Source organism: Emys orbicularis, chromosome 3, assembly GCF_028017835.1.
Source record: "Emys orbicularis isolate rEmyOrb1 chromosome 3, rEmyOrb1.hap1, whole genome shotgun sequence".
NCBI classification, from domain to species: Eukaryota; Metazoa; Chordata; order Testudines; family Emydidae; genus Emys; species Emys orbicularis.
In genome coordinates, this window is record NC_088685.1 from 25,400,933 (window position 1) to 25,545,111 (window position 144,179).

The window sequence follows — 144,179 nt, forward strand, 5'->3', positions numbered from 1 at the left end:
CTTCTCTATCCTATTGCTCAGTATCGCTATGGCTCTGAGCCAGCAAAACACAGTCCTGCAGCCTTTCATTGTGATCCTGTGCCAAGCACAGCAATATGAGGGAAGCATCAGCATAATCAGCACAATGTAGTGTCTCTGAGCCAGCAGGGATGTGTCACAGCTTTATACAGAATTCCCTATCTTTTTATTTCATTATGGAGACCACAGAGTGGGATATTATGGGTCACCCAAAGGTCATGTTACAGAAAGCAGCTTCTTCTTAGTAAGATGAGCCCCTCTTTAGTGTACTATTAGATTATTTTCCTTCTCTCCGTTGACTGCATGAAGGTGTGGGATGAATATTTGTCTTCTGAATTCTTTAAAAGTCTTTCCTTCTTTCTGTATTTTTTTCACAGAAGCACCTGTTTTCAGGGAACAGCTTCCCCCATTTAGACAAAGATTCCATACATTTACCAGCTTGGCCACAAAGGGATAACATTTTCAAATATTTTCAAATCTCATTGGAAGTCCAGGGGACTTGGACTCCTAAGAGCCTAAATCACTGCTGAAAATTGGGCTTATGCTTCTAAGTCACTTAGACACTTTTGATGATTTTACTCATACTATGGTAGTGCTGCAAAGCACTTTAAACCTCAGTATTTGCATTTCCCATTTCCCCAGTCTGGGAATTATCAATCCAGGTAAAAATTAAACCTTGATCTTGCTCTAAACTCTGTGCATGCAGACTCCTGCCACCACAGAGAACCACCTCACACGACTGCAAGCATCCGCCTACATGAAGCTCGATGCGTAATGACGGCCTAAGATTATGAGAAATATTAGTGACCAGGATTAATGCTTGGCCTAAATAGATATGGAAACAAACTTTGCTGTAAGCAGCTTCACAGCTTGCAATGTCCGGGCTGTCCTGCACCAAAGATGCCAGGCACTATCTCCTCCTTCTCTTGTCTCCATGCCATCTTCTGTGTTAACCTTATACATGGGACATGCGCCCCATCCTGGCTCAGGAAACTGCCTCCCTATAAGCGTTCAATTTCCTCCTAAAAAAGATTAAGGGACTGATTATGATGCCACCTAAACCCTGTGAAGTAGGAGTGACTCCTTTAAAGCCTGTAGCATTATACCAGTGTGAATTCAGTGTAAGTTAGAGCAGGGCCGACGAGAGGGGGGGAAGCCGGTACAAATTACCGGGGCCTGGTGGTCCGGAAGGGGGCCCGGGGCCCGGCTTCCCCGGCTTCGTCGGCCCTGTTTAGCCGGTCCGCCCTTGCTGGCGGGCCCGAAAAAAAATTTTCACCGGGGCCCGAACCCGCTCTCGGCGGCCCTGAGTTAGAGGAGAATTAGGTCCATTTTTTCCCACTTGCATTTTTTTTACATGTAATGGTGGCTTTTTGCAACACGATGGTTGTTGTATGTAACTGCCCCAATACTATTTCAATATATGTTAATTTACATAGGAAGGAAGTTAGATTTACAAGGTCCCAATTCCCTCTCTCCCCCCCCCCCCATCTTTTTTACATATGTGTCACAATTTCCTTCTATTGTGGATTTCTTTTACAAAGTAACAGAAGACTTTGATGTAGAATTAACTGAACCTGTATTACTTATTCAGTTTTTGTTGGCCGTGTTTTTATTCTCCTGGCTTTGGTCGCAATGCACTACGTACACTGAATGGGAATTTTTCAAATGTTAATAAATACATTTTAAATAAGGAACAAAATGTAAACTCTAAGCCCACCTACAGCTACTATGGCAGGCTTGAATGGGTTGACTTTGTAAAATGCCGGAACATGGAATTAATTACAGAAGTACTGTAAATCTACCAACATTCTGCTGTTGTGTTTACACACTCACCCCCTCCACACACACACACGCATTTCCATTGTTCACAGGAAGAATCACAGAAAATATGTGCCTGATGATGTCCCTGAGAGAGATCCATAGGGAAAACCAAGATGTTTGTAATAACAGAGCTGGTCAAATTTTTTTTTTTTTTTTTGACAAAAATGTTGAAAGAAAATGAACAGCATTGGGTTTTTTTTTTCAAATATTTTCAATCTTCTTTTCATTTTTTGGATGAACAAATTTGAAAGTTCAAAATTATTTCATTTTGAAAAATTTCATTTCCAGTGTAAAAAAAAAGGCCAAAAATATTTAAAAGTAAGAGAAAGTAGGGAAAAACCATTTTCTCTCACTTTTTTCCTCTTTGCACTGAAAAAGTGTGGAAGAAGTGAGGTGTGAACTTTAGGGCGCAAACAAAACAAAACAAAACAAAAAAAGGAAAGAAACTGAGATGGGAAAGCCTCTCTTACTTTTTTCTACTTTTTCCTGTGGGAAGAAAGAAAATAAGTTTGAAAGAGGTTCTGCCCCCGGCTTTCACTTTTTAATCTTTCCCCCCTACAGAAATAGTTAAAAAAACCCAAAACAAACAAAAAACCAGCCAAAAAATCCCCATAACCTGATAGATAGTAGCATTTTTCCCACTATTTCCAAAACATTTTTTTTATTTTGAAGTTCCAAAATGTTTTTCTGAATTTTTTTTGTTTAATTTTTTTAAATGAAAAATGTCAGAAAAGCTTTTTTTCTGTGTGATAAAAATCATATTCAATAAAATCCCATTTTTGAGGGGGGCGGAGGGAGAACAGCCCTGATACATAGCCATGGGAATACCTATAAAAGGCACACGCAGAGATGAACATGGTACAACCAAATAGCTAGACATGATTAGAAAAAAGATCACACAAGTTTGTTCCCAGATTGAACAGGCAATACCTGAAGCTTAATAAACAAATCTCATTCTTCAAAGACCAGAATGTGAAACATTGGCTTTTTTTAATGTGCTACAGAGACGTCCCCTAAAATGTGTGTGACAGATTCTAGGACAATGAGCTTAGGACTTAGGGTTTTTCTTTTGAGACTCTCCAACATCAGATGCTTGAACCCTCCATAGAGGTCCAGAGGTATCTTTGCTGAATGACGCTCAGGTTACATCACATGTGTCCTATTACAGAGAGACGGGATGTTTAAAGAGTTTGTGTCTTTCTCTTTCTCTGAGAGAGAGGGAATGAGGGCCAGAGGCAGAGAGGTCCTACAAGGGAAAATTCTATGCTAGAAAAGCATGGAGAGAAATCTTATGTTTTGTTACTGAAGTTACCAATAAAACCAAATCCCAGGAAGAAGGTAGATTTGGACGTCTTCCGAGTGTTAGTACTTTATTAGGAGCAGAGTGGGTTCATCACCAGCCTGCACAAGTACAACACAGAAGTGAAGGAAACTTGAAATGATGTAGTGTTCCTTATTTATTATACATAATGCTTTCAGTGACCTGTTTCATTCTTTCACGTTGCTAAATACATTTTAATTAAAGCTGGTTGAAATTTGGATGACATTTCAAAAATTAAAAAATTAAAAAGAATTCTGAAAAAAAGTGTCAATGAGATTTTCAGGATATTTTCCTCCTGTTTTTCAACCAATTCCGGAGCTGGTTGAAATTTAACATTTTAAAAAAAAATCTATGAAATTTGGAAACAAAAGGAATATGTGTCATGATTCCCCTCCCCCCTTTCTCAGCTATTTTTATGTACATTTCAAAAACACCAGCCACCATGGCAGTGTGTTTCCATTACTTAAATTTAAAAGAACACTGAGTCCCTTAAACAATTACTCTTGTTAGGGAGACCCTTGAAAGGGCTCTTAGTTCCACTTGCTCAGTTAAAAAGCTACTCACTTAAAAGGAAGGATCTAAGCTATTTACTTTCCATGGTTCACAGAATCATCATTCCCACACTTAACTGTGAGACAACAGTTTGGCCCTGTAGAACACAGATATAACTGGACGGAAAGCAGGTCATATTTCAAATAAGAAGGTTTTGTTGAAATAGCTGTATTTCAGACCCATTTCTCCACATATGTTATGTAAATTCTTGTCCAAATATCTCAGATACAGATGTGCAACTTGTCAGTGGCTTACCTGTATCTCATTGCAGGATTTTGCCATCCCTTCCAATTATCCAATAGGGCATCCGGTGCTGATATCAGCATGTACTAGGTGAACTACCATAGCTGGTTTCATAGTTTCATTCATTTCTATGACTCGCACAGCTGGTCAATAACTATGAAGTTGTTGATATGAATGATCTCTCTTTACAAAAGCTAAAACAGAGAGTCCTTTTCATGGGAACAACGCTCTTTCCTCCTGTTCTCTGAAAAACACACCACTGAAATGATTCTGAAGTACATTTCAGCTGCATACTTAACGCTTATCCCATTTCTGACTGATACGCAATGAAATCCAAATTTCTGTGGATAATGCTGTTCTTTGTTTCCTCCAACTCTCATATCTGAATGTTTGGCTATTAATTGATAATATATTACATAGGATTTGGTAATCAGAAATACTGGCATCCTATGCAACTGTATTAACTGAATTTGCTTGTGTTTTTTAGACTTAAATTTCATGTTTCATTCCAAGGTTTTACAACCACATTTTTATTTCCAAGCCTTTGCTAATGAAGAATGTTTGTGGCCAAAATACAGGATAAAATAAAATTTTATGATCTTAGTTGCACGTTAGTGTAAGGTCATTAGATTTGGCAGACCAGGAGTACTTACTTGTAGTTTGATACCAAGTCATTGTTTCCAATTTGATCCACTTGGGCATTTAGAACAATAAATGTTAAGCTTTCAGATATTACAATATAGTAAATTTCAGTTAAGTGTGAGATTAAATATAGGTTCATCTTATACCTCTCTTGAATGAGTTGTAGTTAGTTGGCTTGGTTTTTGTTCTTTAATTTTATATTGTTAACCAAGAGGTTCTCATGAGAATAAAGCAGTGAATTTCTTGTTTCTCACACTGACCCCATCTTGTGTTGTGGTGCCATTGGGTCTCACAGGGTAAGCAGAGCTAAGTCAGGTTGGAACTAGAACGGGAAGTTACATACCTCAGGAAAGAAAGCATTCTTGTGATTCAGTAGGTGGCACTCTTCTCTTTGAATTTGTATGTGGAGATGCCATCTTCCGACTGATAGTAATAATAAAATATATAATTAATGGAGATATACCTATCTCCTAGAACTGGAAGGGACCTTGCAGGTCATCGAGTCCAGCCCGCTGCCTTCACTAGCAGGACCAAGTACTGATTTTGCCCCAGATCCCCAAGTGGCCCCCTCAAGGATTGAACTCACAACCCTGGGTTTAGCAGGCCAATGCTTAAACCACTGAGCTATCCTGTGTAATTCTGTGGGCAAGTAAATGACAGAAAGGTAAGAGAGGTGTCATTTGACTCATACAAATCTACAGAATCATAATTCCAATAGGGTCACCCTCCGCAGTGTGGCAGGGAGGTCTCACTGCTTTCACCCACCCGCATGAGCTCCCAGCTCCAGGTCCTCCATGACTGGAAATGTTGATAATGTCATTGGAAATGGGTTGAGTTGGGTATCGTTTGAAAGCCTTTTCTTCCATGAATACAATGGTACCAAAACATGACAAACCTAGAACAATTATGTAGATATATTGTCATGGGGGTCACTCACCACTAGTGGCGCCTCCTGCTGGGCATCCTGGGGATTATCTCCAGCCAGGCTGCCCCTCCGGCAGTGTCTCTCCCATTGTCCTCTCACCCTGTGGACGCCTCTCACTGCAGGAACCACAGCCTCTTCATGACTCAGCCTACTGACTGGGTCACCATATATGTTCCCCCCTTCTGGGGGAGGTGTAAAACAGTCTTTCCAGGACTCCCAAGCAGTCTGCTGTCCTCTGCCTGCCTGTGCCATGCCCCCAGTGGCTGGTAGGGGAACCCAGGTCTGCCCTCTACTCTGGGTTCCAGCTCAGGGGCTCTCCGGTCCGCAGCCAAGCTCTGCACTCCTATTCCTATTCCCCTGAGCCTTCACCTACTTTCCTGGTTAACTCCCCTCTGGGTTTGTCCAACTCCCTCCACTCAGGGAGAGACTGCAGCCTACTTCCCTGCAGCTTCCTTCTGTTGACAGCCAACCGGCTTTATACAGGCCCCACCTATTCCTGTCCAGCTGAGCCTGCTTCCAATTAATTCCAAGCTCCATGGCTTCTCCTCCAGGTGCAGCCTGTGGAGTTAATTGGCTTGCCTGCCATCTTAACCCCTTCCACTCCTGCATGGGGTGGACACCCCATCACATACATATTCAAGAAAATGTTTAAAAATCAACTTTTTAAAATTATACTTTAACCCAGGCAAGTCAAACACCCAGCCCTCACAAAGTTAAATTGTAGCCCTCAACAGACAGTACTGAGTTATCAGTTAATGCTCAAAACATGATACCCTATTAATTTTTTTTAATGTTACAGTTTACTGTAAAAGAAAGGAGTCCTCCAAGTTGATTTGCCATCACTGGCAAAAAAAGAAGCAGCTTTGTTTATTATGAGTTGTAAAGAGGCACTGGTTAAGATATCAGCATCCAGCCAGAAATTACTGGAATCCATCTGCAAAAGATATGCACAGTTAGGTAACAGACATGATATAACATAATTAATTATAACCCCAAGGTTATGTATTACAAAATCCATGTTTTACTTTGGTCTTGATCATTTTTTTGGCATCAATGAGGAGATGAAGAAGTAGTAGCTGAATGGGGAGGTGACTGAGTACACCTCTACCTCAATATAACGCTGTCCTCGGGAGCCAAAAAATCGTACCGCGTTATAGGTGAAACCGCGTTATATTGAACTTGCTTTGATCCACCGGAGTGCACAGCCCCGCCCCGCCCCGCCCCGGAGCACTGCTTTACCACGTTACATCCGAATTTGTGTTATATCGGGTCGCGTTATATTGAGGTAGCGGTGTAGTAGCTGAATCTTTGGAGCATATCACTGTGGAGGCCCTGATTAAACATAATGCTCGGTGGTAAGAAGTGCTGTAAGAAGTTCATTCATACATTGAATTTGGCAAGATCAGGGAGGAAGTACTCTGAGCATCAGGAGAAAGCTGAAAATGCCAGGACAAGTGCGAGCTATGAGTAAGACTCACCTTATACTCGGTCCCATGGCATATGTTTCGAGAGGAACACTTGCTTCTTCTGTGGTAAGTCAGAAGGCATCCATGAAGCACAGTTTCAACACACGAGACAGATGAGAAACTGTATGAAGCAATCAGTCTTAGTTAGAATGTTGCATATAAAGTAAAGTTAAGCAGGCACAATGACCCCAAATACGCCCATGCAGACAACATTGCATATCACATCAAGAATGTATGTAATGTGTTGCATCAAAAGGTAAAAGCAACAGAAATAAATACTGATTTTACTAATGCAAACTGTATGACTCAGCTGGAGTTCATAAATTGCCTTGCAGAGGACCTAATGGATGGGAAAATTGTGGCGATGGTCAATGTAGAAGCTAAGTATAGAGAAATATGTGCTTTGAATGGGCATGAAGAGGAACAAATTCTTAGCAGAAAGGCTCTTAAAGCACTTATTGAAGACAGGGGATATGGATGTAGTTTTTAGCAATCCTTTCTGCAGAAATGAATCACAGCTCATACCCTTAAAAGCTGCAAAAGACGTGGCATTATCATAAGCAGAAGGACGTCAAAAGAAAGAAGACTCTGTTTGTAGCTGATAAAGTTTTGTGGAAAAGCATTTAGTCCTGCAGTACGTGTGTGTTTCAGGGATCCAGAGCTGATGGCAAATAAATAATACCCTGGGACCTGTACTTCTCTAAGGGGTGCTGGAGCTCAAGGCTGCCATTTTATCACAAAGCCTCATGTACAAGTGCTTGAATGAAAGGCAAGTTTCCAACACATACCCGACAACTGTGCAGCATATGCATAATCTACCGCTACCAGTGGCTGTTAATTTACGAATTCATTCCAAAAGCTATGCAGCTTATGCACAGCACTGGATCTGCCGTGGACTACAACAAAGTACTCGGCCCGGAGAAAACCATTGTAAATGAGGTTCTTCACTACATGGAACTCAATGAAGGGTTGTACGTTCCCCCAGACCTTGTCAAGGGTAGGCTTATATTTTGTGCTACCAATAACTTAGACTTCCTTGAAGATACAGCAGATGGCAAAGGGACCCTTTATGCTACTGTTATGGTCTGCTATCAGGAGCTTATTCATGAAGACCAATCCCAACTTCAAGTGCTGTCTGGACCAGCAAAGAACAGTTCTGTGAAGGAGCTTCCAGACTCGCTTACTTTCCTACCAAGGTCCAAACTTTCTGAAGTCCAGTTTTCAATGAAGCAGCAGTTAAACTGGCTATAGTAAAGCCTTCTACGTTCATTAACCTTGACCACACTTGGTTATTATGCAAAAGTGGGATGCACTCCAGAGGTGAAAAATCACTGAGTACATCTGCAGCTGTTGAGATAGAAGACATACTCTCAAATGATCCGACACTGAGGACATACCATACTGCACCATTTCAGGAGAAATGTACATGCCAACATGGTTAGCCTTTAACTTGGCCCTACACAAGGTGCCAGAGTGAATTACTTATGTATGTCAATCATACATAGTCCTGCTGATTGGTCAGTTTGTTCAGAAAATTGACACTGACACGGGTTGCATTTACACCTAGTATCAAGAGGCAAATGATCAAGCAATGGAATGTCTCCAAGATAAGTGAGTGCATCCAAAACGACCCTCCCTTATCGGGCCTGGTTTGATCTTGGAGGATAGACTGATCACACCAGTAATGTGTGAAATTCCATGTGTTCCTGAATCAAGCCTTTAGCTAATAAAATGCTTGGGTGCAAAGACCAGATGTTCACCACCCTGGAAATGTGTGGCCAGCTGCCTGCCTTGTACGAAGATGTGCTAGTCTGGTGCAGATGAGGATCAGCGTAACAATATGTCTAGCAGTGGTGCCCTAGATGAAGACAACAATTACGATGAGCTTGATGAATACATGTTCTCAGTCCTATATGTCAAGGCTAACTTCCCTAGGATTACCAAAGATCAATGTCTTTTTCATGTAAGCACTGCACCCCTGTATTAAAGTATAATTAAAAAAAACCTGATTTTTTAAAATATTTTCTCAAATAGTTTGTCATGTTTGGTACCATAGTGTTCATGGGAAAAAGGGTTTTCAAGTGATATCCATGTCGACCCATTTTTGATGGTGTATTATCAACATTTCTAGCAATGAGAGGACCTGGAGCTGGGAGGTAGAAGTGGGGAAGTATGCTGCAGAGGGTAACACCTTTGAAATTATGATTCTGTAAATTTTTACAAATCAAATGACACCTCCATTACCTTTCTATCACTAACTTGCCCACGGCATGAGCTTTTACGACATTGTGATTCCAAACCAGTGGTGGGCAACTTGCGTCCCACAGGTGCAGATTGCCCACTACTGTCCCAGACTATGAGTGGTAAAATGAGATCCTGGCCACTTGTGCTAAGTAGAAGATCTCTTTGTACTTTGGAAAGGGTAGGAGTTAATTCCAGTGCCCTCGCCAAATGCCAATTACAGGAACAAGTAATTATGTTAGTATGTACCAGCAATTAAACATTATTACACAATTTCTAACAAACTCAGTTAACCTATGCAATCACTAGAAAATGATAAGAAGTTACTTATTGTGTTGTGTAATTAAAAATTACTACTTTCTTTGAGTACAGGACTACCTCACCCAGTTAAAAGGCATTATGAACCACCTCTATCGTGGTGAGTTACATATTTATCTCTTCACCTCATTATCTCCAAACACAATGCAGCCAACTCAAACTCAGTTGGACAAAAACTGAACTCAGGGCAGAATCCATTGGAGCTATGTCAGTTTACACTAGCTAATCTGATCTCTCATATTTTCTCCCAAACCCTATCCACTGCTTCCCTTCTCTTTCACTGTTGGCTATTTATCTACCTTCTCCTACTCAGGTTCACAGCCCTGCATCCTCTTTTGACTTTATTTTCTCCTCCTTCCACCATGTTGTCATTAAGTTTTGCTAGTTCAACAATCGCCATACTCCATCTGTTCTTCTCTGCTCCCACCATAAAGACCTTTGCCCTGCAGCTAACACTCTCATCCCTGGGCTTCTGACTCTTATTTTGTTCCCCGTCAGTCCATCCAAAATAAATACAGTTAATTGGACGAAAGCCATCAAACAATGCTAGTAGTCGTGAATATTTCATTCATGAATATAAATAATTTGTCTAAATGCAGATTCCATCTCTTTGCTAAGTAAGTACCAGAAGCTTGAAACATGGGAGGGACTTTCATGAAGCAGAGGCCTGCTTGTTGGAATGTTACTGTGACACTGGCAGACCAGGAGCCAGCTCATGCCAAGGCTCTTTGGTCTCAGCTGAACCCTGACAAATACATAGCTGGAAACCCGGCTGGCTCACATGTGTGGTAGAATTGTTAAAATAGATGTTAAGTTGATAAGAATGTGTTTAGTGTTTAAACTTGATGAAACGCTTGTAGGATGTTGCATGGAGTAATCTCACTTATAACATCTGTACCCCATGTTGTAAGGTTATAGTGCATGTTTGCATTATGAATCTCTGTAGTTGTAGAAGTCATCAAACAGGAAAGGAGCATTAATTAATGTGAAGGCTGGCTTCCTACAGAAGGGGATAGGTCCTGCCCACTAAGAAGTCCCATTGAAATCACATGATCCATTGTGAAACATCAAAGAACAAGGACTTTGTTAATTGCCTTCCCCCTCTCCACCCCATTAAGATGAGGCATGTGCCTGAACTCATCCCACCAGCTTGAACTCTGGAGAAAAGGGGATAAACATCCCTAACAAGAAGAAATTGGATCTCTATGCTGCTTAGGCTTTGGGAGGGCAAGATTTCTAGGCATAAGCAAGGGATCTCCAGCAGCTTAGCCTGGTTAGCCCTAAAGGACATATAGAACTTGCTTTTTACAGCAGCTTCTATCAACTTTTAGAACCTAAGTCTATAACTCAGGTGTGTATGTATGTTTACCTGCTTTAACCTTCTTAGTTAATAAATCTTTAGTTAGTTTATTATAGGATTAGCTACAAGTGTTTCTAAAGTGCAATTGACCTGGGGTAACTGACTGGTCCTTTGGGATTCAGAGTAACCTGAATATTGTTGTGATTTTTGGTGTAAGGGACCATCTGTCACAAAGGCAAGCTTGCATAGGCAGCAAGATAGACCAGAGTACCCAAAGGGACTGTCTGTGACTCAATGGTTAGGCTGTTATAGAACATAAGAATGGCCACACTGGGTCAGACCAAAGGTCCATCTAGCCCAGTATCCAGAGGAAATGAGGTAATCCTCAAGTGATCCATTCCCTGTTGTTCATTCTCAGCTTCTGGCAAACAGAGACTAGGGACACCATCGCTGCTCATTCTGGCTAATAGCCATTGATGTACCTATCATCTATGAATTTATCTAGTTCTTTTTTAATCTAGTCTTGGCCTTCACAACATCCTCTGGCAAAGAGTTCCACAGGTTGATTGTGTTGTGTGAAGAAATACTTCCTTTTGTTTGTTTTAAACCTGCTATCAATTAATTTCATTTGTTGACCCCTAGTTCTTGTGCCATGAGAGAGTAAATAACACTTCTATATTTACTTTTCCAACACCAGTCATGATTTTATAGATCTCAATCATATCCCATTTTAGTCGTCTCTTTTCCAAGCTGAAAAGTCCCAGTCTTATTAATCTCTCCTCATAATACCCCTAATAATTTATGTTGCCCTTTTCTGAACTTTTTCCAATTCCAATATATCTTTTTATATCATGCAGTAGTCAAGATGTGGGTGTACCATGGATTTATATATAGGCAACATGATATTTTCTGTCTTATTATCTATTCCTTGCTTAACAATGCTCAACATTCTGTTAGCTTTTTTGACTGCCGCTGCACTTTGAGTGGATGTTTTCAGAGAACTATCCACAATGACTCCAAGATCTCTTTCTTGAGTGATAACAGCTAATTTAAACCCCATCATTTTATATGAATAGTTGGGATTCTGTTTCCCAGTGTGCATTACTTTGCATTTGTCAACATTGAATTTCCATCTGCCATTTTGTTGCCCAGTCACCCAGTTTTGAGAGATCCTTCGCAGTCTGCCTGGGACTTAACTATCTTGAGTATTTTTGTATCATCTGCAAATTTTGCCACCTCACTGTTTACCCTTTTTTCCATAGCACCAGAGGAGTTTACACTTGGTACCTGGTTGGTGAAATCTAATGACAGAACTCTCAACCAGTTTGTGATTTGTGCCTTACCTCTTAACGGGTTGCCCTGAGGTTGGTACTCACACTCTTGAGCCACTCTAAACAGCTTGACAGTTACTTCCTGGGATATGCCAACCTATTCTAAAGTCTGATATTTCAAAACCAGAACCACTGTTGGGTTCACATAAAAATGGACCTGGATCCATAGTTTGGCTTTTGCAAAATTAAAATCACCCCTTTTTAGTGCCCATCTCAATTATCAACATAGTGGAATTCTTCTGGAGGTGAAATTCTGCTTTTCTCTTAGTAACTGTGCTACTCATTAACTGCTAGGGACAAAATTCTGCCCTGGCACCACCAGGGCTGCCCAAGAAGTTGGCCTTAGTATTTTACATCAAACACCGTATCAATGAAAACAGTAAGTTCATGAATTAACTATTCAGTAGAAAATGAAAGTTTATTTTCTGCATCCCTTAAATTTTTCACCTTTTATTATAGCATAGTAACCTACTGGCTGGGGATCTCATGGTAGTTAACGACCCACCAGGTTAAGGGTCTGCTTAGGTCTGGTTTCTTTATTAAGTTCCAGAAAGTGACTAACACAAAAGCCATTATTCTTAGAGCAGTGTAGTGCAGGGATAACCAGGAAGCAAATTTTCTAATTTATCAAAAGTTTTGAATTAGTTTGTAGTGCAACTAGAAATAACAAGTCAGATTTTCAAACACTTGCAGAGAAATGTACATTTGCACTTTTATGCCTTAAATGTGTAAAGCCCACTGCATTTTGAATAAGGCGGGATTTGACCAGACATGAACCAATATAGACAGAATCATAGACGAGTAGGGCTAGAATGGACCTCAAGAAGTGATCAAGTCCAGCCCCCTGTGCTGAGGTAGAACCAAGTAAACCTAGATCAGGCAAACGTACATGCAAATCCTGATCTGATCATGCTCTCAGCCCTATGTGAGCACAAATGATCATGCACATTTCCATGCATGCAATTGGCCATGCACACTTGAAAATATAGGTCAGTATTGAGTTAAGCTGACCATAGAATAATCTTCTATCAGTAACTGCTTTCTAATTCAATATTAAATACAAATATTTATTTAAGAGGCATGTATTAGTTCTGTTTAGGCAAGAATTATTGGTGTGGAGGAGTGGGGGAACGTCTAAAATCATTCTTCCTTTGATGCAAGAATGAGGCTGTCCTGCGGTGATCAGATTTGCATGCCAAGTCACTGCAGCTTTGAAGGCTAGCAGCAAGCTTTACACATACTGTGAGCTGCTGACTTCATCAGATAAAAGTTTAGTACTTCTGAATAAACTTAAAGTGAATCATGAGCTCAGTGTTGACATGGATTGTTTCCCCTAAACAACATTTCAGGCTCCTTACGAGTCCTTTTCTTGGGAGAAATAATGCATTTTTTTTCATTTATACTTGGGATTTTAACATTCCTTCTCAATGACAGAAGAATGATCCTGCAGTAAAGCCAGTGAACTGGGACATAGGACAGGATTCCTGTATGGAATTATTCTGATCATCTAGTCTGGACTCTAGATCTAGGTTCAATTCCTGCTTAGGTCATGGACTTCCTATTTGACGTGGGGCAAGTAATTAATTTAACATCTCTTTGTCTCTGTTTCCCCTCTGTAAAATGGACTTAATTTAATGGAAACCTCTGAACTTCAGAGAGTTTGTCTAAATCAGGCATTGATCCAAACCATCCTCATTTGGGTTTTATAAAACCAAAACTCAATACGATTTTACAATACCAAAACCACTCCCTGATTTTGTCACAGCTACTGCATTCTTAGTACATTCACAGCTAAAATACTTAATTTAGTGTTGGTTTCCAGTAGTTGATTATTTTACAATATGAAGGGTCTATTCCTACTCCCATAGAAGTCACTGACTACCAATGGAGCATGACTATAACCTTAACCTGAGAAAGGCACAGAATTATATTTCTCTAATGGCTCTGTACCACAAAACACATTGTGATGATGGCATCCTAAAGTCCTTTAGTACTTCAGGGACTAAATGGAGCTGAACCTGCCTATTAGGTCAAATTTAGGATTGGTGTAAATGGGTTCAGTTCCCCTAAAGCTGACTTTTGACTCACAAGCAAGTTCAACTGTCTTGAGTATTTAAAGTAAGCTCTGAATTTGGCCCATAATAAAAGCTGATAAATGAAATTCCACTTATACAGAATGAAGATCCCGAATTGTTTTAGTCCACAGCAATTCTACCTATATATCCATCCAGCTATTTATGTGGTCCTCAGCAACACAGGATCTAAGTACCTCCAACAAGTTAAAAAGATGACAATGTGCTTGCTCACGCTCTCTCTTTCTCCTTCCTTTCTCTGACACCAAGGAAAAGACTTAGGGGTTTTGGTGTTACTGGTTTTTGTTTGTAATGAATCTTTAAGAATGAGGGTACTATTATGGAAAATATTGACCAAAGAGCTGTTTTTTTGTAGTTATTTGCTATTACCAGTTTGCAAAGGATCTGTTTGCAAATGAATTCTAGTCACAGTGCATCTCCTCACACACTGATGTTGGTCTGTAAAAATTGATTTATCTCTAGGAGGCTTTGGTGGTGACAACCTCTACTTCCTTCTAACTTATTGCTATTCAGGTAGAAACCTTCCAGAATAACTTCGCCTTATTTTCTATTTGAGAATCTTGGGGAATTATCTAACCTGCCTCCATCAGTCTTGCTTCAAGGATTCTGATTTATCATTGTCTGAGTGTCTGAACTGTCAAACAATCTTGCTTTCTATTCTATTCTAAAGGGTTCTTATACCGCCTCATCACCTTAGTATCTTAACACCTTCCTGTAGTGCAGGGATCGGCAATGTTTGGCATGAGGCTCGCCAAGGTAAGCACCCTGGCGGGCCGGGCCAGTTTATTTACCTGCTGACGCAGCAGGTTCAGCCGATCGCGGCCCCCACTGGCCGCGGTTCGCCGTCCTGGGCCAATGGGGGCGGCGGGAAGCCGCGGCCAGCACATCCCTTGCCCACGCCGCTTCCCGCCACCCCCATTGGCCTGGGACAGTGAACCGCGGCCAGTGGGGGCCGCAATCAGCCGAACCTGCCGCGTCAGCAGGTAAATAAACTGGCCCGGCCCGCCAGGGTGCTTACCCTGGCGAGCCGCGTGCCAGAGGTTGCCGACCTCTGCTGTAGTGCATTAAGTGATGTGACTAACCTGTCACATGTGGTTTATTCTCTCCTTCATCCCCTTCTTTATTATTATGACATCCAAGAATAATGAGCGAGACTAGAGACAACTCTGTGGTAAAAGATAGACTATGGTAAGTTGCAAATAGCAGAAAGTCAGAGATGATTAAAGAACTACACAAAACGTTCACTGTCCCCTTGAAATTCAAAAATTTTCAACCATCTCTGCCATAAATGATTTATACACAAAGATGCACATTTAGAAGAGAGAGTCCAAGAGAGTTGAAGTTGATTTAACCTTCTTGTCTTTTTAGCTGTAAATTACACCTTTACACTTGAATCTACTTACCAAGGAACAAATTACACCTCATTATACATCACCTTTGAAGTTGGCCCAGTGAGTCTCCATTTGTGGAATTTACAAGTTAATGAGATGGCTATAGGAGAGAAATCAACTGACAGGCATTATTCCTAATTATATGGTGGAGTTAATCTCTATTTTAACTGAGACAATTACTTCACGAGGGTGTATGGTAAATTAAACCAAATTAGAGTCCATCACTTATTGACATATAAATTAAGCTGTTTAATCCTTACTGTGACATTACACCTTATATTCTTTATGGAAATATGGTAATGATATGAATATCATATAACTAATATATACTTTATGCAAGATGGGTCTTGTAACGTATCATAGGAAAGGTTATAATTTACTGAATGTGTTTATCCAATTTGTATGCCTGCCTGTATCATTGTTGTATCTGAAGCTGGTAATATTGATGTAACCCCTTTGGGGTTTAGAGAGCATGGCCCCTTTAAATCTTTTTCCTAGGGGGGAGGGGGAGAGTAAGAAAAAAGAAGGGAAACTCCAGGGGGCAGTGCTGGAGCTCCAGGGAGAGAGAGAGGAGCCGGAGGCCCTGGAAAAGTGAAGGAGAACCTGCCTGAAGCCTGGGAAGGACAGGGCCGATCGGGAACAGCCCAGGACAGGAGCCAGGAGGAGCACTGTGCCAGGAAGGACTCGCCCGAGAAGGACAGGCCAGAGCTGGACCCAGTATCACGGCTGCCCAGAGCTGCATGGGGCTGTGAGTACTGGGGCTTGTGACTCTGCATTGGGAACAAGGAGGGAGGCTGTAGCTAGTTAAGTGGGGAGGTGGTCGCTCTGTGTGGCTTTGCAGAGAGCGGCAGAAGAGGGCACCGGAGGGGTTTGTTGGGGGAAAGTTCACTGGCGCCGAAGACGACCAGGAGCACCCAAGACTCACCATTGGACTGGAACTTTGCTCAGGACTCCTGAACTCTGTGTGCAGACACATTGCTCGGTGTCTGCGCTTTCAGACTGTGCTACCACTGGGCCTGTGGGGCCTTGGCTTGGATGCAACCCTGTTCTACCGCTCCCCCTATATTTCCCCTTGTTGTTTTTCTCCTCTCATCCCTCTGTAAATAAATATTTCCCTTTGTTATATCCATTGTGCTTTTCCTGTGGGTGGGTGTGTTCACTCTGGGGGGTTTGGAACAGGTGCCCCTGGGGTGGAAGGGATTTCTCCTGCTGCATTCCTGCGCGTGCCATCTCTTGGCCAGAGCTGCCTGCAGAGCAGACTCCATCTTGGCCATGAGGGCGCTAAAGTTACATTGACTATGTCTCTGTTTTTCAAATGTGCTATGTTGGATGAAGCCAAACAATATTAATGGCTTATTGAGGAAATGCACACAAGCATAAGGATTACCCCAGGAACTGTGTGCAATAGAAACCTCTCAGAGATAGCCCTACACAATGGGAACTGTTTGACCCAGGTCACAGCAAAAAAGCTTTCCAGCAAGTGGGGGGAAGATATAAAAGAAGGACAATGACAACGTGAAGGATCCTCACTCTCCCTACAACAACACACCTGAAAACACCATAGGAACAAAGACTGAACTGTGAGACGTGATGGTCCCAGGCTATGATCTTTAGCCTGTATAAGAAAACCTGGGAAAGCCAAGGCAACTTGTGCCTTAAGAATCTGCCAGCCTGTTTATCACTCAGGGTGAGACTTTGCTAATTTGTATCCTACCTATCTAGTGTGTCAAGCTTAGTTTGTGTGTTTTGGTTCATTTGCTTAGTAATCTGCTTTGTTCTGTTTGCTATCCCTTGGAACCACTTAAAATCTGCCTTTGGTAGTTAATAAAATTTATTTTGTTTATTATTAAACCCAGTTTCTGTCATTTCTAAGGCGCAGGGGTGGAAGTTGTGCATACCTTCGTCCACATTGAGGGAGGAGATGGATTTCATAATATATCTTTGGGTCTGCACTTCAAGGGAGGTGGATACCTGTGTGCTGGCGCAAGTCCCTTAAACTGAGTTTTCCAAGAGCTGAACTGCAGCTGAGTGTTGGAGGAGGCTTTAATAGCCTGGCTCAGCAAGACAGGTTAAAGGGGGCCCATGCTGGCAGAACAGGTAGACTCAGTGGTAACTCAGCACATCAGGTGGCATCCCAAGGGGTTCAACCCGTCACACTTACCTCTTGATTTTAGTTTGAATTGGCATTTGTCAGCAATGCTGCTTGTGACTCAGACAAATACAGGCTGTAATCTGACTCCTTCTTGCCATGTTCAGTCCAAGAATCCCACAAACTTATTGCAACATCAACATTAAAACATTCATCTTCAACAAATGATACAGTTATTATTTATGTTCAAAATTGGAGCCCCATGGTGCTAGACGCTGTACATAGACACTGTAAAAGGCAGTCCCTGCACTGAAGAAATTACCATCTAAATAGACCAGACTGACAAAGGATAGAAGACAGGAAGGAAATGAGGCACATACAGATTAAGCAACTTGTCCAAGATCACACTGAGAAGTCACTTACAGAGTTAGGAATTGAACCCAAATCTCCTGAGTTTCAGTCCAGTGCTTTAATCACAATTTTGAGTATACATAAAGATAAATTATATGTACAGCTATGATGTTTGACAGTTAGTACCTGCTGTGACTCTGGGTGAAATCCTGGCCCCACTGAAGTCGAGGGGAATTTTGCTATAGACTTCAATGAGGCCAGGATTTCACCCCTGTGAGTCTCAGGTGCTTAGGGCTGTGAAAGTTTGCTTTTAGAACATGGCTGCCCCTTTCTACTGAGAAACTTTCATCACATGTTCTTATGGACTACAAGGCCACTAAGGCTTCATTCTGTGTTCAAGGCATGGTACCTTCAATTTCTCTCTACTTCAATAAGCAAATAATTTATAATCAAAATCAACTGCAACTTTTTTCATGTTTTTCATTCCAATTGCATGATGTTTTATCATCCCTTTACAATTCTCACCTTGCTATCAGATTAAGGTCACTTGAAATATTAAGTGGCAAGAATTGTAGTTACTACTAATCTTTTCCTGAGAATCCATTTCACTGGTTCAGTGTCCTCCTTTCTAATAATAACTTCCCATCAAATCTCCTTATGAGAAAGAATTTTGTGCTTATGCACACATTCCTTGGGAGCTTTTTTTGATAACTACCTCTTTGGAGCTGCAATAAATTACTGTGTACAGTACTTACTCCTTACTGTAATACCTCTCTTGCAATGATAAATGTATTTTAGTTCACATGGCTTTACTTTTTATTAACTTGATCATAACAAAAATGCAAAAAAATAAATTTTTATGATCTTGAACTCTCAGCCTCTTGCTTAAAACAATGTTTCAAAGTAAAAGATTTGAACTAAGTCCAAAAAAACCCAGGGGAGTATTTTGCTAACTCTAGATAGATCAGGTACTTTATTTACTCTGATTCAGGTTTAAACACCTAAAGCAAAAATTCCCCTTTGAAATGAACACAATCACTTGACAATTTCAAGAGAACAATAATTGTCCCAATTTCCCTCTTACTTACGCTGGTGTAAATAGGAAGTAATGCATTATAGTTATGATGGTGTAAAACAGTTGTGAGGAGAGAATCAAGATTTAGCTTTTCTAAATAAGAGATGATCCTCAAGATTCTTATAAGACTTGATCTTACACCTATTGAAGTCAATGAGAGTCTTTCCTTTGACTTCAGTGGACATTGAATTAGACTTATAATGCATTGTATTTTTAATCATTGTGAACTCTGCCATTGGATATGTGCACATTCCTTCCACTGGATGCAATGACAATCTCATACATACATCTAAAAGTAGGTCTTTGAGGCATAGATTAGAACTCCAGTCACCTGTTTTCCCTACCTGCAACATTAAGTGAACACTCTCCTAATGGCTTGTGTCGTCTGTTATGTACTGCACATGCTTGAATGGACCTTACTAGCTTAAATGCTTCCAGTAGGTTCAGTGTGAAGAGTGATCCCTGAAGACAACACTGAAATTTGAGCCACGGAGACAGCAGGAAATGTTTGCAAGCTGTGCGAGGCCCAACAGCGATACTAAACCAAAACATCACGTTTCGAAGGAGAGCGCTGCATGCTGATCACTTATGAACCAGACTTCTTTTCTTTTATTTTTTTGCACAGAGGAGAGACTGTATATTTCTATGGAAAAGATTACTGTAGAGAGTGCATTGAGAACTAAACTGAGCACTTTTAACAAATTCTTTATGCCAGAGAAACATATGGAGCTATCTAGCTATATTACTAAGAGGTCTGTATATTCTACTCTATTCAGCTGCATCTAAACCCCATCACTAACTGCAATGTGCATTGAAGAAGATGCATTAAAAAAGGAGAGACTGATGTCCCTCCTAATAAGGACCCAGTCCTGCAAGCATGTTCTATGAGGCACTGAGTGTCATCATCTTCCAGTGATTTCAGCAACAGTTGAGGATGTTCAGCACTTTGTAAGGCTGAGCCCTTGGAAACAGAGTCCCCTAACATAGAAGGAAGAGAAATTCTTTCCAAAACAGCCCTCTGTCACACACATATTTAAACATGTCAGACTCTAAGAGAGTAGGGTGAAAGAGTGTGATTGCCAGTCACAGCAGTTCAACAGGGTCCTGTTTTGAAGTGAAAAATCATATAATTTTGCAAGAGATGTGTTATTAGTAGTGGATGTTTTATTCCATTCCCAGTCTTGCAGATTTGTCCTCCATCCTGAATGCTTATGCTTTCAGCTGCCCATTTCATCTAGCAATCAGTTATTTGCAAGTTGTTCCTCACTTGAACTGGGTCCCGTTTTGCAGAATAATTTGCTATTATGTTTAACTGCTGGTGCAGAATCCTACGGGCTCAGAGGGGTGGTTGATCCCCTGACTTAGTTCCATGCGGTCCATTTTCTGCTTGGCATAGAGACATTTACACCAAGTGCACAGTCTTCCCACTGGATACATTGTTCTAGCATTTGTTGTTTCCTGTGGAAGGACTTGAGGTTGTCATTGTGTAATTTTGGCCAATAAACTCATGGTTTTGCATGGGTCTGTTGTTAATGGCATGTAAGCCTTAGTTCAGGGTATCATATGTTTGTGTCAGCTAGGTCACATGACTAGCTGTTCTATCTTAATGTTTTATGCAAAAATTGTGAGGGAGAGTTTACTGCACCAACATGAAACACAAAGAAACGTTTACAAGATCAGTTTACTACTTCAAGGAAGTTGCAAAAATATGACAGTAAAGATAAAAAGGACTAATCTGAGATGGTGCAATAGCTTTCATCATTCCATCTCGTAAATGTCTAATCCCACTCTCTTTCTAACCATATTTATATTCATATAAATTCCATTACATTGTAGTATTTTAAAAACAAGAGTAATTATTTTATGCTACCCTTGAGAGCTGGGTTTTCATTACAGCATATTTGTCTACAATATATCCCAGCTGATGAGGCTGTTCCTTGTAATAATGAATAGGAGGCAGTTACTGTAATAAAAATTCTACATAACATGCATACTTCCCCCCTCCCATATTGCCCATACTCTTTTAATATGTATGCATATTTTACACTTGACTTCACTCTTTGAAGACTGCATGCTCCCGCTGATACATACCAGAGATTTGGCTACTTGAACAAGAGGAGAAAAATAATTTAATGAACTATGATGATGCATCTGGCCTTCTTTCTGGACCAAGGTGCACCATGTGCTTTACAAGCCTGTGGAAAACGTACAAACCACTCAGGGCTTAATTTTTAACCGCTGCATTGCCCTTGGCAAGGGGCAATACACAGCGGTGATGCCCCATGATCATCATCATGAGTCATAATTGGCTCCTTAGCCCACCCCTTGCTTCAGGCGGGGAGTAATCTGCTATTGGCCTGTCTGCACCCGGAGAGATTACTCTCCCCATTGTGCTGGCTCAGCTCTGCTGGTTGGCATGTTTAGGGAGTGAGGACTAGCCTCCAAACCATTGCTCCACCCTGCCCATCCAATCCTCGCACACCTACCTGAACAGCAGGGGTAAGCAGTGGCTCTGCAGGAGCTCCTCTCTCCATCCTCTCCTCCAAGCAGCGAGTTGGAAAGCAGGTAGCCCACACTGGGGAGTGATGATCACCTTATGTCTCATTACACCCCTGAATATGCACTTAGGAAAAGCTATGCTCTTACCTTAAATTAAGACCTACAGTTGAACAAAGAAATCTGGGCACCCGGTCAACAGCAAATACCTCTTTTCCAATTATGGGTATTGCTATTGTGCCTAGGTTTTAATAGAAATAGTTTAACTACTACATTTGATTATAAAAACTCTCTGTATAAATATAGATCTAAATATGAACCCATCATGTTAAAAATCTTGCCTAAATTAAAATAAAACAGTTCTACATTTCCCCCTCCTGCAGTCCTTCACTGGGGTTGCCCCTGTACATAGCTTTACTCATGTTAAGTCAATGGAATAACTCATCCAGAGAGTTGCACAGAGGTATAAGTGTTTGCACCTAAACCCTTAATATGGTACTGTCCACTTCCAGTCTGCATGATTTTATATATGAAAACTAGAGAGTGAGACAGAGAGCATATTAAGCCTGAATACTAAGGTTACACAAACCACATCATGGTGAGCGAAGTCTGAGCAGTGTTTTATCTTATCAGAACCCACGAGTAAGTAGATTTTATCCACATTTTTTCTGGGCAGTGTTTCATATACAGCATTTGAAGGCTATCACAAGAAGATTTTAATAAGAAATTTCAGCATTTTTATTACATTCATATGGGAAGCATAACTTTGCATTCCTACATGTTTGCTGCACTTTCCATAAGACTCTGGTTGTCGGGAAAAAAAGAAAAAAGAAAAGACAAACATTTTAGATTAAAGACTGAGCACACTCCATGGTTGTTCCCACAGCCATGAGATTCCTCTGAAGCTTTCTTCTGTGGATTTCTCTGTTGGATGCTAGTGGCTTATCTCCTGCCCACTTCAATCCCCTACGCTTTGAACAGGATTACCCCAAGCAAACTACTGAGTTGTCTCACTCTTCTCACAGAGGGTAAAATGTAGCACCAGGGCCAGAGCAGCTCAGCCTGAACATTAAGGATTCCTTGGCACTCTTTAACAGGGGCCCAGGTCTGCAGTCCTTACTCAGTAAAAGTCCCATTGGCTTCAGTAAGTGGTCAAACTAAGGTCATAATGATTTAGCCCCAGATTAGCATTTCCCCCATTGTGGGTTGGAATTTTCCTCTCCCACCCTGTCCATGTTGCATGCAGTGCACTAATTGATTCCCCCTATCCATCCCAGAGTCGACTGCATTTCAGTTATAGTCTATGTATGTAGTCTGTGCAGCATTTTGGGATCATTTGAGGAGGGACCTTCACAGTAAATACCTTGGCCCTGATTCTAAATTACATTCAGCTCTCTTTATATCCACTTTATTAAGCCTCTTTTTATGCTGCCAGAATGGTGTAAGTGGGCCTTACCATATTTGTGAATCATGCTCCTTGTTTATATATTTGCCTACAAAGTGTTTTGCTTGTTTCACTACATAAAACTGTATAAGCACTATATAAAATTTTATGCATCTCTCCCCACTTCTTAGGAAAGATTTAATAGCGAAGAATGTAATGAGGACTCATACCACCAAGATTTTATTATCTTTTACAAAATAGACCACAGAACCATTTACTGGGATACAATGAAGCACCATAAGCAACTAAACTAAACCACAATTGTCAAATAAATGAACAAAGGACATTTTGTTATCCATTATCCATTTTTATTAGTGTTTGTTCACTTTATTGCTTGTTTGCAAAGTTAAGTAATTTGCAATGGGTCTTCAAGTCATTAATGACAATTAAAAATGATCTACTGTAAGAAAAGAATAGGGAATTTAGGTACAAAAACAATTATGTTGTCTTATACTATTACAGTGCCCAAAAGTGCTCAGTGCTCCTACCCAAGGTATTAATCACTATGACCTGTAGTCAGTTTTTTTCAGGAGCAGGCTTTAATTTTAGATGCAACATGATCAAGGTGGGTAACAAAATAGGAAGGGGATGGGATGAGGAAGGGCAAAGGTCACTGCAGTAAAATTGTATAGAGAATAGTCATTGGACTAGGAAAAGAGGGTGAAAATGTCTCTATAGCTTGGAGACTAGAGCACTTTCCTAGGATGTGAGTGATCACCAAGTCGAAGTCCCTGCTGCAATGACTGTTTTTTATACAATGAGGAACAGGTTGAACAGGAGAGACTTGGAAAGCCCCACTTCAGAATATCCTGTAGTCCAATGGATAGGGCATTGTCTTCCGATTTAGGAGACCCAACTTTAAATCATTTCTCCACATCTAGCAGAAATGTGACTCCAGTGATATCAATGGGACTATAAACATGAGCAATGTTAATCACATGCATACGTGTTTGCAGAATCAGCACCTAAGCTATCTTACCCTGCATTTTCTTTTTTCTTTCTCCCCCACCTCCACCACATTTTATCTTTTTAAATAGATAATTCTCTTATTATAGTGGAATATTCCACTCTAGTAAAGGAAGGGGTTGGATTGTCTTGTGTTTGAAGCACAGGACTGGGATGCAGGAGGCCTCAGGTCAATTTCCAGCTCTGCCACAGACTCTGTGTATGACCTTAGGCAAATCATTTCACCTCACCGTGCCTCAATTTCCACATCTGTAAAATCAGGATAATAGTCCTTCCTTTGTCTAGTCTCCCTTTGGGGAGAGGACAAGAAATAGAATGAAACACACAGGACATATGTTATTCATGTAACTTATTGCTCTACTGGAAGGAGTTCCAATTCTGTGGGGAAACACGTGATATAAGAACCTGTACACACTAGAATAGAATGCTAACCCCACCCACCATGGCTGCCAGCATTCTCATTGCTGGCAGGAGACAACACTCTCCAAAACTCCAAGGAATCCTAGTTACCGACGAGAAAGTAACGACTTATATAAAACAAGCCCTTCCTGCAAGAGCACGCGCCGCTACGGACAAAGCAAGGTTTACTAGCAGTTTATGGCATTCAAATGAAAATGCAGAGACAGGTGCCTGCCAACTTGAGCTGGGGTAAGTTTTTCAGAGATGTAGAATGAGCTTCAACTTCTAAGTTACTGTCTTTTTCTTTACAAATAATAATCTCTTCACTTTTACAAGCGCTATATTATTTTTAGGTAAGAAAACACTATAAAGTTCATGTTTTATTGTTCCTTGCAGTTATATAAATTACATTTGGCCAAAATAAATGTAATTCCTACTGTGTGAACTGGGAACCCAGAATGTTGATTTTCCTCAAGTTATAAACAATGTGAAGATATGTTATACTGGGTCACAATTTTCCACTGTACAGCAAAATATATAACTCAGTTTTAATAACAAAAGTGCATATATCATTAAAGTTTCCCTACTCCATGGAGCACATATTATGTTACTCTACCCAGCAAGATATATCCTTTCTACATACCACAATCTCTAAAATATTGTTTGACTGAACAAAAATATTTCAGTGATTCATTAGTACAACAGCTGTCATTTTGAAAAATTATTCAAATTAGTCTGTATTTTTATTAGTAATATTGAATTCTTTAGAAGGCTAATGTTTTTAGTAGTGCTAATCTCACAGCATTCGTTTTTGCTCCTCTCATCTTGTTATTGCCACGGATGCCGGAAAGGAATTTTGGAGTATTATTTATTATTTGGATTTCTCTGGTGGCTGCCGGAATTTAGAGGCACCTCCCAAAATTTAACACACAGTTAGAAAATCTAACATGTTCAGTACAATCACTTTGATTCATTAAGTTTCCAGTTACTAGTTTGCCAATTAATAGATGGTCTCAAAAGAACAGATGATGAGATTTTTTAAAGAACTCAGCTTCGCCCTAACAAAATGGCAAATGAAATTCAATGTGAAGAAATGCAAAGTAAATGCACATTGGAAAAAAATAATCCTAACTATACATTGAAAATGACGGGGTCTAAATTAGCTGTTACCACTCAAGAGAGAGATCTTGGAGTCATTGTGGATAGTTCTCTGAAACTATCCGCTGAATGTGCAGCGGCAGTCAAAAAAGCGAACAGAATGTTGGGAATCATTAGAAAAGGGATAGATAATAAGACAGAAAATATCATATTGCCTCTATATAAATCCATGGCACGCCAACATTTTGAATACGGAGTGCAGATGTGGTCGCCCCATCTCAAAAAAAGATATATTGGAATTGGAAAAGGTTCTGAAAAGGGCAACAAAAATGATTAGGCATGTGGAACAGCTTCCACATGAAGAGAGATTTTAAAAAGTCTGACTGTTCATCTTAGAAAAGAGATTACTAGGGGAGGGGATATGATAAAGGTCTATAAAATCATGAATGGGATAGAGAAAGTGAATAGGGAAATGCTCCTTACCTCTTCACATAATACAAGACCTTGGGGGGTCACCCAATGAAATTAATAGGCATCAGGTTTAAAACAAACAAAAGGAAGTACTTCACAGAACACACAGTCATTTTCCTGGAATGTTGTGAAGGCCAAAAGTATAACCGGATTAAAAAAGAATTAGATTAGTTCATGGAGGATATGTCCATCAAAGGCAATTAGGGATGCAAGTCTATGCTCGGAGTGTCCCTAAAACTTCACCTGCCAGAAGCTAGGAGTGGACATAAAGGGGTGGATCACTCAAAATTATCCTGTTCTATTCATCCCGTTTGAAGTATCTGGAACTGGCCATTGTCAGAGACAGGTACCAGTCGTCTGACTCAATGTGGCCATTCTTATTTTCTTATGTTTTCACAGTTTGGTAGTGCTCTTAGTATTGGCCTAACTCTGGTTCCACTGATGTCATTGGAAATTTCACCATTGACTTCCTTTTAATTTCCAATTAATTAGCTTCCTCATTTTTGTGTAGTTCCACTTTTTGAAGTTAAATCTACTGTGGTGAGCTTCTTTGGCACTATTACTGAGCAGTTCAGCCATATTCACCTCTTGGACAAAATCCTGTGTTCCACTTAGGACTAAATCAAGAATTGCCTCTCCCTTTGTTGGTTCCAGGACTATCTGCTCCAAAAAACAGTTGTTAATGGTGTCTAGAAATTTTATCTCTGCATCCTATCCTGAGGTGACATGAACCCAGTCAATATGGATAGCTGAAATCCCCTTTTATTATTTGGGTTTCTGTTTTTGTAGCCTCTCTATTCTTCCTGAGCATTTCACAATCACCGTCACCATCCTGGTCAGGTAGCTGGTAGTAGCTTCCTACTACTATATTCTTATTGTTCAAGCACAGAATTTCTATCCATAGAGACTCTATGGTACAGTGTGATTCACTTAAGATTTTTACTTTATTGGGCTCTATGCTTTTTTCCCACATATATTGCCACTCCCCCCAGCACAACCTATTCTGTTATTCCTACATATTCTGCACCATGGTATTAACCACATCCCATTGATTATCCTCATTATACCTAGCTTCCGTAATGTATATCTATATCCTCATTTAATACCAGGCACTTTATTTCATTCATCTTAACATTTAGCACTTGTACATTCTGTCAATATTCAGTTGCTTACCTGAATGCGTTATATTTAAAAAGAACTCTTTTACGTTTGACTGTTCCACATTAGTTTCTACTTGTACTTTACCAGCTTCTTTCCTATCCTCTTTACTAAGATATAGAATCATAGAATCATAGAATATCAGGGTTGGAAGGGACCTCAGGAGGTCATCTAGTCCAACCCCCTGCTCAAAGCAGGACCAATTCCCAACTAAATCATCCCAGCCAGGGCTTTGTCAAGCCGGGCCTTAAAAACCTCCAAGGAAGGAGACTCCACCACCTCCCTAGGTAATGCATTCCAGTGCTTCACCACCCTCCTAGTGAAATAGTGTTTCCTAATATCCAACCTAGACCTCCCCCACTGCAACTTGAGACCATTGCTCCTTGTTCTGTCATCTGCCACCACTGAGAACAGCCGAGCTCCATCCTCCATATAGAGTTCCCCCTTTAATAAACTCATCTCTCAGAAATGTCTCTGCCTGAACCATCCTGTTGGCTTTCCCCCAACCCCTAGTTAAAAAAATCCTCTATAACCATTTTTAATTTTACATGCCAGCAGTTTGGTTCTGTTTTGGTTTAGATGGAGCTCATCCTTCCTGTACAGGCTCCTTCTTTCCCAAAAGAAACTGCAGTTCCTAATAAACCTAAAACCCTCCTCCCTACACCATCCATCTCATTTTGTCTTCCTGATCCTGCACAAAGAATGGGAAGAATTTCAGAAAATGCTACCTTGGAGGTTCTGGACTTTAATCTCTTATCTAGCAGCCTAAAATTGGCCTCCAGTACCTCTCTCCTACCTTTCCCTATGTCACTGGTACCAATATGTACCACATCCACCAGCTTCTCCCCTACAGTGCACATAAGTCTGTTTAGATGTCTTGTGAGATCTGCAACCTTCACACCTGGCAGGCAACTTATCATGCAGTTATTTTGGTCACTACAAACCCAATTGCCTATGTTTTTAATAATTAAATACCCCATTAATATTACCTGGCTCTTCCTAATGACTGGGGTACCCTCTCCAGGAGGAGTAGTGTCAGTGAGAAAGGATGCCATGACATCATCTGGAAGGAGAGTCCCAACTATGGGATTGTTTCCCTTCATTCCAGCTTGATGTTCTCCTTCCCTGGGACTTTCATCCTCCTTAACAGCACAGAAGCTGTCACACTGGGACAACTTTACTGTGTCCCTGAAAGTCTCATCTATGTACTTATCTGTCTCCCTTAGCTCCTCCAGTTCAGCCACTCTGGCCTCAAGAGCCCATATTGTGTCTCTGATGGCCATGAGCTGCTTGCCCGGTGCAGACATATACACCATCTGCTCACAAGGTAGGTAATCATACATGATGCATTCAGTACAATAAACCAGATAGCTCCCACTCTGCTGTTGGACTTCTGCCTGCATTATTTTTACTCTTGCAGGGATTTTAGTTTTGTTTTTTATTTGTTTTGTGGAGGGGTTATTGGCCTAAATTTCACGTATATTTGTTAGGTGTATCTGGTTCTCATGCTCCCTCTTTTAACTCCCTCACAAACCTCCCCTGTTTGCTGCTTCTGTGCACAAGCTTCTCTGATTGTTTAGGAGGTGTTCTTTTAAACCCCTCTTCTCTCTGAGTTAGCCCCACCCCCTCGTCAAGGGATCCTAAAGGGATTAGTGATCAATGGTAGCAGGCTAGAGGGTTAGTAAACTCTCAGCCACGCCTAGCAGGCTACTTGGCTCAGCACACAGCCCTCACAACAGACCATGCTATAATCAAGCAAGCACATAGCAACGAAACAAGCACACAACAAACAAACAAACTGACAAACTCACCCCAAGGGTCATATAGTCTCTCCTCCTTCACCTGGAGAACTTCCTCACAAAATTCCCCTGTTTGCTGCTCCTGTTCACTACCATAAGGCTTCTCCTAAATCCTCCTCCTTTGAACCCACAAGGTCACAAAGTGTCTGTGCTAAAATTTGATCTTTACAGTATGCTAAGAAGATTAATACATTCTGCCTCCATAGATCAAGAAGGGAAGAGAATTTCAGAGTCAAGGACCCCTCAAAGAGAACAGGCTCTTTCTCTTCTATGGTGAAGGAGATCCATCTTCAATTGTGCATTATGGAAAAAAGAATGGGGCAGTCCTGCAGGGACATGGGTCCCAAACTATTTAAGACATCCAACATAAAAACTATGAAGTGTTGTTGTAGCCATGCTGATCCTAGGATATTAGCAAGACAAGGCGGGTGATGTAATAACTTTTATTGGACCAAGAGATACAAGAGATTTTTTCAGCTGCTCTATTCTGTATCAGGAATACAGCATTAAGAACATTGCCTCTCCACCACTAGCTGACACAAGGAAAAATCGAAATTAAACTTATTTAAATTAGTAAAAATGGATTGGTGATAGGGAATCCTAATATTAAGATGCATATAAATGTGTAATTGTTTATAGTTATAATGATTTAATAATTAATAAATACATTTTAAGTGGTTACAGCTAGGGATAACAAGATGGTGATTTTGGAATAATTCAGCCTATAGGAAACAGGCAGGTTAAGATGAGATAAAGGTCACTCCAAAACCTGAAGGGAGGGGCTAGTCAAGCATGGCACAGGTTTTCAATCGGGTCTGGGTTTGATTGACAGATGAGTTCACCAGCTGTGATTGGTTCATAAGAACAGATCAATCAGGGAAGCCTTTAAGATGATTGGTGGATGGGTATGCTAATGATAAGGATTGAGGAAATAACCAATCAGAATAGGCCAAAACCTGTATATAAGGTAGAGAGCTGACAGGCTTGAATCAGTCAAGATGAGACCAGGTGGAGAAATAGGAGAAGAAGTTGGAAGATCAGAAGAGAGTTGAAATCGCTGAAGAAGGAAAGAGCTGCAGCAGCAACAGCTAAGAAGTATCTGTGACAGAGCAAAAGGACTGCAGACAGATCAGAGGGAAAAAAGACTGTAAAAAAGTAACATGACAACCATAGTACAGAGAACCAATAGGATTTATGAGTGTATCTGTCTCAGATAATAAAGTTGGATGTTTGTGTATATATGTTTGTTACTATGTATACAATTTAAATGTTTAAGTAAGAACTCGCAGACAGCATTGTCCATGTGACTGATCACTGCATGTAGAATGTAACCACTTAAAAGCTATTCCCAACTGTATGGTATTACAGTACTGGGTACTTTGATATGTATACCTGTGCTATGGGATTTGTATTTTGTTTCTTGATAATATGCTTTTAAGGTTTATTGTATCAAGGAATATTGGTATATTGAACAAAGATTATTTTGTTTTTGAAGAATTACTGCCTGATTGTTAATTCTTCAATCAGAAAGCTGTATCCAGGTCTTCCCCAAGGGTCAACAGAATTAGTCTATCCTGGGGAAGTATTCCAAAAGTCAGAGGGAAAACCTTAGTAAAACTTCAAGGGCGGTCCACCCCCTTTCACTTACCGAAACAGACAGAAAGGGGGATAGTTATTCAGGGGGACCAGAATGAGCTGCAGATAATCACTGGTGGTGTCTGAATAAATTAGGTCTGCCAAGGTTACCATCAAGGGAGGGTAGGATTTTAGGAAAGACAGACATAGGTGTATACTGTTGCTGTTAAATGCTTTGTTCCTACTGGCAAATAAACAATATTTTGGTTTAAGATGGCTGTCTGCTCACTATATACACCACTGGTCACAGACTCCTGAAGGTAAGAGCCACAGGTGCCTAAATTCAGCCAGACTTTATGGGTAAAAATGGTTGATACACAGGTGCTACAGCCCAGAGCCTGATCTAGAAGTGGGAGAGTTGCAGAATTCCGCTCCCAGAGAGGTAAAGGTACATGGCCGAAGAGCTGAGGCAGTGAATTCAGAGACCAGAAAGGGGACGGAGGTGCAGCTACCGTGTAACTGTGCTAGAAAGTAGCAAGGTCTGTATGTATCTGAAAGTAAGTTTTGCACTCTTCTATCCCTGTGCAGATGCAGAAAGGTATTTTGGCTACAGCTGCTATTTAATCATCTAAAAGCAGCCCCGGATCTTCTAAAAGCCTTAAATTGTGAATTGAGTCAAAACTGGCAGATGCAATTCCTCAGCCATGTGCAAATATCATTTGTTGTTACCTTTTCTAGTTGCTCCGCTTAACCCATCAACATCCAGCTTGCCCCATTTGGCAAGGCAGTCTGTATCCATTTGGCAAAGCAATCTGTATCAGGTAATGCCCTCAGAAGAAGGAGCCTGTGTCCTGAATGGTAACTGCTGCCCTGTTCGCTCTTCCCTGGAGGAACGCATTCACAATTTCTGCCAGCAATGGACCCATACTTCCCCACTGTCCTTCATCATCCAGGAAAGACATGGATCCAGATTACAGGCCAATGCCAGTGTGCTCAGAACTGTACAAAACACAGGGGAAGGCACTGATCCTGCCTGAAGGAATAAAATGCTGGCCGTTGACTTCATTGAAGCCAGGAGTTCACCCTAAAAGTCCAGTTCTGCATGTGAGGAACCTTATTCCATTTAGACCAGATAATGACCTTTGATACACACTTGTGCAGGGTACTGAGGCATTTGCCAGCCATAGAATGGGCAGCTGCACAGTGGGGAGGGAAGCCTCAACCTGGAAAGTGGGAATGGGAAGAGACAGGGAATAATTGGAGCCTTGGCTCCTCCCTCTTCCCCCAGTGCACAAGTCTGCATAGGTAAGCTGACCTGGGGCGGGCGGGAGGGAGGGGAAGTAATATGCACCAGGAAGAGATGGCTTACTTCTCTTGTGGCTTTGAGTCACAGTTTGGCTCTATGGGAAGCCCTGAACACAGCGCAGACAGCAAGGTGCCAACGTAGCCTTGTAGGATTCTCTCTCATACACAAATATATAGGCAATAGAAAGACTGAACCCACGTGAAAGCACCACATTAAACATACAAAAAGAGTATGAATGTAACTGGGGCAAAGTAATTTGTCTTGTGTACAGTCATCTATTCGTGCCAAGGGGGTTACCACAGAAAGGTCTTGAAACTAGAGATAAATACCATATTATAATAGAGTTAGTAAATGATAATATAAAACAGAGAAATTCAGGGACTGATCCTGCAAGATCAAGCCTGTAGAAAGAAGGTCGTGGGGAGACATGTTCCTTGGCTAGGATGTTATTGCATGTCTAGAGCCATGGAAAAGGGACTTTCCTTTGCTTCTCCGTCCATTAGAAATGGCTTATCTTGTGTGACAGGGAAAAAGATCATAGCAAATATGGGCCTAATTCCCCACTGCCTTTCATGTTGTGTAATCATTTCCATCTCTTCACAGTGAGTGTAAAATGCCACCACATCAGAATAGTAGCATGTTACTCATTGGCATAGGTGTAAATGAATACATGAGGCACAAGATGGGGGGAGGCTAATTCCTCTTACATGTGTCTTGTCATGCTGGATAGTCTATGTGGTAGAATTAATTACTGGCCCGACGGTATGAAGTGAGAGAACTTTAGCAACACACAGATACCTAGCTTCCCAAAACAAAGCTCAGCCTCATTGGTACCCCCGAGGACCATCTTCCTCTGAGGGGGGGAAATGAAGGAAATACTATTGTCTCTTGAGTTTCTTAGGTTACTGCAAATTGCCCCTCTCTAAAACCAAAAGACTTTGCTCCGTACATTGGGATTTTAATATCCCTATTCATCATAATCTCAAAGAGAATAGAAAAGGAAATGTTTCTGGATTTTTGGCACTCTGGTTTTCAGAAAAAAAGATAATTTCCTACTGATTAAAATATGATTTCTTTTGGCAAATCCTTTCAGCCAGCTTTGGAATCCCACAACCTTCCCCCTTCCAGACATGGCAGGATTTACTCATCTTGAGTGAGCTCATGGCTCACAAAGGTCCCTTAAACATGAACTGCAAAGCAAAAAATGAAAAAAAAGGAGCTCACTAACCAACTTGCTCATAGGATCTCTTGGTCCTTTTATAAAAAAGCTATCAAGTCTCCATAGCGTACACTTAGCAAACACACGCAATCATGCCTGTCCCAATATTTACTCCACTGTGCGCTACATGTGACTCCTCACTATTTAAGCACTGATCCATGTGGCGCACCCCTAAAGGCAAAAGAATCTGTCTGCATAGATTACAGGATCAGGACTTTAGATTAGGAATTCTGTGGGACAGGGACTATTTTTAATGTTAGGTATGTACAGCGCTTAGCACAATGTGAGTCCAAGCCTGACTGAAGCCTCTGGGCACTACGGTAATACAAATAATAAAATAACTAATAGTATGTGAAGCATTCAGTCTAGAAACAAGATTTAACCTAGCTTTATTTTTATTTTTTAAATTCCCTCCTCACCCCCCACCATGTCTCTGAAATCCTCTTTGCATTTCCTGGTTCACTGAAGATATCCGGATAGCATCATGCCATGTTGTCGTATATATCACTGTTTGCAGTGTGACTTCTGGTATTTGTGATGTGACATTCAGGAATATCTTCAATGAACTGGATTTGCTAGAAGGACTTCACAAAAGGGGAATTTAAAAGGTTAGTTAAAACTTATTCCTGTGCTGAAAGCCCCCACAGTTTGATTAGCAAGGCAGTCAGCAGAGAAACCTGTTTCACTTTGCACTGCAGTTCAGCTATAAAATTTTAAATAAAGGTCTTCCAATCTTCACAGAAGCCACAACTCACTCCAAATATAAAAGATACAATTTGGAGATACCTGATGGTCGAACGTGGTAAATACAAACAAAAAGGACCAAAAGCTGTTGCTAAATGATGTGCTAACTGTCATTCCTATAGAATAGAGGTACAAGTAGAACCTCCCAAGTAAAATACAATATTTATATAATCTCAGCATGTTGGTCTGCCAAATATCCATTAAACAGTACAGATCTGGTACCATGGATCTTTGCAGTGTACCATTACAATTGATTTTACTGGCAAAGAGAAAAGGGCTTAACATTTGAAGTTGTGTTCAAGAAATATGAGCAATAATTGAAACCATTGCAATATTTTCAACTCTTTTTCTTAGAGAAAGAAGGTCAACAGTTAAAAAAAACCCTCTCTTAACACAAAGCGTGAAAGCATCTGGTTTCAGCGACAGTATTGCTCTAATGGAGTGTGCAAGAACATGCATGTTTTAAAGCTGACACTGCTGCAGTATGATCTTGGGCCATTCTTGGCCCCATACAGGTGGCATAAACCTCACACAAGTCTTCTTCAGGGATACCTGTGGCATAAGGGAGCTGTCGTAGAACCTCCAGCTGGTGTAGAATATCCGAGCCAGCTCCCACGCCTCCCTCCTCACAGCCTTAGGTGAATGGGTACATTGGGGATGGCAAGGGTACCATGCTAGTGTTGAGAAGGCAGGGGGAGGGCAAATGGCAGGAGCACAATTCACTCTGGCTATCCCCAATTGGCATATGCTCCCTAGGGGATCGCTACCAGCTGGTGCAATTTAGAGAAGCCTTGTACCTGGGGCCATCACTGGTTCTCTCTCTTAGCTGCCTCCAGCAGAAGCTCGACACAGAAGAGACTCCTGGCCACTCTCTCAGCTTCCTCATCTATATATTAGGAATGGTAAAAGACTTACCCACTTCCTTCGTAGTTAACGTCTATCCAATGAATTGAGAATGTAAAGCACCATACAAGTGCTAAGTATTATTCTCCTTTGTATACAGCACTTACTGAACTCTACTCACACACTTTTAGTGTTGCCTATGAATCATGGGAATGTGTCTAATCCTCTCTGTAATTGAAACAGTGGCAGTGGCAACTGTAAAGTGAGTGAGGGAGTGCAGCAGTCATCTCAACTTTTCCCGCATTTAGCACAAGAAAGAGCCACCTCAAAGATGATGGGTTGAAAATGACTCATCTTCACACTGCCTCTTTGTCACCCAGAGAGGTGATCATGCCTGCCACAGAGATATAACTTAGAGAATTTTTTCACTTCAAGGTCCCAGAAGCAAAGACAAGGTTTTCATCTCGAGGCCAAAAGACCAAAAACATCAAGACATTTGATCACGGCCTTGGCGTACACCATTACTATCTCTCTGTAATGACAGCTGTTTCATAGGGGTTTTGGAGAGGGCCGAGGGTATGCGTCTCACAAAGATGAAAAGGTGGAAAGGAGTTTCTGGAGGTGGCTGGCTGGATGAGCTCCCGTGGGAATGATTACTTTAATGCTGCTGGGATTTCATTGTATTATTAATTATGCTAGGGAGCCTAGAGCCTTGGATATATTCAATTATTTTACATTTAAATTAAATAAACAAGGGTATTTCTCGTCTGCATTACTGATCAGATAGCTATAAAGTAGATGAAAGCAACAGAAATAAGAATAAAATAACACAAGCACCAAGCACTGAGAAACTGATTTGCTACAAATACGCATCAACCCCACGATGCTACACACCCTTCAGAACCTAGCCTCTCATTGATAGTAAGCAGGACTTGAGAGAGTGTCCTGCAGTGGACTTACATGGTCTCTGGTCGCTGTGAGATAGTCCACTGTGAATCTGTTTGACATGTTTATGTTCTGAATCCACACTCTAGCAAGATAAAGTCAGCTTCTGCATTTGATTATGCACATTGGGCCAAATTGTGATCCCACTCAAGTGCTGCCACTTACTTTGAGGGGCCTAGGCTCTGGGCTGTTGAAACAGGGCAAAGCTAAAATGTCTTAAAATATATTAGCAAACTCTATAATATATCAGACTCCTCTCAGGCCAACAGAAGGGTATGAACCCTGGGTCTTCCACATTAAAAACACAAACTTCTTTTTCTAGAGCTAAAGTATTAACACTATGGGCTACTGTCCCTGAACTAAATAGTAAAGCTCTCATTGAATTTAATGGTGCAGGATCAGGGACTAAGTCCCTTTGCTGGAAACTAGCAGCTTCACAAACCTCTTTGAATCAGCCACTAGAGGATGGTACATAGCACACACCGAAGACAGGGTTACATCAACACTCAAACACAGTCAGTTTGGATAAAGAGCTTTTCACTCATTTGCAACAATGTTCATTGGTAGACAAATGGTTTTGTTCCAGAAAATAAACACTCCCTCACCCCCTCAGATGGAATTTCTTGTAAAAAGCGAAGATCATAAATGCATAGCAGAGACAGGAATTTATTTTAGATCAGTTGTGGCACAGAAGTAAAACAAACAAGAAAAATTCACGTGGGGAGGCTGACCTCTCGTTGGTTTCTGGCTCAGAAGGACTGCAGGTGTGGCCATGTCAGGCCATACGTTTCTTGTCCTTCACAAGTTTCTGCACAGGGTTCACACTCTTCAATCACCTATATTCATGCTTCAGGGATTAAGCCGACCTCTAGCTATTGGAGAAAGGAAGAAATTTTCCCGGGGGGCAGGTTATCCCATAACTGCCTACACTGCAGTGTTTCTTGCACCGTGTCTCTCAAGCATCTGGACTCTGTCAGTAACAGGACTAAACTAACCCCTGTTCTGATACAGGAGAGTAATTCCTATGTTCCAATACTCACCAAGTTTGTGCCATGATGCACAAAGGGTAGTGAAAGTTTGTGGTATGGCAAAACAATAGACTTGGCCATGGCAGGACATCTTAAAACCCACTCCTTCTGCTCAAACTCCACTGTGCAGCAGCAATTTTGGGCAAGAATTGTCACACCTGCCCAGATCCAAACAAAAATGGAGCTACACACTGAAAGCAGCTGTTGATCAACAGAATGAGAGGTGTTTTCCTGCTCAGGTGGGTATATTTGCCTCCAACAACTTCCTCCCCTTCCAGCCAGCTCAGGACTTGATCCAGGCTGATTCTTCCCCTTTACCCAGAAAAATTGCCAATTCTCCCAAATTTATCATGAGACACACAATATTTGGTGTTTTTCTTACAGTTGCAGCTCCTGGAAATAAATGACTATATGAGAATCTCAGCTTTTCTTTGAAAATAAAGATTCCAGTTCTTCTTCCTGGTGGCAGAGAAGCTCTTGCAAATGTGATTCAAGTGTACCCCAAAGGCTCAGAAAGCAATGTTAAAAACCCACATTGTCTTTTTAAAACATCCTCGCGATTTTTAAGCCAATCTCATGATTTGTGTGGCCTGGGCAGTTTTCTGAATCTTTGGAGTTGGCAAGCCTGATTGCAGATTTTTATCAAAGAGTGCCTAAAGCAAAAATGGATTGTTATTAAACATTTACTGGTATAAAGTATAATATAGATACCCAGTTCCCAAAACACTAAGTGATAGTCCCTGCCCCAAACTTACATTGTAACACTACAAGGTTACACAGGACAATAGTTCAGATACAGGTCATCTTAGCTGAGGAGCCCCCCAAAATTGTTAGGTTTAATATAAATTAACATGCTTCTCTTTGCTTTGGCTTTTAAACCCTGAAAGAAAGGGGTTTTTTTAGTCTTCAGTTTAATGGAAAAAGCCAGATACTTTGTATTCCCTGTGAAAGACACACATATCTTATGAAAAACAACTGCAATAGAGGCCTAGGTAATACTTTCACTTTAAGCACTGAGTAAACTCTAGCTTCAGCAGTATGCCTATGAATCATGCAGTATGTTATCACAGTTTTGCAGTGTCTGCATATTGTATTTTATTATGTATTCTAGCAAGTTGTGCAGCACCCTAAGCAACTTGTGAGGCAGGGTCTAGACATAATTAAGACAATTAAATATGCCAGCTCATTACACTTAATATCATAGCCATGAATAATGCCTTACAATATACTTCAGTAATCTATCACCATAATATTTATTGGCAATGACTTCTTGAAATCTATTGCTATAATACCCAAGTCTTGGGTTCAATCCAATTCCTAGTGGAGTGCGGTAAAGCCTGCATAACTCACTGGTGAGTGTATGTTACAAATCTCCCACTTCTCCTGATTTGCAGAAGTGCTGAGTCAGTTACAGCCCCAACTAGCAAGTCTTGGCTCTTTATCTCACACGGTTGTAGTTCATGTTTTTAGATCTAGAGGTTCCCTGGTTCTCCTCCAGTGTGGCAGTCAAGCTGGCAGCCATCAGACGTGCACTACTGTTGCTCATGCTAAAGGCCCCAATTCTATATACCTTACTGTGGCAAAAATCACATCATTGTCATCATTTCTTTCCCCTACTTGCTCCTCTTGCTCAACGAATTATCCTCTTCACAGCTCGCTTGTGTTTGAGGGAAGGGACACCAATCAGTGGAGTTGCATATTGCCAAGGCAGGGGAGCGCTTGATGGTGCCCAGGGGGGCAAGCACTCCATATGGATATGACAAGACCTGCAGTTTGTGGGCCAGGTTTGCCCACAGTCTTTGGCCTTTCTACATCACCAATAGTACTTCTCTCCTCCACTAATCCAACCTTCTAAGTAGATAATGCATCAGGTTCTCTATGAGTTTAAATTAATACAGCTGCTCCCTTTAAAATCAATATCATGCAGAGGAAATAATATTGCCCCTGATTTTTAACTTGAAATAGTCTTTCTATTATTTGTAGGAATTGGACTGCTTCTCAAATGCTCCTTCGCCCTAATATGAAGAGAATGTTTGCTCTGTGTCTCTAGCTATAAACCTAAACTTGGCTTCAAAGAGAGAAAACTGACCCTCTGTACAGTTCCTATCAGAGATTGCCAAGTTACCCTGAAGATACTAAAACAATTTGCAGTTAGCTGAGAGTGACAACTTGAACATTCACTTATCAAGTACAGCAATTTATTTTTACTATGTTTGCAAAATGGCTTGCGCCCAGCTAATTTTACTCGGAGGAACAAACACTGCCACAGCCAGCAGGCACAAAATGTGCAACAATAATCCTTAAGGCAACATATTGTAATTTGCCTTCTTCTGTTTAATGCCATGTCAAACAGAAGGATTTCTACACATTTCAGATGGTGACTGAGCTGCCTTGCTTTAGTTTGAGTAAAAATTGATTTACTTCAGAGAGCAGTGATAGATGAAGCATATGACATGTACTGAGCATGCCTAGTTCCATGCTCATGCCAAAAAAATCCCAGAAGGATAAATCTCGTTTCCTGCCTTACTTCACAGAATTTAACTTTTTTAAACAAGTCATGTCCTGTGGTTTGAATTCTGTGTTTATATCAGAGTTTGTTTCCAGGCTCATGGACGATAATAGTACATTGGTCTGCAAAGTCTGAACGTTCTCTTGAAGAGAGAAAACACTGGGTCTTAATCTCACTTTCAGTCTTATTATTTGTATTAATTCTTATAAACCAGCCTTTAAAGATAAGTTGCAGTAAAATTTGATATTTTCCAGGTATACGCTGGAAAGAATGTGAACTTGAGCTTTCATTTAAGTCAAAGTTATTTCCATGATTCCAGGCTGTACTTATATATCCATACTGTAGACTTTATTTATTTTAGAAAATATGTAACTGGAAATTAAGATTTAATTTTTAAAATATGTTCTATATTTAAATTGAATCATGTAGCACATATCTAAAACCTTTGTTATCCATTGTATATACCTGGATTCTTGTCCAATTAGAAGCAGCTTTGAAATCATACTGCTCCTGTTAGCACCATCATATTTTAGAGTACTGTATGTTTCTTTCAGGGGTCCCCTTAATAATCCCTTTCTCCAGAAACTTACATGTATGTGAAAACATATTTCTTTATTTAAAATGAGGTATAGTTATATATCTGAGCCCAAAATCTAGCCCCAAAAACTTTGAAAGGGCATCTTTCTCTCTGTCTTTCCAGAACTAAACCTGGGTGAGAATTTTTCTCTTGGGGCCTCTCTCTGTAGTTAAAACACTTTGGGAAGGCTCCAAATCCTGATCAGAATCAGAATCCAAAGTTTTCACCTCCAATTTACTTCAAATTCTGTTTCCCCCCATAACCTCATGAGAGTCTGGCTAAAAGGAAGTTGTACTATATAGGAATAGAAAAATCCCATGACAAACTAGGCTGGTACATGAGTGTATACATATTCATTAGCTAGTTTTTCATCAGAGTTTCTTGCCTTTCTAGCTGCTCATTTTTTCAGGCTTATTAAAATTGGCTTCTCGTTTGCCTACTCTCCATTCCAATTATTTCACCTTGTTTTTTCACTGGGTTATTTGTCTTCTTCCGTGGTTCCTTTCCTAAGTGTATCACAAATACAATAGGGTTAATAATGCTCAAATGGGGTTGAAAATAAGCAAAATGGGTTCACCTATCCCTATTTTTGATTCTGCCTCCGATCCCTTTCACCTTGCTCAAGCAGTTAGTTCCACTTATTTCAGTAGGAATCCTCATGTAGATAAGGTGAGCAGAATTGGGCCCAGTCGCTGAACTCCTGGCCCCTTTGAAACGAGTGGCAAAACTCCCATTAACTTCAGTGGGACTAGCATTTTACCCAATATCTTTAAAAGTGGCACAGTTGGAAAATAAACATCCGTACATATTCCATATTTCTACAGCATATTCTTTTCCACTAGAAAATCTGGCATGAGTACATTATAAAGAAGAGTAATTTTCAACAACCTAACTCATGCATCAATGTTTAATATACACCAGTAGTTGTGTTATTCTAAATAGATATATATACACACGCACAGTAAACAAAAAAATGATTAATTTTGGTTCCTTTTTTCTTTAACTAATAGGGGGATGGAGAAAGGGGTTCTTTGGCCGCAGGAGCTGAAGAGAACGTAGAACAGCTGGAGTTTGTCTGATGTGACGGTTCTATGTGCTGCTGTTTGTTTCTACTGAGTGAACAGAGCATCTTCTTATCACTAACTATTATGTAAACTACAGCACATATTCTGCTGAAGGAAAGGATTCTTATGTTATATGTGTTCAGGGAGTGTGTCATTTTTCTGCTCCTCTACACTGGACTAAATTCAGAAGCTTTTAGGAAATTATAGCAAAGACAAGAAAACAAAACATGCCGAACTAATTTATTTAGTATTTATTATTATTATTATTATTATTTATTATTATTAGTTAGTTTGTCTCTCGCAGCTGGGCTTAAAGGCTAGAACCAGGTTGGGCCCTCTTGTGTTAGGCACCCTACAAACATATAATAAATGACAGCTCCTGCTCCTAATGTTAATGCTCTGAAGTAAATCCATAAACCCTAAAGTCCTCTCCTCTTGGGCTGCATGCCCTCACACAAAGGACAGCTCTGAGATTGCTGCAGAGATGTTCCCCGTCAAAAGCAGTTGTAAACACAAACTGCATTCCCCCTTTTGCCCTCCAAATGGTGACCAGAGAGGCAGCCTCAGCAGTTTGCCCTGTGAGGGGGAAGGGAAGAGGCAAGTAGAAAGAGTCCAACTGTCCTCATGTCCTCAGCAACACACAGAACTGTCACATCGGACAAACTCCAGCTGTTCCACATACTCCCCAGCTCCTACAGCCAAAGCGCATGGAGACCCCCTTTCTCCGTCTCCCCTATTGCTCCAGTGGAGACTGTGTGACACCAGGCTGTGAGAGAAAGTGACACAGAGGAAAGGGAGAGGCCCAGCAGCAGTGCCATTATGACCTTGCTGCACAAGAGGAGGCTAAACCAGCACCATTACACAGAAAGAGGAGCAGTAAGCAAGAGCAAGAATGAGGGAGAGTCTTTTGTTCTCTGAACTATTGGTACATTTGGACTAAAGGGTTAAAAATAGAGCAGAGAAGATATTAGACCTTTCATTGGACTGACTGATGTTGAACAATGAGGACCTGCCCCAGGTTCTTAACTGCTCCAGCAGTCTGGGTGAAATACTTCGTGTAAATAGTTTTTCAACGAAAGATGCAGATTTGGGGGGGACTGACACTGTTCACCAGTTCGGGATGATTTTAGTGAATGTTTTCTGTCCAAAAAAAAAAAAAAAAAAGAATAAGAAAGAAAGAAATTGGTAAATGTCAAGCTAGTTTATTTTGGCATTTCTGAAATTAAACATTTTGACATTTTATTTTCGAAAGAAGTTTTATTTTGGAATTTCCCTGGCATTTTATTTTAAAAATCATTCAATCCTCTCCACACTCCACATCCCCAAATGAACCAAAATGTTTCATTTTGGGTGGAACAAAACATTTCATTTGACCTGAAATGAATTTTTTATGCTTTTTTGTTCTGTCAAATTAAAAAAAAATCATTTTGGGTCCATCCAAAGCAATTTTTTTATTATTATTTTTTGTTTAGCCACTGAACCAAAAAAACCTCTCCAGTTATTCACCCAGCTCTACTTTCTACCCTCTTTCTTCCTTCACATGGCAGTGTGATAGGGTCTGGTTTCCAAGACCCTGGAATATTTTGTGGGAGCATCCTCTTTTTAAAACATGTAATGTTTTAAAACATGTAATGTTTGATGGCGTCTCATTTTTCTTGGGGTAAGAAAGGAAATGTGCTCTTGTGGTTACAGCACCGGACTGTGATGTGGGTGATAAAGGTCCGATTTTCAGTGCTGCTGGAGCCTTCTTATATAACTTTGGGGGAAATCTTAGCTTTTCTTTGCCTCAGTTTTCCTTCTAAGGGTACTGTCTTCCATTCTTTTTCTGTCTTGTTTATTTAAATTGTAAGATTTTGGGGGCAGGGACTGTCTCTTATGTGTGCCAGGCCTGATCTTGGTTGGATCTCTTAAGTACTACCATAATACAAATAATAAATATTAATAATTATTATCTTGATGTCCTGGCTGATAATCCCTTTAAAATAAAACAATGATGTCTATAAATGTCAGGTTCCCTTTAGGCGCTCCCCTGCCCCTTAATCCCTTTCCTTCACAGCTGCTCCTGTAACATCACCTACTCTTCAGTAACATCAAGCTCTCAAACCTGATACCCCTCTCTCTCTCTGGCCCAGCTATAAATACCCCCTTCCCATTTGCATTCCTTCCCCCCTCCCCTTGTCCTTACAACCTCCTTACCCCTTATCCTGACCTCTCTGCATACCCTCATCTGATCGCTATCCCAGCCATCATCTTTGGAAAGGTGAATGCTTTACAGTACTTCAGACTTACTGTTTACTAAGGCAAAGAGTTTATAGTGTTCTTGGAATACTTTTAATTATAGCTTCTCTTGATGAGTCACAGTTTCCTAAGTGTTTCTCCTTTGACTCATCTTCTAGAGCGAAAGTATTTTGGAGTATATACCTCAGTAGCAGGTGCCTCTCAAAGTGCTGCCTATTTATTATTTAAACTCTTTTGCTCATGTGTCCTGCAGAAGTTCTTTGAAGCACATTTTTCAAGTTATCTGAAGGATAGTGCCCAGGAATGCACTGCAGGGCAGATAAGCTTTCCATGAGAAAGGGAAAATTGCAGGTGCTTGTGCAACTTCTTTTTGACTGATCCATGCTTATCTTTCTGGTGCACCTCCAGGAATTCATCTGGATCCCTGATGGACAACTTGCAGCCTCCCTCTACTTTTCCTACACACCGATGTTGTTGTCTGCTGTAAACAGGCATCAGCTTTTGTCAAAACTTTATCTTATTTGGCTGGGGCATAGAAGCCTCTCATTGAAAGCAAGTGGGAGATTCTAGTGTTTCATCACTGCGTTTCAGCAGAAAGCCCTGCACATCTTGTCATAGGATACGAAGCCACAGGCCTCTTCATATGACTAACAAATATGATGGGGAAAACAACATGCTACAAACAGGCCAAACTTCTACTTTGCTTCTAACTGCTTCTGTAAAAGATGCCACTTTGCTTTTGTGGCTGAATGACCTCAATGCAGGAAATAGCATTGGTAAGTTACTTCTGTAGCAGCTTCCATCTGGGAATCTTCAGGTTCTTCACATAGAACAATGAGTGAAACCCCATAACTCTCCTTACAGAGGAGGAAAATGAAGCACAGAGAAGGGCAACAACTGACTCAAGGTTTCATTGCAAGCCTTTGTCACAGCCAGCAGCAGAACTCAGTGGGAATTAACGCTGTCTCATACCACAAGACCATAGTTGCTTTCAGTAACCTAAATGCTTAGGTAGTATGGTGATGAAAATCATACAGATTCCATGATGAGATTAAGATTTAGGTTTTATGGAAAACAGGGGAAACAATATTTAACTTGGATGATAAAAAAGGTTATAAAAGAATAACATTTAGTGTGAAATGTGACAGTGCATTCATCACAACCAGTTGAAGACAGTATACCCATGAGTAAGTTTTAGTGAAAGAAGGCAAATAACAATAGGATAGTATTATGGCTATTTTGGACTATGAAAAAAGGTCAGTTTTGACATGCATCCTTCCCCATGTTATACTTCTGGGAAGTGTGAATAAGTAACACTGCCCTCTTCTGGATAAACTCATGCTTCCTCAAGTACTTCTGTTCCCCCTCTAGTGGGCTCTGTCCTATCCTCTGTATTACTCTGAGGGCTGGTATTCACTATGGGGAGATCAACACTGCTGCAATCGATGCAGCAGGGATCAATTTTGCAGGTCTAGTGAAGCCCTGCTAAATTAATGGCAGAGCGCTCTCCGGTCAACCCCGGTACTCCAGTTCCCCAAGAAGAGTAAGGTAAGTTGACAGGAGAGTGTCTCCCATCAACACAGTGCAGTGAAGACACCGGGATATGTTGACCTAAACTACATTGACTCCCGCTATGTTATTCACATAGCCGGAGTAGCGTAACTTAGGTAGACTTATCCCTGTAGTGAAGACAAGCCCTGACAGTAGTAAGAAGGGCCTCATTCAACTTGGACTACATAAATAGAGCAGGCTGAAACAAGGGGTGGGGGGAGTTTCTATTTTTGTTGTTGAAATTTCAATGACAATTTTTATCATTTTAAAATTGAAAATTTCAACCAGACATAAACAAATAAGTGCTATTGCAGATGTCATGAGTATGGCTAGGTTAGCTGTAGATCATGAAATCAGAAGGACACAGGTCATTTAGGGGACCTGTATATTGGGAACCCATTCACCAAGTGACCCTAAATTTGCACCCCAAACGTCATACCAAGCCCTGTTGTAGTGTAGTTATTTTCAAGGCAATCTGCCAATGTGTGTGGATTTTAGAGTACTTTGAAAAATCAGCTTTAAGGAGAAACACGGCTGCAAACTTTCATGGCTTGCATATGAAAAATGAAGCAGTGTTTAACCAGTGATGAGTTCAGGTATTTGAGAGGGGACTTGCTGCTGAACTTGTTTGTCCAATGTGCTGTAACTTTTAAAATGAAAGGACAGCCAGATATGAGTTGTCACCCTTCTCCCCCTCCCAAAAATAGTTATTTGCTCAAGTACTTTTTCATGTTTAAAATAAATGTTTCCAAAGTTTAGCTTTCCTCATGGACAAATAACACCCGTGGAATTTGGAAAGCTAAGCTGTGTGCTTGTCAGATTGTACGTCTGCATGTCTGATTCACCCAGCATTCTGACCTTCACGCACACAATAGTGATTATGTACAGTGCTGTCATTCCTAAAGTGTGGCAGACCCACAGCTTCTAGGAGCAGAGAAATCGTGCAAAAACAGCTTGCAGTCATCATCTTGGATTCATTTCTTCTGTGGTTGCTTTTGAAGCTCTTAACCCTTCGAGCTTGGCAGCTGAGTATCAGTCTCCTGGGCTCACTGCACTGTAATGCTGCAGATAAGACTCTGGACTACCTGCCAGCTGCCAAACTTACCAAGTAGCCATCTGACTGTCCTCAGCTCACATGCAATTCCATCTCACGCCTGCCTGATTCCCCTCCAGCACAGTCCTATTCCCAGCACTAATGACCCAAACTCATTCCAAGCTACTAACACTTCTATTACATCCCAACAAGTTATTTTCTCAACTAGCCCAATTTTCATTTATTTTTAACATTTATAAACAGTGCAATAGGTGTGCATGGCACTTTACAGAGAGAATAAAGACAAGATCCTTGCTTCAGAGAGCCTACTGTCTAGGGCAGATCACTATGACATGCAGCAAGGAGATATTCATAGATTATAAGGACAGAAAGGACCATTGTGATCATCTAACCTGATTCCGATTTAACACGAGACATAGAAATTCGCTTAATCAATTCCTGAGGCAGCAAAGATGATGGGAGGTTTACATGAAATATGGTATGAGGTTGCTTGTTCACCCAGATATACATCATTTAGTTCCTTTGATTAAGTTAATTTGTATTGTATTGGTCTCCATCTGATGGTATCAGCTATCAAAATGTTTTCTACATCTTGACAAGGAACCCAATACCACTCCTAGATGCTGAAACCTCCTGGTATCTATGTCACTAAAACCTGGAAATTAGGAACATAAGATCACACTGGATCAGACTGGTGATCCATCTAATCCAGTATCCCATCCTTGACAAGGATGAGCACCCGAGGAAGGTACAAGACACTCCTCAGTAGGAAGATATGGGATAATCTGCCACATGAAGATCCCATTCTACTTTTTAACCTTTAGAGACTGGCTTAAATCCTGAAGCATGAAATTGTATATCCCTTCCATTTTTTTTTTTGGTTAATACTAACTCTGAATATTCTTGTTATCCATTTAATTGTCCAATCCTTCTTTGAATCATGCTAAATTCTTGGCCTCCGCAACATCCTGTAGCAATGTGTTCCATAGTCTAATTACACATTGGGTAAAAAAGTATTTCTTTTATCAATTTTGAATTCCCTTCCTTTTAATTTCATTGAATGTCCCCTTTCTTATAAGACAGGGAGAACTGCAGCTCCTGATCTACTTTCTCTAGACTATTCATTATTAAATAGTTTTATCATATTCCCTTTTATTTGTCTCTTTTCTAAGTTAAGCAATCCAACTCTTGTCAGGTTTCCATATGAGTGTTTTCCTATGCCCTTAATCATTCTCATTATCCTTATCTGAAACCTTCTAATTCTGCAATGTCCTTTTTTTGCGAGTGACCAGCAGTGTACATAATAGTCCATGGAAGACCACAACATTGATTTATATAATGGCATTATAATAGCATTTGCATTATTCTCCTTCCCATTCCTTATGCAACCTAATATCTTATTTGCTTTTTAACCACAGCTGGGTAATATTAGTGCTATACATGTAAATTTTCAATTCCAAAACCCTGTATGAATTTTCCACATATGTACTATAGTCAGATATGCTACTGGAACTGAAAAGTTTTGCTAAACCTAATACAACAGAGAGGAACTAATTCCTAGCAGTAAGGGAATCCAAGATGTCTGCCACTAACAAGTCTTCCATGCCTGAGGTTCCAGCTTTTATGGTTGATTTACAATGTTAAAAGCTTACTTGAAGATGTAAAAAATGAACTGGATGCAAATAGTTAGAAATCTCTGAAGAAGAAAATCAGTGATGGAAGCTTTTTTTTTTTTTTTTTAATGGATTTAAGTGTTTTAACAAGTGGCAGACTGTCAACCATAGAGACTGGAGCCCTCCATTGATTGAACAGATTGGAGTATGGGCAATAAAACTGGTCAACATTTTTCAACTAAAAATATCTTCCCAATTGGAAAATATGCTGTTGTTGATGGGGTTTTTTTGACAATTTTTCAATTCTGAATACAAATTTTGACTTAAAGATGACATTAAATTAGAGAGATAAGATGTGTGAGGTAATATCTTTTATTGGACCAGCTTCTGTTCGTCTCTGCTTCAGGTCTGTCTCTGTGTTGCTCAAAAGCTTGTCTTTCTCACCAACAGAAGTGGTCCAGTAAAAGATATTACCTCACCCACCTTGTCTCTCTAATATCCTGGGACCAAGACAGCTACAATAACACTGCAACCATTAAATTGAAATGTCCATTTTAAGTGAAAGTTTGTGTTTTGAATGGACATTTCTAAATAAATCTTTTGGTTTCAAATTGACATCTTTTAAATAAAAATTAGTTCTGAAATGTCAAAAAGTTTCAATAGAAAATATCAGATTTTTTATTTCACCGTTTCCAAACTGAAAGTATTTGAAATACTTGATCACACAAAAGTTATTCGGTTTCAACATTTCAACATTTCAACATTTTGTTCTGATTTGGGATGAAAACAAATATCACAATATTGAAATTCCCTATGGGATGGAAACTCCCTTTTCTAACCCGCTTCAATGGGAAGTGGCAAATCAAGATTCTCCACCTGCCCTTCTCAGGGAATTGTCTGGAAGTGAGCACCAAGAGCAGAGAAAGGGCTCATTTCCTTTATCCTCTCTGCTGAGACTGTTAACAAGATTGCAAGTAGAGCTGGTGTAGGAGGCAGAGGGGGAGGTGAGAGAAAGGATACATTTTTTCACAAAAACATTAACAAAACACATATCTGTTTTTCAACCAGCTTTATGAAAAATACCAGGCTACTATCATAATATAAATAAATAATAATAATCCTAATAATGAATGGTGCTTGTCCTACCCTGGATTCCATTTTCACTGACACTACCAACTCTGTACATGCACTGAACAGCCAAAAGGAACCTATGGGGGCTCTATTGGCCTAGGCTGCTTTCAGACAAATGATCCCAAAATTAACATATCTAGCTATCTCAGGGATTCACATGGCCCCCAGGACTGTAGTTTCTGAGTACCACAGACTTTAATGTATTTATCCTCACAACATTCTGGTCAGGTAGGGAAATATTAACCCCGCTTTACAGATAGGGAACTGAGAGCCAGAGAGGCTAGCCAAAAGTCTCCCAGAAGGTGTGTGTGGAATAGGAACTTGAATGCAGGTACCCCAACAGCTAGACTAGTGCCTACCACTGGAACTCTCTCTCCTGACTGAATGCATACCTATTACCAACCGATTGAATCATTCAATCCTTGACAAAACACAATCCACTGACATTTACCAAATCCTTTGTCCTTACTCTGGAAAAAAAAAACTGTTTTCTATGAGAGCTTTGCCTGGGTAAGGACTTCTGGATTTGGTCCTGAACCTTAAAATATTATTTTTTTAAATAAACTTAATGAGAAACATTACTAATGTATTAAGGCACTCAGATAATTCAGTGATGGGCAGGTTACCAGAGCCAAGAGAGGCTGCTGGACATTAGATTCTTGCCTTCAATGTTTATTCTTATTATTTGTATTACAGTATAACCCAGAGCTCCCAGCCCAGTTCAGGGCCCAATTGTACTATGCACAGAACAAACACATAGCAAGAGAAAGACTCTGTTCTGAAAAGCTGACAATCTAATCAGACAAATGATGGTGGCGCAGGAACCACGAGACAGAGATTAAGTGATTTGCCCAAAGTCACACAGTATCATAGAATCATACAAGATCAGGGTTGAAAGAGATCTCAGAAGGTCAACTAGTCCAATCCCCTGCTCAAAGCAGGACCAACACCAACTAAATCATCCCAGCCAGGGCTTTGTCAAGCCGGGCCTTAAAAACCTCTAAGGATGGAGATTCCAACACCTCCCTAGGTAAGCCATTCCAGTGCTTCACCACCCTCCTAGTGAAATAGTGTTTCCTAATATTCAATCTAGACCTCCCCCACTGCAACTCGAGACCATTGGTCTTTGTTCTGTCATCCGCCACCACTGAGAACAGCCAAGCTCCATCAGGGAGTTTGGGGAAGATCTGGGAATTGAACTTAAATCTCGTGAATCCCTGTCCAGTCCCTGAATGTCACAAAGCAATTCTCTCACATGTTCTGTTTCTTTCCATTAAACATACCACACATTATAGCCACAACCAGAAAGCAGGATGAAAAAGAAATTCATCGTAGGAACAGTTTGTTTATATCAGTTTCAGTTCTGGCCCCCAAAACACAACCCAATATCAACAGTTTGCAATTACAGTGTTAACATTTTCTGTTTCTGAACTAAGCTAAACATTTAGCTAAATTGAATTGCAACATATACTTGTTGTCTTTAACTGTAATGTATTAGAGATTCTTATCTGCTTATGATGTATTAGGTTTCTAAACTTTTCTGTAGTTACAAATATAGCATTCCTGAGAAGTTCAATTGATTCTCTCACACCTTTCCTTTAAAAATACCTTTACTGATTATTTAATGACTGCCTAACAAGATGAGTGTGACCAGATTACTGTGGTATTATTCTCAAAACCAAAAGCCATTGGATACACTCAGACTTAAATAATTACAACACCCTCCACCTTAAGCTGCCAAAGAAAATCTTTTTTATTTTAAATGGAAAGATTATTTTGCTATATATTTACAAACATTTTCTTCCGATGACAGTTAGCTTGATCCCCGCTGGGAAACTAAAGATGTAATCCTTCCCTTAACTTCATTTCCCTTAACTTCTATGGGTGTTTTGCCTGAATAAGGAGTGCAAAGGAACAACCAAAGAATTCCCAAGGACCCCACTCTGGGTTCACTCTGCCTTCCTGTCGTTCTAATCTAAACTCTGTAATCTATCCAGTATTTGTGCCATTGCACAGTTTCAAAGTGCTTTACAAATCATCACTTGCTCGTAGAGCCTTTCTGGCTCTCATGGTTCCATAAAGAGGCCAAATGCCCTGTACTCTACATAATTCTACATCTCTGCATAAATTAAATGCCACTGCACATCAGTTCTATAATAATGAAAGCAACATCTCTTTTCCCATGCTTTTACCACTAATAATTTCAGCTGGTAACAATAAATGAATATCTTGGGCTCAGAGAATAGTAAATATAGCATACACAAACAAACCATTTCCAAGTATATACTTTTTTCTGTGGTTAGGATACTCTATACTATTCTACGTTATTGAGCTAGTTAGTGCTTGGAGCCAAAAAGAATTCTGAATGGACAAGCCTCTCTTGGCATATGCAACTCTGCCGGCTTTATGGAATGAAAAACTGAACTTAAAAAAAGAGAGAAAGAGAGAGAGAGAGAGAGATCTGAAAACTTGTTTTTCAAATATATTTCAGACAAGGGACAGATTATGGAAAAGTTTAAAACAGAAGTTAAAAAGGAAAGGGTAAAAAAAATGGGTGCTATCTTTTTTTTAAAAGATGGAGTACAACTGGAAACAGCGTGCAGCCAAAGGTCAGGGTCAAGAGTAATAGAATCCTGGCACTATGTGCTAGTTTATCTTCCACATGATGAACTCCTGCCAAACCATATACACAATGTTATACAGCAGGGAAAAGTGTCTGATGCATCTCCAGAGTATTTATGAGGGCTTCTGTTTTGAAGATAGTTTCTTAGGTAACAGAATAATAACATAATGGGGCTATTTCTCATTTATCAAAGTTTTTTGGCTTACTCTCAGAATTAAACTGCAATAACCAATTCCTGCCCCCTGTTTTAATAACAGGACTTTGATTTTGTGAAAGCTATTCATGAGGGAGAAAGATTCCTTTGGAGATATCACAGAACTTGATTGCAAAATGAGAAAAAATATTGCACAGCATCTTCAGAAATAAATTGTGGAGCTGCAGTGCAAATTCCAGAATTAGTGATATTCAAAGGGAATGAAGGCTTGAGATCTTGACTAAATCGGTGCTTGCTGTGGTATTTCTATTCCTGTCCCTGAAATACTAGAATGTGCTATATTTTGCTTCTTATATAGACACTATAGTACATTTATACCATATTTGAAAAGGTTTCTTTCTCCAATGTTCAGTTAGATTACAATTCAGTAGGGTTTTTTTTTTCTGAAATTCCCTTTGTTAATATAAAATAACTTTACTATCTAAATTACTTCTAGAAAACAATATTTCCAATGCAAGTCACAGATCATCAACCTAATAATTTTTGCATGTGTGGAGTGTAAATGCAGAAAAAAACCACATCAGGTTCAGCTATCCTCACATTTAGTAGTACTGCTCTCCCCAAGTAGACCAATTGGGGCTACTTGATGAATACAGTAGCACTCAGGATGAGTGACGGTGGCAGTCTCTGGCCCTTTGATCTTTGTTTCCAGTCTCTGCACTCAGTATAGAGGTCTATTATTTATAAGTGGCTCTAGAGAATTAAAATCTTTGTAAATAACCTGAAGTACATGAGGCCACTTCATCCCAGTTCTCATCCCATTGTAATGAATGATTTCAGTGGGACTCTTTGCAGAGTAAAGGACCAATCCCAGAAGGTGCAGAATGCCCTGTAGGAGGTGCTGCTATTCATGACAGTTGAGGGGGCTCAGCATCTCCATTGTTGTGAAACTCCTGGTTGGCACCCCCCAAAAAACAGTTTTCAGCCATCCAAAGGCGAGAAAGTGGTTGAACGTCAAGAGTCCATTAAGAAACTCATTGTTCTATTCTAAGAGCTGCTTAGCTAGCATAGGCAACTATAGAGTTGTAACACAAGGCAATACAGATATTCCAAGCCCAAAGATAAAGCCAGCCACCCCATCAGAGCAGAATGAGCTCACATACACAGAATATAGTTGTCCAATAAATAAATAAATAATACCTAGCTCTTACATAGTGCTTTTCATCAGTAGGCCTCAAAGTGCTTTACAAAGGATCCCAGTACCATTATCCCCATTTCACAGATAGGAAAACTGTGCTGTGGCTATGGAGGGGTAAATCTGTGCAAACAGAGCCTGCCTGTGTCCCTCATTAAATAGGAGCCCTGGATTGTGCTTTAATTTGTGCAAGCTAAAAGAGATGCTATTGGCACAGCATGAAAGGTGAGTGTGGTTGAGCATATTACACAGACATTGAGCCAAATTCATCACTGACCTTAGCAATGGAGTGGAACCCAGTTATGCCAGTAGTGTATTTAGTATTTTATACTAATTAATAAACAGGTCAGGGGTAAGGTGCTGCTTGTTTACCCCATGTGAATTAGATCTAATGCAATGGAACTATTTCTACTTAGGGGGGAAATGGGGGAGGATAGATAGATAGATAGATAGCCCCTTGATTAAATGGTATTAGTATGGGTGCTCATGCATTCCTTTTGAAATCAGAGATAGCAGTGTTTTGCATTTTGATAAAGTTAATTTTTTTCCATTTTGGGTTTCACTAAATGTTATCAATTTTTGCAATATGTTTCTCTGTCCCTTAATCTGAGGCATTCTTTTTCAAAGGAACATTTAATCAAACCTGACCATCCTTGCTGAGAGTGGCACTCTGTCCTCCTCTAGTGGTGGCTAGGCCAGCCAGAGATTGATGAGCCTGCTACAGCTGTAGCTAAGAGATGTATGTCTTTTAGCTCAGGCAGTAGAGGCTCATGCATTGAGGTCCCATGTTTGATCCTCACTGCCGATACCCCCTGCCCTGTGGATCGGCATTATTATATATACACACACACAGGCACCAGAACTCACATCTTGCCAGAGCCAAACTGACCTCAAACCTCAGATTAAGCTCTGTTCTGAATCTAGAACCTATGATTTTCAAGCTGATTCTAAAATTTGGCAAAACCAGCTTTCCAATCTTTGCTTGAAATGAAAGTTGAATCCTACTAATAACAGAGTGTACAGAAAAGTTAAACAGCAATTTGATCAACTTCGTATACAATGTAAAATATATGGCTTTGTTGTCACTAAATACTATTGCTGAATACCAATGCGGGTTAATATAAAGTAGTTGCAAAAACAGTCTGTATCCAAAATGCATACAGAGGCAATGCTGGCTCTAATTATTACATTGTATAGAGAGATCAGTCAACTCAATTCCTAGCAATTCACTAACTTTTCTTTTGTGTAAACTTGGCACTGAGGGACTTTTGCTATTGAACTAAATAAAATCCTCAGCACATGGCCATGGCCCAGAGGGACACTTTATCATTTGTACATAGAAAGCCATTTAATTATGGCTTAATTATACAAAATACTGCTATTTATTTTCAATCAGTCTGCAAACTCCATAATTGTGGATTATTTACTGATGAACTACTTACAATCCATTATTCTATTATGTGAATGGTTCAAATCCAAAAACATGCAAATGTTTAATAGCAAAGTTTAAACCAGTTGGAGCTTTCATTGGTGTTCAAGAAAAAAAAATTAGTTCATACTGATGATTTGGGAAAACAGAGTTATACAACAGTGAAAACAAGGTTTTTGTTTTGTTGAGGAAGAAGTTTCTGAAAATTCAGTTCAATTTATTATATCATTATTATTTGCTATTCTACTTCTGGTTATCATCTCCTTCTGATAGTATTTCATAAAGTGCAGAAAACAAACATGCAAGATAATGGACACAATTTTCAAAAGTTCCTAATAATGGGAATTTCAAAATCACCTAAACCAGGTAAGTGATTTCAATGGGAGTTAGGCACTTAGCCATTTTTTAAATCCCATTAGACATCTATCTGTATCTAAGTGTCTGAATTTGACATACCTTTCAAATCTGGCTTCTAGGCACCTGTTTCCCATTTTAAAAAGAGATTTAGATACTTAGGACCCCACTTAGGCACTTATGAAAATCACACCCAGTCTTTTTACTGCAGAAGAACTAAGTGACAAATACCAGTTCTATTTAGGTGAATAAAATAGATAATAAAAATGGCAAATGATAAAATAGTTTGAACTCACAGATAGTGACTTTCATCTAAGAAGCTTAAAGTGCTTTATAAACCTTTAACTGAACTTCCCAACACCCATATACATTAATTAATATTTATCTGTAGAGCCTAGGAGCTCCAGCTGAGATCAGGAACCCAAAGATATGGTGCAAAACTCACCTTTCCTCCCAATGGTTGGGCTGAAGGTTGACTGGTCTGGGGGGATTTCTGTGTTTCTTTGGCGTGTTTCTTTGGATAATACAGAAATAAAATTAGAGATGACCCTTTTAAGTGGCAATGTGAATGAAAGGGGACACACAATGACTATACATTCACAATTTCATTTTAGAACAACAAAATTCTGCTAGTAGTGTACTGGACTTACTCATGTTTATTCAAGGACGGACTGAAGGATGATGATAATCAGAGAGAAGATTTTAAACATACTGGCCCTAGGGTCAGTGGGAATATTTTTACTTGGATAAGAAATGTGAGCAAAAACTAGCCTATCATTTGGCTTTGGAGGAAATTTGGGACTCCATATTACCATCAAGGTCCCTGTTACATATTTGTTGAATGATTTTTCAATCAACATATCAAGCAACTAGAATTACATTCACTCAAGCTGCAGGATTCAGAAATGGCTAATTTAGAGAAAGGCAAGAATAACATTTGCTGGTCACAGAGTAAAAGAATCCTCCTCATGGCTGCTTGTTTGGTCCGAGTCAAACGAAGAGGCCCTAGTGATGGAACCATTGATACCCAGAAGAAAGGGGAAAAAAGCAGAAGTCTGGTATTTGATACTAGTGATAGGAAGTCACAGAGAACCAGAGTATGAGCCCCTTACTCCCACTGGTGAATTTTTACTCAGTTCAGTAACCTCATCTGAGTAACTGCTCACCAATGTAATTAAAGGGCTCAGGATCTGACCCAAAATTAAGACCTTGGGCAGGATCTCAAACTTGTGAGTGTTCAGGTATGTTCACATATGAGGGTCTTATGCCAGTCCATCTCTCTTTGAAACATTTTTAAATTGGATTGTTATGGTTCTTTACTGCATGAAAATAATAATGATGAGAAATGGGAAAGTCAGCATTTCCAGTACTGAAAGATCCAGTATGTGGATAGGGCCATGACGGCCAGAAATTATCATCTGGGACCTGATTCTCTTCTCACTTATACTGGTGCCAATCAGAAGTAACCTCACTGAAGTCAATGAAATTATCCCGTTGATCTCAGTGCAGCTACGTATAGAAGCACTTTGTGTGTTTTAAAGGGTATTTTCCTGCCACTGTCTGGCAGAAATACTCTCTGACTAAAGAGAGAAAGTCTCCTTATCACCACAAAATAAATATTATTTGCAGAACATTTTCAGTAAACAGGGGCAACTTGTATGTTAGGTCAGGTGACTATGAACACTGGTTTATTTTCTCTCTTTGTTTCCTATTCTACTTCAGCAATGTTCCAGGGCCCCCCTAGATAAAACAGTTGCAGGACTGTGGGGATCAATTCTGAAAGGTGCTGAGCAGGAGGGACTGTACATCGGATGTTGCTGAGCACTCTGGTTCCAACTCAGGAAAGACTTTAAGAATATGCCTACCTTTAAACAGGCAAATAGTCCCAATTGGGATTAGTATGAGATTGTCATAGAGGGCAGATTATCCCACATCTGCCTGCTGCAGGGACAGGAAATTGAGCGCCTGCCTAGCTTTTCCAGGGCTCACAAAACCTGGCATTGAAACAAGCAGCAGAGAAGCCAAAGTTTTTCTCTCTTGACTCCTATCCTTATGATACAGCAGGCTGCCAGTGGGAGCACTACTGATTCAAACACTTCAGATTAAAAAAAAACCAAAAAACACAGGTCACATCTTGGAAACACAGTTTGAATTCATAGTCCAATCCAGACTTCCTAACATAGTTGCCTCCAAAAGCCACAGTGTAGAGCCTTGGGGGCCACAAGTGATTCCTAGGCCACAGACTGGACACACTGCATTAAGTACTTGCCTGTATGTTCCATTCTGTTCCTGATATCTTACCTATCTAGGCCTTGCAACCTCCCTACACTCCCCAACACCCAACTAACCTCCACCCCGAACAATCATTCAGCCAGTTCCATAACATTTAAGTGACTGCAGATCACATCAGAGGTGAAGGAGGACTACGACAACACTTCTCTCAGGGCTGGTCCACACTAAGCCCCCAGTTCGAACTAAGATACGCAACTTCAGCTACGTGAATAACGTAGCTGAAGTCGAAGTATCTTAGTTCGAACTTAAAAGCACTTACCGCGGGGCCACACGCGGCAGGCAGGCTCCCCCGTCGACTCCGCCTACTCCTCTCACGGAGCAGGATTACCGGCGTCGACGGCGAGCACTTCTGAGATTGATTTATTGCATCTAGACAAGACGGGATAAATCGATCCCAGAAAATCGATTGCTTGCTGCCGAACCAGCGGGTAAGTATAGACGTACCCTCAGATAGCAGGACTATGGAAGTAGAGAAGTGAGCCACTGATCAATACATTTGACATTGGTGCATCCCAATTCATAACCACACAGGCATTTTCCTATCTATAAAATAAACATCCTATTGACAAGAGTGAATATCTGAGTGACAGATTTCAAATCAGAAAACAAGAGGCCCAATCGTGTAATCCTTTATGAGGACTGTCATCCTAACTTCACTCACATGACTCTAATGACAGTTCTCACAGAGTAAAGATTTTAGGTCCAGGCACAAGGTTTCATATATTAATCAAATTAGTATGATACGCTATGTCACTAGTTCACAATATCAGTCAAAATTTATACTAAGGTTCCATTTATAAATGGTTTATAAAGGGTTAATATATTATTAATAGATGTTATAAGCCCGTTGTATACATTAGTAGTATGTGTTACAGATGGCTATAATTACATCAGAAGAAGGTTATAGCCACCTGTGACGTTGTGCAGTCTACATGGTTTTATAAAAACATAATAAGTGAATATAATGTAACTGGGATAGTTTTATAAAAAAATTGATAATAAGTGACTATAATGCAAATGGGATATGCTTTGTGCAAAAGGTCTCTTGTAAGGTATCATTACAAAGCTCATAAGCTACTGAGTGTGATCATCCTATTTGTAGAAATGTACCACTCTTGTATCTAAAACTAGAAATATAAAATGTAACTCTGAGGGCCTATTGTAATTATGTAAAGTGTGGGCCATTAATGATGGTTTGGAATCTTGATGACTCCCATTGTCTGCAGATGGCTGTTTACCTGTGAGTCTCCCTGTATATGTGTGTGCTGGCAAGTGAGTAATGAAGTCTTGCAGTGACATGTGATCATGTCACCTGAACTGGAATCCATCTTTAACCTGGTGCTTTTCCAGTGAGGGGGGGTGGAAACCCAGAGAGACAAAGGGTTCCCGCCTTATGCAAAAGATATATAAAGGGGTGGAAGAGAACAGAGAGAGAGAGGAGCCATCATGGAGAATCCCCTAGATAACACCTAAGCTGGAACAAAAGCTGTACCAGGGGAAAGAATTGTGCCCAGGCCTGGAAGGTGTCCAGTCTGAGAAAAACTTACTGAAGCATCTCTGAGGGTGAGATTATCTGTATTTAGTTTGATTAGGCATAGATTTGCGCATTTTATTTTATTTTGCTTGTGACTTACTTTGTTCTGTCTGTTACTACTTTGAACCACTTAGATCCTACTGTCTGTATTTAATAAAATCACTTTTTATTTAGTAATTTACTCAGAGTATGTATTAATATCTGGGGGAGCAAACAACTGTGCATATCTCTCTATCAGTGTTATAGAGGGCGAACAATTTATGAGTTTGCCCTGCATAAGCTTTATGCAGGGTAAAACGGATTTATCTGGGTTTAGACCCCATTGGGAGTTGGGCATCTGAGTGCTAAAGACAAGCACACTCCTGTGAGCTGGTTTTCAGGTAAACTTGCAGCTTTGGGACAAGTGATTCAGACCCTGAGTCTTTGTTAGAGCAGACTGGAGTGTCTGGCTCAGCAAGACAGGGTGCTGGAATCCTGAGCTGGCAGGGAAAACAGAAGCAGGGGTAGTCTTTGCACATTGGGTGGCAGCTCCCAAGGGGGTTTCTGTGATCCAACCCGTCACAGTGGCGTAGTCGAGCAGGATCTGTGCACAGCTGATTGCTTTGAGATACTGGTAGTGATTTTAAGTGAGTTTTAAGTGTGGTGGCTGAAGAACAGACAAAGTGGTTACTGGTTTGTTATTTTCTGTTTGCTTATTTCGGGAAAGGGAATTAGGGACAGAAAAGGAAGCAAAATAAGTAAGAATGAAGATCAAAAGAAGCTAAAACTACACAAGTTGCAAATTGCCCAGAAAGACTGAACAATGGGCGCTGGAAATGTCTCTGTTAACTAAGAAGCCCCTGAGCTGAGTACATCTCAGTTTCAGTGAACTGCAGATGGGTGTGGCCCAACCTCTGTCTGTGCTAAAGCTGACTGGAGTGTCTAACCTAGCAAGACAGGAGGGGAGGGGTGCCTGTTCTGGCAGGAGGGTGTTCTCTGTGGTATCCCAGCTCATCAAGTGATGGTCTCAAGGGAAAACAAATGGAAATTGATGTACAATTTGCCTGGAAAAAGGCTGACCTGGAAAAAGAAAAGGCTGCCCACCAGCCTGGACTTAAGAGACAAAGCAAGTAAGACCCAGAAGCATAACCTGGCTGTAATGGAGTGGAAGAGGTGCACAGAGACATGTATCCTGGAGCTGGAAGTTGGGGTCCTGGTGACTGCTGCGGTGGGAACAAACCCCAAGGACTCTAGCTGGAAGCAAACCCAACCTGAGTGAAAGGGGGGGGATTTTGCTGGCCAGCGAAAGGTCCCTCATAGCTGGTAGCTGTGAGCCTACAGCTGGGTCAGGGTCTCTTTCCCTTTTGGGGGACACAGGAGTGTCTGCCCAGTAGGGGAGCCCAAAAACGAATTTTAGGTATACTGCCTCCGCCATGGTCAGTGTCCAAGTCTCTGGCAGTAAGTTCAGGAGGAGGGTGTGACGTTGTGCAGTCTACATGGTTTTATAAAAACATAATAAGTGAATATAATGTAACTGGGATAGTTTTATAAAAAAATTGATAATAAGTGACTATAATGCAAATGGGATATGCTTTGTGCAAAAGGTCTCTTGTAAGGTATCATTACAAAGCTCATAAGCTACTGAGTGTGATCATCCTATTTGTAGAAATGTACCACTCTTGTATCTAAAACTAGAAATATAAAATGTAACTCTGAGGGCCTATTGTAATTATGTAAAGTGTGGGCCATTAATGATGGTTTGGAATCTTGATGACTCCCATTGTCTGCAGATGGCTGTTTACCTGTGAGTCTCCCTGTATATGTGTGTGCTGGCAAGTGAGTAATGAAGTCTTGCAGTGACATGTGATCATGTCACCTGAACTGGAATCCATCTTTAACCTGGTGCTTTTCCAGTGAGGGGGGGTGGAAACCCAGAGAGACAAAGGGTTCCCGCCTTATGCAAAAGATATATAAAGGGGTGGAAGAGAACAGAGAGAGAGAGGAGCCATCATGGAGAATCCCCTAGATAACACCTAAGCTGGAACAAAAGCTGTACCAGGGGAAAGAATTGTGCCCAGGCCTGGAAGGTGTCCAGTCTGAGAAAAACTTACTGAAGCATCTCTGAGGGTGAGATTATCTGTATTTAGTTTGATTAGGCATAGATTTGCGCATTTTATTTTATTTTGCTTGTGACTTACTTTGTTCTGTCTGTTACTACTTTGAACCACTTAGATCCTACTGTCTGTATTTAATAAAATCACTTTTTATTTAGTAATTTACTCAGAGTATGTATTAATACCTGGGGGAGCAAACAACTGTGCATATCTCTCTATCAGTGTTATAGAGGGCGAACAATTTATGAGTTTGCCCTGCATAAGCTTTATGCAGGGTAAAACGGATTTATCTGGGTTTAGACCCCATTGGGAGTTGGGCATCTGAGTGCTAAAGACAAGCACACTCCTGTAAGCTGGTTTTCAGGTAAACTTGCAGCTTTGGGACAAGTGATTCAGACCCTGAGTCTTTGTTAGAGCAGACTGGAGTGTCTGGCTCAGCAAGACAGGGTGCTGGAATCCTGAGCTGGCAGGGAAAACAGAAGCAGGGGTAGTCTTTGCACATTGGGTGGCAGCTCCCAAGGGGGTTTCTGTGATCCAACCCGTCACACCACCATCTATAACAGCTGATTAACAAGTTATTACAACATCTATTAATCATGTATCATGTGTCTTTATACATTATTTATAAACAGGATCATATAGAGGTGACCAATATATCAGGTATAATGTGCCAATGCCATAGTTGCTTCTTCTATTAGGGCCTAATCTAGCTCATTAATACCTATAAAGATTTTTCAGATCTTTTTAAGCATAGCTAGAATTTATACAGGTCATAAATGAAAATAAATCCAGTGATCTAGTTATGCTGAAAGCAACAGTGTATAAGTCTAATGTGTATAGTATTTAAAACTGTCTTCATCAAGTTAAAAGAGTGAGTAACACAGTGGTTAACAATATAGGTTTATTTGTGCAAGAAGAGTCAGTCGATTTATTCCTTTTGCACCCCCAGTATTGTTGTCATCAATAACTGTACAGTTAAATCTATTGGTAATGAAGGGGCTAGGATTCTGATTGACCTAAGCCTTACACTAACAGCCCATAAATGTCAAACATGCCGCCCCAAGCAAAAAAAAACAAAAAACCAAAACCGGAGTGCCACCCCTTGAAAAGAGCCGCCCCAAGCACATGCTTGGAACGCTGATGCCTAGAGTCGGCCCTGTCTGAAAGCAAAAATCTGTTGACATCCAGAAACCCAGAAAATATGTACAGTAACATATATGCTGCCAGTGCAGTTATGAAAAATTAAGTAAAACAGTTTAGACACAATAGCAGCAACCACCACAATTATCTGTATCCAAACCTAGCATAATAGAACCAGTTCCCAAAAAAATAAGGTCATTTTTTTCCATTTCTAAAAGTTAGTCTGGTCCTGTTGAGGTATACAAAAGCAGTTCTCTGCTTTCCTTTTATACTTTGTGGTGCACTATTGCAATCAGGACTGATATTTGTATGATGACATTGTGGACTCATGGTTTTATTGGGAGTCCCCCAATATTTGATGTTCTTCTCAGCTTGTACTTCCCTTTCCTGTATTAGAGGGATCATGGAGCCTTCCATTGATTGGACGCTGAATTGGAAGGTGACGCCATGCCCAATAACGTACCAACAGGTTCATTGCAGTAATTTTTATTTAATTTCTGTGGTGTCAGTGACTCCTTGCAATGATATTGCTCCATAATGTCTCCATATTTCCCATTCCTGACTCTTTTCTACGTTTCATCTCTGAATTAGTGGCCATTCCTGCTCCTGTGGATGCTAATGGCAAAATATTTCCATTGACTTCAGTGGAAGTGGGATCACGCTGTTAGGGCCTGATCCAAAGCCCATTGCAGCCAAGGAGAATCCTTCAGGATGCAAGCATCCGGCATCCTGCCTTTTTGTGTCTTGTGAAGTATCATGTACATTAACTGCATTATATAAACAACGTTAATGGCTTAAATATGCTGACCTCACTGATTAACAAACTGCCAACAGGCCACCAAAATCAACACACTGAAAAACAGGCAAGACCCTCTCATACATTTTTATAGTCCTTTAGAGTTGCTTATTGTCTGCTATTTTAAATGTTGTACGCACCTTGAGAAATTGGTGAAAGATGCCATGCATATCAATACTTCTTTGGTATTTGTTTAATTGCAAATTTAAACATACCTCCAGACTGATATTTTTTCAGTGTATTTTAATTGGGAATTGGTCCTGCTTTGAGCAGGGGGTGGGACTAGATGACCTCCTGAGGTCCCTTCCAGCCCCGATATTCTATGATTCTATGATTCATTACTGGTGCAATGCTATTTTCTCTGAGGATGCTTCAAACACACTATTGCAGCAGCAGCAATAGGGCAAAATGGCATTGTTAATGCTTTTTATGCTAATTTCTAATCCAATGGATAACACGGATCTTTTCCCTTTCTTATATTTCCTTTAGATTATTTTCCTACCTCATCACCTACCTTCTGTTTCTGGCGACAGTCTCATTAAGGGCCAAATTCCACTCCCATTTACACCCATAATGTCCCATCACTTGGTTTCACGACTGTAATAGAACCCAGCTTGGCCCATAGCACTTTTTGGTTCTATCTTGGCCATTAATCTTTCTTTATTGTGGTATGTTAAACAAACTGTTAAAAATAATTCTAGCTGGCAATGAAAAAGTGTGGTGCCCTTTAAGAGACATTGTTTGAACTGATACTTAAAGATTTCTAATTCTCAGGGGTCAGGAAAGTAATGTTTTCATGTTTTTACAAGTCATTTTGCAGCAAGTATTATATTGTCCAGAAATGATGTTTAAAGTTTCAATAGCTTCTGGTTCTCTGTGCCACATCACCCTGTAACAGCCCCCAAATTGTTTCTGAATCACGTTTCCTCTGGCAAGGAGGGGTAACCCTCATTTTATATTACATTGTACAATGTACAGTGCTCTTGCCCCACTCAGAACAACTTTAATGTCAGAATGAAAAATGATAAAGCATAAATTAAATAGCAACCATATGTTTTCTGTAATGTATCTTGTTGTTTTTCTAGCCAGGTAAACAATTTCCCTATATCTCCCATTGAAATCTGCATTTCGCCTCCTAGACTTGCCATAGAACACCAAAGACCAGATATATCATGTGTGCAGATGAGTGAACTTGAGCTTCAATTAATGCAAAGTGATAGCGCTTATTGCCCCCAAGCCAAACTTTTCCCTTTAACTAACAATGCTTGTTAAATATGGTATCCTCTGTCAAGCTACAGAGTCATTTTAGAGCTTTACAAACAAACTTAAGCTTCCAGGCCATGTTATGACAAAGAACAGTGAATCTTTCCATGGAATTAATCTAGTAAATCCTTTGTAAATTATCTGAACAAATAAATGTTACAAAATTCTACTGGTCGGGCGTCTCCCCCCTTAAATTGCAATTGGAAGGAGCTCTGTGTATATCACATTATCTGAATAGGAGGCCATCCAAAACCTACAGAAATCATTATGAAAAAAACAAAGCCACTAGTTTTCTCCTGTGCAGAGGGGAGGATATCCATGGGACCAGGGTCCCCTATATGTATGGATCCTGGGGAGACAAACTAGGCTTACATCAGTACTCTCACTGGGATTGAGGCACTGGCTGGCTCACTAAAATATGTTATGGTGGATCTATTTCTCTTGTGAGCATTTCTAGTCTGTGTCCATCTTTTATCTTGTGCATATTAGCTGTTATTATAATTATGTGTTATTGACAGCATGCAAAATGTACTAAACACTCCCAGAACATAAAGAGGAGCAACACAGGAGCTAAGTGTTAAGGTGGTGTTAGGCACATATTTTCAGCCAGGATACCGATGCCTGACTTTTCTATATTTTGGTCTCTGGACATTCTCTTTGAATGGAGCACCTGCTCCAACCCCATTCTGCCCCCTTCCTCACAGTTTCTCACCTCAGCCTTACTCCACCTGACCTTCATGACCCCATCCTCTCTTCTCCCCCATGCCTCCCATACCCTGTCCCTGTCTAACCTCTTTCCTTGAATGCCCTTCCTTCTTTTGTCTATCTGTTTAATTAATCCTCTCCTAACTAAACTCCACCCAATTAAAAATAAATCACCACACTAACATGACGCGCCTCTGTCTCTGTCTTGGATATTTAGATTGTAAGGTCTTCAAGGCAGGTACATCTATTACTCTATGTGTGTTCTGTGCCTAGCACCATGGGGCCTGTACTCAGGCAGTCCCTAGACATTACCACAACAATCTTACCTATTACATTTTGTGGATTTTAAAAAATGATTTAATCTCCAATCCAATTGTGACACCAATCAGCTCTGAAGAAGAGAATAACCCTTATACAGAAAGACAATTGCAGAATAAGTTTTCTTGCACGTGTGTACCACATGCATGTGTATTCTAGAGGTGATTTTTAACACACTTTTTTCACTCATTAAAGCTCCATAGAACCATGATCTAATTTCACCTCCAGTATGGGATTTTTAATTATCGTGATGGTTTTCAGCACTGTCATATTTTTGCCTGTGTCAGACAATCCTTATCTGAAGCAGACAGGCTTCTGAATATATTAAAGAATGACCTGCTTGAATCTCCAGACCCTGCATGCCAGTGCTCCAGACTGCTAGATGAGCTGGAAATCATAATTGACCAGTCATGAGCAAGGTCAGCATTCTTTGGTTTTGGCTCTGAGTTTCAGGTAGGAAGTCTTAATTCTTCAATAACCTTATCAGAAAGAATAAACGAGATAGTGAAAGGATAATTAAGAGGAAGAGTAGTAAAATGATCTTATACTGAATATAATCCACATGGCAGACTAGACTGATTAAATCAAGCCAAAATATTTATGTAAAGCTTGCATAGAACAGTGAAGCTTTTCATATATACCCTTTTCTTCCTTTTTTTTTTTTCTGTTGTGGGACAATCCTACCACTGGGAGAAACAAATAAATTCTAGAAATGGACTCAAATTTGGGAATTTATTTTAAAAATTATACATGTGATAATATTAGAGATTGGCCTGACTCACATACTTCAGACCCTAATCTAAATCCAAAGCTGCCCAAGAAGGCATTTGGATCTGGAGTTTTAGTCCTAGTTTCAATTATGGCTAAGATAGGTTTTAGGAGAATTATTTAGTTAGGCTGGAATTATCAAAGGAATCTAAAAGAGAGTTAATGCACTGATATTCAGTGGGATTTTGGTGACTAGTTCCCTTAGGACCCCTTTGAATATTTCCAGCATTAACAAGAAATAACATATAAAGTAAATACAGAATTGAGGTTGTTGTGATCTAGTGCGACTGTAGTCTCTGTTTCAGTCCCTGCAATTGGTTTCTCTTTCTGGGCATGAGACTGTCTGGGATCATCAACAAGAAGTGAGGTCCTGCATAAAGTCCTTTAAAACTCCTGCTGAAGTTCAGCTCTTTAAAGACCAAGATCCATCTCGAGATATTACAGCCCTGGTCCAAATATGCTAACCCATCCTTTCACTTCTTATTATGCAAGCTCTGTCATTTGTCACTTAATCCTAATAATTGAATAATATCACGGCAGCTACACATATCTATTCATCATCCACTAAGGAAAAGAAAACCTGCATTGCAAACTGGGCCACAGAACATGTAGGACTAAATGACGGCTGCTTCTACAAGGGTTGGTTGAATCAAAGAAAAGACACAGAGACCCGTGTCCCACAATGTTCTATATTTTGCTGCTTGCCCTCTGAAAGCCAAGGCTATGGGGGCTGGCTAGCCCTGCCACACTGGGACTTCTCATGTGTAAGTGTTTGCAGGATCGAGGCCAGAGTTTCTAATGCTTTAATAAACTTTATGATAGAAATAGATTTCGCTTATCCCCATTTATTTAAACAACTCATATCATTTTATATAGAGGAAACTATCCAATGCGAACACTGCTAAATATTTCAATGGCTTACATATTAATTTAAGAAAGCTTTCTTTTAATTTGTTAACTTTTGTTCCTTTTGAACTAGCTCGACCTTCCCATTTAATCCCTCAAGCTTTCAAGGGACAGCTTGCATAAAGTTATATACACAAATATAACAAACATTTCAAATAAAGCACAGTGCATAAAGCAGAGAATGGGAAAAATTTGACAACAGCTGCTAGATTTAACGCTAATAGTTTTGAAAGATTTTGGCTTAAAGGTTAAGAGTATCTTATGACAATAAGCAGACTTTGTATATAATGTCAACAGTCCTGTTGCAACATGTCCAGTTTTAATTTATTCTTGTTCACTTGTATAAGACAAATAATATAATTATGTATGTCTGGTTCATGACATTCGCGTTGAAAAAAAAATCAAATAAATCATGTTTTTTTCAAGAATAACAACTTCTAACGCTCTTGGCCCATGTCTTTTATTAACATTAGAAACATTTTTGTCTGAAAGTGATAACCTGACATTTTGCAAGCAATTATTTATTTTGATCAGATTCATTCTTTGCACCTTTTTATTTCCGAATAAACTAGTGGTAACTAATATTCTCATTAGTCATTATTTATTTATTTATTTTCTCCAAAGAACATTTCAAATAATATTAATTACATGATTAGCCAGTTTAAAAAAACCCTAAAGAGTACACCCAACTTACCATGAGACTTAATTTGGAATCATTAGTCATGCTTTCCATTTGGAAACATTTTTGTGAACTACTAGTATACCTCACCTTATAACAGAAAAAAATGCACAAAGGATTGTAAAATTACATATTAATTACATACTAATTACCATGGCATAGCACAAACAAGCATTTCAGTACACTTCGTAAGTTCAGACATTAACTAGTCATGCTGTTTGTGCATATATATAAATACAAAAACAGAAAGAAAGTGACTCACTTTAGGCCACTTTGCACCAGCGAAGGATCTGGCCATTTAATGAAAATAAATTTACTTTTATTTCTATCTTTTAAATAAAAATAAAAGTCCACTTCATTGGGTTCACCTGATATTCTTCTTCAGTGTGTAGGGAGGGCCTAATAGGTCTGGTTTTCCATTCACATAACCACTTTTAAACCAGTGCAACTGCACTCACCTCAGTGGAATTATTCCTGATTTTACATCCCCATAAGCAAGATTAAAATCTTAACTGGAAGATGCTCAGATAAGATAATAAGATAAGGTAGGGCCAGTATGTAATGAACACAGAGCATGGCAAATACATGAGGGACCAGTATCTGTGCAAGATTTCTAAAGTGTTTGCTTCTGGATGATAGTAAGAGTTTCTGAAACAAACATATGTTCATGCAATAATGTATAATGAAGTAAATGTATGAATACAAAATGGCCAAACAAATGTGCCAGTTTTACTCAGGGTAGCAAATCCCGTGACAGCAACAGGAATAATCTTGAGTGTTTGAAACAATCGCCATAGAAGTGCCATCAAATCAGAATAGGAGCAATTTGCAGCTGAAGAAGCATTTATCAAATATGCATTGCAATAGCACTTTTCCATTTTTAAAAGGGATGAATAATCACAAAAGGGTGGAGATCTTGGTCCCCTTCTCCTTAGGTGCCAGATGCAGCACAGCTGATGCCGTTCCATTGCACAAGAAGGGAATATTTGAGAAGCTTGCATAAGAGATGCTCATCCTACCTGTTGCAGAGTCCACTGGCGGTTCCATGCTTATACTTGAGGACAGTGGAGCGGGGAGAAGTGTTTTGTTGTGCAACCCCCCGTGCATGGCAGGATCTATATCACTGTATGGATTAAGGTGCAGGATACTGGGCAAGGTGAGGATACTGAGTCTGATTTGTCAGCAAAATGACACATTCACAGCACAGGGTATTCAATGCTTAATGCTCCCAAGCCACAAGCCTTTGGTATTTCAAGTAAATGAGACCCTCCGTTAGCCCTTAATAGTATTAAGACTTTTATGGCCAGCCGCTGGAGGACGAAAACCACTATCGCTGGTCAAAATTGTTCAGATTTTGCAATTTCTATGTGCTTTTTTGTTGGGGGGGAAATATTTTTTTTCAATTTTTTTCCTGGTTTTTCTACTAGCTGTAATCACCTGAAGTATTTGAGCAGTTCTAAATGCCTCCACCAGTGGGCAGTGATAAACATATATACCAGATGGATTGTTATGATGGCCACACCTAGAAGACTCAGGAATACCAACCTATGCATCTGATCCTCTGACTCACAGAACTTCCAATTAAGTCAATGGGAGTTTTGTGTGTAGAGGACTTGAAGAATCAGGAACTTGAAGAATCTGCTTGCTCCTGTGCTCCTTTTATCCTGTGATAGAACCATGGATCATTTTATTAAGCCTGAATTCTTCAACTACTATATCATTAATACATCGCAATATCTTCCGGGACAGACTCACAGTTGGTGTAAATCACAGTATAGCTCCATTCATTTAAAGGGAGTTATGCTGATTTACATCATCTGAGGATCCTGTCATATATATGCATTTTATATATATTTTCCAGTTCTACTTATGCTGTACTTTGTCCCAGGATTTTTCATTTGTTTATTTTACAACACAATATTTGTCTTTTTTAAAGTACTTTCTTGTAGCTTTTGTAGGAAGCTCATCCTGCTGAAATATCTATTTCTTTCATTCTTTTTCACAGCAGTCAAACAGAATTGTTTGTTTACTTTAAACCTTTAGCCAGGAGGAACTCACAGAGTTGTAAAATGGTCCTGCTGATGGAATAGCCTAGCGCTGATAGCAAAGCTAATGATTGCAGAGCTACTCTTAGATTGGATTTGTGTTCTGCACTCCTTTTACCTGGTCATAAAATATGAGTGGAGTTTTTAAAAAATAGCAGTTCACTTAGGAAGTCTCTTAACAGGTTTTTTGAGCTTAAATGTACATTCCTTTAAGTACCTGTTAATTACTTTACTATGATGATGTACACCTGTACAATGTCAGACTACCCACAGAGCCCATTGTTAGCTTACCTGTCAGCCATTTACTGCTTATGATTCACAGTCTAGGGGTCTAGGATTATTGTCTTCTGGGAATTATATTGTAATAGTACAACAGAGTGCTGGAGATGTCTTAACGGCTGTCAGAGCGAGATTGTTATAATGCCCGCATTGTTGTTCTAAGAAGCACAAAACCTGATTGCCTTTAAAAATTATGGCATCAGCAAACCCCAGGTCATTGCCACTTAAATCACATGCACATATCTGAAATGTTAATGTGGTAACTAGTAGCAGTGTATACAGTACTTTTAACCTCCTATTTGGTGTGTGCTTGAGATCAGATTATATGAAGTGTTCGTGTACATTTCAGCCTTTAGTGCTACAGAGAGCTTGGCTGATTTTAAACTCCATCATAAATTTGACCACTATTACAACTTGTTTTCAGCTTTCTGACTCTGGCAGGCATGGGGATAAGGATTATAATCAGGTTCCACTAAATGCCACAGGCACTTCCCAGCATGCCTTCACTCATGGCTTAACTAGAAAGGTGGCCACGCAAATGGAGGGAGAGGGGGCAGTTCCACTGACCCACCCCCACACTTCCACAGAAGAGAAAGAAGTGGGGGGAAATGTTGCAGCCTCATTTAGTAATAATATTTGGCTGCTCCCCTCCACCACCTGGATCCTATGGGATATTGAGCAGAACATAAGAAATCAATCAGAATTTTATCAGGGACTTAAATAGGAGTAGAGTTAGATCAACACTGAACACTTAGGAAAACAAACCATTCATTGTTAATGTTGAGTCAGAATCAGAGACGGGACATTTAATCCAAACTAGGGCTGTCAGGCGATTAAAAAAATTCATCACAATTAATCACACGGTCAAAAAAATTAATCGTAATTAATCGTGCAATTAATTGCACTGTTAAACAACAATAGAATACCATGTATTTAAATATTTTTGGATGTTTTCTACATTTTCAAGTATATTTATTTCAATTACAACAGAATACAAAGTGTTCAGTGATCAGTTTATATTTATTTTTATTACAAGTATTTGCACTGTAAAAAAACAAAAGAAATAGTATTTTTCAATTCACCTAATATAAGTACTGTAGTGCAGTCTCTTTATCATGAAAGTTAAACTTACAAATGTAGAATTATGAAAAAAAACTGCATTCAAAAATAAAACAAACAATGTAAAATTTTAGAGCCTGCAAGTCCACTCAGTCCTACTTCTTGTTCAGCTAATTGCTCAGACAAACAAGTTTGTTTACATTTGCAGGAGATAATGCTGCCTGCTTCTTGTTTACAATGTCATCTGAAAGGGTGAACAGGCGTTCTCATGGGACTGTTGTAGCTGGCGTTGCAAGATATTTATGTGCCAAATGCACTAAAGATTCATATATCCCTTCATGCTTCAAATGAGTGTCATCAGCATGGAAGCATGTCCTCTGGAATGGTGGCCAAAAAATGAAGGGGCATACGGGTGTTTAGCATATCTGGCACGTAAATATCTTGCAATGCTGGCTACGAAAGTGACATGTGAATGCCTGTTCTCACTTTCTGGTGACATTGTAAATAAAAAGAGGGCAGCATTATCTCCTGTAAATATAAACAAACTTGTTTGTCTTAGCGATTGGCTGAACAAGAAGTAGGACTCAGTGGACTTGTAGGCTTTGAAGTTTTACATTTTTTTTTTAATGCAGTTATGTAACAACAACAAAAATCTACAATTATAAGTTGTACTTTCACAACAAAGAGATTGCACTACAGTACTTATATTAGGTGAATTGAAAAATACTATTTCTTTTGTTTTTTATAGTGCAAATACTTGTAATAAAAATTATTTGTATGAGGTGAATTGAAAAATACTATTTCTTTTATCATTTTTACATTGCAAATATTTGTAATAAAAAATAATATACACTTTGATTTCATTTACAACACAGAATACAATATATATGAAAATGTAGAAAAACATCCAAAATATTTAATAAGTTTCAGTTGGTATTCTATTGTTTAACCGTGCGATTAATACTGTGATTAATCATGATTAATTTTTTTGAGTTAATCACATGAGTTGACTGTGATTAATCGACAGCCCTAATCCAAACCCCAACAAACTACAGAAATTTAGACTCATCTGTGAATTGTGCCAAAACAGTTCTCCTGATGCAATCCTCTCCAAACTTACCTGACCAAATATTCCGGGGAATTGTAGATTCAGATCTGATTCTGGATCTGACGTTATGGCTTTGAGCTAATTCTAAAAATACACCTCTACCCTGATATAACGCTGTCCTCGGGAGCCAAAAAAATCTTACCGCGTTATAGGTGAAACCGCATTATATCGAACTTGCTTTGATCTGCCGGAGTGTGCAGCCCCGCCCGCCCAGAGCACTGCTTTACCGCATTGTATCCGAATTCATGTTATATCGGGTCGCGTTATATCGGGGTAGAGGTGTATATATCTTATATGAACAGTGTGCTTTCAATCCTGAAGTAACCTAAGTAATTTACAAATGGCATCTGTAAAGGAGTCACTTCGAATAGCTATTTATTGGGAGGACTCTAGCAGATCTAGTTGATTTTCTTGAATTTAAATAAACAAATAATTAAATAAATGGCCTTTTTAATGAACATTTTCACAGATTTTTTTTTTTTTTTTACAATTTTTTGCAATTTTTCCAAGAAAAAAAACCAGAAAATTATTCTTGAAATATCAGGAACATCTTCCAACTTTTACAGTGATACTTATGGCCAAGCTACTATTCAGATTGTGTCAGAGTGAAGAATTAGACTATTGGCATTACTGACAAAACTGGAAGATGAAGCTGATATTTCAAGAGTACGTGCTATTTTTATGTTGGTAGCATCTGGCAGTGAGATCTCTAAGTAGAGGTTGTAGGGAGGCTCAGGTGGTCATATATTTAAGGTTTCATTCTAAGTTCAATATAATGAACTTTAACACTACAAGAACTCTGGAATGCATTTGAAAACATTTTTCCCCACAAGGCAAATTAGCTAAAACAAGCAATAAAATGTGACATTAAACATAGAATTGAACACCACCCGATTTTATGTAGTTCCAGGTCAGGTAGAATATGACTTGATACGTTTTTTTCTCACAAAAAAACTCACAAAATTACTGCAAAATTTACTGTCTTTAGGAAGCCAATGAATAGTTATTTATGGCTAATTTTTAACGTAAGCTGCTTGCTCTATTTATAAAATGTAGGAAGGATTTTGCAGCAATTTCTGTAAGCGCTTTTAATTTTCAAGTAGATTTAATTTCAGCCAGATGTTTCCACCTTTACTCATGCTGAGGAAGACATTACTCTTCAAGAAGCGTCATGCAATTTGATGGTATGACTTAGAAGTAGGCCCTGACCCTGCAAACATGTTTAAATTCAGGAGATAGTGTGGTTCAGTGGATCACAGACTGTGAGATCTGGCTTCTATTTCTGGCTCTGCCACTTGCTTGCGGCATGTCCTTGGGCAAATCACATCCCCTCTCTGTGCTTCAGTTTTCCTATCACTAAAATGAGGATAATGCTACTTGCCTCCTTTGTAAAGTGCTGTGAGATCTACAGATGAAACATACTAGGTAGGAGCTAGCTATTATTTCTACAGTGAGTAGGCCCTTTGATTTCAATAAGAGTATTGTGGAAGAAAACTTAAGCAGATGTCTTTGTAGAAGCAGGGGCTAAGGTAATATTCAACATGTGTACAGATGGCAGAATATATCTTTTAGGGAGTTATTTTTAGTCCAGCTGTTAAAGCACGTGATCCTGCAGTGCTCACTCAGGTAAACCCATTGAAATTTAAGCCTACAATCTAGAACACTAATCAAAAACACTGATCTGCCAGTGATAACTTCCTTATTGTGAATGAGAGACAAGGTGGGTGAAGTAACATCTTTTATTGGACCAATGTATGTTGTGAGAAAGACAAGCTTTCGAGCCACACAGAGCTCTTCTTCAGGTCTGGAAAAGATTCTGCAAGTGTCACAGCTAAATACAAGTACCTTTTCCAGAGCTGAAGAAGAGCTCTGTGTGGCTTGAAAGCTTGTCTCTCTCACAAACAGAAGTTGGTCCAATAAAATATATTACCTCATCCACCTTGTCTCTGTAACATCCTGGGACCGACACGGCTACAACAACACCGCATATAACTGTGAGTGAGTCAACTAGACTATTGGTGATCCTTGAATAAAGGATAAATGTCAACATTCTGTTATTAACATGGTACCAATGACCATTTTTAATGGACTAACTAAAACATGTTTTACCATGCTTTATGGAACAGACAAGGTCCTGGCCTCAAGTCTTCTCACAATGGCATAAATCAGGAATCACTGAAGTTAATAAAAACAACGAGGAGTCCGGTGGTACCTTAAAGACTAACAGATTTATTTGGGCATAAGCTTTCAGGGGTAAAAAACCCACTTCTTCAGATGCATCAAATAAATCTGTTAGTCTTTAAGGTGCCACCGGACTCCTCGTTTTTGTGGATACAGACTAACATGGCTACCCCTCTGATACTGAAGTTAATGTGCCCAGTTCCCCACTCTGTTTCATCCATCTTTACCCCAGCATAACACCATTCAAATCAGTGGACTTGCACCTGGTGTAACAGAGTGGAGAATCAGGTGCGCAACAGTGATCCACTGCATTTCAGCCAATTCAATTGTGTAATAATTACCACTCTGGACTCTGAATCCAACAATCTGAGTTTCACATCTCAGTGGTACTCTTAGTTACTCAGGGGCAGATTTACAAAATGTATTTAGGGGCCTAAAGATGCAGATAGATGCCTCATGGAATTTTCAGAAGCAACTAATTGAGTTTGGTGCCCAATTCCCATTGATCTTCAAAACTCACTCAGGCATTTTTGTAAATCTCACTAGTCACCTATCTGCATCTTTAAGTGCCTAAATGCCTTTGTAAATCTGACCCTCATATACTGTGGCAATGGGCAGCAGTGTAAAACTCTACAATCCACTACAATCTGTGTTACAATCCTAGATGCAAGGAATCATGTGGTGAATCCAGACGATATAGGTCTCCAAAACTTTCAAGTTTTGCATGGTTACATACAAAAACAGGACTAACTCAGTGGTGGTGACTGAGTTGCATTGAGATTTTGAATTAATGTTGGAATCCATGCAGATTCGTAGCAAAATAAATATATGCATGGCTCTAATTTCAATTCATTGATTTACTGACTTTTTGGAAGCACTGCATTAATAACAAAGTTGTCTCTGGTCATATATAGAGAGAGGGTTTACAGGTAGACATGACTTTAATTGAAATATTCCTGATTTACAGGCATGTAACAGCAGAATTTGACCCACTGTACATAATAAAATATTTTCCCTTTGTTCACCAAATGCATTCTGCCATGGGTGGTAGAATTTGTGCATCATGACTATTTTATACCAGACTTTAGGCAAAGCTGTGACATATCCCAGAAATTAACTGAGGGAAATCTGTTTCTCATTACTCTCTGATGTTCAATGATTTATTTGCTCTCACTAACAAAGAATTTTAGTTCCAAAATGTGGTATCTACTTAGTTTGTTCTTAACCCTTCCACACTGGGAATATTTTCTGTCTTTGCAAAGTGCTGAATCACTGATTTTGCTACTGGGCCAAATTCTCCTTTCATTTGAACCAGCATAATTCTGGAATAATTTAGCTTTATACCCACGTAACTGAGAGCAGAACTTGTCTAATTTTAAATTTGCATTTGAAAGACCGTTTAGTGTTTTTAGTCTCCTGTTCTAACACTTCTATTGGATGGCCTCTCCACTGTTATTTGAGGATACATGCCCATGCAGTCCAACCTCCACTTTATCTGGTACACCTAAGGATTTCTGCAACTCTCCCTCATATTGCAATTATGGCAATTTACCTCTGTGTGGAACACCAGGCTCTGAAATCTGAATTGAGTCATAGGATCATTGTGGTTGCCAATACAATGCATTAAAGGACTGGCTTTCCAAAGTGCTGAGCACCTGTAGCTTCTCTTGGCTTCAGCAGGACATTGAGGTGCTCTTCATTCCTGAAAAACTGGCCCTAAATTGTGGGATCATTTTTTATATATTTTGTGGATTGTGAGATGTTCTTATTTAGCTAGAAAATTCGTATGGATAATATTTTTGTTTTGGTTTTTTTCAATTATCTGCATGACTGTAGTTGGCCCAAAGGATTGGCATTGAGATACTGGACCTCTTATCATGATTTCTAACCAAGCACATGGATGTTTGGCAGCTTGTGCAGAACTAGCTAGTGATCTACATCCAGCTCCTATAGTGGTATCCAATGGGACTACTTAAGAAACATGAATAAGGGTTTCCCCACTGGGCCCTTAAGGTACCTAACTTGCAATCTGCTTTATATGTGCAAACCCTCGTGTCTGAATAGAACCCTAATGACTTGGGCATGTCTCCATGGGTTCAGGCATCTACCAGCTTGCATTGCATTGCAGCTTGCAGCACAGGAGCCTTATTTTGTAAACTGTATTTTGTAGAGAACTATTAAAAATGGGATAAGGTTCCTCTTATCACTTTTCTTTTAATGAAAATGGGTCACATTTTTGTGAAAATGTTCCCAAAATAAGGTTTTAGGGAACATTTTCACACAAATGTGAACCATATTCATTAAAAGAAAAGTTTCAAAATTAGAATTTTTGTGACCAGCAATCATCTTGTACAGAGTTATGTAGAAAAAACAGCACAAGGACAGAGAGATTAGATGATATCAACAAGACAATGTTAGTGCCTTAGCTTATTAGCTTGTTTTGCTATTTAAACTGTTCATACAAGGGATTTTTTGTTCTTTCTTCTTCTGATTAACCTGCGTACATTATTTTATTTTGGACTGAAGATGGTTTTAAGGGTCTGGGGTGAGTTAAATTTCTCTTAGTGACTGTATCTAATCAAAGTATGTTTTTAGCTATTATATTTGGATTGGGAGAAATTAATACACCATCAACAATTTCTTATGCTGAGGATGTCCAGCCATTTTTCAGGCTACTTAAATATCCCTGGTTATTAATGCCATCAGCAGTCACATCACCCAGTCTCAGGAAACAACCTCCCAACTGCCTCTACTTTCCTAAACTGTCTAGTTGCTACCCATGTCAGTGACCGGGTCATGGGCAGCATGATCTAGTAGTTAGAGCTGGAGCCCAGCGTAGTGGTTAGAACCAGAGCCTGACATAGCAGCTAGAACTGGAATCAGGAATCAGGAGACAAGCAACGAATAAGGGATGGAGTCCGAAGCTGAGCAAGGGGGCAGGGTGGGAACAGATTGGAGTGGGACAGGAACAAAGCAGGAGTAAGTCTGGAGTAGGCTGGGAATTAGGCAGGCACAGGAGAGTCACAGCTGAGGACATAAGCATTAAGCAGCTGATGACCTGCCACTGTTGCTGAGTTTAAATACAGACCTGTTGGCTCCTTACAGCCAACCAGGAAGGCCAGCCAATCAGGCCATTCTGCCAAAGCCCAGCTAGGTTCATTAATTGGCCTGAGGTCTGAGTTGGACGCCCCAGGCTCAGCTGAGGGAACTCAAGCTCACAATTCTTGACAGTCCCAAAGTGGCCTAGAGTCTCAGGAGAACTGGCTTTCACAGAATTTCTAGTATATTCTGGTTTCAGCCAACACTCTGAAGTCTCCTGCGCTAGGTCAGGCATATTGGTGGAGGATCCTGCATTGCTGTCCTGTGCTTTAGCTGTTCTGTAGATAACAGGAGAGCAATGCTGCTATGTTCTCGGCATGCACCTGGACAATCTGGGTACTGGTTACAGTGGTACTGGAGTGGTACTCATTGGAGTGCCCACCTATGCCCTTTTGACATTTTTCTCATTTATTTATACATCTTTGTTTTATCTCCCTATCTTATCTTTTGAACATTTTTCCATCTTTATTGTACCATTTGTGCATTTGCTAAATATAATATACATAGCAAGCACACTTCAGTATCCAGTGCACTCAATATAGCATCTTCAACAGTACTAAATTCACACACAAAAAAAGACATATTTTAGTGAGATGTCTGAAAGGGTGAGATTTTGGGCAATGGTTTGAGTTGCATCATAAAGATGAAGTTAGATTTGGAGGTCATCTTTCATGTAAATTATTGGAATTGTATTTTGCTTCATTGAAAGTTGTTCCTGACTTCACAACTTTATTCTTTCTCAATCACATTATTAATTGGTTGATCATGCTAAGACCTGAAACATCAGGGCTTAATGCTCTATAACTTGTTTTCAGAATAAACTGCTATATGAGCACAAAGATTAGTCTCCTGAAGTTGGCCACTGAGGTTTCCTGACACCAAAGATGAAAATGTGTGCTTTTTTACTGACCAAATGCAAAGATCTGCTAGATCTACAAAAAGCATGTAAAATTAATTTGGTTGATTTAGTATTTAGACTAAGGGAGACATTTGTTATGTAGCTTGGAATATACGAATTAAAACTCTCAATAACAATACAAGGAGTAAGATATCTAATTTCCTGCACTCAAGGCTGAAAATTCATCCTACCATGTGCTATTGAGTGAGCAAATAAATTGCTAACTCATTGTTTCCAGTAGCACGTTAGCTACCTGCTTATTGTTAAAATGAATCATACCACTAATAATTTTTAATTCTTGAAAAAGTTTTACCAGCACAATAAGTCCACAGTATCAATGTTATATTTGTGGGCTTACTGCCAAACTTTTATAAGACCATTGGATACAGAACACAATATACATCAGGGATTATTAAAAAGAAATTCACATCTTGGTACTTAAACATTTTATTTCTTTATACTGTTTGAGAAGTTAGCACATTGTTGCAAAACTGTAGGTAAGAACAGCTAAACAGCAATGAGCTGGACTTTTATATAAAAGATGAGGTTAAACCCTCTTTTTGGTTGTCTTTTTGTGCTCTTGATTCTCATGAGTACTATTGCCAAGAGTAAAAGGAATTACTTCTGAACTCAAATGACATGGTACACCTTAAATCCTGTAATGTGTCCCGATCTCTCCATGTAGTGCGGGGAGGAACATCAGAATTTGGATACTTTTCTGAACTGTATTCAAACTATCCCAAACCCTTGGGGCTGTAAAACTGGGATGAAAATGCTGGGAAGAACACCTTTCTTTTAGTATTTCATCATTTCTGCATACAACCACGAAGTACAACTTGGTGCAGAAATGAAAAACCCATGGAGAAAAAGCAAATAATATTTTTTTCAAATTTCAATAACTGTTTGGTTTGAGTTTCAGGTTGGTTCTTATCTAATTTGAACTAGTTAGTGTATCTTTTGTATTTATTCCTTTATGTGATGGTGGTAATAGCTGGTGAACAGGTTTAGCCACTTCCTCTCATTTAAATAGGCTATATTCTGGGTGTTAATAAAGGACAGTAATTGTTCCTCATTGCAATCCTATTCGCCACTCCTTAGGCTTTTAACCCCAAACTCAGTCACCTTGCTCAGCCAGTCCTAGTCACCCCCCGTGGGCTTACTGTTGAGTCCAAGTCTCCCCCCACTCCCTGTCTGTCCCCCGCCCCACATCCAGTTCCAGTCTCCTGCCCAGGCAGTCCCAGTTTCCGCCTCCCAGCTCCTCATCTGATCTGTCTCTCCCCTCTTATCCATTAGCTCCCACTCTCCCTCCCCAGACTCCTCATCCATTCTCCTCATGCAATCACCATCATGTCCCTGGCTCCTTGCCCCAGTCTCTTTGCCCAGCCAGTCGCAGTTCTCTCCCCTGCATCCCAGCTCCTTGTCAGATCTGTTTCCCCTTTCCCCACTGATTTCTATACCCAGTCTCCGCTCTCCCCCAAGCTCCTTGTCTGATCTCAGCAGGGCCGGCTCCAGGCACCAGCCCACCAAGCTTGTGCTTGGGGCGGCACCTGGAGGGGGGCGGCGCGGCGCTCTGGCTCCCGCCGCCGGGGAGAACGGGGCCACGGCCGGGCTCGCCGCCCTCCCCCCGGCGCTCTGGCCACCGGGGAGAGCGGAGCCCCGGCCAGGGCTCGCCACCCTCCCCCCGGCGCTCTGGCCGCCGGGGGCTCGCCGTCCTGCTCCCGGCGCTCTGGCCGCCTGGGAGAGCGGAGCCCCGGCCAGGCACTCCGCCCTCCTCCCAGGGCTCCGGCTGCCCTCCCCCCCGGTGCCCTCCCCCCGGCCGCCGGGGAGAGCGGAGCCCCGGCCGGGGCTCACTGCCCTCCCCCTGGGGCTCCGGCCGCCCTCCCCCCCGCTGGGGGGGGGGGGCGCGGCCGGAGGCTTTTTTGCCTGGGGTGGCAAAAAAGCCAGAGCCGGGCCTGGATCTCAGTATCTACCCCCTCTCCTGTATCCAACTGGCTCCCACTCCCATGCATTCCCCTCACTGGCTTCCAGTTGCAGTCTACTCGCCCAACTAGTCCCAACCTCCTTACCCAGTCTCCTTACCCAGACAACCCCAGTCTCAGTCACTCTCCACTGCCTGCCATCCCAGTCTCACCAGATTTGTTGTTCCAATCTAGTCCTTTACCTCCCATCTGCTCTATCATTTTATCCTCTGCATTTCTATCCAATGGCTTCCTCCTCCATGCTGTGTAGGTGCCAGAAGGGAGTCACTGAGAGGCCAGAAGTGACAGGCTTCCTGCTCTCAATTTCAGTGTCCTGGCCTGGAACATCTCGGCGCAATCACTAGAGGGAAAGACTAGCTTTGTCCCTATAGCCCTGGGCGGGGGCATGCTCACTTGCTGTATGTGTGAAGGATGGTGCATGCTTAGTCACTGTGTGGGGCTAGTGTATGTGCAGTCAGCCTGTGAGAGCATCTAAGTGAGGACGGAATCTTCAGAGATTTTTAGCTGCTAAAATCTAACAAATCTCTACTGGACAAGTACAAACTGTACATAAGAAGATAAGAACAAAAGAATGGCCATACTGGGTCAAACCAATGGTCCATATAGCCCAGTATCCTGTCTTCTGACAGTGGCCAATGCCAGCTGCTTCAGAGGAAATAAACAGAATAGGTAATCATCAAGTGATCCATCCCCTGTCACCCAGTCCCAGCTTCTGGCAAACAGAGGCTAGAGACACCATCCCTGCCCAGCCTGGCTAATAGCCATTGACGGACCTATCCTCCATGAAATTATCTAGTTCTTTTTTTCAACCACATTATAGTCTCGGCCTTCACAACATCCTCTGGCAATGTGTTCCACAGGTTGACTGTGTGTTGTGTGAAGAAATGCTTCCTTTTGTTTGTTTTAAACCTGCTGCCTATTAATTTCATTTGGTGACCTCTAGTTCTTGTGTTATGAGAAAGAGTAAATAACATTTCCTGATTTACATTCTCCACATCAGTCATGATTTTATAGACGTCTATCATATCCCCCCCTTAGTCATCTCTTTTCCAAGCTGAAAAGACCCAGTCTTATTAATCTCTCCTCATATGGAAGCTGTTCCACACCCATAATCATTTTTGTTGCCCTTTTCTGTACTTTTTCCAATTCCAATATATCTTTTTTGAAATGGGGCGACCAGATCTATTCAATATGTGGGCGTATCATGGATTTATATAGAGGCAATATGGTATTTTCTGTTTTATTATCCATCCCTTTCCTAATGATTCCCAACATTCTGTTCGCTTTTTGGACTGCCGCTGCACATTGAGTGGATATTTTCAGAGAACTACCCACAATGACTCCAAGATCTCTTTCTTGAATAGTAACAGCTAATTTAGACCCCATCATTTTATATGTATAGTTGGGATTATGTTTTCCAATGTCCATTACTTTGCATTTATCAACATTGAATTTCATCTGCCATTTTGTTGCCCAGTCACCCAGTTTTGTGAATCCCTTTGTAACTTTTCGCAGTCTGTTTTGGACTTAACTATCTTGAGTAGTTTTGTATCATATGCAAATTTTGCCATCTCAGTATTTACCCCTTTTTCCAGATCATTTATGAGTATGTTGAACAGTACTGGTCACAGTAAAGACCCCTGTAGGACATCACTATTTACCTGTCTCCATTCTGAAAACTGATAATTTATTCCTATCCTTTGTTTCCTATCTTTTAACCAGTTACTGATTCAGGAAAGGACCTTCCCTCTTATCCCATGATAGCTAACTTTGCTTAAGAGCCTTTGGTGATTGATCTTGCCAAAAGGCTTTCTGAAAATCTAAGTACACTATATCCACTGGATCCCCCTTGTCCACATGTTTGTTGACCCCCTCAAAGAATTCTAGTAGATTGATGAGGCATGATTTCCTTTACAAAAACCATGTTAACTCTTCCCCAACAAATTGTGTTTATATAGATGTCTGATAATTCTGTTCTTTACTATAGTTTCAACCAATTTGCCTGGTACTGAAATTAGGCTTATGGGCCTGTAATTGCCAGAATCACCTCTGGTGTCTTTTTATAAAATTGGTGTGACATTAGCTATCCTCCAGTCATCTGGTACAGAAGCTGATTTAAATGGTAGGTTACATACCTCAGTTATTAGTTCTGCAATTTCACATTTGAGTTCCTTCAGAACTCTTGGGTGAATACCATATGGTCCTGATGAATTATTATTGTTTAATTTATCAATTTGTTCTAAAACCTCCTCTAATAACATTTCAAACTGGGATAGTTCCTCAGATTTGTCACCTAAAAAAATGGCTCAGTTTGGGGAATCTCCCTCAAATCGTCAACCGTGAAGACCGATGCAAAGAATTCATTTAGTTTCTCCGCAATTCCTTATCTTCCTTGAGTGCTCTTTTAGCATCTCTATTGTCCAGTGGCCTCACTGGTTGTTTAGCAATGTACTTAAAATAATTTTTTGCTGTTACTTTTAGAATCTTTGGCGAGCTGTTCTTCAAATTCTTTCTTGGTCTTTTTATTTATACTTTTACATTTCACTTGCCAGCGTTCAAGTTTCTTTCTATTTTCATCAATAGGATTTAAATTCCACTTTTTAAAGGATGCCTTTTGGGGTAAACATTTAAATTGAGTCTCTATTATGGTGTCTTTAAAAAGTTTCCATGCCGCAGTCAGGGATTTCACTTTTGGCACTATACTTTTAATCTCTGTTTAACTAACTTCCTCATTTTTGTGTAGTTCCCCTTTCTGAAATTGAATGCTACCATGGTGGGCTGCTGTGGTATCTTCCCACCGACAGGAATGTTAAATTTTATTATGTTATGGTCACTATTACCAAGCAGTTCAGCTATATTCCCCTCTTGGACCAGATCCTGTGCTCCACTTTGGACTAAATCAAGAATTGACTTGTGGGTTCCAGGACTAGCTGCTCCAAGAAGCCATCATTTAGGGTGTCAAGAAACTTTATCTCTGCATCCCGTCCTGAGGAGACATGTACCCACTCAATAAGGGGATAGTTGAAACCCCCCATTATTATTGACTTTTTTATTTGCATAGCCTCCCTAATCTCCCTGAGCATTTCACAGTCACAACAGATATCCTGGTCAGGTGGTCAGTAGTATCTCCCTACTGCTATATTGTTATTATTCAAGCATGGAGTTACTACCCATAGAGGTTCTATGGTACTGTTTGTTTCATTTAAGATTTTTACTTCATTTGACTCTCTTTTCTTTCATATATAGTGCCACACCCCCACCAGTAAGATCTATTCTGTCCTTCCGATATATTTTGTACCCTGGTATTTTGTCCCACTGGTTATCCTCATTCCACCAAGTTTCTGTGATGCCTATTATAGCAATATCCTCATTTAACATAAGGCACTCAAGTTCACCCATCTTAGTATTTAGACTTCTAGCATTTGTATATAAGCACTTAAAAATGTCACTTTTTTATCTGTCTGCCATTATGTGATGTAATTGAATGGGACTCTTTTTGACTGTTTTTCATCAGATCCTACCTGTATTTTATCATCTTCCATCCTCTCCTTCTTACTAGGATATAGAGAATCCCCATTAATAGATCCTCCCCTAAGGGATGTCCCTGTCTGAACCACATGCTCCTCCGCACCCGTCGGCTTTTCCCCAGCCCTTATTTTAAAAACTGCTCTATGACCTTTTTAATTTTACATGCCAGGAATCCGGTTCCATTTTGGTTTAAGCGGAGCCCATCCTTCCTATATAGGATCCCAATTTCCCAAAAGGTTCCCCAGTTCCTTATAAATCTAAACCCCTCCTCCCTACACCATCATCTCATCCACATATTGAGACCCTGCAGTTCTGTCTGTCTAACTGGCCCTGTGCATGGAACTAGAAGCATTTCAGAGAATCCTATTATGGAGTTCCTGGACTTCAATCTCTTACCTAGCAGCCTAAATTTGGCCTCCAGGACCAATTTTCTACCCTTCCCTATGTCATTGGTACCTACATGTACCACAACCACTGGCTCCTCCCCAGCACTACACATGTCTAGATGTCTCGAGAGATCTGCAACCTTTGCACCTGGAAGGCAAGTACCTTGCGATTCTCCCGATCATCGCAAACCCAGCTATCTATGTTTCTAATGATTGAATTGCCCATTACTATTACCTGTCTCGTCCTAATAACTGGAATTCCGTCCCCCAGAGAGATATTCTCAGTGCGAGAAGATGCCATGACATCATCTGGAAAGAAGGTCCCAATTATGGGATCGTTTCCTTCTGCTTCAGTTTAATGTTCTCCTTCCCTGAGACTTTTATCCTTTTCAACAGCACAGAGGCAGTCAGACAGGGGGTGGGACCATTCTACTGTGTCCCAGAAAGTCTCATCTATGTACCTCTCTATCTCCCTTAGCTCCTCCAGTTCAGCCACCCTGGTCTCCAAGCCCGTACGCGGTCTCTGAAGGTCAGGAGCTCCTTGCACTGAAGGCACACATACGCCACCCGCCCAAAAGGCAGGTAATCATACATGCTACATTCAGTGCAATATACTAGATAGTCCCACTCTGTTGCTGGACTTCTGCCTGCATTCTCTCTTTGCTCCTGCAGCTCTTTCTTTTATTGTTGTTTTGTTTTTCATCAGGGGGTGTTTATTGCCTTAAGTTTAAAGAATATTAATGAAGTGTATCTAGCCGCCTCCCCCCCCCTCAAACTCCCTCACAAAACTCCCCTGTTTGTTAGCTACTCCTGTTCACTAGCTCATCTGGTCACTTAGGAGCAGGCTTTTAACCCCCAGTTCTCCTTGAGTAGCCCCAACCCCAGGTTATGGGTTGATGGGTGCTAAAGGGCTTATGGATCAAAGCCTCCTTAACAAGCACTCAGCCTTGCCTAGCAGGCCACTCGGCTCAACACGGGTCCCCCAAACAAACATACCATACTAATACACTTCAGTCAAGCAGCAAGCACACCACAAACACACACACTAAAGACAACTAACTCACCCCAAGGGTCCGCCTTCACCTCTCAAAACACCCCTGTTATCAGCTCCGGTTCTCTAGCTTTTTAATCCCCTATTCTCGCTAAGTAGCCCCGTAACTTTTCAAAGGCTTACAAATTGGCCACATTTGGATAAATATTCACAGAAATGGCAGAAGTCACATCCCTGATATAAAGCCACCACCCACCATCCTCCCACTGCTGTACCAAATGTCAAGCACCTGCTCCAAAGCAGGGGCACTAGATCTATTCAAAGAAAGGGTCACCAAGATTTTGTTTTTTAACATGAGCAAAACAATGTATTATTTCACTAGTCTGATTCTCTGAAGTGGCTGAACTGTTCTGGCTGAAGTTTTCCAAAAGATTTCCATCTGAAGTAGAAACCTGGGATGTAAAATTTCAGCCCAAGGGGTTAAAGTTTGGCAATGTTTAAGCAAATGAAACAGGATCGTATGTATCAGAAATATTGGGCAATCTTAGTCAGTAGTGTTACCAGTCCTGTTTGTAATATAAATAAAACCATCCTGCTGAACGTAACAGAGTTGTATCTTTTACACTATCCAAGGAGCGGGGATTGCACTATGAAAAAAAATATTGAACAGTTAAATGGGAAATATATTAGATCACCAAAAGTACAGATGGTATTTTTATTGAAATGTTATAAAACTGGCAATTGTCCACATTTTTTTCTCTGTTGTAATATTACATCCTTGGAAATTGTATGGTGAAACAAAAATAAAGGCATTTGAGAGTAAGAGTTTCATCTGTATGGTATTATTAAGGATGGATCAGGACAGAAATGCTGCAGTCTGAATGGATTCTGTAATGACTAACTCCCTTCCACTTACTATACCTACACCTTGGTGCCCCTTTTTGAGGCCCCAAGTGCCATAGGGTACATCTACACATCAATAGAAGGTCAGCTGAACCTGGCTCATGGGGCTCAGGTTGCAGGGCGAAAAAGAGCAGTGTAGATATTCGGACTGAGGCTGGAGCCTGGGCTCTGAAACCCTGCAAGGGAGAAGGGTCTCAGAGAAGCAGGAAGTTGTGCAGAGAGAAGAGCACAGGAAAATGCAGGGAGTGAGAAAGGTTCCTACAGGGAAAATCTCTGACATCAGGGTAGGTTGGAGGCCAGATCCTAGTGGGTGGGAGGCTCCTATGGGAATCTTTGACTAGGTTTGGGTCTGAAGGTTAGAACCAGAAGGCTGAGCTCCAGCTAGGAAGAGTTGGGAGGACTGGCTGTCAGAACAGACTGAGAAGAAGAAGAGTTCTGGTCGCGATAGAAGATGCCAGAGTTAAGTATGAACTTTTGTGTTGTGGTGATGGCCTTTAATTTGGGACTCTGAGGATTGTTTTGAAACCCCAGCCAGGGGCAGTGTTAACCCAGAGAGAAGTCTGTGTTCAGTCCTTAAGGAGGCTGTGACGAAGGTGGAAACAGAGGCAGAGTGCTGCAGAGTGACCTCTGGCCACGAGGGGAGTGCTCAGGAGGCAGCTGTTTCTGGTTCACAGATATTCTCCCAGCATTTCATGAGAGCGGCAGGTTTGGTCTTGCCCAGAGTGTGTAGTATGATCAGGGCCAGCTCCAGCTTTTTTTTTGGGTGAGTAGAGAACCAAGTAGGGCATGTACTCGGGTACTTACCCCACCCTTCAGGCACATCTTTACTCTGCCTAAGCCAGGGCTCATGGTCTACACTGTGATTTATACTTGGGCTGAAGGCAGGGGTGAAAGTAATATTAAACACTTACTGGTATGGGGGCCCAGCTCTGGGCCCCCGGAAGGTGCAGGGCTTCAGGCAGAAGGGGCGGGGTCTCAGCCGGAAGGGGCGGGGGTAGGGGGTCAGGCTCCCCCAGCTAGGCCATCTGCGCTGCTTGGCCTGGGGTTCCGGCGGCGATTTAAAAGGGCCTGGGACTCCGTCCACTGCCGCAGTAGCAGCAGCTGCGGCCGGGAGCCCCAGGCCCTTTTAAATCGCCGGCCCTGGGGCAGCTGCCCCCCCCTTTTACCTCCCCCCAATCGGCGGCCCTGCTGGTAGAGTCCCTATCGGCAGGGCCGCCAATTGGGGAGGGGGGCAAAAAAGGGCAGCGATGTTAAAGCGCTGCCACAGCAGTGCTTTAACATCAGCTGCATACAGTTCGGTACTGGCTTCTTACCGGTATGCCATACCGGTACATACCATATCGTACCGGCCTACTTTCACCCCTGGCTGAAGGGGAGGGGCACTATCTCAGTATGTACTCTATATGCCACCGAAAGAAGCATGCAGTGTAGATGTACCCTAAGTGATTGCTCGAGGTCACTCAGGAAGTCTGTGGCAAGAATTAAACCCAAATATCCTGAGCCCCAACCCAGATATTAAACCCGGAATTCCAGATATCCAGTGCCTTAACTACAAGTGAGTCCTTCCTCATAATTAAACTCTCGGACTGGATCTAAGACCGTCAATCTAACATTGTTCATGAGCACCAAAATACAGTTTAAAAAACAAAATAAATCCTTCTTTGTGTCAGTTGAAGAACCAGGTCAGTGGGACAAAGAGCACCATTAGTGCGCAGTACCTAGTATGTTGTAATTCACTGCCAACTATGTAACTCCATCACTACAGTTCATCACAGCTTAGGGGTCTGTCTACACTACAGTGGCACAGGTACAGCACTGCAGCTGTGTCGCTGCAGCACAAACGCTTCCTACATCAACTGAAGGGTTTTTCTCCATTGATGTAGGTAATCCACCTCTTAGAGAGGAGGTAGCTGGGTCTAGTTGGAACCCTATGGTTATTTTGTGCCCATGTGGTTTCTACATATTACTTATAAAGAGTAAAAAACACAGCAACTAACAATGCATCCAGCAGGGGTGGCAGAACCAGGGGAGGGAGAGGGCTGGTGCCCCCACAATGAAAATATTGGGGGAGGGAGACTGATGTATATTTCCACCCTGCCCCATGTTTTCCGACCCAACAATACCTCCCAGAGGTGAGAGCGGGATCCAAATATGTTTCCACCATGATGCACATGCACAGAAAGTGGAGATGAGAGCAGTACCCAGAGGAGTAGCTGAAGCAGCTGCCATAGTGCACAAAATCACACCAACCACCGGGAAAGGCCCAACCAGCCACCATAGGCCCAGTGGAGACACCCAACCTGGGGGAGGGGCAGAAACACATGTGCCAGCTGCCTGGGTAGGTGGGGGAGAGGGCAATGGCACCTGGGCAGAGGGCAGAGGAAACAGAATAGAATCATAGAATATCAGGGTTGGAAGGGACCTCAGGAGGTCATCTAGTCCAATCCCCTGCTCAAAGCAGGACCAATCCCCAACTAAATCATCCCAGCCAGGGCTTTGTGAAGCCTGACCTTAAAAACCTCTAAGGAAGGAGATTCCGCCACCTCCCTAGGTAACTTGTTCCAGTGCTTCACCACCCTCCTAGTGAAAAAGTTTTTCCTAATATCCAACCTAAACCTCCCCCACTGCAACTTGAGACCATTACTCCTTGTTCTGTCATCTGGTACCACTGAGAACAGTCTAGATCCATCCTCTTTGGAACCCCCTTTCAGGTAGTAGAAAGTTGGTGCACCAGGCACCAGCTGCCAAGGGGGAAGGGAACAAGGCACTGGGCACTAGCTGCCAAGGAATGTCAGGAGGAACTGCCAGGATGCCCCTTTGCAGGTTGGAGCTGGATCCCTCCCCCACCCAAGTCTCAGTTGCTCCCCTCATTCCCCTTTCTATTCCTCCACCCCCATATTTACAGAGAGCTTCTTCCTCCCTCTCCCCTCCCAGTGTCCAGTGCTGCAGAAGACACAAATCAAGATCATTTCTGTCCCAAACAGTTTAAAATCCCAGGTCCCAGTCCTGAAAGCTGCTCTGTGTGGGTGAACCCTTGCACATACCTGACATCCCATTGCAGCTAATGTGGTTTCTGAGGAGCACAGGGATCTTTCCATGTGAAGCTAATTACAGGCTCATGGCCCAAAAGACAGACCAGAAAAGAAAGGAAGTACTGAGAGAACTGGAGGAGAGAATACCCTGGCCAAATTGTATATGGGATTTTTCTCAAAGGGGCCTAAGGAAGTTAGGCATCCTACTCCCATTGAAATCCAATTAAATGTGACTTCTGGCAGGCCACTTCTAAAAGGTGTTACTACTGGAGAAATATCATATCTGACAGTCAGAACTGGTTGATTTTTATGGTATCCCTGGAAGGGCCAGCTGTGGTGTCTGACCCAAATTTGTTTGCAAAATAGAGGCAGATGGAGAAAGGAATTTTGCAGCTATTGCCACCTTCTCTAGATTATTTTAGTGATGTCTACATTGGAATTTGTAAGTGTATTTTGAAACCCTTTCCAAGAACAATCACATGGTTAATACCAGCAATCCTTAAAAGTTTTATAGTACTTTACATTTTCAGCATGCTTTATAAAGAGTAACTAACCAACATTACACTGTTTGCAGCCACACTTAACATGTTGTCAGCATTACAGCCATGGAAGTTAGGCTACAGTATGGAGCAACCAAAAAGCTTTTAATTAGCATGAGCAACCATGTTATATAAAAATTCTGGCCAAAACGCATGTCCATGGAAGGAGATCTGTATTTCAGCTGGGTCCCTCACTTCTGAGGAGATGAAGTGCGAGCCACTCTCTGGAGATGGAACCCCACCCCTGTGGACCCTACTGCCAGGGAGGTATAAAGGTTTCCCCAAACAAAGGTTTTCCTTTTGTTCCCTGGGAAGGGGGATGTAGCTCTCAAGCCGTCCTTCTGTGCAGTTTAGAGGTGATTGGCTCCATTCCCCAATCTTCTACCTATAGTGAGCATTGGCAAAGTCAAGGCCTGGTCAGCTGTGCTGATCAGCTGTGCTGCCTTCCTTGCCTTTTATGGAATCTGTTGGGAAAAATACTGCCAACTAGCTACTCCCCCATTGGATAGGTTTCCCTACAGTTTAGAAGAAAACCCAATGGTATTTGCTCCCTCTAATTAGAATTTACATTCCATAACTTCTCATCTTTGTTGGCTGCTTCTCACCCTCAGAGGTGGTCAGATTATGGGCAATTGGTTCAAAAATTCAAATGGATACTTGTAGAAAAAATTGTGCAGTATTTATCCAGTTCTGCTGGAGTTCAACATTCTATTTGGCCAACACATTAGCTATGTCCCACAGACTAAGTGAAATTTCCCCCAATTTCAGAATTCATTACCAAGTCAAAATTCAGGCTGGGGGAAATCAAAAGGTTTCCTGATCATCATTTATGTTTTGTGCAAACCTAGACTGACTTGCGGTCTTATATTGAAATCAGGAACAAATGTTATTTCACAAGACTTTGATGCAAAACCAGGGGGAAAAAACGTGATAGTTCTGAATTGAGTTCCACTTTGTGAGCTTGAGTTTGAATGTAAACCCCAAAATGAAAATTCTTATATGGATGTGTGTGCACACAGGCAGGAACCTACATGAGTCAAAGCCAAAGAAGATTTTCTCTCAAAATCCAGTTTCAGGTGAAAACTGCGGGGTCCTGATCCTGAAAATGCTGCAGACGACCAACATCAATGTCCTCATCCTCCAGGAGACCCATGTTGTTACAAAATCAATGGCTATAAACTCATAGCCAGCAATTAGCACCGAAAATATAGGCTGGCAATCTACATAAAGCAGGAGAGCAGTGAATATGTGATCCTACCTGCTCTAGGGCACAAAGAAATATCTACAATCTCCAGGCTTATTGACAAGCTTACCATCATTAATATACATAAACCACCCAGTGCCCAGTGGCCTCAACCAGCTCTGCCAACCACACAAGACCCTGCTGTATTTGTGGGTGACATTAATAGTCACCACACACAATGGGGCTACACATCAAACAACATTGCAGGTAAAGAACTGACCCACTGAGTGTCAGCCAATGATATGCTCCTCCTTTTTGATGTGGAACAGAGCGTCACTTTCCACTCTGCAAGATGTGGCAGAGGATATTGCACTGACCTAATGTTCATCTCTAAAGATGATTCAGGAACATCAATACCCACATCACCTTTTGTCCTCAACAATTTCCCAACAGCCAGCACAGATCAGTATTGACCAATATTGGCATTCAAATACTGGTTCTCTACACAAAACTAGTGCTGCACTGAAAATTCAAAAAAAGCACACTGGACCATTTTCACTACAACTGTGGAGAATACAAGCTTTCACATTTCCCCAGTGCTGACCACTTTTGACTCTTTGATTGTGCTCCTAATCTCCACTGCAAAGAAAATCTTCCAGGGACACAGGTCATTGTAAACTCCTGCCGCACTGGAAAACGCCAAGAGCTCCTCCACAAATATGATGAGTGCAGAGACCCAGAAGTTGGAAAATCCCTCCTGGCATCACTTGATCAAGGCAGAAATGGTGGCTTGAATGTGTAGAAGGTCTAAACTTCATACACTTGAGCAGACATGCCTGGAACCTGCTCAGACACCTGGGAGCTGCAAATCCCACACATGCCATTAAGCTGCAAGTGAAAGTCAATGCTATCACTGCTAAACTTTTGTGGATATCAAAATAACCAGTGGACAACCAGTATTGCAGACAAGTCCAGCCTCAACTCTGGCAGGTGATGTCCACAGAGCTCCATTGTCTTGATGGTCTGAACCATTCACAAGTAAGGAGATCAAGGCAGGTATTGCAGCCATGAAACTGGGAAAAGCAGCAGAAAAAGATGACATTTTTTTCCTGAATTCCTATGTAACATGGGTCCACTGGCATAGAAGTGGATGATGCAGTTCTTCACCAACATCCTAGAGACCAATGAAATCCCCCGCATGTGGAGAGAAGCCAAGGTCATTACACTCTTAAAGCCTGAAAAACCTGAAGATGACCCTTTTAATTACAGGGGAGTTCTGAGTGAAGCAGCAATTAGAAAACATTATATAATATATAAAACAAATGGAAAATGGAGGAAATAGATGTCAATTAACATAATTTAGAAGTTAGGATGTGCAGAACACTGATAAGAGAAGATAAAGACACCAGGGAAAAATCTTTGGCTGCCAAGGCTCAGGACAATAAGAAAGTGTTCTAAAGTATATTAGGAATAAAAGAAATTCTAGCAATGGTATAGGTCCTTTACTAGATGGAGATGGTAAAATATTTAATGATGCAGACAAGGCAGAAGTGTTCAATATATATTTCTGTTCTGCACTTACAAAGATGCAGGATGATGTACTTATATCATAATATGATGAAGTACTTTCCAGTCCATTCTTAAGCAAAGAGAATGTTAGATAACATCTACTAGGCATAAACATTTTTATGTCAGCAGGCCAGCTAAAATGCACCCAGAGTCCTAAAAGAGTTGTCTAAGATCTCTGGCCTGCTGATGTTAATTTTTAATCAGTCTTGGAATATCAGAGAAATTCCAGAAGACTGGAAAAGTGCTAATATTATGCCAATATTCCTAAAGGGCAAGTGGGATGACACGGATAACTAGAGGCCAGCCAGCTACATATCAGTCCTGGGCAAAATAATGGAAAAGTTGATACAGGATTTAACTGATAAAGAATTAAAGGATGGGAACAGAATTAATGGCAGTCAACATGTTTTTATGGAAAATAGGTCTTGTCAAACAAACCAGCTTCCATTCTTTGAGCAGATCATGGGTTGATACAGGTAACTGCTTAGATGTAATATACTAAGATTTTCATAAGGCATTTTACTCAGTCCCACATGACATTCTAATTAAAAACGAGTACTATAAAATATAAATAAAACACCCATTAAATGGATTTATAAATGGCATCTCACAAAATGGTTGTCAATAGGGAATCATTAATGAATGGCGGGGGATGTCTACTGTGGTTCAGCAGAGATAAGTACTAGGCCTGACACTATTCAACATTTTCATCAATGAGCTGGAAGTAAATATAAAATCACTGCTGATAATATTTCCAGATGGCACAAAGATTGGCAGAGTGGTAAATAATGATGGGGACTGGGCAGTCATACAGAGCGATCTGGATCTATTAGTAGCCCCAGCCCATTAAAACAAAATGCATTTCAATACAGCCAATTGCAAAGTCATCCATCTAGGAATAAGAAATGCAGGTCAGACCCACAGAATGGAGAACTGACTCCTGGAAGCAGTAACTGGAAAGGACCGAGGGGTTGTAGTGGAGAAGCAACTGAACATGAGTTTCCAGTGTGATGCTGTGGCAAAAAGGGCTAATACAACCCTTGAATGAATAAATAAATGAGGAGAGAGTAAGAGCAGGGAGGTGAATTTAATCTCTGTATACAGCACTGCTGAACCCAATACTGATGTACTGCATACTGTGATGGTATCCATATTTTTAAAAGGATGTTGAATATTGGGGAGAGACTGCAGAAAAGAGCCACAAAAATGATTCAAGTGCTGAAGAAAATGCCTTAAAGTGAGAGACTTAAAGAGCTTGTTCTTATCATAAAGAAGATTGGGTGGTGATTTGACTACAGTGTATAAGTATCTTGATTGGGAGAGACGACCAGGTGCTAAAGGGCTCTTTCATTCAGCAGAGAAAGGCACAACAAGAACCAATGGCTGGAGGCTAAAGCCAGGGACATTCAAATTAGAAATAAGACACACCATTTTTAACAGTGAGGGTGGTTAACTGTTGGAACAAACTACCAGGAGAAGTGGAGGATTCTCCATTTCTTGGCACCTTGAAATTAAGCCTGGATGTCTTTCTGGGAGATATGCCTTAATCAAACATACAAGTTATTGGGCTCAGTACAGAGGCAACTGAAATTTAATGGCTAGTGATATATTGGATGTCAGACAAGATGATCTAATGGTCCGCTCTGGCCTTAAGCTCAAAGAAACAGACTCTTTCTTAAATACCCAGAAGAATGGTGCTAAGTGAGTCAGCTCCAGCTCTCCACACTGACATGAGCAGTCCCACTGAAATCAAGTAAGATTTGGCCTTGCAAGTGCAAGTTATTATATGCCACAACTCATTTTTAAATACTACAGTGGATCCATGGTTACCTCCTTAATTTCTATACTACAGTAGGGGGAAGGAGTGTATCTTGCCAATATCTGTCCACTTTCAATCCTGCCAAACCCCCTAATAGCAGACTCCTGAGAAATATTAGCCTCCCAGGAAAAACAAGCTATATAATAAGTATAGTAATGAGTTCATAAATTACATGGTAAAAACAGAGAAATTGTCATGCCTGCATTTTAAGTTTGTGCCAGCTGTCCCTCCTCCTTAGGCTGTTCTCCCAGTTGAAAGCTGATTTTTTTATATGTCAAATTACCTCTGGTTGCATGTAGAAAGATTCAGGAAGCCATGTGTCCCAATGGCATCCGACACATTACTGTAAATCTTTCTGATATTTGCAGTCCTTTTGCTTCCATCTCTTATATAACACTTTACACTTGCGCAGCACTTTTTGTCTGCTGCTTTCAAAATGCTTTGCTAACATTAAGCCATCAGTAAGTCTCAAAACACACTGTGAGTAAGGTACTGTTCAGAATTTTACTATCTAAGGTACTTAGATGTTCCCCATTACTCTAGTATCTGAGGGCTCACCACCTTTAATGTATTTATTCTCACAACACCCCTCTGGGTGGCATAGGGTAGTGCGATTATCCCCATTTTACAGATCTGGAATTGAGGCAGAGAGAGACGTAGTGACGTGCCCACGGTCACACAGTAAGCCTTGGGTGGAACAAAGAACTGAATTCAGGTGTCCAGCCCTCACACTAGCCACTGGACCATCCTTTCTCTCTTACATCTGGATAAATTGAGACACACATGTTAAGAGCAACTTGCCCAAGATGACACCACAAGTCGGTAACAGAGTCAGGAAAAGAATTTAGGGGTCCCGACTCATAAGCTCTAGCCATTGAGCCACATGTTATAGATTGCTGGTTTTGGTGTATGCATGCAATTTACCATATATTTCTGTTCATTAGTTTAGCTTGCTTTACATTCAAAGTGACAATTTTTCTAGAAGTGCATTTGCTCTGCTGTGCAAACAGTGGTCTGCATGAAAAATTACGAAACATAAATAAATAAATAAATAGCATTTAGTGGCTGGAAGTTATTTCCAGTTTGCAACCATGGGAGAGGTTGCCTGGAAAAGGGTTTCCCCTCTGTTATTACAGAATAACAGTTTGTGGATAATGAAAAGCAAACACAACTTGTGGTTTTCTTTTAAGTTAAATTGCAGGTCTATCGCTCGCTTAGCACTTTAGCATCATGTTAGCGGTAAGGTCACTTTTTTTACTTTAGAGTTTACCATTCAGACCATTTCACTCTTTAAATCTGTAAATTGTTATCCAATAGGTTGGGGCAGGAAGCCAAAGCGTACTGCTATACAGGCACGAGGCCAGTCCTCGCTTACAGACAGCCCCCTAACCTGAAGCAAATACTCACCAGCAACTACACACCACACTACAAAAACACTAACCCAGGAACCAAACCCTGCAACAAACCCTGGTGCCAACTCTGTCCGCATATCTATTCAAGGGACACCATCATAGGACCTAACTACATCAGCCACATCATCAGGGGCTTGTTCACCTGCACATCTACCAATGTGATATATGCCATCATGTGCCAGCAATGCCCCTCTGCCATGTACATTGGCCAAACCGGATAGTCTCTACGCAAAAGAATAAATGGATACAAATCAGACATCAAGAATTATAAGAAGAAGTGGGTATTCACCCACGAAAGCTCATGTTCCTATATGTCTGTTAGTCTATAAGGTGCCACAGGACTCTTTGCTGCTTTTACAGATCCAGACTAACACGGCTACCCCTTTGATACTTGACAGACTTAAAAGTGGTAATTCTTCAACAAAAAACTTAAAAACCAGACTCCAATGAGAAACTGCAGAACTGGAATTAATTTGCAAACTGGACACCATCAAATTAGGCCTGAATAAAGACTGGGAGTGGATGGGTCGCTACAAAAAGTAATTTTCCCTCTGCTGATACTCACACCTTCTTGTCAACTGCTGGAAATTGGCCTCGTTAGCACTACAAAATAATGTTCCCTCCCTTGGTATTCACCCCTTCTTGTCAACTGTAGAGAATAGGCCACTTCCACCTTAATTGAATTGGCTCGTTAGCACTGACCCCCCCCCCCCCCCACTTGGTAAGGCAACTCCCATCTTTTCATGTGCTATAATATATATTCTTTTTGCTGTATTTTTCACTCCACGCATCTAATGGAATGGGTTTTAGCCCAAGAAGGCTTATGCCCAAATAGATTTGTTAGTCTCTAAGGTGCCACAAAGACTCCTTGTTATTTTTGCTATACAGACAGTTACAAGTGGCACTTGGCTAATCATGGAGGTCGATACTGTACTGTGCTCCACAGTAGTTATTAGAGGTAGTTAAAACCTGGAATTGTGCTGCCTTCCTGGCTGTGAGTAGGTATTACAGAAAAAAATCAAATGCAATATATTCAATTACACTGAACATTAGGTGCTACTACATTAATCCTTGATGTCCTACCTAGAAAATAATCTACATGCCAGCAAATTGCAGTGTCACCCTAGAATTTGCTGGTACTTGCATTTTTCTGAAATCAGTTCATGTCATCCCTAGTCATAATACTTTTCACCTACAAATTCTGCCACTCTTACTCACTAATTAGTACTTTGCTCTACAAGTAGCTCCTTGGACGTCAATAGAAATACCCGATGAACAAGGGTACACTGCAATCAGAGGTGTGACCACAGCATATATAGACATACCCAAGCTAGCTTTGATCTAGGCAGGCCAAATACCAATAGTAATGAAGGTGCATCAGCACAGGCAGCTATTCAGTGGTAAGGGTTGCAGAATCTGGTCCTTCTTTATTAAATCTGCACCAATGGAGTTATTGCATTTTTACATCAGTATAATGGAGAGCAAAACCTGGTTCACTCTCTTCAGTGATATTCACCCAAGGACTTATACGTTTTACAAATATTTGATAAGCCTTACAACAACCCCTGTTAAGCTGGTAGTAGGATATTTAGTCTATAGGTGGTAAACTGAGGCATACAGCACTTAAGTATCTTGCCTGAGGTTAAACGGTTATTTATAATAGTGGAACTAGGAACAGAACCCCACTTTGTCCCTCATGTAAACCTCTATCTTAGACTTTGTTCTTTTGACTTGCTGCTTCCATTCATTTATGTACCTGAAAATAAGCTGGTTTGATCCAGAGGAGCTGAGGGAAGTTATTGTATATATAAATGAGACAGCTGTTTGCTAAAGGGGAGCTAACCTCAGCCCATAAAGCAGCCATTGCATTCAGAGATACCAAAGCTCTGTGGTAAAGTATTTAAGGAAAAAATGTCATGTTTCTTCTGATCAGTATTACCACTTGCTTGCAGTTCAGTTCAGATTAGGTACTAATTATGTTTTTTGTGAGGAGCCCTGTGGTTTCTTGCGTGGTTTTCATTCTAACATAAACCATTAATCTGAGCATAGAGAATAAGGGCTCTATGAAGAATTAAATCTGTCTTCAAACCCTGTAAGCAATGGTTTCATAATCAAGGAGGTGATTTCATTGCAATCATAAATAGGATTATGGTAGTGCAACACTGCATCATACATTTTTACTTAGATTCATAGATCTGAAGGCCAGAAGGGACACTAATGATCATCTAGAGTCTGACCTCCTACTTAATATAGGTCAGAGAATTTCACACAATAGTTTAATCCTGGTTCTTTATGGTGTATGCAGTAACTTAAATTATGACTTTTTTTTTCTGTACTACACCTTTAAAGTTTTAAGGAATTTGTTTGTCTGCAGGGTCAGCTCCCATCTTGTGAGACAGAGTTACTGTTGCATGTTACAGAGGTGGTACATAGAACTGTGCTCTCTCTCTAGGATGCAAGGTGGGATTTTCAGAACATAACTCTGCTCCCACTGAGGTTTCCATTGACTCCAGTAGGAGCCAACTTGGGCCACTGCTGAGCACTTCTGAAAATCCCACCCTATAAATAAATAGTTTCTTGGTGTGTGGAAAAATAGAACTTCCCTGCCCGTGGAGGTCCCTGGTTATATCTGAACTGGGATAGTTCTGCTACGCAGATGGGCATTGTGACAGACATGGCAACTTCCTGCAATATCCTTGAAAGACCTCATTGCATTAAATTTATGCTTTATTGTGGGCCGGGGTTGTGACAGATGTGAGACCTGGGAGTTCAAAAGATTATATTGACAATGTGCCAGACAAGTATGGCCTTTTGGGACAATTTTCCTGCGGAATCTCTAGAGAGAGAACATGCAAATTCCCCAACTCCAATTATGCAAAAACCCATTTTGAAGTTATGTTCTGAGGACAGGGTCACTGTCTGCTGAATAGCTGTTGCAAAAGGCCATGGTCAAAGACCTGATCTGTATAAAGAAAGGACTGATCTGCCCAGCCTTTATTTTGGTTCTGGAGCTAAGATGGATATGAACCTATAATGATAGAGAAAAGTCAGCTGTGAGTTTTAAAGGACTAAAACCTATCAGAGCCTTAATTTGGAGTTGGTGGTGACCTCATGTAGCTTCTTAGCATGTGGGTAGGAACTTTTATTGTTTTAATATATTTTCCATGTAGTACTTTTACTTTTAGAATAAATGTGCTTGCTTAGAAGTTGCTGAGCGGTAACTTACAACTACAGGCAATACACTGGTCCTAGCCTTCAGAGAGAAAGCAAAGCAGTTTAGGCAGCCTGGCTTTTGGGGCATATCACAGTTTAAGTAAGACACAGGTCTCTTCCCAGGAGAGGTGATGGCTGGGAGCTGGAAACCTGTAAGTATGTGCCTTCAGTGGCACGCAGAGCGGGGAAAACAGAAACTTTGACTGGCATGGTGCAGGAAGCCCACGCAAGTCCACAGACTATGTCTTACAGAAGACAGCTCCATGGAGTCTTCTTGTCACTCTGAGTTTGCAGTGTAGGAAATTTTGGACGAGAGGGTCAGGACTGATGGTTTAATCACTACGTGCATCTTTAACTGATTGGTCAATGTGTTACATGTCCCCCATCTGTCTGTTCCAAAAAGGATAAGAGTCTACTACATATGCCACCTAAGGGAGATAGTCCTTTGATTCAAGCTGCAGGGACTCATGCTTTAGTTCCAGAGATCCTAGGTTCAGTTTCCAGCAATGACCAAGATGGTTATTACATATCCATTGGCGGTTCCCCATATCAGAACACAAGACTGGCAGGGAATGCATCAATCATTGAGTCCTGTCCCCTGCTATCACAGGCAATCCTGTCATATAACCCTGTTCATAAACATATCAAGCTCCATCTTAAAACCACTGCTCCCATTGGGAACCTGTTCTAGAACCTCACTTCTCTACAGTTAGAAAACTTATAATTTCTAGCCTAAATTTATTCATGGCCAGTTTACACCCATTGGTTCTTGTGCCAACATTGTTCTTAAAGCTTAAATGGCTCTTTCTCCTCCCTGGTGTACTCATAGAGAGCAATTATATCCACTCTCAGCCTTCTTTTTGCTAGGCTAAACCAGCCAATCTCTTCCATTACCCTTTCATAAAATAGGCTGTCCATTCCCCTGATCACTCGAGCATCCCTTTTCAAACATCTGTGCTAGTTTGAATTCATCTTTCTTGAACATGCATGACCAGAATTGTACACAGTATTCCAAATGAAGTCTTACTAATGCCTTCTACAATGGCATTAATATTTCCCTATCTCTACTGGAAATACCTTGCATGATATTTGCATGGCCACATTATATTCTACATCATCATTAATGATCTGGATGATGGGATGGATTGCACCCTCTGCAATTTTGTGGATGCCACTAAGCTAGGGGGAGAGGTAGATATGCTGGAGGGTAGGAATAGGGGCCAGAGTGACCTAGATGAATTGGAGGATTGGGCCAAAAGAAATCTGATGAGGTTCAACAAGGACAAGTGCAGAGTCCTGCACTTAGGATGGAAGAATCCCATGCACTGCTACAGGCTAGGGACTGACTGGCTAAGCTGCAGTTCTGCAGAAAAGGACCTGGGGATTACAGTGGATGAGAAGCTGGATCTGTGTCAACGGTGTGCCCTTGTTGCCAAGAAGGCTAACGGCATATTGGGCTGCATTACTAGGAGCATTGCCAGCAGATTGAGGGAAGTGATTATTCCCCTCTATTCAGCACTGGTGAGGCCACACCTGGAGTATTGCATCAAGTTTTGGGCCACCCACTACAGAAAGGATGTGGATAAATTGGAGAGAGTCCAGCAGAGGGCAATTAAAATGATTAGGGGACTGGGGCACATGACTTATGAGGAGAGGCTGAGGGAGCTGGGCTTATTTAGTCTGAAGAAGAGAAGAAGAGTGAGGAGGGAGTTGATAGCAGCCTTCAACTACCTGAAAGGGGGTTCCAAAGAGGATGGAGCTCGGCTGTTCTCAGTGGTGGCAGATGACAGAACAAGGAGCAATGGTCTCAAGTTGCAGTGGGGGAGGTATAGGTTGGATATTAGGAAAAACTATTTCACTAGCATGGTGGTGAAGCACTGGAATGCGTTACCTAGGGAGGTGATGGAATCTCCATCCTTAGAGGTTTCTAAGGCCCAGTTTGACAAAGCTCTGGCTGGGATGATTTAGTTGGGGTTGGTCCTGCTTCGAGCAGGGGGTTGGACTAGAGAACCTCCTTACATCTCTTCCAACCCTAATCTTTTATGATTCTATATTGGTGGCTCACAGTCATCCTGTAATCGACTGACACACTCAAGTCTTTCTTGTTCTCCATTATTCACAACGGATGAGCCTCAGTCTATAACAGGAATTCTTGTGTAATGCCGACAGACCCCGGTCGTCGGCGGGCAGCATCGAACCTGGGACCTGTGAAGCTAAATGCATGAGCCTCTAATGCATGAGCAAAAAGCCATATGGCTGTTAGCTAAGGCTGTAAAGCAGACTCATTAATCTCTCTCTAAGTCGTCTCGGTGCCGCTTGATGGGACAAAATACCACACCCACGAGGTGTGTGGGTTACACTTGCACTTTGACTTTTAAATTTCATCCCATTTCTATCACTCCGGTCTTTAAGACCTCCCCCCCCCCCCCCCGTACACTCTTCCTCTGTATTGACGATGTATCTCAATTTTGTGTCATCAGAAAATTTCCATTATTACACCCCTATTTTTGTGCAAGGTCATTAATGAAAATATTTAAAAAGTTTGTTCCTATGGACTCCATGATGTGGAGATATAACAGATGCATCTATGGCTGCAGTAATGACCAAAGAGCGGCTCTGGTTATCCAGTCTGTGTTCTGGGAAGAGATTTCTTCATGTAAAAACCCGCAGGAGAAACGGAGTGATTTGTTTAACGAGTGGAAAATCTAGGCTATGCCTGCAATTTGTACAACCACATTACTGACAAGTCATTACTGACAAGTGCCGTGGAGAGTGATGGGGGCTGAGAATTTCAGAGCTGCATCTCTCAAGTAACAGTACAACTATTTTAAATTTAAAATTAAAAAAATAATAACTCTAATGAACGTTAGTGTTGTACTTCACTGGTTTTTGTGTTTAAATACGACACTTTCTCTCTCTTACCCACCACCATGCTAGGCATAAGTCAATACAATTTTGTCTGAGAAAACTAGCTCCTGCTGCTGCACAACTGCCAAGGTATTCACTTCAAATAAATGCAGATGTAAAGCCAACACGTTTAAAACTGGAGCAGGAGGGATGTGTCTGCATTTGAATACCAAGACATTATGAGCCACTTTCCCAAGTTCAGGTATGTGCAATTGCATGCACACATTTGAACATGTATAGCAGGCACACAAATATCCCATCGATGGGTGCAAATCTCGTATTTTCTGGAGTACATAGACAGTTAGAAAGACGGGGCTGTATTTTATTCTCAATGACCAAGGTGTTTATCACAGCTCAGTTTCCCCCTCACCTTGCAGAGGCAAAGACCATATGTTGAGTACATAAGAGCCAGAGGGAGAAAAATGGTTTTGGCAAGCTTGGGTACCATGTCCAGGGCTCATCATAATAATGAACCTCAAGAAAGTTCTCTGTTTTCTTTTCTGCTTATATCAACTGATACGGCTTTCTTATTATAAGCACTTTTGTATCATTCCCATTCTGTGTAAAGGGGCTTGCTGGCTGCCGCTGCATCACTGGCTGCCAAGTAATTCTACCAAGTTTGTGTGCAAGTGCGTGAGTTGTGTGCACACATTGGGTACTGGCACATATTAGTCAGTCAGGTTTCAATATACACAAATTTGACTTTGACAACTTGCTTTCCTGCACTGGTGCCAAATGGGTAATTAAAGTTTATCCATTGAATATTGGGGGAGTAGAGTAAGCATTGATCAATTTGCTATTAGTGGTTTGCTTCATTGCATCTAGCTTTGACTTACTGTGCAGCCAGAAACATCTTCACCCACAATAGTACTTTTAAAACAGCTCATATTTGTGTGAACAAGACCATTTTGGCTACCTGAGGTTTCTCCTTTATCATCTTTCTCAGTGAATAATGCCTGGCTGTCCAGAAACCTGATTGGCTGGCACGAGTTACGTTTGCTATAATAAAATGCAACAAGAGCTGTCAAGACTTATTGCTTCAAATGAAGAGATGCATACAGGATGGTTCCATGGAACAGCTTGCATATGGAACCCTTTAAATATTCTTAAGAGACCCATTGGGGCTTCTAATTATTGTGAAACATCTCTTGGCAGAACCATTTCCACCCTTCCAAGAATGCGTTGTAAAAATAATTAGATGATGAGATTGAGATTAAAACCGCTAACTAGTGATTTAAGAGTATTGCTTATATCGTATAGAAAGCTAAGGAAATGAAACACTGACAATCTCTTCACATGAAAGGAAAACAATCCTCTGTGGTTCTCAACTTTGGGGGGACACAGAAGGAACTTTTCCTTCCCCCTCCCCAACTTTAATGCTTTGTTTCCTGTGGGTATAAAAGGGAGTAGAGATTTTTCTTTTATTTTTTTTAAACATTAAACCACTTGAGAATCTCTCTCGATTTCTAGGGAGCCCTGCTATTAGAGAACTTGAGAAGCTTGCTTTAATCAAGCTTAAAAGCTATGAAGTATAGAATCACATTTTATGGCTTTAGAAGCTAAACCAACATGTAGCCAATTAGGTGACATCACTTCTACAAAAGGAGCAGAACATCTTTGTTTAATCAAAACAAACAAACAAGATGAAATACTATGTTCTCAGAAAAACACACATTTCAAATTAAAATCTGGAGAGGGATGGACGTGGCAGTGATAAAAACTAATAGACATCAAATCTGAAAGATGACTGGAATACAGGGGTGGTCAGATGTGTGGACCCATTTCTAAATGCTACCAACCCAGATGAATTCATGTGTATCTGCTTGTGTTGTGCATCTATTTAATCAGTTTCCCTGTCTGTGATTTACTTAATTAAGTCTTCAATGCAATCTTTTCAACACCTTTTAGAATGTCTGAACACACATAAAATGAGTCTGAACAGCAGGTGGGTGACCAGTTTACTTACTAATTATTATTATTACTCCTAGTTATTTGCCTAGAGACCCCAACTGAGATGGGGACCCATTGTGCTTAGTTTTGTAAAAACATATAGTAAGATATAGTCCCAATGCCAAAGTGATTTCAGTCTGTATAAAACAAAGAATGAGAAGTGAAATTTGCCCACGTCACACACAGGGCCGGCTCCAACTTTTTTGCCACCCCAAGCAAAAAAAAAGAGTGCCGCCCTCCATAGCGCCGCCATAACACACACCCTCAGCACCACCGCCACCGCCCCCCCCGAGGAGCGCCGCACCACCGAACCCCCCCGCCGAACCCCCCCAGTCCCCCGCGGAGCGCCGAACACCCCCTCCGCGGAGCACTGCGCTGCCCAACCCGCCACGGAGCGCCGAACGCCCCCCCCGCGGAGCGCCGCGCCGCCAAACACCCCACCCCCCCACGGAGCGCCGAACACCCCCCCCCCCGTGGAGCGCTGCGCCGCCGAACCCCCCACCCCTGCCGCGGAGCGCCGAACACCCCCCCCCGCGGAGCACCGCTGAACCCCCCAACGCCCCGCGGAGCGCCGAACACCCCCCCGTGGAGCGCTGCGCCACCGAACCCCCACACTGAACCCCTCAGCCCCCCGCCGAGTGCCACGCTGCCGAATCCCCCCACTGAGCGCCGCCGAACTCCCCAGCCCCGCGCGGAGCGCTGCGCAGCCGAACACCCCCCCCCCCCACGGAGCACCACGCTGCTGAACCCCCCCCCACCACACACACCTCCCGCCGAGCGCTGCGCCGCCAAACACCCCCACCACCGAGCTGCGCTGCCGAACATCCCCCCCCCCCGCGGAGCGCCCCGCCGCGCCACCCCCCCCCTGCAGAGCGCCGCTGCCGAATCCCCCCCCAGCGCTCCCAGCGCCCAGCTCCCAAAACAAAAACAACCCACCCCACCCCCAGCGCCACCCGACTGAACCTTGTCTTAATGCACAAATACTGCACCCAATAGGGACTGTCAGTGCCTTTGGGGCAAATATATAACGAAAGTCAGTGTGGTGACTCATTTCCTGTGTCGGGGGGGCGGTGGCGGTGGTGCTGAGGGTGTGTGTTATGGCGGCGCTATGTCAGTCTTGCCCACTAAAGCCCTCTCTGCACTCTTGATATCACTGAGTTGGGGACCCTCTTACAACAGGACTCTCTCATGACTTGATAACAATACAGTTAGAAGTTGTAGTGTGGACTAGTCCTAACCATGTGTCCAAAATCAGGCTAAAGTCCCAATTATCCAGGATATTAACTCAGATTTTCCAAAGGTAAGGTTGGATCCTAACTGCACTACAACTTAACAGTGTTTGCAAATAAATATGGTCAAATAAAATGTGAAGAAAAAAAATTCATGAATTTTTCAAAAAACTTCAAAAAAAATTAAATGACATTTTGAAAATGGAAAAATTTGGCTAGTTGTTTGGGAAGTCTAAATTTTTTTAATTATTTTTTTTAGATTTTTGTAAAATTGAAAGTCAATTCTTTTTGAGGAAAACTTTCACTGAAAGTGTAAATTCAGGATATTTCAGCTCAAGTTGTAAAAGTCAGGGGCCAATCCTGCTGTAACCTTGTTCTCTGACTGATAATTGTTGTGTAGAAAGATCCTAAATAGCTGTTTTTAGATACATAGTATCTAGCATACACTAGCACTGGTTACTCTTTCCTTTTCCCTAATATCATAGAGTCCCAAGTCACAATCTCTCACCCTCATAGGTATAAATTCTGTGGATATGCCTCTAAGGTAACAGCCTCTTAGGTCAATGTTTATCCCAGACAAGTTTTTTGCTGAAGGGTTTAATGATAATGTTGGTTGTGTAATTTTTGTGATACTGATAAGTTTATGGAGGGGATGGTATGATGGAATAGCCTAATTTTGGCAATTAATTGATCTTTGACTATTAGACGTAAATATGCCCAATGGCCTGTGATGGGATGTTAGATGGGGTGGGATCTGAGTTACAACGGAGAATTCTTTCCTGGGTGCTGGCTGGTGAGTCTTGCCCACATGCTCAGGGTTTAGCTGATCGCCATATTTGGGGTCAGGAAGGAATTTTCCTCCAGGGCAGCTTGGCAGAGGACTTGGGGGGGTTTCACCTTCCTCTGCAGTGTGGGGCACTTACTGGAGGATTCTCTGCACCTTGAAGTCTTTAAACCACGATTTGAGGACTTCAATAGCTCAGACAAGGGTTAGGGGTTTGATACAGGAGTGGGTGGGTGAGATTCTGTGGCCTGCGTTGTGCAGGAGGTCAGACTAGACAATCATAATGGCCCCTTCTGACCTTAAAGTCTATGATTCTATGATTAAAAATCCACCGCTAGCCCATGCCAGCTGACTTGGGCTTGCGGGGCTCAGTCTGCGAGGCTGTTTAATTACAGTTTAGATGTCCAGGCTGTGGCTGGAGCCTGGACTCAAGGACCATGCAAGTTGGAAGGGTCCAAAGCTTGGGCTGCAGCCGAGCCAGAACATCCACACCACAGTTAAATAGCTCTGGAGGCTGAGCTCTGTGAGCCCACTGTGATGGGTTGGATCACAGAAACCCCCTTGGGAACTGCCAACTGATGTGCCAAGACTACTTCTGCCCCTGCTTTCCTGCCCTGGCAGCTTGGGACTTCAGTGCCCTGCCTGGTTTGAGCCAGACTCACTAGCCTGCTGCAAACATATCCCCTAACAGCTGTAGGCTTAATTGAAAGCAGCTTAAGAAGTGTTCCTGTCTTTAACACTCAGATGCCCAACTCCCAATGGGGTCCAAACCCCAACTAAATACGTTTTACCCTGTATCAAACTTATACAGGGTAAACTCATAAATTGTTCGCCTTCTATAACACTGATAGAGAGATATGCGCAGGTGTTTGCCCCACGGTATTAATACATACTCTGGGTTAATTAAATAAATTAAAAGTGATTTTATTAAATACAGAAAGTAGGATTTAAGTGGTTCCAAGTAATAGCAGACAGAACAAGTGAATTACCAAGCAAAATAAAATACAACACGCAAGTCTATGTCTAATACAGTAAGAAAACTGAATACAGATAAAATCTCACCCTCAGAGATGTTTCAATAAGTTTCTTTCACAGACTAGATGCCTTCCTAGGCTTGGCACAATCCTTTCCCCTGGTACAGCCCTTGTTCCAGCTCAGGTGATAGCTAGGGGATTTCTCATGATGGCCACCCCTCTTTGTTCTGTTCCACCCACTTATATATCTTTTGCATAAGGCAGGAATCCTTTGTCCCTCTCTGGGTTCCCACCCCTCCTTCTCAATGGAAAAGCACCAGGTTAAAGATGGATTCCAGTTCAGGTGACATGATCACGTCACTGTAAGACTTCATTACCCACTTGCCAGCACACACTTATACAAGAAGACTTACAAGTAAAACAGAGCCATCTACAGTCAATTGTCCTGGTTGATGGGAGCCATCAAGATTCCAAACCACCATTAATGGCCCACACTTTGCATAATTACAATAGTCCCTCAGAGTTATATTTCATATTTCTAGTTTCAGATACAAGAGTGATACATTTATAAAACCAGGATGACCACACTCAGTAGATTATAAGCTTTGTAATGATACCTTACAAGAGACCTTTTGCATGAAGCATATTTTAGTTACATTATGTTCACACTCATCAGCATACTTTCATAAAATCATATGGAGTGCAACATCACACCCATGTCTGCTGGCATGGGCTAGCCATGGGTGTCTAATTGCAATGTAGACATACCCTAAATTGGCTGAAACAAAGCTGGACAGAAATGACCTACGGACAAGCAGAGTTTACTAACCAAAAGGAATGTCTTTTGACCTGTGGGTCACTCTGACAAATCGATTGTTAACTGTTGGGGAAGGCCTAGCCCTTGAGGATTGCTGGATAATCACTGTTTAGTTTGTTTGTTTGTTTTTAAATACAGAGAATTCCATTTATTTAAACTGTGTTGACTAATTCCTGTATGAGATGAAACAGAATTAAATCTGATGGTGTTATGGGAAGTAGTGGACTCAATGACATACTTTAAGCCCAGTGAACTGTACTATTCGCTGATCTGACAACAAACATTATTTTGCAAAGGCTGCAGTTTAATCCAAAAGTTACTGTTTGCAAGTTTGCCAGAGGAGTTATTTATAGTGTTTCAATTCATTTGAAATGCGTAAGACTTGGACAATATCACTATGCATGTGTGCAGGTGGAGAACCCATTTATGTGCATCTACATCACCACCTCACCCGTATGGATTTCATTTTATAGATTTATCAGAGCCAGCCCTACTGAATAAAATACAATAATTTATTTAAAGGCTTTTTATTCCCATAAACCAAGAGAAGCATAACTGCTTAATGGCTTCAGTTCTTAGTTCTGGCTTAATGGCCATTCCAATCAATGGAATGAAAGTTGTAACTGGAGAAGATTATAGGGAGAAATGGAACATGAAAATAACAATGAGTAGCACTGAGAAGGAAAAAATGGGTGCTCTTATCCACCTATTGAGATGTTTTCTATAGTGCCCATCATCTTAGTGTCTAAGATTTGCCATTTAGCTTTCATATGGAGGCCAGAAAAACAGACTTCTAATTAAATTGTGGCAAATTTATAATAGATAAAGGAAATAATTTATTTCAACCCAACTTCTAATTAAGGTGTGGAACTCACTGTAGTAGAACATAGAGACAAAAATTGTAGCTTCATAAGGTATAAAAATGTATTAGACACGTTTATATGACAACAAATAGCACATACAGTTACTAACTGGATAAAATGTTATAAGGGCTATTAATTCTTATAATTCAGGGCACAAGGTACTCTAACCAGATAAAATATTTTACAGTAATGGTCCGAAACACTGCAGTAACATTACTGTAAGTATTGCTCAATAAGAATCATCTTTTGCTGGGGCAGGAAGCAGTTTCCTCACATTGTTTAGTAATGCATAATTATTATGGGAATGTCACACTTCCCCTAAAGAAGCTAGGATTGGCCACTGCAGGAGGACAGACTATCTGACTTTCTAGATGGTAAATATGGATGGTTTCATTTTTTTCAAATGATGCTTATATATGCTCAACATTATTTACCAAAATTATTTATTTTACAATGGCCTTTTTCATGTTTTTGCAGAAAATTGTCAACATCATCAATTTTTGTTTATTCCACAATATTTTCCACAATATTGTGTGCCCCTTTTATTCAATCCATCAATCTATCAATTTTATCAAAATCAGACATTTTTATCGGGTGAAACCCAGGCTCTCAGGAACAGCAAAGTGTCAGGTCAAATTTAGTTAAAAATGGAAAATTGGTTTGTTTCGAACCCTATGAAATGGAAAAAACTTCAGCACTCCCTGAGAAGTCATATAATCATTTTTAAACTAACTCTACTTATATATGGGATTTTATTTTTTAATGCTACTTCTAAAGCTTAGCAAAAGAATAGAATTACAAATGTCTCTATTACTCTTGTGTTCTGGCAATTTCTAGCATATCCAGCTCTATTGAAGGAGTAGATTTGATGTTTCCAAAGCCACTGGGGCCAGATCCTAAACTGGTATAAATTAGGGCAGCTTCAAAACTGCACTGACTCACTAGATTTTTTATTTGAATGGTCGTGCTATTAAAATAGGTGCTTAAACTCATGTGCTATCCTGCAGCTACTAATACGTTGGGCTCTATTAATGAAAGTTTCATATGTAAAACAAAGGTAATTAATCTAGTTTAATTTGCATCAGACAGGTATTAATTCGAGTACTGTGATTTGGGTATTGCATTTTTAAAAGGGAGAAAAATTGATAGAGTTCAGAGGAATGCGAAATAAACTTTGCATTTCTGTAAGAAGTGCTGAGAATCAGTGGGAACTCAGCACCACTCTCAGGATCAGGTCCAAATGGTTTGGAAAATTATGAACTATTAAAAGAACTGAGCACGATCAAAAGAAAATTGAAGGAAATGCTGCACCAGAATGGGAGTCAGGAGCTGGATTTTAGCCTTGGCTCTGCTGTGGAATCCTTCCTCTCCATGTAGTTCAGTTTATTCATCTATAAAACTTGGATAGCAGTTCTTTCCCTCCTTTGTAAAGCACTTGAAAATCGACAGTATAAATCAGTGGTGGGCAACCTGCGGCTTGCGGGTCGAACGCAGCCCATCAGGGTAATCTGCTGGCAGGCCATGAGACAGTTTGTTTACATTAACCGTCCGCAGGCACGGCCGCCCGCAGCTCCCAGTGGCTGCGGTTCACCATTCCTGGCCAATGGGAGCTGTAGGAATTGGTGCAGGCCGCAGGGACGTGCTGGCCGCCGCTTCCCGCACAGAGCTGCGTGTAATTCAGTGGTTGATATGAACATCTCATTTGGTTGTAATCCTTGTGGGTTGTAACCTACCTAGTTTTACTTATGTCCAAAACCTCAAATTCTCCATATTTTCAGCGTCCAACAGGCCTGTGAAACTTAGCAAACTTTCAGTGACCCTGGCCTGAATTCCAAGTTTCAACAAAGTATTTTGCACAGCTCTACAAGTAAATGAAAAGACAAGTTAGATAAAGCAGATGAAGACCAATTATTCTCATTAGTCCCTGAGGATAAACCAAAAAGTGATGGGGTTGAGCTACAATTGGGAAAACTTAGGTTAAATGTTAGAAAAAAACTTGATAAACTTTGAGAACAGTTAGGCACTGTAACATGCTGCCAAAAGAGGTTTGTGGAATCACCGTCATTTCAGCTATTCAAGGTTAGGCCACCCATCTATTTAGGAGTGGTTTTGGAATAATGCAAGGGGATGGACTACATGACCCACCAGCAGTCCTGTCCAGCCTAAATGAGTCTATGATTTATGGGGATAATAAAAAGTCAATGGAGAAACCTCCTGGAAAAAAAAAAATCAGCACTTAAAATGTGCTATTTTGAGTCTGGCTCTTGAAATCTTTTTTCTTTACCTGACTAGTCTTAACTATCATATAAAATAAAAGGCACCAAAACCTATTCAAGTTTAGAAATGGGCCTAAACCAAAATTCTATCTTAAAAACCAATAACTTTGAGGGAGAAAGTAAAAACCTAAATATGGATCTAAGATTTGCCGCAGGTCTTTTTCGCTCTAAAAGTATAAAACCTGGATTCCAGCATCTAGCCAGCACTCAACTGGGGGCGGGGACTTTTTGGAAATCCAGATCTGAATTTTGTGGCTCAGATCCATCCTTATATTTGATGGGGAAATTGGCTAATCTTTCCTTTCTCCTTCCCTGACCCACAAGGAGGAATATATACTCCTCTCCTTGCATGAAGGCCTTGCTGTGGCAGTGTTCTCTAGCCAAGGGTAAAAGTTAAACCCATTCTGAAGCCCTATACAATCATTCACCAAAGAAAGCAGGGTAGCTGAATGAAACACTCCCTGCTCTTTGCAGACTACAAGAGATAAATTAGAAAGACAGCTCCTTAATTCTCCTTAGGCTTCAAAATCCAGTTCAGTATTTACCTGAGATTGTCACAGCCGAGAAGTGTTAATATACTAAGTGCAATTTTATTAGGCAAGAAGAACACTCCTTCGGTCTATAAATTCTATTGGAATAAGATAGGAAATAACCCAGACAGTCAGTAAAATCCTACTGATATCACCTCTCTGGCTTTCATATACATTAGGGGTATGATTTGGCAATCAACTGATTTTTGTCCCCTCCTACAGGAAGTATGATCTGTCTGCTCTCTCCAACAACAGAGTCTGAGGGAAAGTTTGATTTTGAAATAATATTTGTAATTTCTTTGAAGAACATTAAAGTTAATTTGTTAACTCTAAGTACAAAATGATAGGGACACATTACTACCCCTTTTATACCTATCTAGCTGAATGGACCTAAATGAATGTAACAGGAATAGTATGAAGTATCAGGGCTAGCCATATTAGTCTGTATCCACTAAAACAACAAGGAGTCCAGTGGCACCTTAAAGGCTAACAGATTTATTTGGGTATAAGCTTTCATGGGTAAAAAACCTCACTTCTAGGAATAGTATGGTCACTCTATGGTCTTTTCATTCCTTCTCAAAGTCCCTACATTCAGACCTATGTCTTTGATTTTGTTACACACAGCTGATATGGATAGTGCAGATCAAGCCTATTTACCATCAAAATTTTAAACAGGACTGTTTTATGTTGTTCCAATAACATAGTTCTCAATATAGAAGCAATCATTGTCTTTATACAACGTTCTAAAGCTTAAGTAAAGAATAGAATCACCAGCTGCAGCTGTTTCATTTAAACCATTCTGAAACTTGTCCTCCTGAAAAAGTTATGATTTGAAAGACCTTTTAAGCCTCTGCACCAATATTTCAAAGTAACAGTTTATTCAATTAAAAAGGAACATTTAAAAACAGACAATATTTTTGAAGTATCTTAGCAACAGGTGATTGAATCCTTGCCCAGAACTATGAGACAAGTTTTGCCAAATGGGCTGCATTCTAGCAATATCTTTCTTATAGCAAATGGAATAAATCTAATATTGTTTTGGACAAGTTACACTAGATTACATCAGAATGTGAAATTCTTTGTGTTTTTCAACAATAGATGACGCACCCATGAAAGAAGTGAGAAAAAGAGTAAATTAATTGGTCCTGTCCAGCTGTAGCAGTTAAAAACTGACTGGTGGCAAGTTCACATTCTTGGCCCAGAGACCCCCCACAGGGTCATTCTGTGGGGAAAGAGGAAATGAGAAGGAGCTCATGAAGGCCCTGGCAATGCACTTTTGCCACTGTCTTGTGGTGTCAAGCCGTCTACACAAAATGACTTGAATGAGGAAATACAGTGCAACATCAACATAAAACAGGCTGGGTCATGTAATGTCAGACTGTGAGGAATGCCTCTTGATGTTTTTTTCTACAGTGGAGGATTTGTAGCCTAAATCCTAAGGTGTCCTAAATCCTAAGGTATGGTCCCACATGATACATGTTTAACCTACAAAACTTGCCTCTAAATTCTGTGCACAGGCTCAAATTTCCTACGTATTGGTCTGCTAAATCAATTTACAGCCCAAAAATGACCCCATGCAGGAGATTCATCAAATATCATCAAATGGAGATGTTGCCTGGAAAAATGTGGGAGCCGTCAAGACAAACCCAAAATATTAGATGCTACTCACCTGTTAGTGACTACTGCTCAGAGTATCATTAACATATCAGCGAAAAACTGTACATCAGTGTGGCAAAAGGGAAACATTTCTGTAGCTGTCTAAGCATAAAGCATCTTCAGGTGGAAGGAATCAGGTTTTTCAGAGACTACAGGAGGCCTGGAAATGTTTGTACATTTCTTTGTGCAGTAGGCAACAGATGGCAAAAAAATATTGGAAAGCTTTTTTTAAATCGAAACTGAAATGAAATTTCAAATTTAATTTTTTTTTTTAAATCTAAACCAGCACTATACTTGGTCAAAAATCAGGAAAACAAATCCATGTGATTTCCATGATTTTTTCTTTTATTAAATTTCACCATTTGAAATTTTGTCTCTCTCTTTTTTTTTTTTTTTTTTGGACAAGCTATACTGGCGACACTTAAAATGTATTCCACTATACAGCAGACTGCATTGTACTTTCAGGATCCTCATGTAGTTCAGAGCTTCCATACACAAATTTCAGCCTATATGGTACTATCCCTCCAGTTCCCAGACTGGGCAGAAGGATCCTCCAACCCAGCCGCCTGATATACATAGGGGGTCAGGGATGTGCTTATGGAAACATACGAGAGGAATGGGAGGGACAAGGATGCATGAACACAGTAACCCTATGAAACCCATCAAAAGTCTGCAGAAGAGGAAAATAAAGTCTTAAGCCCTATCTTCATTTCCAGAGGGAACCTCCGATGCCATGAACACCTACCCCAAACAAAGTTCTTAGGACAGTGGCCAACAAGGAAAACTCTGACCTTGTGTCTCTATTTGAGGGGAAAGGGCACCAGGACTGGTGTGAAGACACAGGGCTACCATTTTGTAGATGTGCCCCCAACAATTTACTGTGTTTCCTTGAAGAACGGCTCCATGCCCTGGGGACCCCTGTTATAGAGGGAACCCTGGTGTGGATAGCACTGTCAGAAGAGAGAGTAAAACGTTATGTTATCTTTTCTAAGAGATTTCTGCTGGAGTGGAGTGAGGACAATGTGCATCCACCACTTCTGCCCAATCATCGTCCTTCCACGCAACCAGTCCTTGTGCTCCCCCATGCACATTCCCAGATGTATTTAACAAGGTATTTAGTAAAGGGGGGAAAGGTGCTGTGGAGGTGGCAGAGTACTTCTTCCTTGTGGAAGGGGTGAGATCCACATGTATGTGGTCACTATGCATGGATCTAAGGGACAAGATTTCATCCCCTCTCTTCTGTCTTATAAGCTTGCTCATCACTCTGATATCTGCCACTAGCCAGAAATTAATAATGCAGGGCCTGATCAAAAGCCCACTGAAGTCAATGGAAAGACTCCCATTGACTTAAATTTTCATTTCCTTCCATTGAGGCTGTGTGGTATAATAAATAGAGCATTGCACTACACTAGAACTCAGGAAACCTGAGTTCTATTCTTGGCTCTGACCTGATGAGTGACCCTGGGGGAAATCATTGCACCTTAGTTTCCTCTTTAACATGATACTTATTACCTCTGTAACATGGCATGACCTCTATGAATTAAAAGAACCAGGTATTATTATTCCAGGACTTTGGATCAGGACCATGGCTAAATTCCTTTATATAATCCAATCTGCAATAGAACTTGTGAGAAAGTCCCAAATATAATATACCTCAAATTAGCTGACAAGTTTCAACTGAACAAAGAATTTAGTTTTTCACTTGGAAAGGAAAGTTGGGGATATGTATGGAATTACACAGGGCACAGTGCTGCCTGGATTTTTTAATATCTACGTGTGTGTAATGTTACATATTTGTTATGCTGCTTAAAAAGAGTACGTGCTGGTTAAAGCAAGTTAATATTTGGAACAAAGAGGTAACACTATACACTTAAAAATTAAAACAATGGTATATGGCCATTGCCTGCCAGATTCCTGTCATCCTTCTTTTATTCAGCCTTTTAATTATACAATATCTCTAATGGGATATTTTCAAACTTTTAATGTTAAAAACAAGTTATAAACAATATTCATACCAGCTGTATCATTTGGGAGGCAAGTGAACTAAACATATAAGCAAAATCTTTAAAGAATGGATATAGCTGAATTACTATGTGCAAACTAAGCTTAGTCTTCTTCCCTCCCTCCACTTGCTAGCCAAAGTTCATATTCACTGAGTTCCATCATTTTCAGAGGTGAACAAAGAAACATTTACTGGATAGTGGACCGTCTAAGAAAGGTAAGTGTTTCCCACTTAACACGTGTAAGCTTTATCCCTGTTGTATCATGGTGACTGGTAAATTATTCTCCCCCCTCACTTACAGCACAATGTGTTATGCCTTATGCCTTTAAATGTACAGCAAGAAGTGTTAATGTGTTAAGTCACACTTCCTTGGAACACCTCACTGGGTTCATAACCATATCCTGCTTCACAAGTTAGTAGGAAAAGGACGGAGAGATTGAGCCAACACAGTGCCAGGCTGGTGGAACAGAATAGAGAAGAAGGTGATGGTGAGCGAAAGCAGATTCTGATTAGAATCTTACAGTGAATTACAAAAATAAACCTGTCCATTGTACAGGCAATTACCCCAGGAATGACTGTGGCCCCATATACTTACTTAAAGCCAGTTAGGAATCTTAGTTAGGAATCTTAGAAAGTTTTAGTAGGTCATCTGGGGGCCTCCCACTCTCTGCAGACTTTGGTCCCTTCACAGTCATTTAACTAATCATTGGAAACATTATGAGGCTCATCAGATCCTAACAAGCCTAAATAAGGTTGGGCAACAACCTGATTGGCCTAAATAAGTTATTAAATAAAGCTGGTTAAAAAATAAGGGGAGGGGAGGGGGGGGGAAATCACATTTTTTTCAAAATTGGAAATTTTAAAATTAAATATATTGACCATTTCTACAGTTGGTCAAGTAAATATCAGAAGTTTTTTGTTTAAATTTCACTTTCAAATTTTGAAATTTCACTGAAATTTTGAAATTTGAAAAGTTGACTAGCTCTGCAATCCTCTCTAGGTTTCTTGTAGAGTTATGATTAAATTTACATTTCCTGTCTTTTTAAGAGGATTTTTCTTTTCTTTTTTATTTTATCATTTACTTCGGATTTTTATCTTTAAAATTAGTGATGTTTTCTCTCAACCTTAACAGTTCTTTGGCTAGGTTATACTCTGTGTCAGCTCACTAATCCAATCATTTCTCAAACTGGTATTCTGCATTTCAGTTACTACTGTAGTTGTAACCACTCCAGAGGTTAGACCACTATTAACACATCACGACCAAGCTCCAGTTACTCTTCTGGCTCTCAGTTCAGTGCTGCTGCCAATTTAAAATTTTGGTCTTAATCTTCAGAACAATTAATGGATCAAATCTCAGTTACGTTAGAGACTGCATCTCCAGATATCAAGACTATGCTCCTCTAAAACAATTCAGATCACAAAGCCCAGAATAAAGTGCCTGAGAGTTAGAGATGAAGCATTCTCAGTCAAAAGGATCTGACTCTAGAATGAACTCCCAGAGGAAATATGATGAATCTAGAGCCTGGCCACCTTTAGGAAATGCTACAAAACCTTCCTCTTTGATAAAGTTTTCCCACCATAACCATGTTAAACATTATCAGGACAGACTCTTAAAATCCACAGCAGGCTTCTGTCAGGCCTAAATATTCCTTCGCTCCCAACACCGCTTATGTTAAAATGCACAGTAAACGAGCTGGCACATATGATCTGTTTTCTGAATGCATGCAGACTGGTTTGTTGAATGTTACTTTAACAATATCCTTTAAGAAACAGATACTGGCCTTACTTTCAAAATTCTGATTTTGCCCTTTATACTCCTGCCCTGCACCACCATATCTGAGTACTTTCTATGTTAAAAAATGGCAATAGAGAAGTCCCTGGTGGTTTTCAGAGTGCCTTTCTGCTTTTCTCATATTGAGCTATAGCAATCTCTGCTTTTTAGGAGGTGGTGTTGTGAATCTCAGTCCAACAAGCCACAAATATACTAAGATGTGCAAGACAGCTGGAATGGACCAGGAGATTTGGCCCACGGGCTCTAGACAGATTACTGACGATATCTCAGGATTATGTGGACCTGAATATTCCACTCTCTTGAAACTCCACTCAGGTCCCATCATATGTGTGATGCTTCTGCCAGGTGTTGTTGGCAGCAAAAGGGGCCAGGTTCAACTACCTAGAGGTTCCTTATAACAACTAACAAAAACCACCAGCTCAAGCCACCACCCAGAAACCTGGAAATATTAAATACCCCTCTGGGTGACTTTAATGGGCAATACTTCCCCACACACAAGCACAGAGTCTGGGATAACTTTATTAAGGGGGTGGGGAAGGAGAACACAGAATAAATTTGGGAATACCAATAATAAAAAAACAATAGCTATTAAGCAAGATTCACCACCCCAAGGATGTCCTGGCCATAGTCTTAAACTCAGTGCTCCACTCATAGTTATGAGCATCCAGCAATGTAATTTGTTCCTGTGAAAACTACTTCTCCTTCTCTACAGTATCCCCACTCACTGTTTGTTATCCAGGGTTAGCAGAGTCCAGACTTCAGGCAGGTCTGCCCCTAGCCCCTAAGGGAAGTACTCTGGGAGGGGGGGGTCGGGTCTATCTTTAGTGATTACAGCATTATTGTTTGCTGGATAGGGGTGCTCCTTATCTATGCTCCTTATCTATGCTGCTTCTCTCTTCAGGTTCAGTGAAAGCCATCTCTCTCCTGCCTTGGGATGCACAGCCATCTGTCTGCTGCCTCAATGCTATCTCTGCACTGAAAGTCACCTCTTTGCAAAACCAACTCCTTTGTGAAAGTGTTCATAAAGGAATGAAAAGCACATCAGACCCAGAGCAGAGTCCTCATCACCTGGAATACGCTCCCATTGCAAAGTGGGTACAATTTCCCCCTCTCTCTAGCCTGTTGGTGAAAGACTAAGTGTTTAGCCAGAATGAGCCATCACGCAGGCACATTTGGTGTAGTTCTCTTGTCCTTATATTTCCAATGCGGATAATAATGTTTTATTACTCCCAAACAACAACAGAATTTTAACCAAAATGCCCCAAAGTGTCACATAACAGAAATGCAAATGAGGACTGGCCAATTCAGTTCTCCTTGCTCACCAACAGATGCTGGAAGAGAACTTCCTCCCCTACAGAGCCCCTGTTCAGCTCCCTATTCTAGGGCTTCAGGCCCCAGGACTTATGTATATATGTCTACACCAGGGGTAGGCAACCTATGGCACGCGTGCCAAAGGCGGCACACAAGCTGATTTTCGGTGGCACTCACACTGTCCAGGTCGTGGCCACCGAGCCGGGGGGCTCTGCATTTTAATTTAATTTTAAATGAAGCTTCTTAAAATATTTTAAAAACGTTATTTAATTTACATACAACAATAGTTTACTTATATATTAGACTTATAGAAAGAGACCTTCTAAAAATGTTAAAATGTATTACTGGTACGCAAAATCTTAAATTAGAGTGAATAAATGAAGACTCGGCACACCACTTCTGAAAGGTTGCCGACCCCTGGTCTACACTATGCACCAGTGTTGGTGGTGTGCAATGTATGCTGCTGGAGTTCGGTAAATAAAAGCTACACAGGGCATGTACTCAGGTACAAGCCCACACCCTTCAGGTGTGTCTTTACTCATCTAAGCTCTATCTCACCAGCTACACTACTATTTATACTCCCATTTATACTCATGGAGGTATGCTGATACACACACTACACACCACTGAAAGAAGCATGCAGTGTAGCTGTACCCTTAGAGTCAACGTGAATTTCTCTGAGTTAGCACTACATTACATCCGAAGAAGTGGGTTGTAGCCCACGAAAACTTATGCTCTAATAAATTTGTTAGTCTCTAAGGTGCCACAAGTACTCCTGTTATTTTTGACACTACATTACTGCATCCCCTTCATTGATCATATCTGATATGAATTTATGTTAAAAAAGAGTTATATATATAAATTTCAATTTCTACTGCTTTCTGGTTCTAATGCTTGCCAGGTAGCATTCTGGGGAAAACTGATTCAATCAAACTCTGGAAATTTTAGGAAAGTCTTTAATTTTGTGACATTGTTATTCTTAGTATTTAAGATTAATATTGTAATAGCACCTAAAGGCCACAACCGTTGTGCAAGATACTATAAATAAATACAGTAAATAAAAGCCACTGTTCAATTGTACCAATTTTATTCAGACAGTGTTATAGTTCAATAGATGCAGTGACTTAAAATTTGTTCAGTTGAATAGAAAGTCAATAAATCAAAAGACTGTGGGAGAAATCCTGGCCTCATTTAAGTCAATGGCAAAACTCCCATTGATTTAAGTTGGGCCAGATTTCAACCTATGATTTGGAGGGCTAGTCGAAAATTGTCCATTGAATGTGCAATAAGAGTCATATTTGTGACACAAGTAGGTATGTTTATATTGGTTTAATCTTGTCATTTGTTCTAGAGATCACATATTAATGGCCATTTTGGTGCATTAAACTCAGTGCTTCAGTTTCCCCTTCTGTAAAACGAGGGTGAGGTTCCTAACCTGCCTTTGAGCAGCACTTTTAATTTACATGTGAAAAGATACAAGTGATGAGTGTTTAATACAAGTTAAATATATTAACCATTAACCATGAATATCAGAGTGACATGATATGAACCATCTGGATGAGACTCAAGGACCACAAATTAAAGCCAATTTCTGCTTCATCCAAACTGAGAGCAAGAAAACATTCTTATGTGAAAAGATATTAGGAGCCTTTATTAATAGATGGCCAAGAGTGTAGGTTTCTTTAAAAATAATAATTAATTCTATTTTTAAATAAAAGGAAAAAGTAGAAAAACTTTCCCCTCCAACAGTGGCAATGGAACAGTCTGTTGGAAGTTCCATTTCATGCAGTGACATTTCTTTTCCAATGTGAAATATCAGAATGTTCAGCCAGTCAGGCAGTCCAATTGGCCAAATAGTTTTAGTTGCTTTATAAAGAAGAATGGACACATTTTCAGTACTGGGCATGTAGGCAGAGTCAATTTCAGAAAATAGCACTGGCCAGTAATAAAGAATGAATTGAAATTTGCTGGAAATTGCAAAAGCTGAAGTCCCTAATCCCTAATCATCCTATCCCAGATTAACCCTGGCCCTAGCACATTGTTCACAGGTTGAAGTGAGGACTCAATTCCCCCCCCCCTTGCATATATTGTACAAATGCTAGAAAATATCACTCCCTGCACTTTGAAATTCTCTCTCTGAATGCTCTGGGGGTATATATCTCCCAAAATGGAGCAGGGAGATGCAATTAAGAGGCAGGATCATACCCTTCTTCCATACAGGTCCTCAGAGAAGAGCAGGTACACTAGAGAGAGCAGGTGCATTACATTGTACGAGAGTACATCCTGTTCAGGTTTCCTGTGTAGAGAGCTAGATGAGGGCTGGTGGCCTCCTGTAGCAAGCAGCTCTTCACCACTCCCTACATAGGGCAGGAAGTGCCTAAATTGTGCAATCTAACGCCTTATGGGGAACAAAGCTCTGTTTCAAAGAGGAATCATTAAAATGGAAGTTTTAGGCCAACATTTTCAGTGGCCTGATTTTGAGAGGTGTTGAGCACCCACATCTTCCATTGAGTCCAGTCAGATTTGCATAGTGTCTACCATCTCTGAAAATCAGGCCGCTTCTCTTGTGCCTTAATGCAAGTTCCCAAGTTTGAAAATGTTGGCTTTACACTTAATGAACTAATATTTACAGTATCTGGGATGGCACAGGAGAGAAGAGACATCCTGATTCTTGAGAGACATCCATCTTGCTGGCACTCTGAAAGGCATTAGCTGGCTGAAACATAGAATTTTCTAATATGTAAGGTCTTCATCTTGAAATATCAAAAATTAGAGCCTACCTAGCAATGCTCTTCAGTGGTTAATTTACCTAGGAATCCTAAACTTTTATCCTTTTTTTGGAGGGGTGGGGGTCTCTTTATTTTCCACTGTGAGCCAAATAAAGTTTGCTTTTCCAGACAACATGAATAAGAAGGTTCTGGAGTTGGGAATTCAACACTGGAGTCCTTTTGAGAGAAGGATGAGCTCAGGCTTCAAAGAAGGCTGCATGAGCAGCAAGGCACTCAGTGGTGAGCAAGCTAAAAGGCAGCTGGATGGCATCAGTGTGGACACTAGGATAGCTGAACAACTGGGATGATGTTAGGTTTGGTGATGATCTTTAGGAGCATGGGGAAATGGTTACTGCTTACTGGTTTTAAGCAATCTAGAAGTGACTTCCTTTCCTTTTGTGTTTTATAGCTTTGAGAAACATGAACACCAGGAGTGAAATCCTGATCTCTGAGTTTTGCCATTGACTACAATGGGTCCAGGGTTTCACCCTAGGTGTGTAACCCATGAAGAAGGAGACACATCTAAGAACATTTTCTTAGTTCACTTCCAATGTCTTTCTTCCATTTTATTCACCTAGAGGCTTCTATTATAAAGCTGAGAAGACCAGTCTTGAGGCCAGAAGATCATGAACAGTTGTTTTAAAATAATTCAGCATATGTTAAGATTAAGTGGTAATAAATGCAGGAAAGGAGTTGCTAGTCAGAAGAACCTAAAACAAAGTAGTAAATCAATAGTAATTTCTAGTTCATGCGACCATTCATAATATCTGCTTTGTAACACAGAATAGTACTTCTCATTTTGGTCCCAATCCTGGAATGAGATCCATATGGTGGTGGATCCTGCCTCAATAAGGCTCTGAATACAAGAAAATGGAGGGATCTGACTGCATAATCAAATCTTATATATCGTTTTATATGTTCAATATTATGTTCAAACATCAACTAACTAATAATACTCATGTCTGAAGTTAATATAATTAGAGATGGTCCTAAAACAGAACTTTGAAAATATGCTTTCTGAATTTTTGGAGGGTGGAAGGGAGTAGAAGGTTGAAATCCAACTTTGAGGTTTTTTGTCTTGCAGAAACAAAGAGCCAGAAAGGTTAATGTGATCTGTCCAAGATTATACATCATGTCAGTGGCAATGCTAGGATTAGCATTTAAGAGTTCCTAGCTCCTAGATGTGTGGTCTAAACCACTTGACAAGCTGCCTTTGTGGTCCACAACAGAAAAATTGTCATATAGTTTTCTAAAATAAAAAGAGCTAAATAAGAAATTAATTTTGATATCTATTCAGTTTGCAACACACAAGGTACATTCAATTTAATGATTTAATTAAATGAACAAACTAGGATTTAAACTGAAAGCATCTTATTTACAAAGCCACCGATTTTAAAATTTTAAAGTGAAAGGTAAAAAGCTTCCTAATGCTTTGTAAAATTAAGACATATTCACAAAGTAGCTTCGACTATGAAGCAACTGAATAATGTATGTAGTAAACCACAGTGATTACCAAGTGTATTAAATGTCAGTGATACCTACTTTGTTCTTCTCACTTTGGACTTCACAGACTGATAAGAAAGGAAAAGCGTTATAACCCAGAAGTAAAACTGTTGCGTGATTATAACCCTGACAACCTCATTCTAATGAGCTTCCCTGCAGATAGAGAGAAAGAAAGAGCTTTGATCTCTCAGAGTGAGGGATTTGAATGAACCACTTTTTTAAGGAAAGGAATCTGATTAGGGCTGCTCTCTTAGTAATCAAAGTCACAAGCTACCATTTGAGGCATTTGTGAAATTCAGATAAGATTAATTGCTTGTTTGATAAGTCACTGCTACCAATAGGAGCTAATTTTATCTGGAATATTACCAACAGAAGTATCACAATGGCAAAGAAAGAATTGCCTTGTTCGTTGTTATTGTATGTTTACCATGCAAGCAGAATTTCTTTTAGGAAGATTTAAACAATTTTAAAATGATCTGATGAATTAGCCCAGTGTCATCTCTGGTGAAACCCCCTTGAAATCAACACAGGTACTCCTGGGATGAATCTAGCTCTTCTGTCTGTTTATTATTATTTATTTATTAATGATAATGTGTTCAAAGCTGTAGAACATATGCGGGGGGGGGGAAGAGCATTCTCTGCCTCAAGTAGCTTATGCTGTATTAGAAACAAAGGGCCAAAGTTAGCCCTTGTGCCAATCATATCAAGTTTAGCAGAACTGCCTCACTTACAGGAAGCTTACATTTATCTGGACAGTGTCTCTAACATTGTTAGGGTGACCAGATGTCCCGATTTTATAGGGACAGTCCCAATTTTGGGGTCTTTTTCTTATATAGGTTCCTATTACCCCCCCCCCCCCCAGCCCTTGTCCCGATTTTTCACACTTGCTGTCTAGTCACCCTAAACACTGTGCATAAATACATATGAAACAGACATACTCACACTGTCCATACTTGATACATAGGCTGAAGGCTAAACTTTCCTTTGGTCAGTTATTTTTTATTTTGCCTATCTTCTTTTCATGCGTTCATCCAGCTAGAAAGTGGTTGAATGGGTTCTCCTGACTCACTGAGGCAGGTGGTTCATTACCTCACCCAGATATAAGGGAAGTGGAAGTAGCTGTTGCTCTAGATAAAGAGCATGTGGGGTGTGGGTTAACAGTTAAGAGAGAGGAACCTCAAAAGGCAGTCAAGCATGGTGAGAAGGACTGATTCAGTTGTATGGGTGCCCCAATCTTGGTAGAAGCCTCTAGGTGTAATATAAAGAGTTAATACTTATCAGCCCCAATAAGCATATGCCATTTTTTTCTGATTAAGAGGAGGTTTTTTTTTTTTTTTTTTAATTTTGGCACCCTTGAAAAATTGAGATGAAAATTTACAAGCCCAGAGTAAGGACAGAACTGAGCCTATAGGAATCGTTTCAGATAAAATAACAAATAAAGACGAACCTTTAGTCACAGATGATTGCAAGCTTCAAGAATTAATACCTCCCTGCAGGATAAAGTTAGTTTATCCCGTGATACAATCTATTTGGCAAAATTATCCACATTATAATAAGGGTGATCTGTTGTACAGGCTCAGTTTACAACTGAGAGACACAAAAGAGCTCAGAAATCTCTCTCTCTCTCTCAATGCTACTATAAAACACCTACATTAATTTCAGTCAGATTTGGAAGAAAGGGAAGGGGGAAAAGATCAAATAGCTCATTTTAAAGCTTGTCACTCTTATTTGCCCTGAGCCAGAAGCAACTGATAACAGACTATTATCTGCTTAGAGAAAAGGAGGAGGGAAATAGCTTATGTTTTGTTGTTCATTTTAAATGAATTACCCCCACCAAAATGTAGCCTTGAAAATTTAATTAAACAGCTGCCTAAATACTGATATTTAAGGATGTTACACATCCCTTGTCAGCTTACTAAACAAATGGTACAATAAAGGTGTGGATTGTTTTGCTTGATTGAAGAATGAGTTTTTCCACCACTTAGTCCTCAAACCATCTGGATATGTTTGGGGAATGTGGGATGGTAGCTACTCCAGCTCTTATCTACTGATAAGATTTTCAGTATCAAACATATGCAAAAAAAAAAAAAAAAAGGCAAATATTTTACTCCCTCAGACTTGTACAGCCTTCAAATCTTCCTGTAGAAGGACATCCATCACTCATATATAAATAAATTAAACTCAAGGGGGCAAATTATAATTTAATTCAGTGATCCAAGATTTCAACTCACATTCAAAATGTGTGAAAGAGCATCAGAGGAAAGACTTCTGCATGTTTTAGTTAGAGGCCAAGATTTTTCACTGATGATTTTTGGGTGCCTCCAATTTTAAATGCCCAACTTGAAATATCTTAAAGGGGCTTGATGTCAGAGGTTAGGTGCTCAGGACTTTCTGAAAAATCAGGGTCCTTCAAGTTGTTCCAGATGTGTTACCCAAAAATCACTAGCCACTTGTGAAAATCTTCGCTTTCAAAGCCCTTTATAACCCCTGCCTAAATCCTTCCATTACACCCTCAGTCAACAGTGCCAGCTCTCAATGCTCCAGTCATTCAATTCTCCCACTACTTTTTTTATTCATATTCCCCCATATTGGAATGCCACCCCCCTCCACGACAGTTCCCCAATCCAGCACCCTCCCTTCATTCAAGTTCCTCTTAAAATTAATTTCCTCTGACGGCCCTAAAGAAGTAAACTATAATCTAAAACCCAAACACACACACTAGCTGTCCCACCTCTACATTATGTGTGTTCTTTCCTTAATGAATGGAGACCAGAGTGGAAGAAGCAAATGAATGGAGTCCTGCCTCCTGTAGAAGCAATTGGAAACAAGGACGAAGAGTCAGACATGTATGAGGAGCCAGGTCTCTGTAAACCATTAGTAAATTCTCCATGGATTATCAGTGGGTCATAGACCTAAGTGACTTACGCAAGGCCACACAGCAAATCAATGACAGAGACAGGATTAAAATAATTTATGCATCCCCGGCTCTTAGCCCTGAACTCAGTGCAAAATAGGTTTACAAATTATTCATAAAACTGATCTTTAAAAACAATAATAAAATAAACTCACCAAATTAGACATGCTGACAAATGAGAGTTCAAAAAGAAGTAACGATGTCTGAGGGATCATCATAACTCAACTGCTACTCATCAACAATGACCTTTTATGGTTGTTTTTGCATTTTAATTTGCCTTTGATAGTCCATGAGCTGCAATTATTCACTTGCAGTCCTGTACTGTGTATATTTCAGTAATTTATTAGTCTCAAAGATGTACAAAAGGAACCTGACATTTGATTTGTTCCTACTAAATTTTAGGATAATTCCACTCATTCACTCCCTTACTGCTACTTCCTATTCTTACTCTTTAGCTCAAAAGTCTCTCCTTCTCATGTGAACTCCAGCCAGACAGATATGAGCTTGATTATCCCATTGAAAGGATATGTTTTTCAATGGTACTTTTAGTGTATGCCTTATAGGTGTAAAATAGTCACTAATATTTGTATCAAAGTCTAGGACTATACTGTCATTTTGAAACTCCATGGTCTTCATCACAATAATTCTAAAATCTAAGATTTTACCACTAGAGCTGGTCAAAAAATTTCACGCAGAAAGTTTTCCTGCAGAAAAATACAGTTTCATCAGAAATGCATATTCCAATCAAAACATTGTTTTCCTGTGGGAAATTCCTAAATGAAAAATGTCATTTAGAATAAACATTTCAAACAAAGTTAAAAAGCATTTGACTTCAAATGTGATTCTGAGAAAACAAAATTAATTGATATTTTAATTGAAATATTGATCTGAAACAAAAAAAATAATTTAGGTTTGCTTTAAAATATAGTTTCATTTTGGTTTTTAGTATTAAAACAAAGATTTTCATTCCAAATTTCTTCCAGGAAAAAACAACAACCATTTTTTTGACTAATTACCTATTAGAAAGACAGATTTAAAAAAAAAAAAAAAAAAAAGTAGAAGTCTTTGTAACAGTTGCCCACAGTAATGGCTCAGCACCTGGATAAAACCATTGTATGTCTCACTTTCTGTCCAGTTTACAAAAATCTAAATATATATTTAATAAAAAAACAAACAAAAAGTGAGAACTCTGTTATTCTCCGACATCAGCAACAGAAAAAAAAAACAGATTTACAGATTTTACTTGAAATTGGAATCCAATATTTACCTTCCTACTAGTGTAATAGAGTTTGATTTTTTCCCTTCAATATGATTCATCATAGCAGTATGCCTTTTACGTTTTTACCTTGGTTCCAATTCGTGATGTTTTGTGAACAGATCGTTGTTTTCTCAACTGCCTTTCTAATTTTGAAACAATTTGATGAAATTTGGGATGAATTTTCCTCTCTGAAATATGGGACATGTCATTAGTTGTGACTGGTCAGATAGGTCAATGGTATTTTGTCTGTTTCCTGGCTGGAGAGGCATAACTCCTATTCTAATTTTCATGAGCATTCTCAATTAAAAAAAAAATTAAAACTGCTTCCTGGAAACATTTGCATTAGTAGAGTCTAATCCCATTCATGACTATGGAAAGTCAACGCAAACTAAGCTTTGAATTTGGCCTAAATAATTTAATTTACAAATGTGAACAAATATGTGTGGACATTTTTTCCAATACTTGCTCTGCTGTAGAATGTAAAAGGAAGATTGTACAGGAAAGGAAAGAGACCTTACGCCATCAACAAGCACCAAAGTCTCTTGATTTGCTCCCAACTAGAGATACCATGTTTTAAAATGTGTCCTTCAGGAGAGGCTTTTTTCATTATGAAAACATATCTGTGTTGGCATAGGTCACATATCCTCCATCTACTTTCAGATCTCATCTGAAAATATTCTTTTTCCTTGCTTATGTATCACAGAGTGAGATCAAACCTAGGACCTCTGTAGCTTAGTGTATGAGCCTCTACTTCATGACCTAAAAAGCTACATGGCTCTTAGCCAAGCCTGTTGCAGGCTCATCAATCTCTAGGTGGCCTAGGTGCCACTACAGTGGGAAAGAGCACCACGCCCAGCAGACATGGGTTACACTTACACATCTTAATCATGGCAGGAGGGGTCGATTTTATTTTATTTCTGTATCTGAATCTGTGAAGAATTGGTGCTTCAATCTAGGGGGAGAGGGTGTGACCAACATGCCCTTCCCATATTGCTAAATTGGAAGGGATCCCAGGGATGTCCTGGTATGGAGAAGGTTGAGATAGAGAACCACTGCTGTAAAGCATTTTGGAATATGTATTTTAGGTAAGGCCCTGATCCTGGAAACATTTATGCACATGCTTAACTTTAAATACATGAGTGGTTCTATTGAATTTAATGGGGGATTAAATTTAAGCAGATGCATAAATGTTCACAGGAACGAGGTATAAATTGCTATACAAAATTAGGTCCCAATCCTGCCAATAGTGTCCATCCACAAGCTCTCACTTACAGAATCAGGACCTAAAACTGTAATGAACTGCATCCTGATCTACCACAATGAATCAGTCTCAAAGATATTCCATCATGGGTTTAATGCCCTGCAAATCATGGGAGATGACTCTGTAAAAATCAGAAGTGTCATTTGAAATAAGAAATGAGCGACACAGCCCTTTCAGAGATCACCACACCTGCACAGCTACAGTATAAAATGCTTCAATGGTTAATCATATTACTAGCACTTACACACCTGTAGCTCTTTAGATTTCCAGAGCAATGGATAAACACAAACAAATTCAGAGGGAAACATAATGGTGTTGTAATGATTGCATGCAAGTTGGTCAGAAAATGGAAGTAGTCCTCTTACACCCATTTTCTGACAATTCATACTCACCATGTAACTTGGATCACCATTTATGGCACACCAGAAAATTGACCAGAGGCTTCCATTAGAGTTGAACCAGGTCTGAATGTGGCCCTTTATTAAAGTCAAGTCAAATATAGTGCATCAAACATTCAGCTTTGCTTCAGAACTCCCATATCCCCTATTCCCAGACAAGGAGCATATAACCTGGAGTAGATTTGGCTAGATCAGCTCTGCAGTATTGGGTAAGTTTCATTTAAGGAACTGCCTTTATTTGTAGAGTTGAGGTCCTTTTAGGTAATATGAATGTTACCTTAATTTGCATGTTTGGGGCTCAGATGTCTTTGGTTTTGTAGTGGAACCACTCAGTGCAACAACAACAAAAACTCTATTCACAGGACTGCAGGCGGGGAACTTTCTGCTTTATTTAACTGCATCTCAACAGAATGGGGGTATGGAGGGAACCTCACAATTTACACAGGAAGTAAGGGATGGATGAGCATGGCTCATAGACTCAAAAACTTTATGGCCAGAAGGAACCATCAGGATCATCTAGTCTGACCTTCTGCATGTTACAAGCCACAGAACCTTGCCCACCCACTCCTGTAATAGACCCCTAACCTCTGGCTGAGTTACTGAAGTCCTCAAATCATAATTTAAAGACTTCAAGTTATAGAGAATCCACTGTTTACACTATTTAAATCTGCAAGTCACCCATGCCCCATGCTGCAGAGTAAGGCAAAAAAAATCCAAGGTCTCTGCCAATCTGACCCCGGGGAAAATTCCTTCCTGATGCCAAATATGGCAGCTCCACCCCTTCATACTCTTTGTAACAGAGCTAACCCTGTCATGAACTCTGTAGTACATTAGGAAATATTTCTAGGAGAAACAGCTAAGTAGGCTGCCCTTCCTTATTTTAGGCCCCTTTAAAATATCTCAAGTCAGGCACCCAGACATTGATGCACCCAAAATCATTAGTCAGTTTTGAAAATCTTGTCTGAGAAGCTTAAAATTGATGCATCTTTGAATGGTGAGACAGTGACTATTTTTTTTGTAAAACACATTCTATGTTTTATAAAGCCCTCGGATTTCCCCTTGTTCCCTATGGGCAGCTTCCTAAGTGGGAAAATACTGGTGTAACAGTCCAAAGTGTTTTTCCTCAAGGGGGATAAAATTGATCTTGAATTAGTATGTTAAACTGCTTCACTTCTCCGAGATATGTCTGCATGAGGTAGCAAAGAATTCAGAGGTGAAGGGGTTATCTGCTGAAGAAAATTGTCCTGGCATAAGTCTCCTGCAATCTGAGACAGATGAATAAATGATTAAAAATAAATTTTTTACATAAATTTTCCTTGGTTAGGGAAAAAAATAAAACCACACTGTAGATCACAGAACATCTCCCATAACCTACACCAATATACAGGTTTTCTAAAAATCTACCCTTTCTACCCATCTCACATATGCAGTAGTGTTCCTTGCTATGAGAGATGATAAACACATTTTTCTAATAACTTCTCAGCTTTTCTCATGAAAGAAATGCCTGCAATTTGTAAGTGCTCGAGAAATTTATTTTCTGATTCTATTTCCCTTTGTGTGCATGTGTGTGTGTGTATATATATATATAGATGTGTCTCTGTGCATCTGTGTGTGTATACACAGACACACACACACACACACACACACACACACACACACACACACACACACACACACACACACACACATATATGCACAGAGAATTAGTTAAGTAGTTTAGTTTGAAGTCTGTTGGACTTCAGACACTCTAAGCAGACTCTGTCACGGTCAGGTCAAATACTTTGACCCATTCATTTCTAAACAGTAGTAGATCTTAATTTTATTAGAAGGTGTCTCATAGAAGCAATCTTTTTTCACTGTTATACAGTATACTGGGTATTGCTATTTTCTGTCAGCTTTAAATCAGGCTTCAGAAGATTTTCACTCCATGATAGATAAACATAAAAAAGAGCCATCTTCTCAATGAAACAATACACCAGCTAAGAATGTTATATAACTTCACAGACTCCGTGTGTGATCTTGGGCAGGCACTTCATCTGGGCCTCAGTTTCCTCAGCTGTAAAAAGGAGTATAAAAATAGAAATACAAATGTAACACAATACCCCTGGATAGGTTGTCATCAGCAGATATTGAATGCAGGGATGTCTCCCTCTAAAACTATGAGCTTCTATTGCCTGAGCTAAAAGACCAATCTTTGTTGGCTCAATTATTGGAGCAGACTCATAAACCTCTCTGTGGACCAGCCACTAGAGAGGAATAGAGAGCTATATTACACAAAGTATTAATGGGAACCCTTGACTGAAGATTCTTATGTTATAGGTGCCGATAGCTAGGTGTGGATTGAACACCCATAGCTCCCATTGACTTTAGTGAGAGCTGGAGATATGCAATAACTCTGGAAATCAGGTCACCTTTAGTTGGATGCTTAAGTACTTTAAGCACTTGAGTTTGAAAATGTTGTCCATAGATCTTACAACTGATATGCAGAAAAGACTAGAAGCAACATGGAGAATCTTGAGGAAAACCATGAAAGCTGTTGAGCATCCCTTAGTGGCTAGTTGTCTGGTTCTTCAGTTATGGTCTGAAAGGTCATTTGGAACAGGAAAAGAAAAAAAATAGTTCAGCAACAGTGAAAGGCGAGAAAACTCTAGCAACCATGGCCCAATTTTCCATTGAATCAGTATCTATAGTGAATCCCCACTTTGAAATATTTTAACTTTCCCACCCATCACAGCAATAAATCCCATGGCAAAATCTTATGCTAGTCTTTCCCTGGGCTCATATCCCCTCTGGGCTCCACACTAAGGTTTTGCAAAATAGTCAATCAGTTGTACTTCCTCAAACCAAGCCGTGGGCTTGAGGTTCAATGCATTAACAAATCTCAGCCCCTATAGAAAGATGATAAAAACCTGTGGCAGGGGCATCCCAACTGTAGGAGGAAAGAGGGTGCAGGCAAAAGTTCTTCCCTCATCAGGATTGGCTCTACTTGCAAGTGCCTATAGGCATTAACATTTTACAGCTATTACCTCCATTCTTGACATTTCACTGTCAGTGTGATGCTGAGTGCCACAGTGCATGCATTGGGAATAATCCACATATCAAAGAGCTGCAGCTTCACTGTATTGCAACCCTTTATTTTCACAGAGCTGCATCTCTATAGCTGGTTCTTCATCCCCTTCCTTGGCCTTTACCCCCTTGCCTTTTATAGCTGGTTTCCATCCATCAGGACCACCTCAGCCCCCTCTGCAGCACCCAACATACTGCTCCTCCTTGGCCAGCCACCCACCGCTCAATGAACCCCTGCTTGCCCAACTCCCTTCACTGCTCTTAGCCTCCAAAACATCACCCTCCAAATCTGAAGGCCCTGAACTCATGGTTTGATTGGTTAATGTGTCCTTACACCTGAAGGAAATGCAGCATGGCCTTGGGGCTAGCGCACTGGAGTGGAAGTCAGAAGGTCTCAGTTCTAGTCCTGGCTCTGCCATTGGCCTGACTGGTGACTTTGGGCAAATCACATCACCTCTCTGTGCCTCAGTTTCCCTGATTGTAAAATAAGGGAAATGATACTGACCCTGCTTTGTAAAGCCCTTTGAGATCTACTGATGAAAAGCACCATATAAGAGCTGAGGAGGATAATAATCTAAGGTAAGAAGATGGGGTTGTGAGGGTGAAAGAGGCAATTGAGGAGTAAATCAAATTTGAAAATGCAAGTTTTAGTTTGCAAACACCTTTGGAATCAAACCATGCACGGTTTACGCAGCCTTTTCCGACTTCACAGAAAAATAGCCTTAACAGGCAGGTGTCCATACAGGTCATACACAGTTCTGAGGCATTAGGTGCTTTATAACTACATATATACACAAGTTACTAAAAGATTTGAAGAAGGGCTGAACCAGCTTGGTTTATATACCAGACCTAATCATATTATGGAACTGCTGGTCATGGCTCTATTGGCAAGCTTAAATGTCAGCTTATGTAGGAGCTATCCGAATGATCCTCGGCTTTAAATCCATTTAATGACAGAGTTGCTAAAATTATTTTTTATTTGCATGACAATAGTGTCTTAAGGCTCCAACTGAGTTTGATACCCCATTGTGATTGGCACCATACACAGAAATAGTAAAAGGCAGTGCCTGCACTGAAGAGCATACAGACTAAACAGACAAGACAGTTTAAGGCGGGGGAGACAGAGGTGGGAAGTAACTTTCACAAGGTCACACAGCTGAGGTTAGAACCCAGCTAGTCAGTGGTGGAATAGGTCTCCTGACTCCCTATAGAGTGCCCTATCCACTAGCCCACACTGCCTCCCCAAGTATAAAAGATCACTTTATAATCAGAAGAATAATCCATACCTGGTGGGGCAGATGCTGATCTCAGTTACATCAACATGAATCCAGAGTAATCACACGGAAGTAAATGGAGTTACTTTCAATTTACACTGACATAACAGAGACCCAGATGTGCCCCCACATTTGCAATTGTAAAGCATGTCAAAGGAGCAAAAAGAGACTGTAAATGGCAGGTCTCAAGTTGCAGCTTTTGCAGTTTTGTATTTAGAAGAGACAAATAGTATTACAACATACCCCTTTCAACAAGGTAACCATTTTTCTAAAAGCTCCATCTGATGTATACCCCACCCCTTCCTTATGTAAATCTAATATAATCGTACATACATGCAAGTAGCATGACGGCAGAATACTAGCATTAGGTACTTTAAAACAGACAGCTCTCTCATTCAAAAGACATGAACACTGGTGTTATGCTGTGAGCAAATGACAGCAGAACAGTGGCCAAAAGCATGATCCTGAATGAGGTGGAAATATTAGTGTTTGCCATTAAAGTTGTCCTATTGCCAGACTGGTGTCTGTGCGGAGTTCTAATGCAGTGAAACAGAAGTAAAGCCTATTCAGCAGCTATTTCTCTCCCTAAAATATTTAAATGTCGTCTTCTTCTTCTCCACTGAAAACAAACACTGTGGCAATATATACGCTGTTCCCCTAAGTAGAAAAGACAGAGGAATAAATATCAGCTCTAAAACAATGAGAGTTGTTTTTCTCTCGCTGAGAAAAGTTTCACTATAAACAAAAGTTTAATATAATGAGAAATACCTTTTCTACATTTCAGTGCATTGAAATAATCTGCGACTTTCACTCTACTTGTCTAGAGAAGAAGGTGCACTGTTTAAAGTTCCGTATAAATGAGCTCAGCCGTACACTGAAAACTCTTTTCTTTTTACTATGGGCACAGATTCCTCAAGCTCAATTGTTCAACCTTTACCTTTCCAAGTAGATCTTATTTGTGTATATAGACTATTGACTCAAGAGGGATTATTCACTTGAATAAGGGTTACAGGGTAAGTATAAACGAGATAACTATGATAATGAGTTCAGGACTAAGAAAGAAAAAATTAAGAGAAAAGGTGACAGGAATTGAATACTTACTGGTTAGAAGAAAAAGAGATACAACAAACAGCTAGAAGATGCAAAATGGCTTATTTAGGGCTGCAGCTCCAGACTCTGCCAAATTTAAAGGGTAAGTCCTAGAGAAGCATGCTGGGGAATAGTTCCTACAAAAAGTGGAACCCTGTTTGGGGTAAGGTTAGTAGAATCTATGCAGACATAAAGGAAGGGTTGCTTCTATATTTTGCATAATATTATTATTATACGCAGACTGTCAAAAAGAGGGCAGGAACCCCAAACTCGTGGTACGTTCTAGAATTAGATTAAGCCACTAACAAATGTGGACTCCTGGAATCAGGGCCGTAGCAACAAAAAACGTGGCCCCCTCCGAACGGTGGCCCCCTCCGAACATATGTCCGGGCGGGGCCCCTTACAATGCAGAAACTGGAATGCGGTATTTATTTTGCTACTTTTAGGGGCCCCCTTCCTTGCAGGGCCCCCTCCGGTCAGAGGGTACGGAGGGCGCTCGCTACGCCTCTGCCTGGAATACTATAACAGTCTTACCATAGAGTCACAGACAGTCCCCTTAGACTGTCCAATCCACTTGCCACTCAGACAAACTGAACTTAGTGATAACTGGTCACAAACCAAAAATCACAAAATATTCAAGTTGCTTCCACTCCCAAGAAACCATCACTTAGCCTAGATCAATTGGTTCCCTACATCTTAAACCAAAGATAATACCTGTAGCCAATCCTGCAATAAACTATCTAAAGGTTTATTAACTATGAAAAAGAAACAAGAGCATTATTTACAGGTTAAAGCAAACAAACATATACACACAAATGAGTTACCATGTATGGTTCCTAAAGATGACAGATGTGGTAATCTTTCAATTCAAAATGTCTTTTAGGACAGACACAGGGGTAGGCCCTGGGGATTTCTGCCTTACTTCGTTCAAACAGCAAAGAGACAAGAAATCTTCATATCCACTAATTTTATTTCCCTAATCCAGTATTCAAATCAATGGGACGAGGCATACTGCATGTACTTCCCCATGGGTGGATGGGGCAATTAACAAAGCATTTGTCTAATAATGGCCCACATAATTTTTGATAGTCCTCCTGGATGGGTGGGGGAGATGATTCCCATGTCTGGGTTCACAAGTTCAGAGCAAACATTTTCCAAGTTATAAAGCAAAACTTACATATTTCTTTATAGCACGGAATACAGACATTACACATGAGATTAATGCAGGCAGCAATTAACAAGCATTTCATAGAGTCTAAACACTAAATACATCCTTATAAAACAAATACTTATTTTATACAAAACTAACACACAGATGAGCTGGTTTGGTTTCCAACTATGAATTTCTCAGTTCTTAGCTAATGCTTACAGCCTTGGCAACAGCTGGTACTTGGTTTACCAGCAACACAGATGCATTCATTCTCCATGGCTAAAACTTGAGTTGAACTTATAATAATAATTAATGGAGATATCCCATCTCCTAGAACTGGAAGGGACCTTAAAAGGTCATCGGGTCCAGCCCCCTGCTTTCACTAGCATGACCAAGTACTGATTTTGCCCCAGATTCCCCAAGTAGCCCCCTCAAGGATTGAACTCACAACCCTGGGTTTAGCAGGCCAATGCTCAAACCACTGAGCTATCCCTCCCCCCAATTTCATTGTATCCCTTAGTATCATTGTATTTGGAATCTCAAATTCAGAAAGCTCAATGGAGGCAGGACCCTTCTGATTTTAAAGCCTTTCATGCTTTGAAATTATGCCAGACCTTGAAGGAAGGAAAGCAAAGATATCTGTGTCACTTCCTGCTTTTTTCCATATAACATATTACCAAATAACCTCTGTGATGGTGATATTGCCCGGTGCAATCACTTTACATTAGAGGAGTTTATCACTTAGCATGCTGAAGACTTTGTATCTGTTTATAGATTTTTTTCCTCAATATTTCTGTCAAAGGAAGGGGTTAATAATTGCTAAGTAAAAACACTGAAAAAATATAGCTTGGGATGAACACATTGGAATGGAAGTCTGAACTAAGGGAGAAAGGTGGTATTTAATGATACTGCATTCAGTAACAGAGCCCATGGGGTTTTCAACTATATCACAAATCAAAAAGATAGGAAAAAGAAAGGAAACAAACGATAGGAATAAATTATCCACTTTCACAATGGAGAGAGATAAATAATGGGTTCCCCCAAGGATCTGTACTGGGACCAGTGCTATTCAACATTCATAAATAACTCAAGATAGTTAAGTCCAAAGCTGACTAAAAAGTTACAAAGGGATCTCACTAAACTGGTGCCTGGACAACAAAATCAGCAGGTGAAATTCAATGTTGATAGGTGCAGAGTAATGCACACTGGAAAAAATAATCCCAACTATGCATACAAAATGAGGTCTAAATGTATTGTTACTACTCAAGAAAGAGATCTTGGAGTCATTGCAGATAGTTCTCTGAAAACGTGTGCTCAGTGTGCACTGGCAATAAAAAAAAAAAGCTAACAAAATGTTAGGAATGAGATAGATAATAAAACAGAATATATCATAATGCCATTATGTAAATCCATGGAATGCCCACACCTTGAATACTGCATTCTGGTCACCCCATATCAAAAAAGATATCTTAGAATTGGAAAAGGTACAGAGAAGGTGGGGGGGAAAGATTAGAGGAATGGATCGGCTTTCATATGAGAAGAGATTAAAAAGAGGGGGACAGTTCATCTTAAAAAAGAGACGAGTAAGGAGTGAAATGATAAGAGGACTATAAAATCATGAATGGAGTGGAGAAAGTGAATAAGGAAATATTATTTACTTCTCATGACAAAAAGTAGGGGTCACCTGATGAAATTAATAGATAGCAGTTTTAAAACAAACATAAGGAAGCACTTCTTCACACAACACACAGTTGACCTGTGGAACTCATTGCCATGGGATATCATGAAGGCCAAAAGTATAACTGTGTTCAAAAAAGAATTAGGTAAGTTCATGGAGGATAGGTTCATCAATAACTATTAGCCAAAATGGTCAGGGACACAACCCCATGCTCCGAGTGTCCCTAAACCTCCAACTACCAGAAGCTGAGTCTAGATGACAGGGGTTGGATCACTCAAAATTGCCCTATTCTGTTCATTGCCTCTGAAGCACCTGACACTGGCCACTGTCAGAGACAGGATACTGGGCTAGATGGACCATTGGTCTGAGCTAGTACAGCTTCTCTTATGTTCTCAATTATTGTATGTTTCCTGATGCGTTTCCTTCAATGATCTCTTTCATCTTATGCAACTTGGCTGAGGTTCTTACATTGTACAAATTGTTGTTAGAAAGACCTCTTGACTTCATCTGTAAATCAAACATATATTAGAGCTTTGAGGGTTTTTTCCCCTTGGCTAATCTACTTGTGAATCAACACAATATGAAGAGTTCTAGTTGTACGAATTGCTGGAAGCTTTGCTACCAGGTTGATGAAACTCAGCTTTATGTTCTTTTGAGATACTAACACTGTATCTCTAGATCAGCCTTGGAAAATTCCACTCAGATAGGACAATTTTTTCAATGGACAAGTAAAATCCATTATAGTGGATAGGTAAATTTCATGACACTTTTACTAGGCTAACCTAAATATAGGTTGTAGGTTCTCAGAAGCAAAAGACATGGAAGGATATATTTTATTTGCTTTACTCCTTGTTAGAAAAAAAGAGTCTCAGATTCGTTTCCAGTGTACTAAGTTACACATTTTGGTAAACCTAAGAAGTCAACAGGAATAGGACAAAGCATGTAGCAGTCTTTGGGGGATAGTTTGTAGAACTCCCGGAAAAATTGATTCAGCTCAACTTAGCAATTATGTCTTTGAAACAAAATCTGTGGTGTAGAAATGAGTAACTGCTAAAAGACTCTATTGCCAACACTGGAATTTAGCATTTCACTTTTCACTTAATCATAAAAAATGAAGAGGACCCCCGTTTAAAGGAAAATGTAGTAAAGCATTACATTAATTTTATAGTGTACACATTACAGGTCAAGCTTGTCTAAAAGTTCCAAAAGCAAAACAGCAGCATTGTCTCTGAAGAATATTTAACATAGAATAATAAGGCCCAAAATAAAATAATATAATAAATACCCCTTTTATTGTGTCCATGTTCCCCCTCCCCTTTATTTAATTTACCAGTGAATAGGGGAGTCTAATGCATATCTCAAAATCTCTTATTGATTCTTTAGTACCCATTTCCAATATTCTTACTCCCCAACTGAGTAATATCTTACTCAACATGTAGTTCCATTTACTTCAATGGGTGTGGAGTAACGTGCTGCTGAACATGAGCAAAGATATGAGAATGTGGCATTTTATTATCTATCCTAAGATTTCCTATAGATCCCATCAGCATAGTACTGAAGTAGTCAGTGGCCATTTTTTTTTTTTAAAGAACCGTAGACATTTACCCAAATGCCCACAATATTTCCCAAATTCAATGGGCCAGATTCTCAGCTTCTATATATCAACGTGGCTCCACTGACTTCAACAGAACAAGGCTGATATACACCAGCGAGGGATCTGGCCTCAAATCTAAGAATGGAAAAATGAATATGTTTTGTACAATAATAATGACAGGAGCAGAGACAAATAATTTTAAGTTAGTCTCCACTCCTGTATAATATTTCAGCCTGGGTGTAAAGGAAGAATCCAGTCCCATTTGTGCATCCCTTCAGTTGGCATGGTCTCTTGTTCATAAAATTAAGAAAAGTCCAAGTGCACTTTCAAATATTCACCAGGTTCCACTCCAACATTTATCACTCCTTTATTGGTTCAATATATATATTCCTCAAAATACTGTTTTATTTGATACTCCATTCAGAATATTTCCAAATGTTCTACCAATCTACTGTAGAAGAGTCTGAACAGAGTTTATAAACCTGTATATTCAAAAATGTGGACACATTATCTGGGGAATATATTTCAATGTATGCACCCTTCAAAAAGCAGAGGGGCCTTGTGTATTGTGAGAGATTCAGTCCTCTGAATTCTCTTTATCCTTAATGACACTTGGATTATTCCAACTATAGAATTTCAATCATATTTTGCTAAAATAAAAATTAGTTATTAATTTCAAATCAAACAATAAAACTTGCAGAAAGAAGTGAATTGTGGAGATCTCACTGGCATTAGTATTTGTGTTATATTAGTGCATAGAGATGTCACTGTAATAATTTCTATACAAGCACATAGTATGAGACAGTTTGTGCCCTAAACATCTTACAGTCTAACTAGACAAGACAGACAAAAGCTGGTAGGGGAGAAAAGAGAAGAATGGTGAATTGTCATTCCCAAAATCACATAGTAGATTAGTATCTGATCTTTCCTACAGTGAAACACAGGAAAATAAGCAAAGTTTGTGTGGATGGCATCTTATACTTTTTGAATCCAAGCAAATAAGCCATTCAACATGTAACTATAATTAATTCTAAAAGCTGAATATGTCAGCTGAAATCCCTATGGAGAAAATAATGAGCCATTTGGTCAGAGATAATGTATCTAGAATTACCACTTTTTTTAATGGGAGTTGTGAGTGTGGAGTAGCTCCCTCCCAAATATGTAGCTTGGTATAAAGTCATGGACAGCTGCATGACTGAAAAGAAAAGTCTCAAAACCAATTACAAAGAGAAATCAAGTGACCTAACTGGTGGTTCTGATTCCAGATTTCCCATCTCATAACAATCAGGATTCTGATGCGGAGGCAGCAGTGGTAGTGATCCAAGCCATGGAAGAGACAATGAAGATGACCAGATGTGGAAGCTGCAGGATGTACATGATCCTAGAACAGGTACTTGAAAATAACTTTGTTTGTATCCAGTGCCACTTGATAGAGCTGATGGAAGAGGAGATCCAAGGCTTGGAGATGCAGGTGGAAACTATGGTTGATAAGGGGTTTGAGCAGATGATGGAGCAAAGACAAAAGGAGGCTGAAGGGAAAAGTCAAGACTTGCAGATGCAAGCAGGATTGAAGAACTTGGAGGGGAGACTGCTGGGAGAGGAAAGTGGTCAGTGGAAGCATGTGACTACAAGAACCAGGCAGAGGAAAAGACTGGCTAGTGAAGGAGAAATAGAGCTCAGGAACAGTTTTGCTTAGTTGGAAAATGAAGAAGGGGCATAGCAGGCTGTAATTGAAAGGAGGGAGGGCAAGGAAGAAGAGAAGAGCGGCTAGTCTGGTAAAAAGATTGGAAAAGCCAATGGAGATACCCAGAGTTCAGAGCCCCAGGAGGATACAGGATGACTTGCAGAAGATTGCAAGGGAGAATAAAAGATAAGAGGACTCACAGCCAGAAAGAACAGGAGGAAGGCCAGAGAATCACACCATCAACAGGAAAAGGAAGGTCTATGTGATCGGGGACTCCTTACTAAGAAGAACAGACAGGTCTGTCACCAGAGCTGATCCAGAGAACAAAAGGATGTGCTGTCTGCTGGGAGCTAAGATACAGGATGTGGACCTGAGGCTGAAGAGAATCCTAATGGGAGCAGGAAAGAATTATCCTTCCTGTGGGGAACAAATGATACAGCTAGATTCTTGCTGTAACGTATCAAGGGAGACTATGCCAGGCTGGGGAAGATGCTTAAGGAAATGGGAACTCAGGTGATCTTCAGTGGGATTCTGCCTGTCCCTAGAGGAGGAGAATGGAGGCAACACAAGATTATGATGATAAACAGATGGCTCAGGCAGAGGTGCTATAAAGAGGGCTTTGGGATGTTTGACCATGGGGAGGCATTCCTGGGCAGAGAACAATTCTCAAGGGATGGACTCCACCTGAATAGGGAGGGAAATAGACTTCTAGGATGGAAGTTGCACAACTCATTAAATGAGCTTTAAACTAGGAACTTGGGGGAGACTGTTGGGAGATGCTCATGTAATCTCCATACCTGATTTTAACATTAAAATCAAGTAAGAAAGGATGCAGCAGTTGGTAGGAAAATGGATATTAAGATGAGGGATAGTGCGGATACCTGTCAGATAGGTGATACTGGCAGTACAATGACTGAACCCAATCGGGCAAAGAATGTGGGCAAAACCAAGCAGCAACAGAAAAGATGCTTTTACACCAATGCAAGGAGCCTGTGTAACAAAATGGAGGAACTAGAACTACTGGTGCAGGAAGTGAAACCAGATATTATAGGGATTATAGAAACATAGTGGAATAGGAGTCATGACTGGAGTACAGGTATTGAAGGGTATGTGCTGTTCAGGAAAGACAGAAATAAAGGCAAAGGTGGTGGAGTAGCATTTTACATTAATGATGAAGTAGACTGTAAATAAATTAAAAGTAATGGAATGGATAAGACAGAGTCTGTTTGGGCCAAAATCACTTTGGGGAAGAAAGTTTCAAAAGGTTCCCTTGATATAGTGCTTGGGGTGTGCTACAGATGACCAGGATCCCATTTGGATATAGATAGACACCTCTAAATGACTGCTTCATGGAGCAGCTAGTACGGGAACCCACAAGGGGAGAGGCAACTCTAGATTTAGTCCTGAGTGGAGCGCAGGAGCTGGTCCAAGAGGTAACTATAACAGGACCGCTTGGAAATAGTGACCATAATAGAATAGCATTCAACATCCCTGTGGTGGGAAGAACATCTCAACAGCCCAACACAGTGGCATTTAATTTCAAAAGGGGGAACTATGCAAAAATGAGGGGGTTAGTTAAACAGAAGTTAAAAAGTACAGTGACTAAAGTGAAATCCCTGCAAGCTGCATGGGCGCTTTTTAAAGACACCATAATAGAGGCCCAACTTCAATGTATACCCCAAATTCAGAAACACAGTAAAAGAACTAAAAAAGAGCCACTGTGGCTTAACAGCCATGTAAAAGAAGCAGTGAGAGATAAAAAGACTTCCTTTAAAACGTGGAAGTCAAATCTTAGTGAGGCAAATAGAAAGGAGCATAAACACTGCCAAATTAAGTGCAAGAATGTAGTAAGAAAAGCCAAAGAGGAGTGTGAAGAACGGCTAGCCAAAAACTCCAAAGGTAATAACAAAATGTTTTTTAAGTACATCAGAAGCAGGAAGCCTGCTAAACAACCAGTGGGGCCCCTTGATGATCGAGATACAAAAGGAGCACTTAAAGACGATAAAGTCATTGCGGAGAAACTAAAATGGATTCTTTGCTTCAGTCTTCACGGCTGAGGATGTTAGGGAGATTCCCAAACCTGAGCCGGCTTTTGTAGGTGACAAATCTAAGGAACTGTCACAGATTGAAGTGTCACTAGAGGAGGTTTTGGAATTAATTGATAAACTTAACATTAACAAGTCACCGGGACCAGATGGCATTCACCCAAGAGTTCTGAAAGAACTCAAATGTGAAGTTGCAGAACTATTAACTAAGGTTTGTAACCTGTCCTTTAAATCGGCTTCTGTACCCAATGACTGGAAGTTAGCTAATGTAACGCCAATATTTAAAAAGGGCTCTAGAGGTGATCCCGGCAATTACAGACTGGTCAGTCTAACGTCGGTACCGGGAAAATTAGTCGAAACAATAGTTAAGAATAAAATTGTCAGACACATAGAAAAACAAACTGTTGAGCAATAGTCAACATGGTTTCTGTAAAGGGAAATCATGTCTTACTAATCTATTAGAGTTCTTTTAAGGGGTCAACAAACATGTGGCCAAGGGGGATCCAGTGGACATAGTGTACTTAGATTTCCAGAAAGCCTTTGACAAGGTCCCTCACCAAAGGCTCTTACGTAAATCATGGGATAAAAGGGAAGGTCCTTTCATGGATTGAGAACTGGTTAAAAGACCGGGAACAAAGGGTAGGAATTAATGGTAAATTCTCAGAATGGAGAGGGGTAACTAGTGGTGTTCCCCAAGGGTCAGTCCTCGGACCAATCCTATTCAATTTATTTATAAATGATCTGGAGAAAGGGGTAAACAATGAGGTGGCAAAGTTTGCAGATGATACTAAACTGCTCAAGATAGTTAAGACCAAAGCAGACTGACGAACTTCAAAAAGATCTCACAAAATTAAGTGATTGGGCAACAAAATGGCAAATGAAATTTAATGTGTATAAATGTAAAGTAATGCACATTGGAAAAAATAACCCCAACTATACATACAATATGATGGGGGCTAATTTAGCTACAACAAGTCAGGAAAAAGATCTTGGAGTCATCGTGGATAGTTCTCTGAAGATGTCCACGCAGTGCGCAGAGGCGGTCAAAAAAGCAAACAGGATGTTAGAGATCATTAAAAAGGGGATAGAGAATAAGACTGAGAATATATTATTGCCCTTATATAAATCGATGGTATGCCCACATCTCAAATACTGCGTACAGATGTGGTCTCCTCATCTCAAAAGAGATATACTGGCACTAGAAAAGGTTCAGAAAAGGGCAACTAAAATGATTAGGGGTTTGGAACGGGTCCCATATGAGGAGAGATTAAAGAGGCTAGGACTCTTCAGCTTGGAAAAGAGGAGACTAAGGGGGGATATGATAGAGGTATATAAAATCATGAGTGATGTGGAGAAAGTGGATAAGGAAAAGTTATTTACTTATTCCCATAATACAAGAACTAGGGGTCACCAAATGAAATTAATAGGCAGCAGGTTTAAAACAAATACAAGGAAGTTCTTCTTCACGCAGCGCACAGTCAATTTGTGGAACTCCTTACCTGAGGAGGTTGTGAAGGCTAGGACTATAACAGCGTTTAAAAGAGAACTGGATAAATTCATGGTGGTTAAGTCCATTAATGGCTATTAGCCAGGATGGGTAAGGAATGGTGTCCCTAGCCTCTGTTTGTCAGAGGATGGAGATGGATGGCAGGAGAGAGATCACTTGATCATTGCCTGTTAGGTCCACTCCCTCTGGGGCACCTGGCATTGGCCACTGTCGGTAGACAGGATACTGGGCTAGATGGACCTTTGGTCTGACCCGATACGGCCGTTCTTATGTTCTTATGTTAATGTTTTTAATGAAATAATTACTACTGGGAGGTGTGAGATTATGGGACACTTAACTTCCCCCAGATATAGATTGGAACACAAGTGCTACTAATAATAGTAGGGCCCAGATATTCCTGGATGTGACAGCTGACAGATTTCTGCACCAAATAGTTGCTGAACCAACAAGAGGTGATGACATTTTAGATTGGCATTGGTGAGTAATGAGGACCTCATAGAAGTACTCGTTTTAGAGGACAATCTTGGTTGGGGTGATCATGAGCTAATTCAGTTTAAACTAAATGGAAGGATAAACAAAGCTGGATGAGCAAGCATCTCAAACAGGTGATTAAGAGAAAGTAGAAAACCTACAAGGAATGGAAGATGGGAGGGATCAGCAAGGAAAACTACCTCTTGAGGGTCAAGTATCAGAGGGGTAGCCGTGTTAGTCTGGATCTGTAAAAAGCGGGGGTCAGAAAGTGTAGGGATAAAATGAGAACTGCCAAAAGGCAAGCAGAGTTGGACCCTGCAAAGGAAACTATAGCCAATAGAAAAAGGTTCTATAGCCATATAAATAAAAAGAAAACAAGGAAAGAAATGGAACCGCTAAGCACTGAGGATGAGGTGGAGATTAAAGTTTATCTAGGCCTTGCTCAATACCTAAACAAATACTTTGCTGCAGTTTTTTTTAATGTGGCTAATGAAGAGCTTAGGGCTAGTGGAAGGTGGCTAATGGCAACAAGGACATGGAGGTAGAAATTACCACAACTGAGGTGGAAGTGAAACTCAAACACCTTAATGGGACTAAATTGGGGAGGGCCCAGATAATCTCCATCCAAGAATATTAAAGGAACTGGCACATGAAGTTGGAAGCCCAATAGCAAGGATTTTTAATGAATCTGTAAACTCAGGGGTCGTACACTGTGATTTGAGAATTGCTAATATAGTTCCTATTTTAAGAAAGGCGGTGGTAGGAAATGATCCAGGAAACTACAGGCCTGTTAGTTTGACCTCAATTTTATGCAAGGTCTTGGAATAAATTTTGAAAGAGGAAGTAGTTAAGAACACAGAGGTGAATGGTAATTGGGATAAAATACATGGTTTTACAAAAGGTAGATTGTGCAAGACCAACCTGATCTCCTTCTTTGGGAAGATAACTAATTTTCTCAGATAACAGAAATGCAGCAGATCTAATCTACCTAAATTTCAGTAATGCATTTGGTACAGTTCCACGTGGGAAATTATTACTTAAATTGGAGAAGATGGGGAATTAATATGAGAATTGAAAGGTGGATAAGGAACTGGTTAAAGAGGAGACTACAATGGGGGTCATATTGAAAGGTAACTCTCAGGCTGGAGAGAGGTTACTAGTGAAGTTCCTCAGGGATCGGTCTTGGGCCCAATCTTATGCAGCATTTATAATTGATCCTGGCACACAAAGTGGGAGTGTGCTAATATTTGCAGATGACACAAAGATGGGAGGCATAGCCAATATAAAAGGAGGATCGGAATATCATATAAGAAGATCTGATTATAGAATCATGGAAGATTAGGCTTGAAAGAGACCTCAGGAGGTCATCTAGTCCAACCCCCTGCTCAAAGCAGGACCAACCCCAACTAAATCATCCCAGCCAGGGCTTTGTCAAGCCTGACCTTAAAAACCTCTGAGGATGGAGATTCCACCACTACCCTAGGTAACCCATTCCAGTGCTTCAACCACCCACCAGGTGAAATAGATTTTCCTAATATCCAACGTAGACCT